At 41.0% G+C, this 144,179-nt stretch overlaps 2 protein-coding genes across 3 annotated transcripts in view; one reads left to right on the top strand and one right to left on the bottom strand.

The window, feature by feature from the left end:
- Positions 1-29,816: 29,816 nt before the first annotated feature.
- Positions 29,817-67,179, bottom strand: GRXCR1 (glutaredoxin and cysteine rich domain containing 1). The gene is made up of 5 exons (XM_044418271.1): positions 66,791-67,179; positions 59,141-59,150; positions 38,901-39,140; positions 32,128-32,193; positions 29,817-29,999 (listed from the first exon to the last, which is right to left on the bottom strand). Exons 1-5 carry the CDS (start codon positions 67,177-67,179, stop codon positions 29,817-29,819), a joined length of 888 nt encoding a protein of 295 aa, XP_044274206.1.
- Positions 67,180-128,044: 60,865 nt separating this feature from the next.
- Positions 128,045-144,179, top strand: part of ATP8A1 (ATPase phospholipid transporting 8A1) — a 99,878-nt gene continuing 83,743 nt past the window's right edge. For both annotated transcript variants that reach the window (XM_044417876.1, XM_044417875.1), the window contains exons 1-2: positions 128,045-128,382; positions 141,692-141,806. In XM_044417876.1, coding sequence (XP_044273811.1) covers positions 128,334-128,382; positions 141,692-141,806 — 164 coding nt within the window. In that variant the 5' untranslated portion in view covers positions 128,045-128,333. The remainder of the gene's footprint in view (positions 128,383-141,691; positions 141,807-144,179) is intronic.

Below are 144,179 nucleotides of genomic sequence, written 5' to 3'. Positions count from 1 at the left end.
TGACTACATGGAGACGGGGCAGGTCTGAAGCTGAGGAGGGCACCCAGGGCTGCACTGCAGGTATGTGCGAGAGGCCTAGGTGCAATGCCAGTTTGAACTAACTGTCCAGCAAAACTGTTCTGTCTCCCTGGCTTTATACTTGGATACAAAAATCACAAGCAGCTCTGCAAAGTCACAGATTTAGTATAACTTTAATGAGGCTAGGAAAAATACTAGCATTTGGTGGGCTTCCCAAAATGTGCCTTATGGTTTCTAATCATTCACATTCTCACCCATCCACCCTAGCTACATTTTCTAAAAATATTACCTTTAAAAAAGCTATATTTTGTGAGCTTCAGATTTTGTCAAGAATACTCATCCAAAAGGGAAGATCTCTTGCCAAGTGGCCACCCTTATATGCTTTATGTGATATTCCTTTTAAAACAGCATTCTTACAAAGAGCTTTTCTACACAAAGCAATTTTGTGTGCTCATGATTCCTCAGTCATGGCAACCATCTTGGCAGCATTGTTTAGACTGACTATTATCTGTAAATGGCAGCATGAAACATGCTCTTGTTTGTGTAATTCTGCCATATCACAGCACCCTCTCACGGTTCTGTGATGGAACATATAGAAAGGTAGAGAAAGGTAAGCCTCAGGGCCAGGGGACAGGCGGGAGAATAAAAGAACACGATCTTGAACCTGCAAAGAATCCAGAAGCAGAAGCCTCGGTAAAATGATGGGTTAAACACCTCATGTAGAAAAGCTGCAAAATATTGGAAGGATATTTCTTAAGGAAATATTTACTAAATATTTACTAAACTGTAAGACACAATTTTCAAGGCAATGCTGTATAGGAATGCTCTGATAGAAGATGTCAGGTAATTAAGAATACATAAGATATGTCATATGTCTTACATAATAATATGGCAAAGCTATATCACTTTCATATATATATATATATATCAGACAATTAATAATACATAATATATTACTGGTCATAAACTGTTGTTGGGCCTTTTATGTTGATCTATCAGTCTGTAAAGCTTTACAATGGCATGGTTTTACTTGTTAGATTGTTAATTTTTAGTGTTATATTACTTGTTATTTTTAATTGTATTTGTATTGCATATTTCTTAATTTGTAAACCCCACCCCCCAGGGAACTTTACAGCTAGTAGGACAGGATAAAAGTGCAGTAAATAAATAAATAAATCAGAATTTGGATGATCTTATCATAGATATGGCTATATATACACATACGAATATACATTTATACCTGATTTGATCATTGCTTCATTAGAATTATTCCTATTGCAGCTTGTTAGATCCTTCAGGGATCTAGGATCTGCCTGTCAGCTTCATGTTTAAATAACTTTAGGATCGTGCTGTACGGTTTATCTTTTCTCCCTCAATATCCATATGCATTTTAAAAGAAGAGTTCATGTAAAGAACTAGACTCCCCTGATAATGTTGTTTCACTGGCAATCTCAAAGGCTTCCTCTCCTAGTTCGCGTTGCAAATGTGATAATTGATATTGATTGTCTCTAAGGTGAGTGCAGGAAGGTGTGTAATAGTATTGCTATGGTCTATCTCCCTTACATGCTTTACCTTTGAGAAAATAAACAAAAGCATCAATGTTGTCCCATGTGTGCATGTTTGAATCATGAGGTCATGTTTCTTGGACAGGAGCTCTTTAAATGGGTTTTAAGCTTAGCATCTAATCTCAGAATTGCTTTATTGTATTCACTCCCCGCATTTTTAGGAAGTATAACAGGATCCAGTGAAGGAGGTGTAGTGGTTAAAAGCATGGGACTGGGACTCAGACGATCTGGGTTCTAGTCCCCACTCAGCCATGGAGCCAACTGGGTGACTTTGGGCCAGTCACAGACTCTCAGCCCAACCTACCTCACAGGGTTGTTGTTGTGGGGACAAGATGGAGGAGGAGAATGATGTAAGCTGCCTTGAGCCCTTTGTAGGAAAAAGGCAGGATATAAATTGAATGAATGAATGAATAATAGGCTCAGATCTGGCCTCAGGCACATGTTGTCTAGGAGGCCCTGACCTTGAGTCTTGGCTGTGAACCTACCTCATGTATTTTAGTTGTTCTGGGGTGATCAGATGACCCACATGTTCTCTCTTGCTGTCTACTCATAATACTCAGGCCTTCAAAAAATCATTCTTATCAACACGTGAGGAGCAATGCTCTGGTCCCACCCCATATCGCCCTCTACCTCATCATTTTTGTTATCTCAGCTTATGCAGGCAACTGTCTGAAGAGGACTATATCCATGGACGCTCTCCATGTAAGCTGATTTGCCAGCCTTCTCAATCATGTAGAAATAGGTTCTCGCCTCCCCTTTTCATAAAGTCTCCCTCCATGAAGAGAGAGTCATGAATGCAGCGAAGGAGAAAAGCCGTGCTTCACTTCACTCATTGATGTGAACCCTTTCTGGAATGCCTGAATAGGGCATATGTGAACTAGGCAAGTGTTCAAGGTTTGAAGAAGATGTATTACCAACTGCTTAGGCGATCGATGATCCATTCCATGCAGTGAAAGAGTGCATGAGGGAGTTGTGTTGGCTAGTGCCACCCCTGACAAACATCAGCCACACATCCCACTATGTATTTGTGGCCACATGAAGTGGGTAGCAACATACATGTACAGAGTTCTTCCATGTGGAAGAGCATCTTCTAATTTCAGCAAGAAAGGTTTGCTGTGTAGAAGAAACATATATGCTGTGTAGATCAGCTCTAATAGAGACTCTTTCAACATTATCTTTGTAGGTTGCACCACCTTTTCACAGGGTCCACAGTGGAGTTGAGAAGGAGCAAGTATGGGCTGTGATCCAAGGAGTGCTGAGATGCTTTCTGCATCAAAGGGAATGTTGGACAGAGCAGTAAGAATCTCTGCAAGACCACATACAGTGCAGCTTCCTAAATTTCACAGCTAACTGGTGGCACAGTTGGTATAGACTTTCTGTTTTCTGGGCAGTACATGAATTCCTGCTCTCAGGTGAAAAGGATCACCTGAACAAAAAGTTTATTTTATAAATTAACTTTGTCCAAAGGAAAAAATATGGAATAAGATGAGGGTTTACAAAGCTTTCAGTTTATTGTTTTATATAGTCATTTTTCCGTAGTTGATGAATAAGTGTGTTTGAAGCAAAGCGGGACTTTTGAGAGAGGTGAGTGTCTACTGGGAAGCTGGGAACTCAGGATTAAAAACTGGTATTTCTGAGGATGAAGGTGCCATAGGGATTCTTTGGAAATCTGTGAGGTCCATCTAGAATCTGCTAAAGGAATTGCAAGCATGGATATCAGTGACCTCCAAAACGCTTGCAGTCTCCTTGGCTTTCTGTTCACACCTCTTCTGTAAGGAGGAGGAACATGTGTAGGGATTTAATTGAATGTCTGAACAAATTCCTGTGTGTATCGACTCCCGCTTGCCTAACATTGACTGTGTCCTGGAAGAATCCCCTACTTAGCAGAAGCGTGTGGCAGCTCTCGGCTGTAATAATCCCTCCAGAGGAATTTAATTTTTAATTAAGTGAAGCCGAGTGTTTACTCTTGTTCTATAGCTGACTAATCAGGGCATGACTATTCGTGCAAGCAAAAAGGGTTGAGTTAGATAGACTGTACCTTTAATTAGATAAAGGAGAATTGGCATTCACCGTTATCTAGAGGGTAATATAGAAATAGAGCCCATCAAAAGAAGAACTCCAGAATGTACACATGGCACTCTTGAGAATGTTCACATAGTAATATAAGGCTCGCAGGAACTTTAACCTAAATGTTACTCCTAAACAGTATGTCTGGGTTCACACAACGTGTAGTTTGAGCCCAGCCAGAGTGACTTATGCATGAGCAACAAACCATGGCACAGGGTTCCAACAACATGACAAACTGCTCATGTCTCACAGCTCATTCTGACTTATCATGTTGCATGAACCCAGCTATCTCAATGCCGGAGATCTGCAGTAACAACAAGATGCAAGTTGATCCAACAGTTTAAGGAAGGTCCTCACAGAGGAGCTGTTTGCTGCACCTCTGAGTCCTTTGGGCTTGTCTTCCATTTAGGAGGTTGGACCCAAGATCCGCCTTCTGTGAGAAGGAACCTCTGCATGGTTTTTTGAGATCCCTGCTCCCCACCATGTACCAGAATCTTCCCCATTCAGCAGGATCTCCTGACCCTTGCATTTTCAGGGTTCCAGCACAGTTGAACCAGCTTGAATAAAGGATTAGGTCAGACTTCTCTGGTAAAATATTCCACTATGATTGGAAGCAAGAGCTTCCAGTCACTTACTACACACACCTTCCGCTCCCACCCTCTTCTTCCCTCTCTCCACTCTGATGTATTCTTTATACTAAAAACTTGGGAGAAATGTGTCAGATTTTGAAGACCCACGATCAGCATCAATGTCACTTGAATCTCAAATCCTCCGAAGCATTTAGATTTGAGTCCCTTCAGAGATTTGAGCCCTTCCTCATCTCAGACATCTCCCCAGATCAGCCCAATTTAGTTTGTGATACAGATGACTCTGAAGTATGGAGACTTAGAATGTCACTCACAAAGTTTGTACATTTCCGTGCAGTATCACTCTAGTCAGTTACACTTTGGAAGGAGAAGCTAAATAAGCTAGCTGATCCGTAATGAATCTCTATCAGTTCACATATTCAGCCACGAGTATGCAATTGTCTGTAGACGTGTGCATGAACTGGTCCCTAGAATGAACCCGTTGGTGACATTGCCCATTTCTGGATTATTTTCTTTCCATCCCATATTGTTGAGTGTTGGGACTCTTTTACCCAAAGAATGGAAAAGGAGCACTTTCTGTGTCTCTTTGAGGTGACTGTGGTTTCACGGCTCCCTGGACTCTACTCTAGGATGCAGCCAGGAGATAATTATTGATTCTGTGGGGAAGGGAAGTTAATGAACTGGAAAGCAACATCGGAACATGGCCTTTGCTATCTTGTATATGAATTCCATTTTTTTCCAGTTGTGTCCTTGTAAAAGTGATATGAATGTATTTTTGCGACAATTTTAGCTGGTGTTGCATCAAGATACTACAGCATCTTCAAAGGCTTGGGGACTGATATATAGAATCTGGCATTTCATAATCTAGTTCCTTTATTCTCCTAAATATCACCAAGATAGAAGTCACCTGATTAGGAAGCAGTACATGCTGTTAATATAGCACATTGGATATCAGAAAAGTCAAAGGAATGTGCCAATATTTAAGTAGCTACAGGGGTGCATTTGAAGAAGAAAGATTCTCCCAAGGGATTAGCAGAGGGGCAAATGTAACCTCTTCCTGCATTACAGTTTATGGTAAACTATGAGTTTTGGTGCCAAATGCAAAATTGGACAAATTCTGCACTATTGCCACCAATAATACCTGTGCCATATTGTTTTGAAAAGACAAGAACAATTTCATGTGAACAAAACTCTGTTTGAGATTCTAAGGAATGTGTGACATTAATTTCTGGGAAGGAAACAAGGCAATGGGCAAACACAGCTGGAAAGACTTTACGCATGGCAGCAGCCAATTTTTGCAGCAACAATTTGTATCACACTTGGGCATCAGTGTATAGTACACAGCTTCTCTGTGTTTGTCCATGAAAAGTACAGAGACATTCATCACTTCACAAAGCACGGCCAACTTAAAAGTGTCACATTTGTACTTTTCCAACGTGTCATTTATAATTTCCCCATGTTTGGGGCTTTAAAGGCCTCATCCTTAATCCCTTATCTGTAATTTAGACAAGTAATTGCTTCAGACAAATTACACCCTTCACTTTCATATTTCCCTATATGCTAAACACTGATAAGTAACCTGCATTTATCAATGATATTCAGCTCCACATTAATTATATTTCCAAGGCACACAGCATTCGTTGTGTCATTGCACTTCTTCTGTGATGCACAAATGAGCCACATATTTAATTGCAACCTGATATAAAGAATTAAACTGAAACCAAGTTGAAATATTGAATCATTTGCTATAGCAAAATTAATCCATTCAAACTGGGGAGGGGGGCAGTTAGTATGAAGTGTGTTTTTATTTCAATTAAGTCTCAGTATTGCTTGATGTTCAGCAATTAGAATTAAAGATTAGGCCATATGGTGCCTAGCTGAATCCACTTTATCTGGCGCACAGGAGGGATGGGTAACCTGCCCCCAAAACTCAAAATGGCTCCTCACCCCTGTTTTAGGGGATGTGCTAGGTTAGAATAGTCCTGTGGAGATTTGGGGGAATCTACAGAACAAAGCCAATAAATTCTCTTTCAATGACTGGTGGGGGAGATATATATTTTTGGTTTATATTTTAATATGGACTAAGTTAATTCTCACCTCCCAAATGAATAGGCAAACCAGAAAGTAATTATTATTTTGTTTTCACACATTTCTGAATTATGGGATGCAGTTCTCAAAACAAAAATGCATACAAAATTGCATACATCTGGAAAAATAGGTATGAATGTGTGTTACAGGAAATTGCCTGGAAAAAAATGATGTGTTAGTGGAAAATATATACTAAAGTAAGCGCAAATGCTTGTGCATACAAACATGAATGTGAAATGTGTTAAAATGTGTGCCTATGAAAATGCACACAAAATGTATATAAATGTTGGTGTGGACTTCTTTTTTAAAAAATAATCACAAATTGTGTGGAATTGGAACAAATTTGAACGTTACAGAAAATGAAACAGATTCATCTATTCCTCTTTTGAATAAATGATAAAGTAATGTAGATTTTATCACTCTAGGTTTGAAATAAAACTTACCTGCCCACTTGTTGGGAACATCAAAAAAGGAAAACGTAATTACTGATTGCTGTGCCTCGATATTACTCAACTGTAAAATGAAAGACGTGTCCTTTAAAGGACGCAAACATTGTTCACAGATGTATGTGCAATGTATTTCTCTGCAGTGCAGAGCTTGCTTCTCTGTTTCTGTCAAGTGGAGCCATTTGTCTGCATGAGCATCTTGTTCCCGCTTTCTCGGCACCCAGCATAGCCAGGCAAATGCCTGAGCCCTTTAGGCCCACAAGGCCGACCAGTCTAATACCAAGAGTTTTTGGTGACATTTTACACAAGGGATTCTTTGTGAGGCCAGCTCTGAAAGGGGTAGCACCAACCCAGGCAGCTGCCGCTATCTTTTCCCTCCCAGATGCCTCTAGGCTCACCGCCAACCTCGCAACAGCATGCGGGAGGTCACAGATCTCACTGGGATGGAGGGCGGCCCATGTGCTCGGATTTCGAACTGTTCAGAAAAAGTCACTGGCCTACAATTCTGCTGCAAAGAGCAGCCTGATTCACAGTTATATCAGGAGGTGATAAAGTTTCTCAGTGTGCTGTGATATTCCTTAACTGCTAATTTTTGCATATGAAAACAATTACTAAAAGTTTGCCTATAGAAGTCAGGTCAAATCTTGGCAACCCTACATGACACCATCAAAGTAGGGACAACATGTTGTTGTTATGTGTTGTCAAGTCATCTCTGACTTATGGTGACCCTATGAATGAAAGCCCTCCAAAATGTCCTATCCATGACAGCTCTGCTTAGCTGTTAAAGCCAGGGTTGAGGCTTCCACTATTGAGTCAATGCCTCTCTTATTTGGCCTTCTTTTTCTTCTTTTGCCTTCAACTTTCCCTAGCACGATTGTCTTCTCCAAGGAGACTTGCATTCTCATGATGTGCCATGACAGCCTTGGTTTTGTTTTGGTTTTTTTGCTTCTAGAGAAAGTTCGAGTTTGATTTGCTCTAGGACCCACTTGTTCCTCTGTCTGTTGTTCCAGGATATTGGCAAGGCTCTCCTCCAGCACCACGTTTCAAACGCATCTAACAGACATCATACAGAAGGTGAAAAGCTAACAGAAAAGGAAGATACTAACAAGCACTTCATGAATCATTAACCTGTGTCAGCGTTATAAACAATTTTGTTATTTGCACTTACAGCATTAAGCGCAAACCTCAGATTTTGCTAATTCAAGGTAAAACTGTTGTGAAGTACAGTAGCTGTCTGGGCAAGTTACCTGAGGGAAAAAACCAAGGACAATGCTCTATCCCCACCTAGGGTTGGTTTCAACTGGGATTGCAAAAATGCTGTCGCTTCTAGTGCCTTTACTTTAGCTTTCTGAATGGAAGAAATGGAAGCCTTTATTTATTGTATTGGTTTATTATATTTCTATTTCACGCAACAGCTGAAACAGAATTCTCTTATATTGTATACAGTCTCCCTGTCTCCTATATAATGTGCAAAAACCACATTCAAATACTATGCCAGTTTTCTGGAATCTTTCTGGTATCCCAAATACTAACAGCAATGCCACTAGGCAATGCCACAGGGGGAGTGTTAATCAAACAGCTGAATGTTGTTGTTTTCTTCCTCAGGACGATATATCCAGGAACAGAGATGGTGCAGAATGCATCATAGGTGTCCCAGAGGAAAGCTGTAAACCAAGAAATTCTTGCATCCACTCTCTCTTCAAACAACAAACTGGGTAAACAAAACCTAAGTTTTTGTACAGAGGTGCTGTAAGCGCTATAGCAAGAATATGAAGTGTCATATAAAAGCTAACTATTTTAAAGAAAATTGAAGAAATCATTCAAATTGTTTGTCCTAGTTAGTCCAAACACTCAGCTATACTTCTGCTATGCATGTTTATTGCATCCCTATCCACACTTGCCTGGGAGTAAATCTCACTGAATGCAGCAGCTACATGCTTGGGGATATAGGGGAGGAGGCAGCTTGCACAGATACTTTCAAAAAGTGCATTTCCTATATAATAAATTAACATTCCTGCAGCTGACCACTCACATTTACCTTGGTGGCAAGAACTAAAGTACCCTTTCTTAAGATAATGAAATCCAACTCTACATTGATGCCTCATAGCAGGCGGTAACAGGTGAAAACTGGGATGGGAAATCACAACCTGTTTGGTCAGCCAGGGTCAGAAGAAAGGAGGCGATACCACAGTGAAATGCTCAGCCAGTGGGACTCTGAGGCCTGCCAACACCCTTTTGGGAAGGAAGATCCATCCTCTGCTGAGTCAAGAGAATGATTATCAAGCATCATTGAGCTTTGCTGGCTTTGCCTAATGCAAGAATATCGCTGCTCAGCTCCCAGGAAGGAAAAGAAAAGCAATAGAAAGCTCTTACTGGGCACCCTGCTCCTCTTCTACTTTGTTGGTGCCTAGGGGGAAAGCTTTTACTTTCCCTTACCCAACCACCACCACCCTGGTCTTGTTTTTATTTCTCTCTTTGTTCCATCCTTTTTCATTAAAAGATTAAGGTGCTCTACCTATCTTTCCCATCCCACATAAACAAGCAGTCTGCTACAAATCCATAAAGACCAACACTGCCCTTAGAAGGTGGATCCCCAAAGTGCAGGACGAAACTGCAACTGGTCAGCAAGGCCTCCAGAGCCTGCTTCTTCCACCAGGGCAGTCCACTCTGGGGGCCTGGAATGCACATGGGCCATAACAGCTGCGACAAACTTTGGAAAGTTAGTTGAAAGATGGCTTTGAAAACTGCAGTATCTGCTCATGACACATGATACAGATGGGCAGTTCAGTACAAGCATGGTTGGATTCCTATAAGAAAGAAGCAACTTTGAGCTATTGTGAGCAGACTGCATCATATAAACTGGAATTGAGATTGCTAGGAGTATTGGGGAGGGGCATCAGAAAATAGGTTGCTAGAGAGCATTCATGTTTGTCTGCTAGAGTCATATGGTATTTAAGCTTCCTTTGTACAGTCTATGACTGCACTTTAAATTGAACAACCTGAGACCCTCTCGTCACAAGTTTGCAAGACTTTCTTGGTTTGGGCAATGGCATTTACCCAGCTCCTTCTCTTGTGTCCTGCCAAATATTCTGCTAAGGCTTCCATCTGGTTGAGCACACTACATTCCATTCCCTGAAGAAGGTTCGTGCTTGGATCTTCTCAGCTCTAGATCCTGTTGATGGAACAGGAGACGTCACAGATGTGCAGAAGATACATGCACACAAGCATCAATGAAAAAGATAATTATTTTGGTGTGAGCTGAGAGTCATGTTCTGGGTGAAAGGTGACCCCCCCCCCCACACACACACAGAGTTACTTTCAACTTATTCATTGATAGGACACCATGAAAACTAATGGACAATTTTGTAGTGAGTTTTTTTTTCCTCCAAGCATCTGGAATGTATCTTCAGACATACCAACAGATCAAATGTATGTCACTTCAGGCACAGAACCAGGTCACTCTTTTATTGTATTTAAAATATTTCTGGGTAGCTGATAAAGGCAAAGGTTTTCCCAGGATGTATTATGGAACAAAACCCCATAATAAAACAGCAAGAATTAATAAATTCAGTAAACACCAGCAATAATAAGAGATATTCAGGCCAGGATGTAATCTAACACACAGCTGCAACTAAAAACTAAGAACAACCAAAGAAAACACAGCCAAGAAAAGGCCAAAGACAAAAGTTCAGTCTTCAGAGTTTTCCCAAAAGTTTGCAATAATGGGTCTTGATGGACTCCAGGTGGCAACTCTTTCCAGAAGTGTGGGGTCACTGCAGAAAACTCTCTCCCCCTTGAACCTGCTGATCTAGCAAGCTGGTCACATGATCAGGAGTTTAGTTCCTTTAGTGGGCATCCTGAAACAGGTGAAGCATGAGTGTGCAAGATCATATGTGCAAAGCAAGAGGGAGCAACAGTGAATTCTTGCAGACTAAAAGGCCTGTTGTACTCTCACTAAAGTGCATTTACTAAAATGTAGTATTTTACAATCTACTTTGTATTCTAGAGATCATACAGCTATCCCAGCTCCTTTCTTGAGGTTAGCAAAGAAAGCAGATTCAGAGAACATCCAAGAAAATGCACAGAGCCAGGTATTAATTAATGTGACACAGAGAAACTTGTTTTTCATGTTTGTGAATGTGCCACTAATCTGCCTTAATCACTCAGAAGGGCTGAGGACTGAATTATTGAATCTCTCCAAGAACAGATAATTCCTTGCTCAGTTTAAAGAAAGAATCCAGGAGTTAAAAGCCAAGCAGTTATCAAGCCTGGGATTTGTCTCTTGGCTGAATAATAGAAAACGCAGAAGATTTTGAAGGGCTAAGCATATCAAGCACACCCCATGCTGATGTCTGAGGCGTCGTATGATGAAAGGGCAGGAGCAGGGCTATTCTGCCTTGTCCCCAGAGTCTACATGTTGCATGCGTCTAAGCATATTCACCAGCATTTTGCAGGGATAAATAGGAATAGTTCTGGGGTTTTTGGTAGAGTTAGCAAAACCCAAAACTGCCAGTCAGAGTTGAGCAGGACAAGAGCTGGAGCAGTACAAGCCAGATTCATTTATGCATCCTGCAGGAGACTACTGTCCATTCAGCTAGCTCAGCTGGTCTTTTCCATTCCAAGAAAATCCCAACCAGTGGGAAGGGGAGAGAGGGACAGAAACATTTGTGCAAAGCCCTTGCAGGGATCAAGTCATTACTGTGGTGGAGCAACAACTTTCTTGCAGCTGAGGTGCAAAGTTGCCTTCTGCATTATTAAGCATTAACTGTAGTCAAATGAACTGTGCTGAGAGCCCCTTGATCATCCTCTCACTAATAAGACTAGTAGCAACTGAACCTGGTGGGTAATCCTGCAATATTTGCAGGCAGAAACCACACAGCAGCACACTGTCAGTGCTAAAGCCCATAAAACTAAGGAGCACACAAATCACCGGGACAAGATGGAAGTCACTTTAAGCCACTCTCTTCCTTTCTCTCTAAGTCAGTTTCTTTCAAGGCAGCCACCATGGGAGTGACTCGAAAGTAGACAGAGTTCATCTGGATCATATTTTACCATTTTGTGCCCCCTTGAGGCTCACTGGGGGAGCTAGTAGCAAAATCAGCAGGAACAAGTAGGACGCTGGAAAACTCAAAGTGGTTCCTGCCAGCTAGAACTTTCTTTTCGTAGAACAATAAGAAGACATTGTCTCAGCACACAGCTGAAGCACAAGGCTGGGGAAGTTGAAGTTCTGATAGGGGTTCATCCTCTGTAGAGATTTCCGAGAAATCTGGGGGAGGAGGTGTGGTAGAAATCAGATTTTCACAATGTCACTTCCGATTCTGGATTATTAGCCCCATACTGGCACTGCTGTGCTACCTGAGTCATCTCCCCTCCTTCCATCTCTAAGGCAGGCTGTGTTTGCACATTTGTTTTCTGTTTTTAAATACTAAGGAAATCAGCACAAATCATGATATTTACACTGCTTGCACAAACTGGAAGCTGAAAACAATGCAGTTCTAGCATGACCTTAAAAAAACAAAACTTGGCCCACTTCCAATCTCCAGATCAGAAGTAGGCAGGAAGTCTGTCAGGCTCAAATGAACCAGAGTTTCCAAGTGCCAGCCCATCTCTATTGCCTCTGAGCCAGACAGGAGGATGGCAGGCCTGTGTCATCTGGCTGGGACATTCTCAGATAAGGCATTGCTATCCCTCCCCAGGTAAACTAGCTGTGTCCTCAGCAGAATCCGCTGCTGCATGTTGGAAGGCTAGCAGGGAACTCATGGCACAGACAGGGTGGCACCATTTCCATACTTGCTGCCCTAATTCTAAGGCTGCATGGCCATTTTTTCAAGCTCCTGACACTGAAGGAATCATACATCACTTGCGGAGAAGTCCGAGTTCATACAAAATAGCATCTCCATGCAAATCTGGCCAGTGCAGAGCCTCTTTATGGGAGAACAAGCCATAATCGTAAACCTTTCGTATACATATCTTGCTAGACAGAGCGGGTAATTCCTCAACCCCCTCTTTCTCCCTCACCATAACTTTGAGTATGACTTACTTGTTGTGGTGGTGTGTCCTCTCTCTATATATATGTGTGTGTGTGTGTGTATGCTTACAATTTTGCAATTGCCTACTAAAGTAGATGTAATAATTGGGCCTCTGCAGTACAGGTGCAGCAAAGGCCAAAATATAAGAGTAATAGCAGTAATAAATGATAGATATGGAAGCAGCACCATTTTTAACTGCCAGGTTCCCTTGACTTTTCAATAAAATACTGCTGCACTATTTGTTAGGGCTCTAAGCTTTGCAATATGCTATATATTCAAAACAGAGTTCAGTCTAAGTGTTTCAAAAAACATTTTTTCTGATGAAATTCCTAAGATGCTCCTGTATTTTTCTCACACATAGACACACACTGAAGAAAAAGAAGGTGTTCTGTGAAAAGTCTCCACTGTGTCTTCGGTGGAGGCAGTCATTTTCCCCTCACAAGGCCCTGAGCAAAATTCTAGATCCAGGGAATTGTGAGAGACACAAAATGGCGGCCAGGAATCCAACATAGTTGCTGTTGCCACTTGCAGCAGCAAAAATGAAACAATAAAAATAATAATTTCTAAATCTTTCATTAAAAAGGGAAAAAGTCATACTGTCTACTGCCATTACTAATGGTAAGCCTGACCACTAAGAAAAGAAATTTCACCTTTCCATGGAGAAATAAGACAAATTGCCCCCCTCAATTTCTCTGCTCATAAATAAGGTGGAGAATTTTTAGAGGTCATTTGCTCACCATTCTAATTCAAGCCTTCCTTCTATTTTCTGCAGGCACAATGTGTGCTGAAAAATGTGAAATTTGCAAGGCATGCACGAGGAAGAAATATGCATACAGCCAGCAACGTCTTCCATATTTCCTCTGCAGTTGAGGCTGCAGCTGCACAGGCAAGCTGGGTTTTAAGCTGAACACCATTATTGTATTTAAAACCTCCCTTCGCTGGAGCAGGACCATCCTAATTCCCCTAGATTACACATTAGTCATAATGTGGTAGCACATTAGAGATGTGTGAAAAACTTCTCTAGAAGATTACACTTTTTGCTGATCTAAACTGAAATCCATTTCCCTCACAATGCCCGATTTGGAACCACCAGTGGCAACTGTACTTTTCATAGCATTTCTCGGACGGATGTACTGCAACCCACCACCAGTGACGTTAGAAGACTCAGAGTTAGAGTTCTGTATATTCAGATGCCAGGGAATCCATTTATGCCCTTGCAAATGCCTGTTGACTTCAGTGGATTCTCAATATCAGACATTCATCCATAAATATTAATGTAAATGTATCCAGTAAGTGGGGGACTTGCATTGTCTGTGTGGCTGTTTAATATATGGTTATTAAAACTAAAAGCCCTTTCATAATTGTCTCATAAATTCATTCGCACTAGCAGAAAGAAGAGGCGCTTCTCAAGATTTCCTGAAATTGCCTGCTTGCTTTCAGTAAAGCTGCAGAAGACCTTCAGGTGTTCCCTCCATGTGTTAAATTGCTTTTTGCGAAGGGGCTACTTCTTAGATGTATTATATCAGCTAATTTAGGACCAATTCAGGTGTGCTCACAGAGAAAGATAACTCAGCAAGCAAGGACTGCGCCACCTCCGTTTTCATGCTGAAGGTCATGCTTTGTGCCTGAAAAAGACTGCTCTTCAGGTGCAGGGTGCTTTTCACGCGGGGATCCGTTTCACACACTCGGTCTCCTGAATGAAAACAGACGTGGCACATGTACAGCCACCTACCGAGAAGGTAGCATTGTTGAATTGGGGCGTGTACAGTGGAATATTGTGTCCATTTTGTTTACTAGAAAGTAGCTCTCTTCTGGTTTTAGATATACTGCCTGATTGCTATCTGGGAAATGCCCATTAGAACCCACAGCTCTGGGCTTGAGGGGGCTTGGCAAAAGTACTTTTGGGTGGGGCCCCCTTTATGTTGAAGGACTCCCTCAGGCAGTAGCACTTCCATTTCGCACGGTGTCTAAGCTGTCCAAAGCTGTGTGGTCCCGCAGCAACGGTGCCCTCCCATATTTGAAAGATCATATACCTCCAGGACTGGACAATCATAGAGTGTTTGTTTCCTGTATATACTGCCCAATAGCTGGAGCTCTCTGGGCTGTTTGTGAAAATGCCCTTGGGGGAAAAAAGCAAGTGCAAAACAGATGCAATAGAAGCAGAATAAAGTTCAGTACAAAATTGAAAAACAGAATTGAAAAACCATTTGAGGAGTTAAATATATTCAATAAACTAAATTATGGCATACATAAACCCTCCAAATCCATTAAAGCCATTAAATGCTTCAGCACAGTGGGCAGTTTTAACTCACACCAGAAAAATTGCAAAGTTGGTGCCAGAGAGCCCTTCAGAAAGGGTCTTCATTGTTGCCAACAATTGAGCCTCCCTTAGAGGTGGCCTTTGGAGAATGGCCTCAGATATTAATCTGATGCTGGGAACAAGTGACGGCAAAAGAAGAAGGGGACGGCAGAGGATGAGGTGGCTAGATGGAGTCACTGAAGCAGTTGGCGTGAGCTTAGGAGGACTCCGGGGGATGGTGGAGGACAGGAAGGCCTGGAGGAGTGTTGTCCATGGGGGTCACAAAAGGTCGGACGCGACTTCACAACTAGCAACAACAACCAGGAGATTACAGTCAAGAGAAGCAACTTCTGATCTGATGACTGGAAGTGGGCCATGCTTGTTTATTTCTTTGTTTAAGATCATGCTGGAACTGCATTTTTTTTCAGCTTCCAGTTTGTGCAAGCAGTGTAAATATCATGATTTGTGCTGATTTCCTTAGTATTTAAAAACAGAAAACAAACATGCAAGCACATCCTGCCTTAGAGATGAAAGGAGGGGAGATGGATCTGCACCTAGGAACTGTCTTCAAGGGCAACCCCACTTCGAGAGCTTTTCAGCATTCTAACCTGAGTCAGACTTCCAGAGCAAAGATTACTAAAACCAGGCTATCTCTATCCAGAGAGGGGTATAGTTGGGCCATCGGCAGAGGCTGGTAGAAGGTTTGCCAGGCCACGAAGGCTACCTGAGCATCAAGTGACATAGTTAGGAGTTGAAAGGCTGTATTTATGTGTGTGTGTGGTCTAGACTTGCATAGGATTGCATCCTTTTTTTCTTTCTTAATTTAGTTGATAATAACATTTTGTAGGGCAATCTTAGATAAACAAGACAGGTAACCAGGTGAGGTTGTGAAGGTAGTCAGCTGAGTGACTAGTGCAAATTTACCATGTAGACTTATAATACAAACATGAATGGGATCCTTTTTTTAAAATGTCTTTTGACTTGAAAAATGACTTTTGAAAAGTGCACAATTTAAAAGATGCATTCTTTTAAAAAGAAACACACTTTTCCAATTTTGACAGTTGAATGCAGGTCCAGTTTGAATTTCCTCAATTGAGCAGGGCGATGGGGAGTTCACAAACAGAAAATGAACAAAACAGATTAAATTACAAAGCACAGTTTGGAAAATCTCAATGAACTTGAGCTTCTCTGGTTTTCCCTTTCCCTGTTTAGCAGTGAATCTGCCACAATGTATGTTCTTTTAGCACTCCATCCCAGAAGTCAAATAGTTTGCAACAGTTTCACCCATCCAGAATTAGAAGCACACTGGCTCCATCTGCTGACAATATTTGAGTAAAGCCTTTTCCATCCACTCCAAAACATGTACACAGGAGTTAAACTGCAATAACTGCAGAATGAATTAAATTAATTCATGATATTTGAATTCTAACTTCATATCAAAGTGGCCATTTTTCTTTGTGATATGCCCACACTGGGAGATGCTATGGAACCTCTATGAATACATTTGGTGTATAATTTATAATGTGACTGGCTAACAATATTTCATATGCTTCAGCATCTGTTTCAATGGAAGGGAATTTCTTCTTCTTTCATCATGCCAGCATAATATTCACTTTTGGAAGGGGATGTTAGGCTGTTTGAAAAACATGAGTATGTCCTGAATCATGATCAATTAAACTAATCAGATGACATGGAAATTTCATAAAGCCTTGTGTTTAATTCCTACACTGATATTCCACAATTCCCTATTCTTTGTAAACTAATATTCATTTGGAGGGCAAATTAAGCAAACTATTGCTCCACACACACACACACACACACACACACACACACACCTCACAGTGCCTGATTCAAAAGCACAGTATGGTAACTAAAGCAATACTAATAGATGTTCTCAGGAATAATGCACTGTTGAATAGTACTATTTTAGTTATAGCTATTTAAAAATCACACTTTCATCTTTGAGTGCATCTGGATCTGCCCATAAAGCTAGACAGAATGGAGGAAACTGGTTAAAAAGCTCCTGCTGAAGCACTTGCTGTCAGAATTAAGCCCCATCTTGTCAGGATAATACTGTGCTTATCAGCACCATACTGCTGAGTAACATTGCATCTGAAAGACCTAAAGGGCCTCAGGACAGGATATCAAAGAGGCTCCCCCACCACCACCACCAACCCCAGTGCTCCTTCCTGTCAGTCAAGATCTTCCATAGAGGTTTGGCTCAAGATACCTTTCTTTAGCATGAATTAGCCTGCCAGACCCTGCTTGGCATTCCTTCCTTCCCTCCAGATTTTTACAGGGCTGCTTCCCCAAGGATTTTTAAAAAACACGGATTACTATTCTGCTACATATCTAAGGAGAGATATGGAATATTTTACAAGACCTTCTTTTCTTCCACACTGAGCTACTTTTTTTCCTGCATTTTTAGAGTCTTCTACTATTTATGCCGAGTTCCTGCTTGCATATTGGATGTTAGGTTTTTTATTGTTTTAATGACTGGGCAACTATAATCCAAAAGGCAAGAGAGAAATGTTTATTAATATTATTACTTCTATTTCATACATATAGTGATAGGAAGTCTTTGTGATCAAGTGGAGAGACTAATGGTTTCAAACATGACAATAAGTTTGGGAAACAGAAAACATGATTGTGTACAATGACCTTATCTCTCTCGCACTGTAATTTCATTTGAAATTAATCTGCAGAGTTGTAATTAAGTGCATCTGCTGCACTTATGCATTTTTCCTACTATGAAGTGGGAACTATGCATGTTCTCATCCCATAATAAACCTGTTAGCCTTAAAGACTCTTTATTGTTTTTGCAGCAAAAGACTATGGGCCAAATCACACATTATACTACTTGCATAGGGTAGCCTTAATTTTTACTCTTGTATATGTGTGTACAAGGTCCAATTCATTTACAAATCATAGTATTCTGGAAGAGGAAGGATAATCTTCTTACCCCTAACCATTTTTTCCCAAATTCTCTCTGTAGGGGATATTTTTGAAAAGGATACGCTACTACTGAATCTTATTTCTGAGATTTTTGGATAGTGTTAAATGAAATGTGTCAGTGTATTCCGTCTATTAATGTAAACAATAGAATCCAAAAAGATTATTTATATAGTTGTGTGTGTGTGTGCGAGGCACATCCTACAGGAACTATATCAGCACTAAGAGCTTTTATAGGGAAGGAATGAAGACAGAGTTAAAGCTAGTCATGTTACATAGTTTTCTCTCTTATTTCTAAAGCCCTAGATCGAATTAAAAAGACTGCACTGGCAGAAAAGTATCTTAGGGTAATGAATGTTGCTGGAATATGACCAGCTATCCCGGAGTCCTGTTTCCTTCAAAATCTTGCCGACTCAGATCCATTTCTGTACAACCAGATGGTCTCACTGTGGCTACATATTGGCAAGGCAGCATTGCAGTGAATATCTCCCTTCTTGGACAGGGTAGAGATTAAAACTAATCTGACTTTGCTTCTTGCTTGAGGTTATTGAGGGGTTTTTATTTGCTGTATTGTTTTTTAAATATTATTTGCTATGTCTTGCCAAGATTGCATGCCCGTATTGAGATTTTTTTCCTTTCTTTTTTGCTACAGTGCCATTTAATTAATGCAAGCACCTGTGCTGGTGCATGGTGCTAACCAGGAAGGAAGGAAGGAAGGAAGGAAGGAAGGAAGGAAGGAAGGAAGGAAAAAGGAATCAATTTCAGAGAAAGGAAACTTCCCATCCTTTAGTTTACTTCATTGGGAAAGGATGTTCTTGGCCACTTACATGTCACCAAAAATGGCAAATGCATCACCAAAAGAGAACACACATATGCTCCTTAAAAAGTGTAGGTGCAAATTTGGAAGGAATGACCATTGTCTAAAGAAGCACATGGTGTCACACCAGAGTGGAAATGATTGTGACTGGTGACCAGACTGTTGTCTAAACATTAAAGACTGATGAACAGTTTCAAAACCCTTCCTCTCCATATTTAGGGTTTAAAAAAACATTTAAACCTGACTTGGACAAAACAGTCTTTTAAGCAGAGGGCATCTTCAAACAGGAATGCCTGGAGACATGGCCACCCTAATTCTGGAGCAATGGAGCTTCATTGTCAGTAAAGGATGAGAACTGTATGCCCTACCTGTGTTTATACCTGTAGTGTAGTGAGCTCCATCCCCATGATGGGGTCTACACTTCCCCTTTTTGGGGCTAAGTTTTGCATGGAACTAGCCAGCAGCAAAGGGAAGCACCACCAGAAGCTGGACTGAAGTTAAGGTGGACATGTGACCCATCTTACAAGTAAGAGTTTTCTGTTTGAAGGTATCCTTTACTTGAAGAGTTTCTAATCAGAATCAGATTTAAAGATAAAGAACCATAATGTGGGCAAGCAGCATCCTTCCACAGTTAGCACCCATCCCATCAATGATTAGCAACTGTGCCATTCCACATATAAATTAGCCTGTTTCATGCAAATCTATCTGCTTTTCCTTGGTGATGCATTTGCTATTTATCAGCAATATGTGTGTTGGTGGGATATCAGCCTGGCTTATAATACAGTGAGACTTTTCCAGTGGGTGAGACAGGAGTGCAGAGTTCACAATCTAAACTATCCACTTTCTGAGCCCCAGCGTCCTCTTCCTCATTCTGTTTATAGTCTACTGAGAGGTGGAGCCAGTGAAATCCAGGAAGCTCATGGCTTCAGCTGGGCTTGCCTTTCAAAACAGGGCAGGACTGCAGAACTCTTGGTTTTAAAAACTGTGGTAGACAGAAGAATGCCTCTTTGTTGCAGTCCACAATAACAGACTGAGTGATCTCTTTCTGTATGATGTCTGAATATATTGAGATTATACTTGGGGGTTAAGTGGAAGTTAAGCTTCATATTAAGGTTAGGGTTTAGAAAAACTGGACCCATGTGCATGTCCATGGACCTAGACCTAGGATTGGGATAAAACTCTACAGAACTGTGGAGTTCTTGTGCTTGGCCAGTCTTAGAAAGCAAGCTGAGCAAAGAGGAAGTCTGTGAAGTTTGTGCAATGAAGGAAGAGTGAACACTCAGAAAGAACACCCTGAACATGGTGAGGAGGAGTTATACCTGAGTGTTTGGGCTAGGTTTAAATTTATGAATAGGGCTGGGAAACCTGGATCCTGTGCATATCTAGGGGGCTAGAACCCCAGTGATTCCTTTCTGTGTGCTGTCCAACTGTCCACGGATTATACTTCAGTGTTAGGCTTGGAGTTCACCATCAGATAAAGGTTAAGGAACAGGGAAATCTGGTTCATCTGAGCTCATTAGCTTTCTTCAGAAGTGGGCCAAGTCATGGTTTGTTGGTTGGTTAATTAGTTTTACAGATTTCTTGCACTAAGACAAAGCACAAATTTCATACATGTTTTCACAGCTATTGAAATTTGTGCAAAAAGCAGCTGAAAACCACACAACTTTAGCATGAATTCTACAGAACTGGTTGATTTGCTGAATTGTGATTTTTGCTATTTGTGACCAATGGATTCTGCACCATTCACAGTACAGCCATATGGCTTTGAAGGTGCTTGTTTCTGCAAATTTTATTAGTGGTTCAAAGAAATGTGCAAATGGAAGTTGTCTTAGAGATGGGAGCCTGCCAAATGACTCAACTTACAGCAGTGAGAATTTGTGCCAGCAGAGGACAAACAAACCAGAATGCGGGAGGCTGATTTCTGTAAATCCATCAGATTTTTGCACTCCTGTCAGATTCTTCACACATCCCTAGTCTGTGCCAAAGCAGATTCAGCCCACGATTGCTCTAGAAATGGCCTGTTTTGTGGCAAACACCAGCAGTGCAATTCTAAGTATACGCACTCAGAAATGTGTGTATGCAGAATTAAATCCCATTTTTCCAAATGGAGCTTACTCTCAGATGAATGAGCAACTTGTGGCCCTCTAGATATTTTAGTGTTCAAATCCCATGATCCCGCATTATTGCCCATGCTGGTTTGGCCTGATGGGATTTGTTGGCCAAAACATCTGGAGAGTTACACATTGCCTACCCCAGTAGATAAGATTGGCGCCTAAGGCATAGAATTCACTCCCCATGGAAGTTCACAAAGCTAGTTCACAATATTGCTTAGCATAATGTCTGAACTAATGAATTTCAAATATATCTTGCCCTTTAATGTATTAACTTTATGTTATTTTGTGGCTATAGGCCTTCTTACAGCTGTTTAGATTAAAGGAACAACCACTTTTAAATAAACAATCCAGCACTTATAAAAGAAACATTTCCACATTTAGGAATCTAATATCATTGTCTGAATGGAACAATTGCATATGTAAATATAACATTTTTGTTGTGCATGTGGTTAATTTTGGAGAAAAAATACCCACAGATAATGTAATTAATTAATGATATTATGCATTAGCCTTGTACTGCTCCAATAACAGATACTTTCATCTCTTGGGTTACTCAAGATCAATCTCTGCTACCACTGAGAAAATTATCTCTAATTGCTTAGGCTTTGTGAATAATCTTTCTAACATCATAGCATAATCTTCATATGAAGAGGAATATGAAACTTTCAAATTCATTTTGAACTAAATTTTGGCTGAAATACAGTGACACCAACATAATGAAACAATTTCAGAACTTTTGGCTTCCCTTGAAATTTCTCTTGCATTTTTATCTGAGAAGAACCAGTCACATGTATTTTGAATTTTATTTGCAAGTAAAAGTTGACTGGCAGCTGTAGCTGTAAATAACCTGACATTCTCAAAATATATTCAGCCCTGTTTAGTGACACAATTCTCACCTGGGATAAAGAACACACTCATGCTATGGGAAGTAGCTTCTTTGTTTAATGTGAATTTGCTTGGAAGTATGTATTTTTCTGAAAGTATACCTTGCCTGTTCCTGTTCTTTCCTAGAAGTTTAGATTATATGCTGATACTTCAGCATCAATGATCCTGATTATATTCAACATTTCACTTTTGTGATGCCATCATCACCTCAGTGATCATGCTTTACAGTGTCAGAATGCAGCCTTGATTAGAATTACAGCCTTGACTATATGTTTTTTGTTTTTTATTTTCATTTTTATAGACTGTCACAATAGCTACATGGCTCTCTGAATGGTTTACACAATTTACGCTATATGCATAGAAACTCACCCCAGTTTGAGGTACCACTATAAAAATATATCAGTCACTTAGCCATGCTAAAGTGTCTGTAGACAACAAAAGAGAAATAAGGACAGAGCATTTTAAACCTAATTCCATCCTTCACTGAGAGAGAGAGAGAGAGAGAGAGAGAGAGAGAGAGAGAGAGAGAGAGGAATGTCTCCCTCCTTCCTAGAAGATGTTTCTTTGTTAGTTTGTTTTTAAACACTAAAACAGCAGCCTAATTACATTGCCTAGACTAACTGGTGCCATATTATCTCAAGAGACAAGAGGTTAGCCAAGAATCTGATAGAGCCTGAAATGCCCTTGCATATTCACTTATTTATTCCATATGTTTCGAGCAGGACCAAAGTATTCCTGTCAGAACAGGGCTCTAACATTTACCTTCTTCCCTATTTCTTTCAGCTGACCTCATGAGCACTTCTGGGTATAGTATTACTCAGAGGTTACATGCCTCCCTTCCTTCCTGTGTGATGCTTCAGATTCATAGCCAGGCTGAGAGATTGCCAGCTAGAGCTGCATATCATAATCCTTAACCAAGCATATCACTAAGTATAAAAAATGTAAACGGAATATCTTCTGCCAGCTCAGGTCCCATCAATGTAGGCTCTGACCACTGGGAATCACAAAGCATCCAGTATCAAGAGTCTTGTGATTATGCCGCATTTGATTGCATCCACGTGAATGTTAATGTGTCCCAGGAGAATATGAGAATTGCTGTTCTGGATCTAACCAACAGATCTAGGCTTCTGGACACATGGTGACCAACCAAGTACACATAGGAAAGCACAAGCAGGACGTGTGGGCAACAGCGCCTTCCTGCCCAAATCCCCCAGAAGCATACCACCTCTGACGCTGGAGGTAGTGTTAGACAGTCAGGACCAGTAGGCTTTGATCACGTGCTTCAAAAATCTCATGGACAATCCCCTTCTCAAGCTGTCATACTAGATGCAGACTGGTAGCATTCTGGTGGCATCAAAACGGAAATTGTTATGCCCAGTTCGGTAAACAAAATTCCAAGGAAGTTCTAGTAGCATTGATGGCGTTTTCTCTCACAAAGGATAACTTTACAGAGCACTTAAAGTTTTTAAGTACCTTTGCCAGGTACCATCACCTTCAATCCAAGTCAAGTAACTTGTTTTAAAGCCCTAAGTAGGATTTTCAGAGTTTGCTTAGGTTCGTTTCCATTTGCTGTTTTTGCTTCGGAGTGTTTGCTCCTCTTGTTCTCTCAAATGTTGTTATGCTTTAGCTGACTGTATATTAAAGGTAATTATATAGCCATTGTTATTGTTATGCACTTTGAGGCCTAAATATGATATAGAAGTAAATAAGTAACACTTAGCATCAATATCATGCTTTAGAGTGCTCAGTGCCCTTCATATGTCTTATGCTATTCCCCAGAGATATCCTCCATAGATCAGAGACGCTGAGGCTGAAGAGAAGGAGTAAATGGGTATAGGAGGGCAGCCTTAAACACTGAATCCAGTTCAGAATCTGTTTGAAACAAGTCTAATAAATGGAGCTTCCTCTAAACCATCTAGGGAATGTGTTTTAAGGAGTTGTTGGTGGTGTTCTTAGTTGCGAAGTAGCATCCGACCCATCGCGACCCCATGGACAACATTCCTCCAGGCGTATTAAGGAGTACTATTTGTTAAAGACTTCCTGACCCACCTCAGAGGGATTTGACAGAAATCATGAGGATGGAAAAGTTTAGAACCTTGTTTGTATGGGTAAATATACCTTATTTGTCACAGCAACCATCCTATTTGCACTGCTTGAGTACATATATTCGTTTTGTAACTTTAAAGGGAAATTCTCAATGGCTCCATTTCTCGAAAGACTATTTATCTTCTGCCAGGGAGATAGTTTCTCTTTGGTAGCTCCATCAGCCTTACTTGCCACCTCCTTTGCTCTTTTAATTTATATTGAACCCTGCTGTGAGTATATAGCTCTTTTTTATATCACCTTTCCCCACATCCATGGATATGGCAGTTTGCCATTTGTCATGGTATCTCTTAGGGTTCTATGACCTTTTCCCAGTGCAATAAAAATAGCACTCTGGCTTGACTATTTCCAGATCAAATATCTCCAGACTCATCAAACAAAGTTCCTTCCCTGCAGTGAGTTTTGAGTTTTGGCTATTGCTGTGTGCGCTACACTCCTCAGCAAAGTAGGTAATTAGACTTTCTTTAAAGAAAAGAAAAGAGTATAAATCAAACTGCTCAAACCTCATTTTGGGGAAAGGATTTTTTTGAAGAATTGGATTATCCAAAAACTAAGTGGTTTGAGAAACACTAAGCAGGTGACAACCTGAGGACTGTAAGTTGTATGAATTAATTAATTCATAGTCATTGTTTCCCCCAATCTGCTGCTGATTGTGTCTATTTTCAACTGAAAGGAGGTTGCCTACACACTCTTCTTTTAGCCTTGTTGCTGTGAGCTGATTCAACCATGAATGCTGCCTTGTGAATCGACCCACACATTTTCTGTTTCCCAGCTTGCTGGGGGCTGGCAGGAAAGGTACAGAGTGCCCACAGGACATGGTGGAACAGCTATGAGCAGCACAATGTGATGGTCCCTAGAAAGCATCTAGAGAGCCATATGATTTTTCTAGACACCAAAAATCTGACACCAGAAAATAGCTCCAGTATTGGAGATCCACTGTTGTAGTGACCTCTGCTCCCCTGCAGCCAGCACAGAAAGAAGCATGCTGGATGCTTCTCTTAGGTGTATTATGGCTTGCCTCTACCTTCATTCTGAACAACCAGGCAGTGCAACCTGGTTTATCAACCCTCTGGGGAGCCAGTTATGACTGGAAGTAGAGTTCAACTTGATGTGGCATAAGTTGCACAGGTCTGCTCTAAAGTTACAAATGTCTCAGTTGTGGACTTCTTTCATAGAGCTGAATTATAATGACAAAAAGGTAGAATTGTAAGGAGTCTGTGGGAAGGCAGAGTTCACAGAGTCCCACTCAATCGCTACATGAGAATGTCCAGCGACAAGAAAACAACAAGCTATTTCAATCTTGCATGGGAAGTCCAGGTGAATGGGAAAAAAGAAAAAGAAAAGGGCTACATGACAATGTGAAAAGAGGTCAAGAAGGGATCATCTCAAAACAGGAAGGCAAGAATTGTGCTATGACTCCAAGTCTGGAATGTGGACATCACTGCAAAGAGGACTCTGAGCTCAGGGAGAAACCAGGTGTGCCATTCCATGGAGCCAAGAATGCAGCCTTCCTATCAACCTCAGCTTCCAAGAAAGCCTCCCAGGGTCCTCAGCTGTGTAGGCGCTTAAGGACATGGAAATTACCATGAGTCATTTACAGCTCTACTCTGTGCCCAGTGGGAGGTGGAGCTTTGCTTCTCCTGGCTTCCAATCCTGCTCAGGGTAAGGTATTTTTGTGCAATGTCTCTTCCAAGACACTGTTATAAGAGCAAAGGTAGTACTACAATATTGTAATCTCTTAAGCAATAGACTACAATAGGCAATCCTATTTTTCATGCATATTTTGTAGATGCTAATAGGCTATGAAAAGGAGTTCCTTCATCTGAAAATACACCACCTCTTTCAAAAGTGTGGATCCTGGACACAGGAACAAAGAGCCTGTGTAGGTTTCTCTCATAAATCATTGCAAAGTGGCATTACTTTAGCAAGAACTTATTGGGCTTCATAAATCTTTTAACTTGTTTGAAAGCCATTTTTCACAACTGCACACTGAAATGCCAGAAGCATTTTCTACCAGATCGCTCTTTTCATAACCCTTTACTATGAAACACCACCATTTCCCAATTCAACAAGAAAAAGGACATTGGAAGACAGAGGAAGTAAACATAAAAAAATATTTCCCTTAATTTTCATTCTGCAAATTGTCACTGGATTACAATACTTATTCGTATCACCCCTAAATTATTTAAGGAAGGCATGCAGTCTAAATTCTCCAATCACCTAAATTATTTAAGGCATAAATGTTTCCTGTTGAATGCTTTTGTGGTCATATTATCTGTTCTACTCCTAAGCAAATAAAATTGGCTTTAATGCTACAATACAAAGCAAGGGCTAGAAATAATGCATGAAGTTTCTGCCATTATATTTGAACCATGGTGATTGAGCGAAGGAGAAGGAGAAGAAGGAGAAGGAGAAGCTTCAACAAAATCCAGTGCATATGAGAAACAGTTCTGTCTTTATTCATGTAAAAGACAAAAATGACGTACAATGTGCTTTTTTTAAAAATCCAGTGCAATGGTAAAAAATGGATTAGATGGAACTGGTACAAGGGAGAAAACTGAAACATGTTTTTTCTTTAAATATGGTTGCCTTTTATTCATTGTGGTGAAATAAATCCATGCAACTCATTGAGACTAGTTAAGTATCATACTATTTTTGATATTGATTTGTCCAATGCCAGGACTTTTAAGAAATCTGCACAAGAGAAACCCATTCCACCCCACTTAGAACTGGGATTTCAGCAGAGTCCAAGAAGCTGCACAAAAACAGAGAGGAACTCTTCAGTGTACTTATAAGAAATGAAATATGGTTCAAAATAGCACGTGCCAGATTCCTCAAACTGGATGCTCCACTGGATGAGAAAGGTCTAAGATCTGTACAGTTGGATGTCAGTTTACCTTTGGTCTATGTTTGGTTTTCAACCAAACCAGGATTCAGATGATGGGCTATGTGGTAAAAGGCACAAACTGATTACATAATAATTGAGGGCAGTATCATCAAAGAGAATTGTGAAAGGCTGAACAGAGTACTGGAAAGTACAAGAGTGAGAAGCCTTAATGCCAATTCCAAGTGGCATCTCCAAAATACTTAGGTGAAAAGCTAACTTCTAAAGAAATCTTGCAAAATGAACAGAAGAGCTATAATAAATATGGGAAGATACAAAAACAAAAAAGGGAGCTGAATGACTTGCAATTATCCTTGAAATGAGCTCTTACTTAATTTTGCAGTCCATGCAGTTTATTTGACACATCTTTACAAGTCACTCTGTCAGGCTGAATGGCAGGACATGATCAGAATCCTAAAGCCAGCACAGTGAGGAAGTATTCTAATCCACTGAAAGAAAGCAAAGTTTCCACAGGTGTCTCAAAAGAAAACCTAGTTGAACTACTATTGCCAAAACATGGAGACAATTCTTTTCCAGATCCCTGTGTGTAGAGGACTTTTATGACTGAAAGCTTTTAATTGCCATCCAACAAATGGGTCTCTGAGATGCACCTCTGCAAATATCGTGATTACTATTAAAACCTGAAATTCAAGAATACCAATTTCAATGTCTGCTAATAATCCCAGATACTTTCAAGAGCAGTGTTCCATCTGTGTATGTCAATCAGAACAAATAACAGGCATGTATACAAGCCCAATAGATTTCATACCCTGTGTCTCCAGGATTTTGAAAAGAACACAGAAGCTGACCCACAAACAATGAGGTACTGCAAATATAAATGCGATAAACAGTAAGATCCAAGATCTAATCATTCTTGTAAGGTAAGATCCATATTATAAGAATGGCCAGTTGAGCACTGGAGTGAAGAACTCATGGGCTGTGAGCCCTGCAGTTCTGAAGAATAAATACTAGACTGTCACTTAGGAGTCAGTTTTGGGTGCAACAGAATGTACGTTGAGACAGAAAAAAGGCTTACATTTCCAAGCATCTTGCAGCCTGTACTGCCTGCACTGCTGTCTGGGGCATTCTAGGAGTTGTAAACCATTTTTTCAGGCCCAACTTGCACAGGATTGCACCTTAATTTGTATTTTGGCAATAGAAATACTGTGGAGAAGGAAAAGAATGCATAAATTAAGACATGTGGAATGGGACTAGGATCCTTCAAGGATTGTTTCCTCCTACACATGTATCTACAGCTGGTATTGCAGGACCAGCTACACCCCAATCTGTGCATGGAAGGAAGACTAGACCAGAGTTCCTGTCCTGGTATTTTTCCAATGCCAACTGGTGGAATTCTTTCTATTTTTCTGGTTGCCTCCACCAAACAGTTTTTTTTTAAAGTTCTGAGTCTCTTGGAAATAGGCTTAGGTAGTTTGGCTTTGGCTTTTAGGCATTAGGTTTTAGGCATTAGGTGTTGAAGCCAACAAGAAGTCCTCAACAAACAAGTAAACAACAAGACAAGAAGCTACAAAACTGTTGCAATTGACTGGAAAAGTACGATGGTTATGATAAAGGGTTTAACAACTGACTAGTTAGAGCACACACATATAAAACAAAACTGTAAGAGAAAAGGGGTGAGAAAATAAACAGCGTTTAAACACATCCAGCTAATGCCTATCTAGATTGTGTCCTTAATTTCCCAGATCTTCCCAGAAATATCTTAGGGTGCAATCCTATGGCCTCCCAATGGTGTGTGTGGGGAGGGGGGATATTATTTTATTACATATGATTATTTGGAGGCCCACTTCTGAGATCCCATGAACTCAGAGCTGGGTCTCCAAAGGCTGAGTCCTCACCCAGCTCCACCCCCTCAGCTGGCATGGAAAGAACCTCACCAGTTGCCTCCTGAAGATGAAACTAGGTCTCAGAGAGGACACAAAGAGCAAGCTGGCCGGTCAGAAAAGACAAGAGGCTGGGACCCTTGCCGTGCACCAATTCCTAGCAGAATGTATCACCACCACCAACCAGCTGTGTCCTTCCCTCCACTTTCCTGACAAGAAATCTGAACAGTAGAAAATGCCCATCTGGAGTAAAATACACAGTGCGAGAAGTGATGATTGGCCAACAGGTTTGAGTGTTTTGCGAGAACTCCCAGAGGCACACTCCACCACACATCAAAAACCCTGAAAAATGTACCCCAGGTCCTTGCCATCTACCCTCAATTTGCCTTAAGAGATCTTTGGCAGCAACTCGGCAATTTACTGTCTGCTTAGAATATTTTCTCTGGATCATAACATCATGGTGATGTATCCAACTATGTTCTAACCTACAGGAGAATCTTTTGGACCTCCTTAAGGTCAGGCACCCCTTGGGGGACCTCTTTGAAGATTCTACAGCAACCTCCACTGGCACAAAGGACATGTGGCAGCTTGGAGAGTAAACCCCCAGCACACCCCTTCAACCCCATCCTATGCTCTGCCTGGTTTCCTTTCTCCCATCTTCTGTTCCCTGGCTACCAGGAGCACAGGCAGCAGTGGACCAGCTGGGAGACTCAGTCATAAGCACCGGTCTAACCACTAGAAGCCCATTTCACCCAGGATGTACACAGGAGGAATCTCCTCCGAAGACTATGAGAAGGCAGACCCAGCCGCAATGGCTGAGTCAGGAAGAGAAGTGGCAGCATGCGTGCGCGGCTTCAGCCTCTTCCCAAAAGTTGGCGAGGTTCATGGCCCCCAGTGAGGGACTGTTCCAGCAATGCACTCTGGAGAATTGCATGCTGACTCATGGGACACGGTGCATAAAAAACTCTAACAATAATGTGCATTTTGCTTTTGTTTTTACAAATGAACTTTATTGATCAAATTAGATAAATGTGGTGGTTTTTCTCAATTCATATAAAAGAGTATAACAAACTGCTGTGCTGTCATAATAAAATGAGGTGGACGTGTGTATTAAGGCGCCATCATGAGCTCAAGCAGCTTTTGCAGCGTTGCAACCCATTCTCATTGCAAGCGGTGCACCTGAGGGCTTTGAATGAGTCTGTAAAACAGTTCCGAAACACTGACATCTTGCTCCCATGGCACGCTGAGCACGGAAGAAAACCAAAGCCCCCACATGAGAGGCATTCATGCGGGTGTTGAACTCTCTGTGCAAAAGACAAAGGGGTGGGGAAGAAAACTAGCATCCATTATTTGCATTATAGTCTGAATTTGGAGGGCCACACTAAATTTGAGGTTAAAGTGGAGTGTGCTTAACATGCACCTATATGTAGACTGGAGCCACCATGAAGCAGTTTAACTTTAATTTTAACTTTAAATTTATTGTCAAGAATATGGCACAGAAAAGAAAAGTTAAGCTCCATCTCTCTACCATCTATAGTCCCAAAGGTGCTCAGACTTCCTTGCGGCTCAGAAAACCATGCATGGTAATTGCATATTAAATGCAAAACCCCAAGCATGCTGGTTGCATTCACACAACCAGCATCACATCTACAGTGGTTCTGAATCAGGCCTCAAGTGTCAAAACTATATCTATGAATCATGGAAACGGTTTGCTCTTTTGCAATCCTTGAACTTTATTTATCTGCTTCTTTTGCTATTAAGAGCATCATCCAGTGGCCAGCTGGGTTCATTACAGTTACAGTAGCCTACCTAAGAAAACTTTACTGCTTTCCTTTCTCATTTATCTAGAACAGCCAATGAAAATGAAATGTGAAGTGAATGTAACATTTCCTGCTTGGACAAGAAACTCATGGTTGATGGACAAAACAAAGTATCTGATCCAGCAAATAACATCTAATGCCATCACAGCGCTAACAATAACCCTTTTTATTCACTGACTATGTGAAGTAAAATATAATGCTGGTTTTCCTATGTTTTTCTTGTAATGTACAATTGGCATAGGAACAAAACAGATGTGAGAATTCATTTAAGAATTAATTGCATGAATATTTTTATTAATAATTAGCAGCCACAAAGGGAGGGGGTGATCTGGATCAGGGCTGTAGCTTCTGGGCTTACAGGGCCACACATGTGTGCATAAACACTATTCACACATGCACCAATCACATTTTTCCCAGCAATAGGTCACAGCTTCAAGCTATTGAAAACTTCCCAACCCAATTTTCATAAAAAGGAAAGAGAAAGAGAAATCTAAGAATCAGCTCTCTAGATACTGTCATAGAAGTCTCATTCCATATCATTCCTAGAGTGTCCTTGGAAGCCGGCAACAACTTTCAAGCCCCACTTCCTAGAATGCTCCCAGGGACACTCTAGGCCTCTATGGCAGGAACCATAGGGACTGTACCTAGAGAGTGTCTTCCATTTTCTTTTTGTTTTTTTCCCAGCTGTGGCAGGTACAAGCATACTCGAGAACATGAAGCTAGGAATACACATTGGGTGATTTTGCACAATGCACTATCACCCTAAGAATAAGCCACCCTGAGTTGGATGTTGGCTTGCTAATCTGATAGACAACCTGGTGCTCTGAAGTTCTTGATGGCTTGTTTGCTCCCTCAGTTCCACCCCCGTCCCCACTCACCAGCAGCAGGTATCCTAGTAACTCACCAGCACCCTTTCTGATGTGGTTTCCTTCAGGGGAAACCTCCCCATACACACATTCAATCATCAGATGGAATTACATTTTCTGATGTCTTATGAGCACAGTAATGCATTCACAATTAAAAGAAAAAACTGTGTGTCTTGCACAAGTGCACAAGAGTGCAAGATCTCCCGTCATTTAGCCAAGCGTGCCAATAAGTCAATATTCCCAACATCCTTGTCAACTTCATCCTCTGCTTTGGCACAACCCTTGCTGGCAAAAACCTTTTGAAAAAAACAAGTCTGCTTCACCTAATCCCGAAGTAATCAAAAATCTTGCTTGTAAAAAAAAAAAAAAAAAACCATCCTGTAGAAACCACACTGGATGTGGAGATCGCAAGAACCTACCATGGGTAATCATGCAATCCAGGTCATTATCATCAATGGATAGGAGAAGTTAAACAATGTTTAAAAGCAAACATATCATTACGCCAATGGGAAGGACAGTCACTTAAGGGACATGCTGAGGGCTCTGTTCCTTTTTCCATCTATACTTGCATAGGATTGCGCCCTTAGAATTATTACAGAATCAGTAGTGTGGAGGCATCACCTATACATTTTGCATATACCTGTGCCAACGTAATAGTTCATTAGTAGTTCCAACAAAAAAGGTGGGTATCTAATTTTTGAAAAATGGGGTTTCAATGTACAGCCTTTTATGGCCTCATCAATTACCTCAATTTTGGTCAAGAGGTCTTGCAGTTCCCCCGATTCATTCATTGACAAAATTTTCTCAGCACCCTGTAAGGAAGCAGGCAAAATCTGTTAATGTCATAAGGGAGACATGTTCAGGGTTGTTTTGAGTTTTAATCTTGACAGTTTCACCAAAAGAAAAGGGAGAGATGTTTTCCCCAAAAAAGGACATTGTTAATAATAAAATCATAAATTTTAATTGGCTCAAGTCTGACTGATGAACTGAGGATCACTTGTCCCATATATTTGATTGATTGATTGATCAATCTTATATAGCACTTCAATAATTCTACAGAACTCTCTGAGCAGTTCACAATCACATATATACTGGCCTACATGATCACTGCAATTTTTACTCCTTATTTTACAATACATACTTCCGTTAAAAAAACAGAGGAAGAAGCCTCCTGTTAATATGTCAGAGAGGCAATTCCTTGAAATATATAGTGCATCAGAGAATGCTGCTAAATGAGCATAACAAAACCAGTATTTCTACTCTTCAGGCATTTCCAGCACTAAATTGCATACAGAACATGTTGAGTATATAATACCATGGGATGAAAGGTGATGAAAAATATCACAATGACTTCAAAATCAAAATTCAGCAGTGAATAATAAAAATAATTTAGGTTCAGTACATTGAACCGTGGGGAATTTCTGAGCACTGAAGCAAAGCAGTAATAAGTGAGTTTTCATTTTTCTTCCTGAAAGTACAAAAGGTTAGTGCACAGAAAATTAAACTGCCAAAGAAGATATAAAACTTTATTTTGGCTTTTCTCCTTATCAGAGAGGACCTGTTGAAGAATTTGGCAACATTGCCAGTCATTTGTATTTAATGTGCGCATTATTCCAAGTGTGTGCTGAAAGAGTCTATTAGGATGGAGTCGAAATTACTGCATTTGGGGGAAGTTTTTCAGCATCCTTTACAAAAATGTTCAAGTCATTTACACTGATCTTATTTGCCCTCAGTGATGATGTAACATTATCAGATCTCATAGGCTAAAGCAGCAACTTTGTGCATGTTTGGCTGAAAAAGGGACAACTCCCAATTCTCCCCAGCTGTCAACCTTGTTGTCTGGGGAATGCTGAAACATGGAGGACTCTTTGTATCTTAGGCAATTGCATTCTAAGGCGAACAGCCATGGAACTGCCCAGTCTTTCTTAACTGGCTAATAAACTGCTAATTTCAACCTGTAAACAAACTGGAAAGTTACAGTTTACAGGTTTAGTCTTTATTGCCATATCTAGCATTTGTGTGATTTGAGGATCAGTGTTTCTTTAACTTAACTTTCCTCCTCCTTTCTAAACTTAAACTCCCTTCTGAGAGGTCCCAGTCCAGCATATGTATAGATTGAGTGGTAATCCCACACCAGCTTTAAAAAGGGGAATAGAATTGCTGTGATTTCCTTCTAAGCCACACACAGGAAAACATGAGAAAGATAAGAATAAAGCAGTATCACTTTTTGAAATCAAAATCTTTCCCAAATCAAAATGAGATGGAGAGGTGAGAAGGGAGCAGTTCACCTGCACAAAAGGAATGGGAACGTGGAAGTCATCTTCTAGGGGGCATTCAAAGCACAACCATTCATTGTGCTGAATGTGCGGCATGTTTTTAATTAAAGGGGGTTGTTCTCAGGATTGCTCCATGTGGGAAGAGGGGGCTTGAATCATCTTTCTCCAGTTGTGATCCAAAATCACAGCAAGGAACCATGGGGAATAATCCCCATTGGCACAAAAAGGAGTTTTTCCCCTAAGCCTCCTAGTTGCCGTTTGTGTGCATGTGTGACAAATTTCAGTCAGATTACAGCTGGAGAGGGAAAGAAGAAGCCATTTTCAAGGGCAAGCGTGGAAAGACACCATGCCCTGAGGACGAGGCACAAGAGCAGCTGGTCACAATGGCAATGAAAAAGTGGACTCGCTGAGGAAGGGGGCCTTCAACGTGCCTTTCCCAAGGGCCCTCCAAAACCTGGAGCTTCCACACTTAGAAGACCCCCCACACACACACACACCACACACACGGAATTAATGAAGAAGCAGAGGTACAACTGGATGCCATGCATGCAATTAACACCAAGAAGTCTGCTGACTCATAGTCTACAAGGATGGTGGCACAGAAAAGCACCACCTGGCTTTTCTCAGGATCCTAGTGTCCCTTTTCTTAGCATCGTCCCCCCCTTGCCAAGTCAGAGCTGTACACAGCCAGAACTATTTCTTCATCAGCTTTGTCACAATCCATGTTGCTGTCTTTGAAACCAGGAGGTGTGGGCTGTTTTAGATTAAGTTCCATGGCTTTCGACCTCTAAGTGCTGCATTTTGAAGAAGGCACCATTTCTCCTTGCCACCATGTTCCAGTCATATGGGGAAAAGTGCAACAAAGGCAAGGGCTCCTTTAAGAGCTCCTTTAAGGGCTCCTTTAGCATTACTCCATAAATAATATTCTCTCAATCGAAGTGTCTTATTCTCTATACCTTTTGCCTTCTCTGTACAGTTAAAGAAAGGGAATGGTACACCAAGGAAGCTGATGTGAGTGCTCCATCTTGGGTGGGTTTTAACAGATGGTTCTTTTTTTCCTAAGGGATGGCTAGCCACTCTGCTTCTATCAGTAGTTTTTGTAAAGCTGGGAGTTGTCTCCTGGCCCAGGAAATGCCACCGCTGCTTTTGCTTCTCTATGTAAATGTGGGATAAGCTCATCAGACCTGTCTAATTTTTCATTTCATGTGATTGCCTCATCCTAAAAATGACTGCAGGAGTAATTTAGTATTTTTGAATAGCTTCAGAAAAATATATTTATCTGTGGTGAGCTTGCTGGGTATATTTATATGTTTGCTTGACCTTTATAATTGCCATTTTTTCTTGTCGATATCTTAAAATGATAAATACACATGTTCATTCTTATCTAAACTCCTAAGTGAGATAATTTCATTAAATTTGTTTCACTGTTATCCCAGCAGAGGGCATAATTCATTTTCAGATCCAAGCATCTTCTGCTAAATGAATGCTGCAAAGACATACTAAATTACACATAATAATATAGACAGAGCCAGGTTATCCATATTATTATGGACATGCCATGATATTATTTATCCAATCAATAAGTCTGTCAACAACTTTTTTGAAACGTTAGCTGATACACCTTTAGCCTTTAGTCCATTGTCTGCTGCCAGACATTTGTTGTCTTAGGATATAGTAAGAAGTTTCAAATAATTTACCATTTGGTCTGAATTTTATATGATTGTCTGTTCTCATAATTTATCAGAATATTTCAACATGGTACCCTTACAGCAAACCAATGTGTAACTGATTTTATAAGTTTATTTGGAAAAACACAATATTATTTTTAAAAAGAAGACACTATCTTTCATTGATTGAAGGACTGGCCAATTAAACAAACTTCCAATTTCAATCTAAAGGCATTTAACATAGGGGTAATATATAGTTCACAATTACTAAAGACTACACAAAGACTAAAAACTACCAAAAATCCTCCACACAATATCAGCTGGGCTCCATCTCTTTCATATTCACATCAAGAAGCAAACAGGTGAGTCTGTATGTAACTGCTTACATATGATCGCACATTTTCTGCCTTTTGTGGGGCCCCTGAGACTGAGGAAATTGCAGCAGTCACATGTAACCATACTTGTGGTTTAGATACGGCTTCCTCTGTGAGATTGTTGTCTAATAAATATTTTCTGCTAAGTTCCTCCTGAGTGCCATCATGGCTTCTTGAAAGTCTCTTCCCTGCATCAGCTCACAATCTATGGGGCTGCAAGGCTGAGTATTTTCCAAATCAGTTTCCTTCAAGCAATGCTAGAAGGTATGAACTACGTTAACAAGACATATTGGTCATCTGTCAGGGAAAACACAGAAGGACTTTTTATATTCTCTGTGATAACAGAAATGATTTATCTATAAATGTAAGAGTCAGCTTTCTGCAGCACATTTGCGGGATTTGTACTATAAAAAGAAAGATACAAAATAAAACAAAGCTAAATAAAAACAATATAAATCATATATTACTCTGGGATGCATCCTCTCTTAGCTTTGAGGATTGCTAGGTTAATTCCAGCAATATTCTGACATCTGGATTAAAAAGATGAGATCATAGTTCCTGATAACTGCCTGTGGTTAAAAAAAAGAAGAAGGCTTTTGTTTCATGACTTTCTGATAAAAGCAGCCATAGTACATTACACTGTTTACTCAGCAAGCCAACTAGAATTATACCATGCTCAGCATACAGGCTTTCAACGAGAGAGACTAAAAAATTTAAAAGCTATTCAAATGCCCAGAAAATATGTCCACAGGCTTCCTTGAAAAATAAAATCGCACAAATAGTGCATGCTTTCAGTTCATGTCACTGCTGTGTGTGTTGGGGAAATTGAGCATTTCTATAAGCATATTTGCATATAACAACAAGATTAACTGAAACATGGTCTAAAACCTCTCCTGATATTGGCATAATCACTCTGGCTATGAGTCTTTCCAAAGCACTGTAAAGGTACCTCCAATCTGCTTCATACACAAATCTCAAGCTGAAGGCAGTATCCAAAGATATCATTCTGCAACCCCAAATAAGCCAAAGATCTCCAGAACTTTCCATTATGCAACCAGCCATGCATTTTACTTGTGCAACCATTTGCACAAGTGTGACACATATCTGATTGCACAAGCACTATGAGCAAACAGTTGCGCAACCATGCTTGTACCAATCGAAATGGGATTTCCCTGTTGCACACAGTTCAGAGCCCAGTTTCTACAAGCACATGATTTGTGTTAGGGAAATGATGCAGATGGATGCTGCCCCTGGAGTTTTTCTTGATAAGCAACCCTTGAAATATGTCAAGAGACTCACCTATGGGCTTCTCTACACAAGGTGTTTATTGCACATTTGTGATTCCTCACTAGTAGTAGTTTGTGGCTGTCTTACATATCATCTACATCCAGGCCTTCTCCCATGCCTTCTGAACATTTCTGAGTCTTTATTCATTTATTTATAAAATGTGTATGCCATCCAATTACTAACGTCTCTGGATAGCTAACAGCATAAATAAATTGATGACCCACTCTGGCTGCAATTAATAAAAACCAATAATAAAATTTGATATTAAAACTTATTAAAATATTGATTAAATAAAAAGGTCTTAACCTGGCGCCGAAAAACATATAATGACGGCGCCAGGCGGACCTCTCTGGGGAGCGCATTCCATAGTTGGGGTGCCACTGCAGAGAAGGCCCTCCTCCGGGGTTCCTGGAAGAGGGCTTCTGTTGCCAATCTCAGGGGACAGGAGGGCAAATAGGGAAAAAACTTCGTCAGTACCAGAAAATGGTGAAAATGACCAAAATGAAAAGTGCCTCTATTTTCACAACTCCAGTATACTGTAGCACCACCTTGTGGTTATATTGTAGAACATATAAAAAGGCAGAGAAACGAGGAGGGAACAAACAAAAAATTCAAGTAAAGAAGCTGGTCCTAACTCTGCAAAGAATCCGTAAGCCAAAGTCTTGGTCAACAACCTCATGTAAAGAAGCACTTTGTGTCTCAACCCTGCGTTGCATGGATTATTCTCATTTTACCCTTTTTATTTCCAGGAGCAACCTGTTTATTCTTCATATACGAAATAAAAATGTAGAAAATGTGTTCCTCTTCAATCATAGGGTATATATACACTAGAAAATGCAGCTTGCCCTTTGAAAGAACCATTGTATTGCTTGCTTGGTCCATTTAAAAGCTCACTTCCCTGGTTCCCATCAGCCTCTTCCCCCAACCTGAAGCTGGTTTAATTGTATGAATGAGGAACTCCCTTAGTACCTGCTAAGCTGTATTATACATGTCAAGCTTTCTCATGAGCTAGAACGGCGCTTGATATTATGAGGCATAGTTCAGATTCAGAATTCTGAGGGAAAGACACAGCTTCAGATGTTTCTAGTAATCCAATCTGAATCACTTTTATCATCACATATACATGATTATCCACAGTTTGGTACCATACGCCACTTTTGAAAATCACAGGCCAGAACCACCGTTGCACATTTCATGCACGATTGGGCTTCATTGCCCATTCTTCACGAGCAGAGACAGGAGCGTGAATTCAAGCAGAACTGGAAAATTGTTGTACATTACAGAAGGCTCAACTGCACAATTGAACACCAACACTGTTTTTCCACAGATCCAGTGATAACATGCACCAGCTTTTTGCCTATTTAGGATATTTATCAGTAGCTGCAAATATGCAGCTTTGGGCCCCCTATAGGGAGCTTCCTTTTGTAAATAAAAAAATATGTTTTGTGACCATTTGAGTGGAATCATGATGACTGCAATCAGAATGAGGTACAGCAACACTTCACTGTAACACTTAAACATAACTACTTGACCTAAAAATCAAAGGAACCAGCTAGTTCTTTTGAGGTATGGTTGGTTATTCTTATGTCACTCTGAAGGAGATAGACTGGGTTACAGCCAGTAGTTCTTGAATAAAGTACCTGTGTAATAGAATTTGTACACACACATTTTTATATTTGCATATGAATAAGTCATTCTGTTTGCATTGGTTATGACTGCATCATACCAGACTCTGTTCTTTCTAGTTCCTAACTTTTTGTATGGCATTAAAGAAATGCAAGAAATGAAGCTGTTTATCTTATTTGGAAAGTGAATGCACCTTGTTTTTTAATTTGAGTATTCCTAATGATCTCTCATAATTATAAATTAAACAGTTACATTATAGGACCTTGACAGATATGTAGATTCTACTTACCCCCAGATATTGGCCTTCAATAAACACAACTGGTACAGATGGAATTTCACCTACTCTTCTGCATCTCTCATCTAATTCCTTGCCATAATCACTGTTCAGTGCAATGTTTTTCTCTTCAAATTTCACTCTGTGGTTTTGGAAAATCTTTCGAACCAACTCACATCTTTCAAAAGTTGTTCTTACCACGCGGAGGCTGGTTGTGTAAATTACTATGCGGCCATATTCCAGAACTGACGATATCTGTAAAAGAAAAGAAAAATCCTTCTAGGTAAAAACAAAGCAAAGCAAAACAACCCACACTCTTGGTAAATAGTTATAAAATACTTCATTTTTATACCAACAGTTTTCACTTAGCATTGATTCATCTGGGAAGAGACTTGGAGAGTAGGCCTCGCAGGCTAGCCATCACGTTGGGGGCCATATTCTTAGGGGTGCTGGTCAAGTTGTGCACTTGAGGGGTCTCTGCAATGCTGCAGGGGGTATGAGCACAGTTCCAGCATTTATGCGCAGCTGCCTCCGGTCTGTTCCACTGGAGTGTCAATTTAGCAAAACACAGAACTCATCTGTAAGGAAACAACTGTTCTCTCTCTTGTGCCTGGACTGCTGCTCACAGAGTGAAATATTGACTGCAACTAGAAGCATGAGCCCCAAGATCCTGCTCTGTTGCAAGAAAGAATGCAGAGATATAAGTCTTGCTTCACATGAAGCAAGGGTTTGTCGGTTGGTTGGTTGGTTGGTTGGTTGTACTATGGGATGCTGCAGTTTTTTCTGACTTTTTTATTATCATGGTTTTGTTGCTACTTTTTATTTTATATTTTAAACTGGTGCACTACCCAGGGAACTTCAGCTACTGGACAATTAAAGTGTACGAAATGAATGCCCGAATAGCCTTGCCTAAAGGTGTTTCCATAGAGCTCTAGAGTTCATGGTTAATGCATGACCTCCTTTGGCACTGCTGCACTGGAATACTTCCCATTCCTGTGCATGTCTCAGGCCTGTGGCTGTTGGTTCCATGGAACTTGTTACAAGAGCTTGGTTATTATGCATGCTTATTACAGGTTGTGCCATTTGCTTTTATAGTGGGTATTACACTTTGATTTAAAAAATAACCTTTAATAATGTACAGATCAGTTTTTTCCAAAAAAAAAATCCTGAATGGTTAATCAAGGGTGGTCTTCTGTTGTGAATGGACTGGGCAAAATAATCAAAATATCCAGCAGCGTTAACAGAAGGAAAAAGCACTCCTTTCTCACCATCACTTGCAATATTCATTTTTCAGCTCCTCCCTTTTTTGGTTTTGTTTCTTGTACGGATATCATATATGATTACATTTGCTGTAGAGTCAAAATAGGGTGGCTGTTCCTAATGTCAGTGCCAACACCAGCTTGGAGGGAGCCCTGGGCAAACTGCCTTCTATTAGGCCTACCAGGTGGTGACAGCAGATGGCCTGACATCCGTACAGGTGTGGCTGCCATGCAGCTCACCTGTTCATTTGTCTACCCATCCAGTGATGGAGACAGAAGCAGATGACTGTACAGCAGCACTGATTCTTCCCTGCCCATTCAATTCACCTGCTTGATGGTGGCAGCAGCAGGAATGAATTGCCTGGCTGGTAACTCTATGCCTGAAATGTATGATCACTGCTACATTTGCCAGCCTGAAGTAGTGATTCAGAAGCCTCCTGCTGTGGGATTGCCTCCCTCTTGCTCTGAACATCTGAGTCTCCAAAGGCTACGACCTCAAAAGCACTGTGATTTAGCTGCTCAGTGCTTGGGGCCAGGGCTTTGCAGAATGGTGCAAGATCTCATGTCCATTTTAATAACATTTGTGTGATCTTCAAGTTCAAACAGCGTAATGATAGCTTTGCAGTGAGACTTCCACTCTTGCTAGAAGGCCTTGTTCTGCCACAACCAGTTTGATCTGGCATTTCAGTTGCACAGCGAAATAAATGTTATCAGTCACAAAAAAAAAAAAGTAGAAAGTGCCACAAGCAAGGATGCCAGGCTGCTTCCTAAATTGATTGCTTTCAGAGCAAAGGAAGCTGAGTGGTCCCTTAGCCTCAGTTCCTGTTGGATAAAACATGATGCACTGTGTATATAGGTGTGCATGTGTGTTTATGCACAGAGAGAAAGAGAGCGGGAGAACAATGTGCTACCAGTGATTTCTGCTATCCTAGCTAAACAGTATCAAATACTTTCACAGAATATGTGCAAAGTTGCTATGATCATTTGCACCCTCAAACATCCTGCAAATTTTAGTGGATATTACATGGTTCAAAGGCAAAATGGCAGCCAATACAAAGCTATCTTAGAGCCTTAGAATAGAAGACTTGTGGGTTTGTTTTGGTCTTCTCCACTCCAGATGCTGGCTGCATATGATGGAAATTTCGCTGCAATGCATCTGGAAGCCACCATGTTGAGAAAGCCAGGTTTATTCTGCCTGCTTACAAACATAATTAGCCCTCTTGAGGTGGCCAACACGAACATTAAACTTGCAACCAAGCACTGGTAATCCATTAACACCTTAGAACAGCAAGTACAACCACTGGTAGTCTTATTTAGTAACCTTTTAACAATATTATTTGGGAGATTACTTTCAGGCCAAAGTGTGCAAAGTGACTTACATTCCATAGTCAGGACACTGGCAGGGAAAAGATCCTGCCCTGCATTCCCAGCCTGCATTGTATGGGCTCTACCAAAAGAATGGTGAGGAGCTTATTCAGGTTCTACAAGTAGTATAGTAAACGTTCTCAGTGTCCAGAAGCCAGGATAGCTTCTTGCAGCCATCCCACGACCTTCTGGCTTTCAGCTCATTTGGATGATTGCCCTGAAGTGAATTTCCCAAGTGTTTTCTTTAGGGAAAAACTAACTGTGTGCTTTACTAAAACAACTTTGTATTTCCTGTCTCCCAGGAAGGAGAGTTACAGTCTATGTGTACTGACAAACTCTGAAACAGTGGAAGAAAGGAACTTTATAAAATCCATGACAAGAGAAGCTGTCTTTTGTACTTGACCTGGAAAGAGGAGTTGGTGGATTGCTCCCCCATGCAGACATGAAGGCCCACGGCACCCACCCAGGTCCATTCAAGGAACCAAAACAGCCACAAATAAGGAGAGTATAAGCTTCCTTTTGCTTGTTTAGTATCGCTTTATTTATTTATTATTTAAACGCTATATTATCTGTGACAAAGCTGTTTTGTTTCTTCCGAACTACCCTTGAAGCCAAAGCAAGGTATCTTGAACCATATCCTTAGTGACTGATACACAACCTTGTGAAGGACTAATGAGACCCCTAAAACAGATCTCCACCTACATGCAGATTCATAAAGGAGAAGGTGGATTTTTAGCTATCCTAGCTCCGTTTAGTGTTGTACAGGTACGGTGCAGCCCCTACATGAGAGACCATATTTCCACGCTTAAAATTGCCTTCCCACTCATCTGTTCCCTGTAGCTCTTAACTATGCCAGAAGCCACTAGATTTAATTCAAACAAACAAGCATCATGCTTCAGTGAAGAAAACTGAGTACCTGAAGCAGCCATGATATTGCAGGTGAGGAAGGGACTGGCCAGGTACCATTCCTTTGGAAGGGAGCTCTAAAGGTGTAGTGCTAGTATAGAGAAGACCATCTATGATTAAATCTTTGGACAAGTAGGGAAGACAGTAACTATAAGAAAAAATTGTAAACAGTAAAATCAATCCCAGTTGTGAACCTAAAATTCTTTAGGTTACAGCAAATGACTTCTTTGTTCCTGTTTCCCATTCATGCTTTTTTTCAAAACATTTATTTATTTTATTTATTTATAAAATTTCTATGCCGCATCCATCGCAGAAGCCTCAGGGTGGCTCACAAGGAAAATAAATAAACGTAGAATAGAACAACATTAAAAATTCAGAGAATCTCGGCCATAATTTAAAACCAACAAATAACAACAACCAAATTAACAATTAAAATATCGTTTAAATAAAAAGGTCTTGGCCTGGCACCGAAAAACAAATAAGGACGGCACCAGGCAGACCTCTCTGGGGAGAACATTCCACAGGTGGGGCGCCACCACAGAGAAGGCCCTCCTCCAGGTACTCACCCTCCTAATATCCTTCACAGAGGGCTCCCGGAGAAGGGCCTCGTCCGCCAGTCTCGGGGCGGGAGGGCATACATGGATGCAAGCACTCCTTTAGATAACCAGGTCCCAAGCCGTTGAGGGCTTTATAGGTAATAACCAACACCTTGAATTGGGCCCAGACTTCAATGGGGAGCCAGTGAAGCTGACGGAGAACTAGGGTTATGAGAACAACACCAAGTCCCCGTCAACAACCTGGCAGCTCTATTTTGCACCAATTGAAGTATCCGGACCATCTTCAAGGGCAGCCCCATGGAGAGCGCGTTACAGAAATCTAACCAATGCATGTGTCACAGTCTCCAGACAGTTGTTCTCCAGGTAGGGATGCAGCTGAAGGAAGGTGCTCCTCACCACTGGGGTCACCTGAGCTTCTAACAACAGCTCTGGGTCGAGGAGCACTCCCAAGCTGTGAACCCTGTCCCTAAGAGGGAGTGCAACCCTGTTCAGGTCAAGGTCCAGGCCTCCCCATCCCGAAGCCCAACCCACCTACCAACAGGACCTCCGTCTTGTCTGGATTGAGGCTCAGTTTATTGGCCCTCATCCAGCCCATTACCTCGGCCAGCACCTGTTCAGTACAGCCACCGCCTCACCTGGATTGGTTGAAAAAGAGAGGTAGAGCTGGGTATCATCAGTGTACTGATGATTCCGCAGCCCACACCTCCTAATGACCTCTCCCAGCGGTTTCATGTAGATGTTGAATAGCAAGGGGGACAAAATGGATCCCTGCAGAACTCCATGGCATAGCTGCCATGGCGCAGAGCCATAGTCCCCCAGCACCACCTTCTGGAATCGGCCATTGAGATAGGAGCAGAACCACTGCAAAGCAGTGCCTCCAACTCCAAATCCCGCAACTCCCCAGTAGAATCTGATTCGCTGGTAGAGTCCAGCTCGTGATGAAACTGAGCGATTTTCTCCCTGAAATGCTTGGCGAAGTCATCACAGCGGGCCTTCGAGGGTGGCACGAGATCTTTCTTTGGGCCCGGATGTACCAGCCCCTGTACCACCTGAAAGAACTCCGTCGGATGGCATTGTGAGGAGGCAATGGAAGTGGAGAAGAATTTCTTCTTCACCGCCCTCACCGCCACAGCATAGGCCCGATAATGGGCTCTCACGTGTGTTCGGTCGGATTCATCCCGTGATTTCCTCCACCTACGCTCTAGACGTCTCCCAACCTGCTTCATCGCCCATAATTCAGGTGTATACCAAGGGGATGAACAGGCTCTGCCAGGTGGGAGAGGATGCTTGGGAGCGATCGTGTCAATAGCCCTGGTAATTTCCCCATTCCATAGTTCGACCAAGGCATCGACAGGAGCACCAGTCTTATCAACCAGGAAATCCCCCAGGGCCTTCAGGAATCCATCCGGATCCGAGGGTGGACCAGCACAATCAGGTCCGCACCCTTACAGAGGGAAAGGCCGTTCTCGAGCTCAAACCTCACAAAGAAGTGATCTGACCATGACAGGGGTGTCAGACACAAGTTCCTCACCCTCTGATCACCCTCTTCCTGCCCTGTTGAGAAAACCAGGTCCAGAGTGTGTCCACGTTCATGGTTCGGGCCAATGATGTGTTAAGACAGCGCCATGGCCACCATGGAGGCCATGAATTCCTGAGCCACCCTGGTCAGAACCGTCTCGGTGTGGAGATTGAAGTTCCCCAGGACCAACATCCTGGGAGTCTTCAACACCAAATCCGAGATGATCTCCGTCAGCTCAGGCAGGGAGTCTGTTGGGCAGAAGGGTACACGGTACACCAACAGAATCCCCAATCTGTCTCGGTCGCCCAACACCAAGTAGAGGCACTCTAGACCTGGCCTCGAGAGGAAAGGAAGCCTTGTGAGGGAAAAAGAGGCTCGATAAACCAAAGCGACCCCCCTCCCCTCTCCTCCAGCTGTGGTCGGTGCTGGACCAGATACCTGGGCGGGCACAGTTGAGAGAGGGAGACATCTCCCCCCTCGCCCACCCAGGTCTCTGTAATGCAAGCCAGGTCGGCCCCCTCATCCACAATCAAGTCATGTATGAGGGAAGATTTATTGTGGACCGACCTGGCATTAAGCAGCAGCACCGACAGGCCTGGGGGGTGGTTGATAGGATTACCGGGAACCCTCAGGCTGGGGGAACAACCAGAAGGAGGAACAGGTGCTAGCGATCTGTCCCTCCTTCTTCTACGCAGACACGTTAGACCCCCCAACACCATAACATCCATTGTCCATAACCACCCCGATGGTGGCGCCCACGCACTCCCCAGGCAACCCCATATTTGTGGCTGAGAATAACTCCATTAAAATATAAGCTAAAACACATTAAAAACACGTAAAAACACTTAAACCCCCCCCCCAACACATCCCAATCCAATTAATGTTCTCACCCGTCAGCCAACAACATAGCCCCTGGCCAGCCCAGCCCCTGCTCAACCCCCGAACGGCTCCCAAATGGCAGCGACCGCCCTTTCGCCATTGCCCTTTGGCTGCCAGCCCCGGCCACATCTGGCGAGATAAGCCGGCGGTCCGTCCCCGCGCCCCGCCCCAATCCAGCGTGGCTGTCACCCAGCGCAAGCAGGGCGGAGAAGCAGGGTGGCACACAGCACTCGCGGCCCTCGCTGGCCGGCAAGATGGCGGCGTCCTCCCCGGTGGCAGCATCGTCGACTGGCCTGGCGTCCTCCGGCCCCAGTGGGTCCAGCGGTGGTCGTGGGGAGGGGCGTCAGCTGACCCCCAGGGTGCCGTGGAAACACCCGCGATGTTCCCCAGCTTGGCAGTGGCGGCGGCACAGCAGCAGATGGTGGAGGGAGAGGGGGAGAAAGGCCCAGTTCCACATGGAAACATGGAAGTTTCTTGCTAATTGTGATCCGCAAGTCTGCCATGGATTCATGCAATCCCTAGATTTTGTCTTGTTTGACAAATGAGAAATGAATCCAAGGTTGATGCCTAACCTTGCATTTTTCCTCCTTCCGCCCCATTTTTTTTTTCCTTTTGTGTTATGTCTTATAGATTGTCAGCTCGAAAAGCTTTTAGGTTGAAGATTGGGATAAAAATAATCTGAACAAATGAATAATATACTAGAGAATCATATTAAAGATAATATAAAAGAATTCAAACACACAATCTGATTATTTCACGTAACAGCTAGCATAGCCATCCACTCTTTACCAAATGCCCTGTTTACTGGCATTCCTCTCTTTCATGGCACAACGTTTTCTCTGCTCTTGTTTGTGACACTTACTGGTACATCACTGTGGCGTTCCCTGTACGTAGCTTAAAACACAACTTGAACAAAAGCTGTTGCTCCCAAGAGGAAGCCAATTAATTCTAATATCTTTGAATTACCTACTTGATAACAAATGACTTCTCAGCTGAGCAATTCAAATCCAATTACAGAGACAAAGTTGTTTTCTTTCTCGTAGTTAATCACTGGGTGCAATGGAAGTGAAAATCACTATATACACAAGGCTAAAATCAATTCCTGATCATAGTTTACAGCCATGCTATTAGCAAAACACTCCTTTAGGGTGAATAGGAGTTGAGGGTTCCGGGTGTCAGGCAGAGCAATTTAATTTGCGCCCACGGTTCATGCACACCCCGTCCTAATGACAAAGGTAGAGCATGTGCAGTGGGGACACCCCTTCCAGAAGATGCTTTTCGTAAGGTTGAGAGAACCACGAGAGCGCACTTGACACACAGACCAGAAGAGGCACCCAGCAAATTTGGAGGTGGACAATGAGAGCCGGAGTAGTGACCAGCAGACGTGCTGGTCGTCCAGGGAATGTGGATGGAGCTGTGTCCTGAGGAAATAGGAGCTCATTCATGGAAGCCTGCGAGGAGCTTTAGGACGGGTGGTAAATATGGACGCAGCTGCTGCATATGCAGCTCTGTCCAAGGGTGTCAAGGAATACTTTCTTTCTGAGGTTCAGCTGCCTGTGAAAACCACATTCTGTGATGATGGCCCCGCACACATTTATTAAAGCCCCTGCACGCATTGCTTCACGCTTCAAGACCCCAGCAGAGCGCTCACTGATGAGGCTGAATGACTTCAGCAGGGCTGCCGCGAGAACTTTCCGGCCCTTCTCTCTGAAAATTGTTCTACCAGCTACAGATTGGCTAAGGAAACTCACCTTGTGTTTTTCAAAGGCTTGTGAGTTTAAAGCAAGAGAGACTAGCACAGTCTCTGTCTTGCTTTGGCTTTGTTTTGACTCCAGCACACTTCCTTCTAAAGTACTAATCCAGAGCCTCACAGTGTCAGACCTAGGACTTTTATTCCTTATGTCCTGGGAATGGTCTGCCAGGTTTGAGAAGCCTGGGCTCATGCTGAAGGAAATATAAGGGGTGGTGGCCATGTACTTTGGTAATAGTTTGTCCTGTCCTGCTGGAAGTGACAGGGACACCTTTTCCTCCTTCACCGAGACTCTGGAAGATGGAAAGTTCCAAGAGGACATTTGTGTGCCAGTTCACACAGCTACACCTTCTTGCCTCTTATGCTGCAACCCAGCTGTTCCCAACCTGTTGTTCCCCAGATATTTTGGACTTCAGCTCCCATCAGTCCCAGCCAGAATGGCAAGTGTTTAGGAATGGTGGGAGCTACCAACCAAACTATCTGAAGGGTTCCTGTAGCCAGGTGGCCCTACGTTAAAAGTAATACACGAAGGACCATTCCTCAATTGCTGTATGGTGTAACAACTGCAAAATGGATAATTTTACTCATATTTTTGTATGCTTTGCTGCTTATATCAAGCTATTACTAGTTTTTCTGATGAATGTAACATTGGACGCTTGGTCTAGTTGCTGAGACTGCTTCAGACTACTTATTCACTCCAGTCACAATAATTGTCACTCTCTTATGCAAGGCTTCCATCTGTGAATCTCAATATCCTTTATAAAGTGCAATGAATAAAATCTCAACAGTCTCTGCTTGATGGCTGTGCTACAAACAAAGCCAGTGCACATGCCCCCTTGCTCTCTGCTTCCTTGTTTTTTCCATCTCCAGTACAAAATTCCTCTCAAATGCCAGGCAGAAGAGGGAACCATTGTGCCAACTGTGTCTTTTCTCTGCAGATACTGTGTTATGTACAGGAACATTTCACCCTCCGAAGTGTGACCCATGTGAGAATTCCTTGTGCTGGTGAAGGCTTGAAGCAACTTGCAAAAAGCTGGGTCACAATCACAAGCAGAGCAGAGCAATGATCCAGATACTTTGCCAGCCAGCTGCTCTGTATATAATGTGGTCTAATGGATGCACTGTGAAGCCCAGTCTTTACTGGAGCTTTACACCAATCGCCATTTAAAATTCTCCACACTTATGATGGGCAAAGAAATTGGGAGACCATTTCATCAAGCTTCTCTATAGGAAGATGAAATTCTTCCATCGTTTCTTGTGAAAGGGCTCAACACAAGAAAAAATGAAGCACAGCTTCTTTCATTTTTTCATAAGGATGGTGGGGGCCACTGCCACAGCCTGTGGCACGAAAAGCAACTCTGCTGGCAATCCGGTCTCCCTTTCATGTCCTTGGCATGCAAGAAGACAAAGAGGCCAGAATCGGCATGAATGTGGGCTGTATGATGAAAGGCAATATACTTGTGTACACATACAGCATGCCATATGTAAATTTAACACAAGTATCCAAATGCTGTCTGTGTGAATTTCTCTTTTTCTTCACCCTTGAAAGACTGTTCAAAAGGAATTTCTCTTCTATCAAAATAAAAATGAATAAAATAATGTGGAAAATTTTTCACCACAGACTCGCATACGCTCACCGATTTCCTGTGCAAATTTTTCTCTGTAAAAAGAGATGCTACAGTTCTCTGAGTTGTGCTCATACTGAGTTACATTCCTTGGAAAAACGTATCTCCTTGTTCATGAAAACTAAGCAAGAATGTTAAACTGAATCCCCTTAAAGTCTCTGCAATGAATATTCTTCATATTTGAATATTTTTAAACATGCTACTCTGACCTGCAGCATGAAATGATCTAATGTTGGAAAATGTTTAGCTGGTAAGTCTACTAACTGTCAAACACTTAAACTTCTACCTGACAGATGTTGACAGATGTGGGTTCAAATTCCAGCTCAGCCTGGGACTTAGTGCACATTTTTGGGTATCTGAATTTCCCTATCTACAAAACTGCACAAATAAGCCCTACATAATCCAGAATCATTGCAATGTGATTACAGTATTTTCATTTCCTGGAGCCTTAAGTACATAAACATAATTAAGTACACACGTGTTGACTTTGCACTGCCTTGCAAAACCTGTTTGTCATTCTCCCTGCTCCAACTCAGATTAGTGTGTTTCTGTTTCCCCCTCCCCTCCTGGCAGCTTTAAGGGCTGTTTCAATACCTACTCAAATGAAGCTTCTGCATAGGAGAAAGCACCACTATATATGGATTGTCAGTCAAATGTGAGAGTCGTCTACTTTTTTGTAAGCCCAGGAAGTGCATCAGCCTGAACTTTTTAGCCTCTGTCACTGAGTTGCAGGCAACGGGAGGACAGGGCTGAATCGGTCCAGCTCAAGACATTTTGCTGCTTGAAGCCACCCATCTAACCAAGGCAAAATGCAAAGTGCCCAAAGCCAAACAAGTTATTTTGGTCCATGAGACAGAAAATCCCACAAGCAGTAAAAATCTTCGACCATAAAAATACAGCAATAATAAATTAAGGGTGCAATCCCATGCATGTGTAGACCAAAAAAATGACCTAGAAATTCTTGGCATTCCCCAGCCAGCGTAATATTTTTTTATTTAAACGTGCACAGGATTGCACTATAAATAATTAACCATTTGCTGTCCTTTCAGCTAACACTAACCCAAATCTGCGGCTTGTCTAATGGTAGGGCCAGCCCTTGGACTGAACCAGTATAAACTTTCTTCCTTCATCCTGCTTGCCAGACCTCCAGCTTTACAGCTGCCATTGCTCCTCTCACATACAGGCAGCAGAGCCTTCTCCACATGATGCTTCACCCTGCTTCTGACAAGCACAGCACAACATACTTGAGATCTGGGCAACTGCACACCCCAGGGGGAAAGCAAGCAGATTGCGTCGCCATGCATTCACACAGCTCACTAACAGGCAACTGAAATAGAAGGAATCTCTGTGCTTTTTACATTGGAAAAGCAGGATTGCATCAGGCACATGTGCCCCAGTTTCCATGCTTTTCCTTTCTTGGATATGCCATCTGAGAAGGAAATAGATCACATTTCGTGCTTTCCCATAGTCATGTCATACTGCTTACAAAAGGTCCTGAAGAACAATGAAAGCAAGAATTTGTCAGCTTTCACATTTTAAAGAAAGAGGTGCAAAAAACCAAGAATCTCTTTCCTGATCTCAGAACATTAAGCCCAGCCTGTAAAATTAAAAGTTATTTGAATTTTTATGATTGCAATTACTTGCTTTGCAGCCATTAAAGTAAAAACACTGATCCAATTCCTCTCCTCTCTGATTCTTTCTTTCTTTCTGTTTTCTTCCATGTCTCACATTTTGCATGTTTATCTTTAGCTAGATTCAATCCATTTCATTCCCTAAAAGTGCAAGAAGCTTATCTATGTGTCTTGTTCTTTGTCTCCGTACTTGGTTTACCAACCATCTGAGCTAGCATATATTAATTAAAACAAGTATCACTGCCTCTGGCCCCCTTAGTGTCATACATTGCAAGAGTGAGCATTGTGCAGTTGCCAGTGAAACTGTTATCGGATTGATTGAGATCTGCTGAAAAATTGCAGTATTTTTCCTTTGGCAGTTGCTCTCCCCTTTCAACCCAGATTAATGGGACTCCAAGTATCCTGCCTGTCTGACACAATAGACCCATTTTTCTTTTGTCCAGTATACAGCACACACAAACTCCACTATTAATGCAATTTTTAGATTGCTGGATGCATTAACTGCATATGGAAATGGAAACTTATTTTATGTAGTTAAATTCATTAAAAACCTCTTTCTTAACAATATGTTGGGATGTGATAAATTAATGAGCTTTCATTTGCTATGCGTTAAATGATACGCCAAACATACAGTTTGAAGAAGCCCATTTTCTCTTTTACATTGTCTGTTGTTACTGGTAGGACTTGATCTGCCTGCTTGCCTGCCCTTGCTTAGTAGACACAAAGGAGACAGGAGTACCTGCATCAGCAGGCTTTGAGAGGGAGCATCTGGCATGTGAACCTCACAAGGGTAAATATGTGCCATGATTCACAAAGTGTGCAGACCTCAAGGCAGGCTTTAGGTTTGATGTGGCAACCACCCCAGCAACACACCTGCAGCAGGTTCACACAAAAGTTCCGGCTTGAATTTTCCAAATGTCAGCTGCTGCCTCAACAAGAAGCCCCATGGGGAAATTTGACCCCGGTGGCTTTTTGGTAGCTGTGGAACTGCTAAATCTATCATTTCCTGTTGTAATGCAAAGTATTTTGTGGTCTTGAATGGACATCAAGACCCATTAGCTTTACAAAAGACCTGCTCCTGATGGAAATTGAACTATTAGAACCAGACTGTTGATACAGCCTGTATTTTTGGGCTGTCCTTGGGGGTACAGCCATGGGGACTGCTTTGATGATTACCCACACCACAAATGTCAACATCACACCAATGTGTGCAATAGGACAGAGCTGACATTGGTTCTGCATTTTACCTCATCCATCTGAGAGGCATTTTAGACAAACAGCCTTCCACACAGTAAAGGCGTTTGTGGACGGAACTAATTCAGATTCCAGTGTGACCTCCATATAAAAATTGTCACCGCACATGGAAAATGGGGAGCTGGAAAGAAGAATTCTAGGCTACCTGATGAATTTTGTTTCATATGGAAGCATTCAGTCATACATTCTTCCAATGGCAACCCCAAAGCCCTTTTGCCATGCAATACACTGGCAGTCTAATACAGGGTTGGGCAACCTGTGGCCACACACAGCATTTGTAAAAGCCCTCTTCTGCCCATTATTCAGCACAATTCTATTTTTATTTGACTCTACAGGTGCTGTTCCCTTAGCATCAAAAGAAGCCTTCATGACTAGCTTTCCCAAAACGGAGAACAGCCGAGGTTTTCCATTAGTTTGTAATATCATCTTATAGATTTTCCCATTTCCAACCCTAAGCAGATGTCACAATATTGACTTTAATGTTGTGGTGTTAATGAGAAGAAAGAATGCTCTATCTTTAGGTTGGCAAAGTGCTGATGAAGTGTTGACTACATTCTGGAAATTGCAGTGCTACTGTTATAACTTTGAGCAAATTCAAAATACAGGCAAAACTAAAAGGACCGCATGGGCTGCCCTCAGCTTAACTATCAGAAGGCTTAGGACTGTGCAGTCTCCTTGCAGATGAATTAGCATAATTGGAACCATACCTCCTGACTGCTCCTCATTATTTAATCATGCCTAGAACATGGATAAGGCTTTTCATCTTCAAATAGATTTACAAACATTCATAAATTAAATAAGTTGGATCATCTTCACTTCTCCTCAACCCTGCCAAGGAACTGTTCTATGTTATGTATTCGAAGATTGTTCTCTCTTTTCATTAAAGTGTACTGCTGAAAAGGAAATACTTGGCCACTAAGAATAATTTTCCTGGTGGGCACCATTCATCATAATGCATAAAAGAGAGCCCTAAGGAAGCCTTCCCCAACCGGAAGTTTTCCAGATATGTTGGACTACAATTCCCATAACTGGTCATGCTAGCTGGGTACAACGGGAGCTGTAGAGCCACACATGTGGAGGAGACCACGTTGGGAAAAGTTGTTCTAGGGATGAGTGTCATTAAGTACAAATGGAAAAGGAAGGAGCAGTTTGGAAAGTTAAACTACAAGTATGCTTTTGCTACAGGTGTCCTGGAAGGCTTAGCCTGATACAGTCATTACAGGAATACAACTTGCAACAATGGTGAGAACCATAGAGGCATTAACTCAATAGAGATACATCCTCACACTGCCTCTAGAAGTGAGAATTGGCCATATTGCTCTCCCATCTACAGGCAGTTTCTGTCTTGTAGTAAAGCAGAGAGGAAGCAAGCCTAGATTTAATCCTAGGTGGGGTTGCCCAGGACATGGTATGGAATGTAAATGTTGTTGAACCATTGGGAAACAGTGACCACAGCACTGTCATATTTCATATATAGTTAGGTGGAAGATTGCTAAAGAAGTTCAACGCAGTTGCATTTGACTTCAAAAGAGGATGCTTCCCTAAAATAAGGGAACTGCTAAAAAAAAAAAAGTTGAAGAGGGGCATCTAAAGTAGGGTTGGGAAGACCTTTTGGAATCCATTTCTCTAGCATCTGTGGAATTCCCCTCTTGCTTGGCCCAGTCCTGCAAAGCAAGCCATGCCAAGAGGAACTCCACGAATACTCATCTTTGTGCCCTTCACTTGCACAACCAGCAACCTTCCTCCTCAGCTGCAAAGAGGACCTGCAGGACACAGAAGAGAAGCACTGCAAGTGGGAGTCCCTGGCAACATTCCTGCTGACCAATTGACGGTGGTGGTGGTGGGTGCCAAAGAGGGGCACTGCTTGCTCAGCACATGGCAAGCATGTCACGAACAGTGGGAGTGCTTACCAGGAACTCGGACTCAGGACCACTGCAAAGTGGACCAGAGTGCTGGAGCCAATCCCAGGGAATCTGACGGCTTCCTTGCACACCCCTAGTCAAGAGGGTTAAATCCACAAAGGTTTGAAATAACTCAAAACCACAATAATAGAGGTGCAACTGATATGCATACCACAAGTTAGGAAAAGTAGGGTGAAGTCCAAGGGGTCACCAGCATGGTTAACAAGCAGAGTCAAGGAAGCTATTAGTAAGCAGAAAGCTTTGTCCAAGACATGGAAATCTTGCCCAAATCAGGAAAACAAAAGGGAGTACAAGCTTGCACAAGAGAGATGCAAGCAGACAATAAGAGAAGCAAAGAAACATTTGGGCATATCACTAAAATCATGGCCAACAATAAACAGTTGTTTAAATTTATCAGGAGAAAGAAACCAGCTAGGCAGGACAGTCAGAAGACTGGATGATAATGGAATTAAAGGAATACTAAAGGAGTATAAGGAGACTGCAGAGAAGCTGAATGGATTTTTTAATCTGCCTTCACAGCAAAAGATATACAGCAAATACATGTTCCTGAATTTATGTATTAAGGATAGGAATCTGTGGAATTAAGGCAGATAGTAGTGACAAAAGATGGTGTTCTTTACCTTACTGACAAAGTTAATAAATCACTAGGCCCAGATGGTATCGAGCCTAGAATTCTTAAAGAGCTCAAATATGAAATGGCTGATTTCTTACAAAAATATGCAGTATGTCAATATGTCCCTAAGATCAGCCTCTCGACCAGAGGACTAGAGAACAGCCAAAGGTCAAGGGAGGAGTTATGGGTCACTCAGAGAAATGTCTGTTCTGGGTAAACCAATTGAAAGCATTATTAAAGATAGAATCAGCTTCTGCTGTAAAAGCGTCTACATGGCTTCCCCAAAGTTAAATCTTGTCTTACTATCCAACTGAAATTCTTTGTGAAAGTGTCAATAAGCAAGTTGACAGGGGTGATCTGGTAGCATTTCATTTCATTTCATTTCATTATTTTATTTTATTTTTAAACTGCACCAATGGGCCTATATAGGACTCTGGGCGGTGAACAATTAAAACCAATAAAACAAATAAAATACATAAATGGTACAGTTTGGACAACTACATAGTCCATTAACTAAAATTATTTTGAACCAAGAATAGTATACTAAGGCCATCAATAAATTTCATACAAAATGTAAGATCAATTCAACACTATTCAGTTACTAAAATGACTGGAAAAAAGAAAATAGAACATTGTTTCCTTGGCCTTCCAAAAGCCTTCTTAAAAACAAAACAAAAAACAGAGCACACATGAAGATGTGGGTAAACAACCTTTTGGCCTCTTTTGGTCCCAAGGGCCACATGTACTACAGCCTGGAATGGGGAACTGCACATATATAATTACACACACACACACACACACACACACACACACCCCTCCCCAGCAATCCTGATACAAAAGGCACCATGAAAGTGTGATCTGTATGAGGGTTGCTGGAGAAGCAGCTGTCTTGTGGTAGCAGCAGAGAGAAGAGAGTTCTCTATTTCAGGATTGTGGGTGCCAAGTTGTGCACTTTTCTCGAAAAGGAGCACAAAAGCAGAGACCGCATCATGAGTTGCTGATGATACACACTATTTATTACATGCCCCAAAGCACTGTCTTTAAAAGCTATCTATAAAAATAGACATCAAACATGTTTATGAGATTTGTAAAAGAGTCATCATAATCATCACTTTTCACAAGTGACTTTTATAGCTCCATGAAGATAATGAAAATCACATTGTGCAGAGAGTTCTGTGAGTATTTTGAATCATACCTTCAGGTACATGTCAGCATATATCAGTATTTGAAATATGTCATAGTATACATTTGCAGACTGAGCCATTATCTCCTCTCTAGCTGGCAATTTAAAGCACTCTCTTTTGACTGCTTTATTGAGGTCCCTTGGTTCTAAATATATGCTCAACTGGCTATTGTGTTTTTCCACCAGTACTAATGTGTTTACCCAGTCAGTTGGTTGCCTATTTTTGAATTACTTGCATTTCCACCATTCCATCTAGCTCAGTTTGTAGTTTATTCCAAAGAGCAAACCCTGTGTGGGTTAATGACTGGATCTATCACCTTATTAATCAGGATGGAGTGTTTTCCTGGCAAATGGCCCAGTCCCATAGTAACTCTGTGTACCCTTTGTCACTATGATCCTGTAATGCAAATACCTATTCTGCTGGATTAAATTTTGTACAGGCTGCTAGACCCAGAATGGGTACATTAAGGAGCAGAAGTTGGTCTGTGGCATTTTTGCACATAACAGTAGCAGAAGAACCACCAGAGAAATACTTCCTGTAAAGAAACTCTCACATCCTATTGAGTCACATTCTACTAAATTTAGATCTTTGGCCCATACCCTATAAGGCTCTGCAAATCTAAGGTTTTTTCTACGGAGAAATCTCTCTTAAGTAGCAGCCACTCTCTAAGGACTTTAACTCTGATGACACAGGTAATTCTGTTCCTTGATAATTCTTCCAAGTCACCAAAACCACCCATCATTTCAATTATAGCATGTCAAGATGAGTGAATAAGAACATCTGTAACTATTACATTTCTGCACACAGAGCCCATTGAATACACAAGCTCTTTCCCTTGGGGAAACAGTTCCCATTACTGAATTCCCAGGGAAATATCCAGTTCACATGTCCAAAACAAGCCACAGAATCATAAAATAGTAGAGTTAGAAAGGGCCAAGAAGACCATTGAGTCCAACCGCCTGCTTTGCAGGAAACCAATTTACACCTTCTCACTCAGTCATCAGTTCCTTTCTGAATGTCTCTAGTGTGGGAGAGCCCACCACCTCTCTAGGCAGCTGGTTCCACTGTCATAGTGCTCTGACAGTGAAAAAGCTTTTCCTGATATCTAGCCTGAATGTAGCGGCTTGAGTTTATTATTCTGTGTCCTACACTCTGATATCAGTGATAAGAAATCTTGACCTTCCTCTTTGTGACAGCCTTTGAGGATATCATGTCCCACCTCAGTCTTCTCTTCTTAAGGCTGAACATACCCAGTTCTCTCAGTCTCTCCTCACAGGAGAGTGTTTTCAACTCCTAGATCATTTTTGTTGCCCTTTCTTAAAGCCAGGGTGGTTTGTTATGCGCCCTGAGTTATACCAGTGTAATTTGTGCAAACTTTGCCTAGACAAGGGTTAACATGTAGTCTGAGTAGTATGGCTTGTTGATTAGCATGGACTGAGTAGTGTGGCTTGTTGAAGGATTAAACAACCCTCACAGAATGCCACAATGGCTGTATGAATGGTGATGCTTAAGTATTTGCTGTTTTCCTATCAGCTGGTATGCCTTTTTGTATTTCTCAGTGTTCCATAGAGTTCAGTCTAGAGTTGCCTGCTCTGTACACCCCTGGCAGGGCTTCTAATCATTAACTTCTATGGTATTCTTTGTAGATAGAAGTCAAAAAGATCTTTGCAGCATAGTGATGAGGAGATGGGGAGAGTTTCTTATTTAGAATTTTTGTCTTCCATATATTAAAGGGGAGGCAGGGAAAGGAAGATAACAGCCCTATTTTATTTATGTGCTAGCTGTGTGAATGAGCCTTAGGTCAAGCAGCAAATGAGAGCATATTTGTACTATTTTTGCTCATTGTATGGTTGACATAGTTCTCTGAAAATACTAAAGGCTGGTTTCTCTTTAGTTTCCGGAGCAGTGGTGCTAAAACACTTTCCACAGCATAGGCTAGCTATCCAGATGGCTCTTTGTCATCTTTCCTGTCAGGTGTGAAATGAGTATCACTCTCACTAGGTTTGCAGTAACTTACATAGCTGATTTTGGAAAGGAGAAAATGTGATATTTTTAATATACCGTTTATAACCCATACATGACTGTTGTGCTTATCTTGAGGGGGAGACTTGTCCTTGCATTTCGTCCTGTTTACTCTGAAAGTGTTGAGAATGCCATGGTATGAAAAAGCAAAACATAAAATGCATGCTTCACTTAAACTACGTATGTCAGAACTCTCACATATGGGCAACCAACCTCAAGGCAAGAGTTCACCACAGGGTAGCTTGATCAGTTCTACTTCTCTGTAAGTACTATTTACATTGACTGATTGATTTACTGATTGATTGGTTTGATTTGATTTGTGCCCCACCTTTCTACCAAGCAAAGTGGCTCTCAAAGCAGCTTACAATCACAAATAAAACTTCATTAAAACACTACAACAAATGCATCAAACTGTAAATAAAACACAATAGCAGATAAAAACAGAATTTAAAAAGTAATAGATATATGGCAGAATCTATACTATAGTAGTTGTCTGTAGGGTCTCTAACCATGGAGTCTTTGGGTAACACTTCTTTCATACCTGTAAAATGGGAATTTATAATGGCTTGCCCACAGTTCCTTGTCCCCAAAAGATAAGCCCAATAAAGTACATTAGAAATGTCATATCTGTAGTTTGTACTGTCAAGATGGCCCTTGGACAGCATGAGAGGGCCATAGGATTTTGCTGAGTTCCATTTCTAATATCAAAGGTGGGTCCCTGCACATAGAGCATCCTCCACCGTTTGGGGGTGGTACAGAAAGAACCACACTGGCAGTTTCTCCATGGTCAGAAGATCAACATTGGAGACAGGGTTTGGAGGGGTTCCAGTGGACTGGGATAGGAGGAGACTGCCCTGCTAAGATACCACATATCCTGAAAGTGCTTCGGCCTCCTTTCCTTCCAAAATCAGATGACCAAAATCAAATACAAAGCTTGCAGAGTTCGTTAAGTCAGAAGTAAGTTCCACTGAGTCAGTGGAAGCAACATCTTCCCAAATAAGTACCATTCAGAATGCAGTCTGAATCTCTCAGAAACAAGCAGTATAAGATCACAAGACAGATCATAAGGGAATCATAAGCTAGAGATATGTATTTGTATGTTTTTGTTGGAGTGTGTCTTTACAGCTATACTACAAACTTGAGTTGGTTCTTGTAGCCTTAACTGTCAGGGCTTCCACAGGGAACACTAAGCATTGCAGTGTGTGGTTAGGTTGTTAAGAATTGCCCATTAAGAGGTATCCACAGAACCACGATTCCTAACTTTTCCTGAGGAGTAGGAATGGTTTGGTTCTGTAGTAGTGATACACTTATTTTGTACAAATGTAAATTCTGTTAAATTACTTTTGGTAGTTGAACGGGGGCAAAAATGCTTACAGAAGGTGACCCAATTTTTTCATATTTCTAGGCACTAATATGCACCTGTTAAATAGGATTTCCTGTATGAGTTAATGCACAAGATCAGTCAGAAGTTGTGGTAAGCCATTTCTGGAATATCTCTTGACACATTAAAAATGGAAAGGAAATGTTGTCTAAATTAGGACCTGTCATGAGGTATGGAAATGCCAAACTTTTCACATAGAGACACATAGAGTCCAGGGCTTTGTGTATCCTGCCTCACTCACCCTGCATCTCATGATCCTAACACGAGCTTATTATATATGAATGTAAAACACTGTGTTCTTTGCCACCTTTCAAGAGTTAAATGCAGCTGACAACAACCATTAAAAAAGAACAGACTGAAAACACCAGTAGGCTTGTAATACAGCCACCTGATGTAGTCTGCGGGCAATCGGAGCTCTTTGTGTAGAGCCCAAATCTCAGATCTACCACAAAACTGAAAGTAGATACAACAATCAATAACTGTGTATCTATTTGCTGAAGTTAAGGGTCAGGTCAGTGCCTGCATGAGAGATCACCTGGGAACCCTATACATACTGCCTTGAACTGCATGATAGAAGGAAGGCAGGATATAAATTTTAATAAATACATACATCAAATAATACTGAGCCATGGAATCAATCACAAAAGATAGAGCAATAACCCAGTTACAAAGTAATAGATTAGAAGCAAGAATAACTAGTATGCAGTCCTAATATGTAAAAAAAAACCCCATAACTACAGGCCAAAAAACAAAAACCAGCCAGTAAGTTCAAAGAACAAATGAAAGAGGTTTTCCTTGAAACCTCGTCTACAAATTGGCAAGAAAAGAGAGCAACATCACAACTATCCTTTGGAAGCACTATTGTTAATATATGCAGAGGATTGGTTATCCAGCAATGGAATAATGATACTGTGATTCAGAGTCTATTATGATGAAGTAGTTTACAGCTGATAACAGGAAAAGGAATCAGAGTGTAGTGATTCTTATTTTTTCTTATTTTTTTCTTATATGTTCCAGGAATATAGAGAACAAAAAATGTATCCTAAGCATAACCCTGTTCTTCTGAATGAAAAAATAAAATTTACCTATGACGTATTTAACATGCATTTTGGGCCTAGAAATGAGCTCAGTGGCATACTTATCAGAGAAGCAGTAAGATCCTGCACTTACAATTCACATAAACATTTTAAAGAAACAGTGCAAACCAATACCTTGAGGTCTATTTATTCTTAGATATGCAAGTGCCAAATGTATTAATATGAAAAGGGGGTGTATGGACTTTAAAAACTTTTAGGAAATATAACAGTGCACATTTTTAATGTCTCTACAGAAATCTTGGGGGCTGAGACAATATACTCACATACTCAAGAGTAAGTCATACTGAACTCAGTGGGAGCTACTTCTGAGTAAGTTCACACTGATCAGCAATACTACATGGCCTATACAATGATGTATATACTTTAGAAAAGTCATGAACTGTGTATAAACAAATCTTATTTGTATCACTAAGATTTTGATACAATTAGCAGGCACTTCCATAAGTTTAGAGCTCAAGGAACAATTATATGCAGCAGTAAAAGTTCCTGTGAGCTTTCTGAAAGCTGAAAGAACTTGCATGTGCCAGCTGATCCAATTTCAGTTATAAAAGCTTTGCTGAGCTCATAGAAGATCTGATATCAGGATGCCTGAAGCATGAGCTCTGAGAGGATGCCAATACCTGCAAGGGTCACAGGAAGATCCACAAAGATTCCTTGGCACCCATGAGAATGGCGACACTTATTGTCCAATTGCATGCATACGTAGGGGATCAACAGGGCTTATATGCATGTAGCTAAGTCATGTTCTTGCTGCTTTAACAGACCCTAAAAGCTCAGGACCAGCAAAAATGCTTTCTTCTTTCCTGGCGTTTATGTTCTGAGGGAGAGGTGTTCTTACTTCCCCACAGCCTGCTGGCATTCAGTTGGTCATGGTTCAGAGGTGGGTGTCCTTCATTGTGGTACACACACTGTGGAACAATCTCCCAAATGAGATCATTGGCCAGCAACTAAATACTTACTTTTTTGTCTCGGTATTTTCCTCATGGCTAGCATTGCCAATTTTCCTTGGTTATTTTAATGAAATATTTACTAGTTTATCCATTTCTATTGGTTTTGTTGTATTTTTATTATTTAACTTTATGTACTGCTCTGGCCTTTCCTAAAAAATGAAAAGGAGTATAAATGTTATCCAAAATAAAATAATTAACTCATGTACACCTGCAAGGGATTGCAGTACGTCCTTCTAAAAGTGAATGATGGCAGGATTCAGGTCCGATCCTCAGTATTATTTAAGATCAACAGCATGATGAAGGGTGCCATTCATGAATGGCTGTAGAAGGGAATTTCCTGGCCCACCTTCTCTTGTTTCAGATCACCGATGATTATGTATCAATATTAATATCAGCCCTGGCCACCTGGTTGGTGATACACTCCAACTACAGTTATGGTAAACTACAAAATGGGCCAGCATGCTAGGTGTGTCTGAAGAAGTGCCTGCTATGGGACCTGATATGAAGATTGCTATAGTTATTCTGAACTATATACTATAACTATATAGTTATTCTGAACTACACCACTCACTGGAGAGCCAGCGTGGTGTAGTGGTTAAGAGTATGGGACTGGGACTCAGACGATCTGGGTTCTAGTCCCCGCTCAGCCATGGAGCCAACTGGGTGACTTTGGGCCAGTCACAGACTCTCAGCCCAACCTACCTCACAGGGTTGTTGTTGTGGGGATAAGATGGAGGAGGAGAATAATGTAAACTGCCTTGAGCTCTTTGTAGGAAAAAGGCAGGATATAAATTGAAAAAATAAATATATGAATGAATGAATGAATGATGGTTAGAACAGCAGATACTGCTTTTTTATACTCCAACTGCAAAAATACATGAGGAAGTCTTTAAATCCTTTCCGAATCTTAAATATCCCCTTTCTGAAATGCAAGCTGTTTTCCTACAGTATGGTCATGTTCAGCAACTGGGTTCAGACAACATAATAACTCACCCTCAAAAGCTGAGTACGGGTTGAATGTAGGTTATTGTTGTAATGTGTATTGTAGTTGAAATGTGGGTTATCATGTTGCTTGATCTCAGGTACACTAACAAGCCATGTTTGTTACCCATAAACAATTCAAAAAGAGAAATCATGTTTTGCTGTTCTGACATTGTGAACTGAGTTGTTCACCACAGTTTTTTAAAATCTTGGTTGGGTTCAGACCTGTGGTTCAATGGCAACCCATATTCAGTCTTTACTCAAACCTTGAGTGTGGGTTATTGTGTTGTCTAGACTTGGTTGACTTCCTATTGGGTTGTCAACAAGACTCAGAGTTTTGAATACCACACAAGGTTTGCTAGTTGAACTACTACCATGAATTGTTCCATACAAACTAATTTTAATAGTTTACATTTAGCATAATAACATGAACATTCCATTATCACAAGAAGCAAGCAATGCTTTGGTATAAACACATTCTTTTCTTCCCCATCCTACATTTAACATCCAACCTGATGACAAATTGAGAACTCATAGAAATGTTTTAATAAAATAAATAAATAATAAACTCAAATTTCACTATTTTGTGACATTGTCATTGGTCCTAATAAAGCTCTTGCCCAGTTATGGTTGTATTATTCCCAAATATATAATAAAAGTATAGTTGTATAATGTAAGTATGGTTCTATTATTCCCAAGAAAAAGAACTGGGATGTAAAAATTGTGGTTTGTCCAATTTAGATTGCCATATTCCAAGTATGGCAGACGCATCTGTAAGAGGAGAATAGCGCTCGTGGTCTCAAAAGTTTCTGAGCTGGGTTACGTGTCATGGAGCACAAGCCTCCACTTGGTTTGGTGTGGCAGGCTGAACAACTACAGTTCCTCATTCTAAGTCTCAAAACCTAAAAGCATGAAGGAAGGACCACCTAGGAATTGCTACATCACCTTTTCTTCTGACTACTTCAGTTCACATCAAGAAGATCTGGAGAGATGTTGCCATGGCAACTGCATCTCCCTCCTTGTTGAAGCAAGCAAAAGAAAATGAGAGGGGCAGGGGTTGCTATAGCAACCTTTCCAGTCCAGACACCAGCAGTAATCAAAAGGAAAGTCTGAAGGGATAAATTACACTCCTATCGAGGCATTAGTACCAATACCTTCTTGGAAGATAGAATAGCTCTGTGTTTTGCATATCAAATTTGTAAAAAGACAGACGTACATTAGTGGCATGGCAAACTCTTACAATGCTTGCTTTCTGAGGTAAAATTTGCCATTTCCAAGAGCATGGAAAGAGATGCAAAACCACACACTTACACTTTTGAAATTACAGTCCACTTCTTTGCACTTTGTATTGGTCGTGTTAGCAATCATCATTTCTCAGCGTACTGCTGCAGTGGTTGCCATTGGTTTACTTGCTGTCTGATCTTTATCAGGCATTACAATAATATATACGAACAGCATCACAGGCAGTTTGTTAGATTTGGAAACTTCCCTGAAGGCAAACTACCTCCCTGCCCCCACTCTCTCTCTCTCTCTCTCTCTCTCTCCTTCCTACCTGTCCTTAATATTGTTATCCATTTTGAGCATCTTATGAAAAATGGGAAAAGATAGGAAAAGTTAATTTCTTTTTTAAATCCCCTCCCCATCCCTCCCCCCCAAAAAAAAACCTCAGATCAAAACATTGATGGGCCTTTTCTTACATTCTTCCCTGTTGCTTTTCTGGATGAGACAAGCTGCCCAGGTTCCTTTTGCAACCTTTTCCCATGTACAATACCATTCTATTGACTTTGCAGCATAAACAAGGGATATATAACCCAGTGAACTATGACCCTCTGTCATTTAGAGAGAATTAAAACGCAGCATTAGGCACAAAGGTCTTTACAGGAACCAGTTACACTAAAATCTAGCATGGCACTGTTAACAGCCCTTGTGTCGAAATGGCAGAAATCAGTCTCTGTTGCTGGACTGCTGAATAAGATGCATTATTTCTACATTTTTTTCCAAGGGTTTCCTAACAATGGACACATTTAATAAAACATACGGGGTTACAGCTAGATTTAAGCATGTGCAATGGAAACATGTTGCCTCTATTATGACATGAAAGGCCAGATTTCTGAAGGGTCATTTTACATACTTTGAAGCTCTAATGCAATTGCCACAGACTGGACATTTTTGCATCTCATGGCCATTTACTTCGACCTTTCCACCCTGTTATTTACCAGGGTCTTCTTTGTTTTGCTATTTCCTCTGGAAATAGCTGCTTTGACATTCTGCATTGCTACAGACCTCTCTTGAAGGAATGTGACACCGGGGCAACCCTGTATCTGCAGATAGCTTAAAACCAGGTGCGCTGAAGTGCATGGAGGCACGTGTCTTTTGACGCAAACTCAGGCCCAAATCTCCAGTATTGCATGTGACTCATTACAGAGCCAATAAACAGGGATAATAGACAATACATGAAGGCTTAATCCTTGACTATTACTCCTGTTTAGAATGCAATATGTAAGTATTTAATTAAATCAGAAATAAAATTAAACAATAGATATCTTTTAATTTAATTAAACCAGAAATAAAATTAAACAATAGATATCTTTGATCTCATGCATTTTAAAGAAAACACATGTTTGGGGGTTAGGATTAAATAAACCATAATTTCCATGACTCATTTCTCTCGAATTCCTATTTTTATTTTAAATAGCAGATTGTAGTCTAAATATAGGAAATGACACAGGGGGTGGGGTGTTCAAATCAAGCCACTTTTTTCCCTACAATTAGTCACAATCAAGCCTTATGAAGAGAAAGAATGCTAATTCAGCTTACAAAAGCTTTCCCTATATTAAAATTTAGCTGAAATCCCATCCACAGTTACCTGGAAGTAAACCCTACTGAATACTGTGAATACTCTGAAATGATTTTCAGAGTAGACATGTATAAGGATTAGGCTGTTGACATCTTATGTAGACAAGTTGACAGAAGTTCTGAAGTATATATATTTTGCACAGAGGGGCTACACTATATGTTGGTTAAACCTGTTAAAAGTTATGTAATATGACTGGAGAGAGGATATAACCACATTTTTCCATTCTTAATCCATTTTCATAAGCTGAAAATTAATGCTTCACATATGTAATCATTCCCAGACTTCACATGAAGTGCAAATAGCATTCATTATTTTCAAACTAAAAATCACCAGAAGGATAATGATAAGAGAGATGCATAATTTGTATCAATTTAAAACCTGAGAGATCACACAAGGAATTACTGTCTTTCTTCATTAAGTAGGATGGACACAATCCAGCCAAAGTTAAACATATTTAAATCCCATGGATTTCAGCGGCAAAGAGTGACAGGGCAATCTTTTGCCTGTCAATTCAGAAGAAAGTCTCACTCATTTCAGTAAGAATTATTCCGAGGACTGGGCTTAGGATTGCTGCCTTACTTAACTCTGCCACTAAAATCAGTGAGCCTTAGAAATGCCTAACCGAGGTGAGGTCATGTCCCTGTGCTTGTATAAGCAAACAGCACTCTTCAAGGCTTCATTTGAGCTGGATCTCACCAGGTTTAGCACTGTCCTTTACACTTGAAAGCAAGGCTTGCATAACAGAAAGGAGACTCATCTGTAAGTTCCCAATTCACATTTTTGCTTCTTTGAAGGAACTTGATGAGAGCCTTACACAAGTTTATTTATTTTTTTATTTAGGGGACTTCAGAAACATATCTGCAGTATGGGGCTAAAAATGTTGATCACCCTTAAAAGTTTACAAGCGTTACTGAAGCCAGGAACAATTAAGAATCGGTTGTTGTCATTGTTGCTGTTATATCTTATTGAAAGGCTAATAGGAAATAGGTTTTTACTCTACAAGAATTGGTCTGTGTTTGTAAAGGTGCTGAGTAACCACATCACATCTTGGATTAAAAGAAAATACTTTCAGTAGAGACATGCTTAAAGCAGAGTTGCCTGAAGCAGTCTACATTGGACAGGCAGAGTCTAAAGGGAGTGTTGCATTTAACCATCCATTGTTATGTCTCTTTGGTCTCAATTCAGTTGAGAAAGTATGAACAGCAAGATGCTAGATCGTTTGGTCCTTCCCTCATTGTACATATGATAGCCAGGATCCAAAGATCTATCATGCCAGTCCCATGGGCTCAAAGAAACACTGAACATGGCTTTCTTGAAAATCACTTACCATGGCAAAGCACTTGTGAAACAAAGGAGGGTTTCAAAGGAAAAAAATGTTAAAAATCCCAATAGACATGGCCTATTGGGCCAACTTTTGGTAAAGTTCTTAGGATCCTTGCCAAAGGATATACAGATGTATGTCATTTCCTTTTATTTTACTGTACAATATTCCATACAAAGTAGGGCTCTCACTACTAATTAACAATGTAAACATGCATAATCCAAGGCACATGAAAAGATGTTCATGCTCATTCATACTCATCACATGAATGACCACTGAGAGTCCTGTTTGTCCTAGCATCTTTCAGACCTCCTTGAGCTATGATGTTTGCCAATGAGATAAAATGACCAGTGAGTTATAAGAAGCATAAGACCCAATTTGCAGCCCCAAGCAGTGTGTTCAGATAGGATCCAACAAAAACAGAGATGCCTGTATATCCACAAAGCACTTGAAAATAATTTTAATGCAACATTTCGTGTTGACAGTCTTTTCCGGCCCCTGTGGGATGTTCACCTTTGGTTTCTTTGGGTGGGATTAAATCTGCAGGGCCCTGTTGGCCACCTTTAATATAAATAACAGCTGAGAATGTCAACACTATTTTTAGCTACAAGGAGAAAAATATCAAAGTTGCCAGGGATCTCTGGATTAAAAGGTGTGCACACAGAACCTCTTGTATTATAAAATAATCTCTGGGTTTTTGTTTAGGAATGAGTTCTAAATTTTATGCTTGTACATGCAAACAAATCTCAAGAACTGAAATCCTGGAGAGACACAAAAGAAGACCAACAGTAACTGTAAGGGAAGGAGCAAAGCTGTTTCACTCACCTCAAACACTTTGGTCAAATTGTCAAAGAGGACTTGACCAGCACTGACTTTATGCTTGACTCCTCTAACAGTACCATTTTTGCTGAGGATGTTGACTCTTTTAGTGCCAAATCCCCTTTCTTTGGCGGCTCTCATTAAAATGAACATGTCACCAGTCTCATTCTCATTTTCATCACATTCAGATCCTAAATTTCCATTATGTTGTCCATCAGATTCACTCAGTCGGCTGTTTGGGTCAGTTTCTGTGCTGCTTGTGCATTCAGAATCCAGGGAATCAGACGTTTCTCCATCAGCATACACCTCCTTTAGGACTCTCCCACTATGAGAAGATGCAATTCGAAATCGGACTTTCCTCGGCTGCCTCTCACCCTCACCCTTGGCGTCACTCTTAAACATTGTCCCATCTGTTGATATAAGCCGCTTACATTGTCCTGCTCTAGGTTGTCATCACATTTGCCAGTTTCTCACACTTAAAACAATATCAAAGTTGTTTTCCAGTGACAGCAGCACTGTTCATATGAAGCGAACATCTAAAGGAAAGAGGATTCCCAAGAAGCTACAGAGCTGTACGGCAATTAATAATGAATGGATATGTGTGCTATGGTTACCTTTAAACTAAAACCTGTAAAATGAGATCCTCAATTAAAAATGAATGATCCATTGTGTACTTTTTCAGTAGCAGAAGGGGAAAAAAGTGAAAGAAATACTGTATGATTAAAGAACAAATGAACCCTGAAGCTATATTTAAGACATAAAACATGGATTGATAGAGAAATAGGAGTAGCAAAGATACAATTAAGAAATCTTCCAGAGCTCTAGTTTCCAGAGATTTGGAGCACTGGTGGATCCCCCATGTGCTGATTGGATTGATCTGAACGCTGATGTCCTTAAGTGACATATTCAGGAGCAATCGCAGACCAGTTGCCTGCTGCACCTTCCAAGCTGAGCCTTCTTGAAGTAGTTGGCAGTCATCACAGAGTGGAGTAGTAGTGCAGCGTAGCCCAAATGGAAATCGGCTAAAATGTGTTCACACAATATGCTCTACAAAATCTTTGGCAAATCAACATCCTCCCTCTAGCACAGCTCATGTGCCAAAAGCATCTATTTTTGAGTAGGCTGGCTCACTCTGAAATTGGGGGAGTTTGAGACTTTCACTTTGCACATATATGTGATACCACCTCTCTCTCTTCCTTGAAATGCTTCCGCAAAACTCACTTTCTTTGGCTAATCTTCATGCACACTTACCCAGAAGTTAATCCCACTCTATTTAATGGAACTTTATTTGCAGTAACAGTGTATGAACTGCAGCTGAGCAAAGGGATCCTAAAGTGAAGGGGATGGGACTTTTTTGTATTTGCCTCCTTCCCGTTGCTTCCAGGGGGAGAGTGTTTACTACACTCAGGACTTTTCTACACAAGGCGGTTCATCTGAGGAATCTGCTTTCACTTTTGTCACAGGACTCAGATCTGAGCGCAGCAGCATTTCCTTTCCTGCTTTGTCAGTACGTAACTCCTAGATGGCACTGTGGTATAGTGGAATACAGCAAATACACAGATGGAAAAAGTGTTTTGTTTCAGATATAATAGCACATTTCCCTGCTCTAAAAAATCTCACCAACATTTTTCTGGAAGGAAAACGAGAAGCGGCATCAGAATGGGAGGGTGACAACATCCTTCAATTAACCCACAAACAACCAAGGAGACTGAATGACCAGTGCGCAACACATGTCTCATATAGAAAAGCTAAGTCTAGAAGTAAGAAATGTTCAGGCTATGAATACTTTTTTGTTCAACCAGGCCTGGTGGGAAAGTAAACCACATGTATATGTTGTGAAGGCAATGAGTACACATTCTTGAGAAGACTCAGGATATACTAAATCACACCTATCTGTAATAACCCATGAGGTAGTCTATGCCTATTATATCTCACGTTTTGTTTTGATGCAGGAAGGCATCTGTGACGGTTGCAAATCAAGAGCAAAACAATCAGATAAGTGTGTGTTAATTGGTGCTTCTGTGGTTGTTGTAAATTGCATACATTGGACGGGTTTCTATTTCTCACTATATAATGAAATAGTTATTTAGGCATAGGGCATTTCTCTGGGGGAAAGACACTTGTTGCTTTCAGGTGATACCCTGTAAGTTTCAACTTTCTCTCCTGCAGTGGCTGATGTGCATGCTTTATAAAACTTATTTACCTGGATGAGCAAAGTTTCTTTACATAGGTTTGAGCTGGTATAGTTTCCAGTTCTGGGGACTTACTGGGGGAAGGAGATGGGCTAGGATCATGTGGTTTCTTGGCTGCCAATAATAATATCCCCCATAGTGTCCTGTTTGTGGCCCACATGGGGCAGCCACAATGGTGGAAAGCTCCAGCTCTGTACAAGGAGGACCTTGTTAGACATACCTGTGCCCCTTCCACTCACAAAGCAGGGAGAACAGCATGCCCTCCCAGGGACCACAGGACTGTATCTTCAATCCTTAGTCCCAGACATCGACAAGCTTCATGCATGAGTAACAGCACCTGCCCATTTTTTCCCTCCTTTGTCTCTCTCTGTGTTGCCCTCACTCCAAAGTTGGGATAGATGGATGCATATATATCTGTCCGTGTGTCTAATGAGATTCACAGCTCCCAGTGACAAATCTTTAGAATAACCAATCATTACAACAGGCCTGTGAGGTAGTTCATGATATCACCCCATATTGATGAAAGAAGACATTGACTGGCAGGGTTTTCTTGGCCCACAGTTCACACTGGTAACCATCATGACAGTACACCTTATAATGTCCAACTGTTGAGACAACTTTGCACATTGGTCTTTGGGGGTTTTTCCAGTTCAGGTGTAAGGATTAAGGGTGTGCATCTGTATTGGAGGAACCCTAGATGCAGACTAGAACCTGGCTGCTTCTAAGAATATGAGCTTCATCTCCAGCAAAACAGGGCTTTCTACACAAAGCAGATCAGGCTGCTTCAGACACTTTTGGTTCATTCTGGATAGTCAGAGGCAGTGTTGGGGACTTGAGCTGAGCAACTCACTGCCAAGTCAGACTGAAGTAGCCTCAGCAACTCACCTTGAACTTGGCTCCAGAGTAACAAGCGAGTGACTCAACTCGAGACTTCTACATTTTTACGACCGAGTCGTAAAAGCTCCAGGGCTGTGCAGCAGGATAGCCTGGAAGGCAGGCATAAACATAGCAGAGGTGGTAGGAGGGAGGGTGTTTCAAGGGGGCAGGGGTAGGATAGAGAGGAGGGGTTGTGATAGGGGGAAGGGAAGTCTTCAGCTCTGCCTTTGGCATGAGGGAGTCAGTGGGAGGGAGGGGCAGGGGCAGAGGTGGGGCGTACTTGAGAAGTGACTTGAGATTTGACTCAAACATTTCTTGCAATGAATTGAAACTTGACTTGGACTTGAAGGTAAAGACTTGAGACTTGACTTGAGACTTGGAGTAAAGGACTTGAATCTGCGGTGGTGTCCAGATTATGGAATATGCTCGCCAGAGAGGTCTGCCTGGCACTGACTCTCTACTCTTTTTATTTACCCATCATTTTAATAAGATAACAATATTTTACAGTTGCATTTTCTTTCTTCTTTTCTTTTTTCTCTTCTTTTAATTTGAATTAATTGTTATAGTTGAATGTTTTATGTTTATTATTGAACATTTTAATTGTATTTTATGATTATTTATTGCTGTATGCCATGCTGAGGCTATGCAAAGGACGGGTTATAAATGTTATAAACAAACAAACATATCCTTGGTCAGAGGATGCAGATAGAGTCAGTCTCAGGCTGTCTGTTAAAAATAGTTTCCAAAGACTACATTAAAAGAAAAATTGTGGCATAAAAGAAGAGGGGGGTTGGTAGGAGGGAGATGAGGGCCTTGTAGTTTCTGGACTGACAGCTCTAGCTTCCAGCCAGGGAATAACTCTACTAGAGCTCTCCTTTTTATTTGAAGCTCACTTGTGGGAAAATCAGTATGGAAGAGGTTGCACTTGAAGAGGGTGGAAGGAAATAGGGGTGCTTGTCCACTGGCTTCACCCCAGGGCAGCAGCTGGCAGCAATACCCTTTCTCCTTCTCCATGGTTTTTGTGATGGACCAGGAGAAGCTGTCAAATATTTCCCCCATTTTTAAAGTATTTCTGCTCTTACACTAATTCAGCAAAACACACAAACAAAGGAACCTTAAAGGGCCACAGGCTGCACACATCCCCTTGCCAACCCCTCCAGCTTGTCCTACAGTTCATTTCCAAAAACTGAGCATAGCTGCCAAGGAGAGGACATTTTCCAGGTGATTCATTCATAGGGTTGCCATAAGTCAGGTAATGGCACCTAAAATCAAAACATAAGCTCACATTTGCAGAAACACAGTATTCTTTGGCATTGCCCCAGCTGTGATAAATCTGTTTTGCATAAATACCATAACCGTGGTCCTTCATAAACAGATATGACTCTGGTGCACAGCTCCCCCTAGATAAGCTGCTTAGCTGAATCAGCACAGCCCCCCCCCCCCCTTTAAACTGCCTCTGTCCAAAGATGCCCTCTGCACATGGGTAGGGTCATTTGAATCTCAGCATTGACACCAAATATTTGTCTGCACACTCACAAAGCTGCCCCTTCAGTGAAACCATCTTGTGGAAAAGTTTCCTCATTGAAAAAAATATGCATGTTAGCAAGCTAACCATTTTTATTCTTGGTGAAAGGATGTTTTGCATAAAAATTTCATTGGCGAAACAGGATTACAAGACAACTTTCTCTTGCAAAACTGAAAGAGAACCTTTACTGATAATGATTTCAGAGTTCATTAGCTATTTCTGGAAGCCAGACTACTTCCTCTTTCCAGTGCTGTGCCCCAAGCTCACCAGCTTGCTTCAGATCCGTGTGTCCCTGGAAGACCCTGCTGAGCTAGTGGCTCCGACACTTACTTCCTGGCATGCCCCGTCAACAGTTGTGCAAAACTCCCTGTTCTGTCTCAGTCAACACACGTATTCACCTGAGGTCTGTGGCAAATGCTGCAAAGCTACCACAGAGAAGGGTGGAAGCAACTCTGGCTTCGCAGACCTGCTGAGAAGAAAAAGCAATTTACACTTTGTTCCACACGCCTTTTAAAACGGCAAGGAAGCCGCTCTGTAAAAATAGAAGTTGCTATCTGTGCAAACATGTCCATGTCCCTGAAGAGAAGTAGCCTTCCCCTCAAATATCAGGGAGGAGTTCAGGTCCCAACGCAGTCATGAGCACAGCTGATTTTAAAAGCTGGACCAAAGCCTTCAGCTCAGACAGTTTGTTCCTTGCCTGGCATTGGTCTCAGTTGTGTCTGTGCATTATGCTGCATCTTTGGAGTTCATTCCCTGAAAGAGCAGAATGTAGGAAGAAAGAGAGATCATTTCAAAGGGTGTGATTTCAGACAGCAGGCCTATTCTTGAGTAAGTGTGAGCAGAATGAATGTTGTCGTTCAGGTGATGACCTGCTTCTGCTCTCAGATGTAGGTGCCTGAGAATAGATATCTCAATTCACAGCTTCACATAGCATATTACTGCACCTCTCCTCCAGTGCATTGAGAAACATACTCAAAAGAATAGATGAATGGAGAGTCTTCTGACTGAATTCATAAAGGACAGTCATTATATGAATACAAAGCTCCTTTAGAAAAGAAAGGAGTGATTTCTGCTAATAATTTTCATGTATGTTGCTGTGTTTATTCTTTATGATGTGTTAATTGTTTTTAAAATATGTGTAAACTATCTTAGTGCCATTTCAATGGAAAACTGATGTATAAATACAAAGCTGGATCCAGACTCAGACATGCTTAGAGTAGACCTATTGAAAACTGCATATGATAGTTGTAAACTGCATATGTTCCATTTATTTTGCTGGAACTACTCTGACCAAGTAGATCCAGACTCATGGCTAAGTCTGGATTCAACACAATGTCCCAGTGTAAGTAAATCTGCTTCCATATTCAGTGCTAAGTGCCTCGAGTATCAGATTAGCGTGTTGCAACCTTAAATTGTCCTGCTGAAATGAGGAAAGATTGGTGTAGCCCATCATAGATTTTTGCATGGAAACACTGTGAGCTGCATTGATTTTGAGTGCCCGAACTGAAAACAGCTCACATTCCTTCAACACAGAATCATGAGTCCTCTTCAGCTCCAAATTCTTTCATCCTGTGTGCCAGTGCACACAATATTTTAAAACTCGTGGTCATGAAAAGGCATCTGCCTCCCACCTTTCAGAAATTCAACCTTTACAGACTTCAGGCCAAATTCTGCATTACATTTGAGCTCTAGTGAATACATTGCTAGCTTTTTAAAAAATGGCATTCCCCCACAAACATTCCCCCCAGTGTTAAATATGGACAATTGCTTATTAGGACAGATAACGACAATAAGAACAATGGAACATAGGCATTATTTCTGGAAAAGACAAAAATCATGAAAGAATTGAGAACACTCTGCCTTATCACATATATACAAAAACTAGTTCAGGTGCAAGCTACCTGTGGGAGTGAAGGTGAAAATAGCATTTGGTGTTTACTGTATCTACTGAACAGATCTATACTGCTTTTTAAAGATATTGTTAAAATGTACTTTACAAGAGTTTAGCTCCTAAGAAAAATGTAACACAAAAATGAAAGATGTCATAAAGCTGATAAAACAACTTCTTTTAGAATAGAGATGGAAAGGGGTTTAGACAATGCTAAAATGAAAAACAGGCCAAGAGGAAAGAGAAGTTTTAACAATTTAGTATTTTTAGTATCTTATTTTCTTGCATTTGGAAGTCCTTGTACACTGCTCCAAACCCTCAACATTTACGAATAAATAATTACCTTTTTTGTAATAAAAAATATTGCAATTATTTCCCTAGTTTACATATAGCATTTAGAAGTCAGTTTTAAGCTTTGGGATGGTTTATATAAGTGTTTCCAAAATGGTAAAATGGCATTTTGCAGGAATTGTATCACCTCAGATCTAGCTAATGTGCGCCTGCTCCTTCTATATGATTGGGTCCCCGTATCACAGTGGTAATTTCTAGAAGCAGAAACCATACTGAATGGGAAGAGGAAGAGGGTCTTTTCTCCCTGCACATGTGTTGCCTAAACCCCATGCTTAGTGCATGCAAGAAAACTACCTGGTGAAGAAGCCTTTTTGCCTCGGACTTGAACACATTTTGAAGAGAATCCACAGGTAGCCCCTGGTGCCCTGCATCCACAGAGGTGGCTGACAGCACATCAGTGCAAAGAGAAATCATGCATGTCTCTGCCCTGTCTTTGCAGGTCTCAGAAGGAGAACTTCTGTTTGTGCCACATGCTACTGAGGTTCACCTTAGTAATGTGACTAAAAGAGCACTTACAGCTGCAGCACCCATGGTCTGGAATATGCTCTCGCTTGAGGTTGGGCAGATGCCTATAATCCTCTTGATGCAGACTTTCCTTGTGTTGTGATCCAGCCAGTTATAGTTGAGATTTTATTGCTATGTTTTAATTTGTGATATTAATTTGAGTTTTACTGCTTTTTATCTGTATTGAAAGCCATTGTTGGAAGTTCTTGTGGTCAAAAGGTAGGATATAAATATTGCAAATTAAATCAATACTGTATATGAATAACACTAAAGAGGGGATGTCCTAAGGAGCAGGCATTGCGATAACAGAAGGTAGTATGTTATTCATATATATACCAAAACTCATCCTTATCTCCCCACATCTCTGGAATATGAATCTTTGCATGGGGAGCAAATATCCTGAGACACAGGTGCAGGAATGTAAAAGCACTCCCTTAAAATGAATTGGTTATAGGTGAATTCTAACTGGAAGAACGTAGGAATAGCTCAGTCAATTTTAGGTAACATAAAACTTTCTCCACTGCCCTTTTTAGTAAAGTGTTTGTTCCGCATTGGTGTCTTAATACTGAGTTATAAAATTATAAGATGTTCCACATATTTCATATTATTGATGGCAGCTCTTTAATCCTTGATCAACTATACATTATAACTGTGTGTGTGTGTGTGTGTGTGTGTGCGCGCGCGCGCGCACGTACGCACACGTTTCTCCATCTCACTGCTTCCAGTAAACCAAAAGATAGCACAATCATATTTCAGCTGTAACATTATCTGGGGGAAATTCAGCCATGTAGTAGGGATTTCATTAATTGTTTAAGTTTTCTGTAGCAGCTGGCATGCCTAAGGAAGGAACAGAAGCAGCTAATCTGCAATCTGTTGCTCTTACCCTGTATGCATGTCATCATTGGACTGCATTAATGTCTGTTCATTCCTTGATATTAACAAAGGTTCTTTGCAGGGGGCCCTTTAAAATCATATGAAACATTTTTTATTAATGAAGATACAGGAAAAGTTTAACAGATTTGCAGACTATGCAAAATTGGGTTGGATAGCTAGTATGCTGGAAGACAGAAAGAAGATTCAAGCTGATCTCCATAGGTTGGAGAGCTGGGATGAAAGCAACAGAATGACATCCGATAGGGACAAAAGCCAAGGTCTGCACCTATGAAAAATAATGAAAATGCTTAATTAAAACATAGGGAATATGTACCTCAACAATCCTACAGTGAGAAGACTCTTGGAATTGTTGTAGATCACAAGCTGAACACAAGTCAATTTGATGTGGTTGTAAAACAAGGAAATGATAGTTTGGACTGCATTAATAGAGCTTTCACTTCAAGATCACATAAAGTTCTAGTTCCCCCTGTTCCAGCTCTAGCTCTAGCTCAGCACTAGTTAGGCGTCCTCTGGAGTGCTGCATCTAGTTCTGGGTGCCACAATTTAAGAATGATGCAGACAAACTGGAAAGGGTTCAGAGGGCAACAAGGATTATCTGGGGACTGGGAAAAAAGCCCTATGAAGACTGAAAGAATTGGGCATGTTTAGCCTTGAGAAAAGAAGACTGAGCAGAGATATGATAATACTCTTCAAGTATTTGAAAGGTTGCCATACAGAGAAAGGCAAGGTTCTCTTCTCAATCATCCCAGAGTGCAGGACATGGAATATGCAGCTCAAGTTACTGGAAGCCAGATTCTGGCTAAACTTCAGGAATCTTTCTCTTGGAACAATAGACAATGGAACCAATTACTTAGGGAGGTTGTGGACTCTACTGCGTTGCTGCACAACCATCTGAAAGAGATGATTTAACTTGGAGCTCTGCATTGAGCAGAGGGCTGAACCCAATGTCCTTCATGTTCCCTTCCAACACTACTATTGTATGATTCAAAATGATGAAGATGTTGAAGCAGGGAGCATAGATCCCCCACGAGTATTCATAAAACATCTGAATAAGGTTTTTGTTCCATTTTAACAAATGAGATTCTGCAGTGAAATTTATGGCTTAATTGTGCCCAGAAAAATATGCATACACAAATATGTTTGTTAAGTATAGATAAGCAAAACCTTTAAACATTCCTGCAAATTAAGCTACATAATTGCCACCATGGTATAGCAGAATAACTCAAATATTCCAGTGAAAAGGTATTTTCTCATTTTTACAAATAAGTACTGCATTTTCTTTGCTCTTGAAAACTTCTCCAAGAGTGCTCTTCAGACACAGAAGCGAAGGTCATGTCATCTGAAAAGCCAGTCAGCAACCATCAGTAGAGAAAAACAAGTATGCAATAAATGCAGCAAAGAGCTCATTTTTCCCATTGTTTTACTGTGGAATCCATTTTCCTGATTGTCTAGGAAAATTGCCAGCGTTTTTAAATGAAATTATGTCTTTTAAAATGTTTTGAGCCAGTATATTTGGGTTTGTCTTCCAGTGACTTGCAAAACTTAGCAGAACATCTGCTTAATAACTGAGCTTGACTAAAGGGAAAAGTTTTGTTTCCTTGTTATGTGAGACGTAACAGTGTTTATGAGCACCATCAGGTACAAATGAAATGGTATAAACCACAGTCATCTTCACTGTGGTACCATCCAGAGGTGTTGAGATATGACCGTGCTGGCTGTGGATGATGCGAGTTGTACTCGAACGCAACTGTAAGGCAAAAGGTTGAGGAAGGCTTTTCTCTACTAATCTGATTACATCTGTTATTTGTGCCCAAAGCCATGCAGCAGAGGGAAATGTTCTCAATGGGGGCCGAGCATATATGATACAGCAACATTGCTGAAACTAAATTGGGCTCCATTAAAGGAGCTTGAGGAATCCAATCTGTGTGAATTCTGAAATAAGCTGATGCAATTATCATGTTCCGATGTTCATGTTCCAAACTAATGTATGTTTTATATTATATATTTGTATTTTATTGTATATATTTTAAAATGTTATTTTAATTTTTTGTTGTAAGCCGCCCCGAGGCTTCGGCAAATGGGGTGGCATAAAAATGTTTTAATAAATAAATAAAATAAATAATGTGAGGACCTTACTTTTTGGCTTTTGCATATCCTGACAAAATTTTCTGAGAAGTCAGCTCAAAAATGTTGTTGAAGTGCATTCCTAAAGGTCTGTTTTGAGAGAAAGTATTTATAAATCTGTTTTACTAGGAAACATGCTTAGAAAATATCTCAAGGGGAAATGTACATATTTAAACTGCAGTATAGATACATATACTAGAATGTTCAATACACAGGGAAACCGAAATGCTCCTTCCAGTTGTTTGATGACTGGTCGCTCTAGCGCAGTGAGTACTGGCGGGGATGCGAAAAGACTGTATAAATCGTTAGGACACAATGGAAGACGGTGGCTCCAACATCAAGGAGGCAGTATATCTACTCCAGGGTTCAGACTGTTTTTAAAGGAGCTTCTTAGGATGCTGAACTCAATTCCCAAAATACGTTCATGGAAAGCTCCTTTAAAGTTCCACCTGAAATCCAGAGTGGATAGCTCCCACTGCTATTGGAGCTACCAGCCTCTGCTAGTGGGACGAAGCCTTCGTCCGCTTAACCACAGCTTCTCTAAACTAGGTGCTAGCAGAGTAAATCTGTGGCTGCACTGCACCAAATGACTTCCAGATTGAAGTTAGTGAGAAACTGGAAACATGCTTGCTAAATTTTGACAAGCTTTAGCTTTCCTGTGCCTGCATATTCAAATGAGATTCCTGATTCATATCTTATCATTCTTCCATAATGATGTCTCCCATCGCCTTAGCCTTCCAGTGCTTTGGAGCAGTAGACTCATTCCAAAGAAATTTAATATTTGATAACTGACACTGCAACATTGCAAAAGGAAAAAAGATTCATGAAGGCCTGGACTATAATGGGTACATTTAGTAGCAGGGTAACTGCTCTCACCACAGGGATCTGAAAGCTTGACCAGGTAATAAACTGCTGCAGACTAAGTTTGAGATGCAATTTGCATTTTAATGTGTTGCCTGGGGAGATGAAGTTGCATAATTTTACATCTTCTTTGCTTCTTTTATGTGAGTAAGCATTCTATCTCCCTCTCTTCCAATCGGGGCATCTAGCAGCAAGTAAACAATACAACTCCGGTTTTGCATGCACACAATCCTACTTCAGCCTACCTTGGGCTAACTTTATACAAAGATATGTTATGTGAATATCAAGCAGCAAGAAGAGACCTTTTGCTCAGACATACATTTTTCACTTAATTTACTCTTATTTAAAGAGCAGATTTTCAGTTCACACTAGTACATAAAGAAGCACCTGTGGGTATACTAATGGATTTCTCCACTTGAAAGCTATTAGGATTCTACAAAACAGAGAGAGAGAAAAGCAACATTCCTTTGTTAAAAAGTCACCACCTTGCTCCTAAATTGTAAATTGGCATAGCTTAATGTTAGCAACGAGATTCTCAATTGCCCTTCCTTTCTTTTGTTTCTGGTATTTCCTGGTGATGCAATATTTATCTTTGCTCAATATATGCAAATAGCTGAAAGAATTCCAAATAGATGGATGAATATATCAGGCTCTACTTGTTTCACTCCTTGTGTGTGTGACCACTGGGACTGTCATGATGAAGTCCTGCACTTCACTGCCATTACACCATAAATGTGCACAAACTCAAGTCACCCCTGAGCAATTGTAGGGCAAATTGCCAGAAGGATGGCTGACATTTCGGCCTGTATCTCAGCTACATTGGGCATAGCTCTGAAAAAGAACACTTTGAAGATTTACAAGTCCAACATTGGTCCAACAATGTAAATACACCAGATAGAAACACAAGTTGATAACAACCAAAAAAAGAATATTCTTCTAGGCACAATGCTATCAATGACTGGTATGCTACATAAACACAGGTGTGGTAGGGTGATTTATAGTATTTGTTCAGGAAACCCTGCATAGCCTGTTAAGGTATTGACCAAGTCACTGCCTATTTTGGAACCCCTGAGGACCCAAGTAACAGTGATTATGCACTTGAAATGGTACTAATGATTCAATCATGATCTGCTGTTTTGACACCATCTGCTGACATTTGAGGAATACTTAGCTTTTACACCCAGATGAAGTCATAAAGCAATATCTGCTCTGCGATTTAAATTTTAAAAAACTAACTTAAAAATGAACAGTCAACAGACCTAATATTTGTGCAAAAAGGTGGCACTATCACTTACCTAGCTCTTCTCCTCTTCATTTTTGCCCATGCCTTTCAACAAATGAGAGATAAATGTAGGGATTTGCCTCTTGTAGCCCCACTGCTGACATACTGCAGATTATTTGGCCAGCCCTACCTAACAGGTAGACATTTTCCAAGGCTCTTCACCATATGAATGAATCCTGCCTTCATTTATTTTTGTCATAGCCAGTCATCCACCCATATATTTTCTTTCAAGAACACTAAGACTGTGCTGGTACATTTGGTTAACAATATACTAAGAAAACATAAGCTTCTTCAGGCATTCTCTTCAGCATAATTAAAAATGTGGGGAAAAGTAAACTTGGTCTCACTGCTGCATAACCTGTGGACCCCCCCCCCCACCACCCCTCCTTCTCTTTTCATGTGCTGGAGAAAGTTGTGAAGTGGGGAAGCTGCTATGTGCACACAGGAGTTCCCTTTGATTGAAGAGCTTGACTCTGCAGGGTCTATTTCAATTATGGCCTATATGCAGAGCAGGCTCTTCTCTCTCTAGGGACACTATTGCATCCCCATACATGAATATCAGGGGATGCTGTTGCTCGTGTGTGGCCAGAGAAAGTGGTCCTGATCTCTTCCATCTATGATATATTACTCATGCAGAGGAAACCATACCCAGCTGTCTTATACTATGTAATCAAGCATTCCCCAGCTGCAAGTTTTCTAGTGTCTTTGTGTAGTGACAAGAAACAAATGCATCCACTGCCTTCTACATGTTACTGGTAGAGACTATAAAGGAGCTGAACCCTGATGAATGACAACTCCAGCAAGTAACAAGCATAGCATTTTAATCAAGCAAAGGCAAAAAAGCAAAACAGGCACAGTGATGCTTCCGAGACAGCTTTTAATTCATCAGTACAATTTTATTTTATTTTTTTATTTTTTTATTTGCTGTACTATAGTGTTTCACATGGAAACAAGAGAAAACCTTCCTGGAATAAGATTGTTCTTTGTTATGTTATGTTATTTGCGAAGTTGGGCCGACCCACCATGACTCCGTGGACAACATTCCTCCAGGCCTTCCTGCCCTCCGCCATCCCCTGGAGTCCACTTAAGCTCACACCAACTGCTTCAGTAATTCCATCTAGCCACCTCATTCTCTGCCATCCTCTTCTTCTTTTGCCATCAATCGTTTCCAGCACTAGGCTCTTCTCCAGGGAGTCCTTCCTTCTCATTAGGTGGCCAAAGTATTTGAGGGTCATCATCAGTATATGGCCTTCTAAAGAGCAGCCAGGGTTGATCTGCTCTGACTGGTTTGATCTCCTTGCAATCCAAGGGACTCGCAGGAGTCTCCTCCAGCACCACAATTCAAAGGCCTCAATTCCTCGGCACTCAGCCTTCCTTATGGTCCAACTTTCACAGTCATACATTACAAGTGGGAAAACCATAGCCTTGACCATACAAACTTTTGTCAGCAGGGTGATGTCTCTGCTTTTTAGTATGCTGTCTAGATTTGCCTTAGCTTTCCTCCCCAGGAGCAAGTGTCTTTTAATCTCTTGGTTGCAGTCCCTGTCTGTGGTGATCTTGGAGCACAGGAAAATAAAATCTGTCCCAACTTCCATTTCTACCCCATCTATTTGCCAGGAGGTGATAGGACCGGATGTCATGATCTTAGTTTTCTTAATGTTGAGTTTCAAGCCAACTTTTGCACTCTCCTCTTTCACCTGCATCAAGAGGCTCTTTAGTTCCTCTTCACTTTTTGCCATTAGAGTGCCATCTGCATATCTGAGGTTGTTGATATTTCTCTCGGCAATCTTAATGCCAACTTGTGATTCATCCAGCCCTGCCTTTCTCATGGTGTGCTCTGTATATATGTTAAATAGGCAAAGCAATAATATACAGCCTTGCCATACTCCTTTCCCAATTTTGAACCAATCAGTAGTTCCATGTCCAGTTCTCACTGTTGCTTCTTGTCCGGCATGCAGGTTTCTCAAGAGACAAATAAGATGGTCTGGTACTCCCATCTCTTTAAGAACTTGCCACAATTTGTTGTGATCCACATGATCAAAGGCTTTAGCATAGTCAATGAAGCAGAAGTAGATGTTTTTCTGGAACTCCCTAGCTTTTTCCATGATCCGGCGTATGTGGCAATTTGATCTCTAGTTCCTCTGCCTCTTCAAAACCCTGCCTGTACTTCTAGTAGTTCTCAGTCCACATACTGCTGGAGCCGAGCTTGTAGGATTTTGAGCATAACTTTGCTAGCATGTGAAATGAGTGCAATGGTGCAGTAGTCTGAACATTCTTTGGCATTGCCATTCTTTGGGATCGGAATGTAAACTGACCTTTTCCAATCCTGTGGCCACTGTTGAGTTTTCCAAATTTGCTGGCATATTGAGTGCAACACTTTAACTGCATCGTCTTTTAGGATTTTGAATAGCTCAGCTGGAATACTGTCACCTCCACTAGCTTTGTTGTTGCTCAGACTTCCTAAGGCCCTTTGACTTCACATTCCAGGATGTCTGGCTCAAGGTCAGCGACCATCCCATTGTGGTTATCAGGAATGTTAAGGTCTTTCTTGTATAGTTCTTCTGTGTAATCTTGCCACCTCTTCTTAATCTCTTCTGCCTCTGTTAGGTCCCTGCCATTTTGGTCCTTTATCATGCCCATCTTTGCATGAAATGTTCCCTTCATATATCCAATTTTCTTGAAGAGATCTCTAGTCTTTCCTATTCTATTGTTTTCTTATATTTCTTTACACTGTTCATTTAAGAATGTCTTCTTATCTCTTCTAGCTATTCTCTGGAATTCTGCATTCAATTGGGTATATCTTTCTCTTTCTCCCTTGCCTTTCACTTCCCTTCTTTCCTCAGCTATTTGTAAAGCTTCCTCAGACAGCCATTTTGCTTTCTTGCATTTCTTTTTCTTTGGGATGGTTTTAGATACTGCCTCTTGTACAATGTTGCAAACCTCCATCCATAGTTCTTCAGACACTCTGTCTATCAGGTCTAATTCCTTAAATCTATTTGTCACCTCTACTGTATATTCATCAGGAATATGATTTAGGTCATACCTGAGTGGCCTAGTGCTTTTCCCTACTTTTTTCAATTTAAGCCTAAATTTTGCAACAAGAAGCTCATGATCTGAGCCACAGTCAGCTCCTGGTCTAGTTTTTACTGCCTGTATAGAGTTTCTCCATTTTTGGCTGCAGAGCACATAGTCAGTCTGATTCTTGTGTTGAACATCTGGTGATATCCATGTGTAGAGTCGTCTCTTGGGTTGTTGGAAAAGAGTGTTTGCTATGACCAGTGTGTTCTCTTGACAAAATTCTGCCAGCCTTTGCCCTGCTTCATTTTGTACTCCAAGGCCAAACTTGCCTGTTAGACTGGTTATCTCTTGGCTTCCTACTTTAGCATTCCAATCCCCCATGATGATAAGGACATCATTTTTTGGTGTTATTTCTAAGGTGTTTTAGGCCTGCATAGAACCGGTCAACTTCAGCCTCTTCAGCATCAATGATTGGGACATAGACTTGGACTACTGTGATGTTGAATGGTTTGCCTTGGATTCGAACTGAGATCATTCTGTCATTTTGGAGATTGTATTCCAGTACTGCTTTTCCTACTCCTTTTATTGACTATGAAGGCCACTCCATTTCTTCTGAGGGATTCTTGCCCGCAGTAGTATACATGATGATCATCTGAATTAAATTCACCCATTCCTGTCCATTTTAGTTCACTTATTCCTAAGATGTCGATGTTCAGTCTTGTCATCTCTTGTTTGATCACATCCAGCTTGCCTTGATTCATCAATCGTACATTCCAGGTTCCTATGGAGTACAGATCTTTGCAGCATTGGACTTTCCTTTTACCACCAGATACATCCACAACTGAGTGTCCTTTCCGCTTTGACCAGTCGCTTCATTCTTTCTGGCGCTACTTGTACTAGCCCTCCGCTCTTCCCCAGTAGCATATTGGACATCTTCCGACCTGAGGGGCTCATCTTCTGGCGTTGTATCTTTTTGCCTTTTGGTACTGTCCATGGGGTTTTCATGGCAAAGATACTGGAGTGGGTTGCCATTTCCTTCTCCAGTGGATCACCTTTTGTCAGAGCTCTCTGCTATGACCTGACCATCTTGGGTGCCCCTGCATGGCATAGCTCATAGCTTCATTGCGCTACACAAGCCCTTTCACCACAGTAAGGCACCATGAAGGGGAAGATTGTTCTAGCAAGTGCTAAAAACAGCCTAGTTTCAGTGTTTGCCTGATCTCCCAAGGCAGGAAGCACTATAAAAATGAGGCCATCACACTGAAAGCTGGTTTGGTGAATTCCACTCAGACCATGAGTCCATCTGGAATCATTGGGAAAATGTCCTCCAAAGACCTAAGAGACAGGGCAGGTTAGTAAGGAAGTAGGGTCTCTCTCAGAAATCCTGGTTGCAAGTTGTTCAGGTCTTTGTGTTCTAGTACCAAAATCTTAAGCCTGGCCTGGTAGTGAATTGGTAGCCAGTGTAGTTCTTAAGCAAAGGAGCTGCAAGATGAAAAGGAGCAGCTCCTGTCAAAAGACCAACTGCTGCATTCTGCAGTATCTCAAACTTCCAGAGCGGATATGAGGACAGCCCCAGATAGAGCACATTTCAGTAATCCAGTCTTAAGGTTACCAGCATCTATATCCCTGTTCAAGCTAGGAGAGGCCATACCTGGTGAACAAATCAGAGACAGCAAGAGGCCCTCCAAGCCATTTCAGTGACTTGAAACTCCAGTGACAGAAATGGTTCTTCAAAGCCGGTATTTCAAGCGGAGTGCATTCCCATCCAGAGAAGGTAATGAACCTATCTCCTGGACTCAGGAACCATTTTTCCACAAGATTTCCATCTTTCCATGGCACTCGTCCACTCCATTGCTGAGTCCAAATACTGATCTAGGATGTGCACAGACTCTCTTGATTCACTTGTCATCGGGAGTCAAGAGCTATGTGTCAGCAGTGTACTGATATCACTTGTCTTCACATCTAGTAGCCATTCCTAACAGCTTCATATGGATGTAAATTAACAATGGAGACAGGATGGTACCCTACAGAACCCCATAACTCAATTGCCAGGGTTAGAGGAATGGTAACCCAATCCTACTCTCTGGAATTGACCTTGAGGGTAAAAGTGGGACCAATGTAACACAGTGCCTTCAGCTATCCCATAGAGTCAGTCCAGGAAGATACCATGGTCAATGGCAAAGCCAATGTGAGATGAGTAGAATTAGCAGGGTTGCTCTCCCCATGCCTCTCTTCCAATAAAGACAGCCATCTGAGAGGGATGGTGTAAACTGGTGTCCTGCAACAGCAGGGGGTTGGACCTGACAGCCTTCACGGCCCCTTCCACGTCTCCTATTCTAAGATTCTATGAAGGATCATCCATCAGGGCAAACCAAGACTGATTCAGTCCCATTACAAAATTGAAACCCAGACTGAAATGGGTGTTATTTGAAGCACATGGTGATGTACTACAATAGTTTTGTGAGCCGCCCCGAGGCTTTGTTGTGATGGGGGTGGCATAGAAATGTTTTAAATAAATAAATAAATAAAATTCCCAAATGGTGTGAAAAAATAAGAGTGCTGTGCAAGAACTACTAGCATATTAGATTGTTTGGTTCCCATGCTCCCGAACTGCTCATCCATGATGAGGCTTTCTACATGTCTCACTGTCTGTTGTACCTCTTTCTAATCAGTGACCTATGGGGAATCATACCCCATTCCTGTGCCAAGTTTATTTATTTTATGACTCTTCATACCTTTGACACTCCACCCTTTACCCAAAAGGTTTCCAGAATAGCTTACAAAAACAAATGACATGACACTCCCTTCTTTCAGGCTTGCAAATTAAACATTCAATGGGATAATGATTATTATTATTACATTGCATTTATATTCCACCTTTCCCCCCTCTTATGAGAAATCCAGCTTACTTAGCTCCATTTCATCCTCACAACAACCCTGACTGGTCCAAAATCAGGCAGACCAAATGTCACCTAGTCAGCTTCATGGCTGAGTGGAGACCAACACCTGCATCTCCCAGGTCCCCAGTCCAATACTCTAATCAACACACCACACAGTTTCTCATATCTTATTCATGAAATACAAATAATATATTATTGTTGTATGTTTACAACCAAGGAAAGGGAAAGAGGTTAATTGGATTGCTTGCCTCGGTACCAAAATAATGCAGCTTGCCATGGGTTCTAGGAGCAACAATTCCTGTTCCACTTCAAGTAAAAAAATATATATTTTGGACCAACCTTGTCTTTGGTGCAAAGCAATATGTAACGACTGAGGCCCAATTCAGTGCAGATGACTCACAGGTAAAGGCGCATAGGACTGTGGGTGTGTACTGTCTACAAGTCAACTTTTTCTAAGGCAAAAATGAAATATCCTTGGAATTTTAATTCAGACCCAAAATGTCTACAGAAGTATACAAAAATGTTTACTGGTGCTTAGGGGATATTTTTTTACCAGAGACATTTGGGATTCAAACTACTGGTTAGATTCCATGCCAGTATAAATACTCAGTGTTCTGTTGGAGTCATTATTCCAAGTCAGTTTCAAAATGTGTGGGACCCACTGTCAATACTAGATTTGGTTCTGTCCAGATGAAACTTCTGTGTGAGTCCAGTGGAGGTCTATCTTTCTTTACCAATAAGATTTCTGTCAGACCTTTTTTCTCCAGGACAAAATAGTCAACACTTCAAAAAGACCACCTTTTGGAGCAGATGTAGTACTTAAATGCTACCACATGAGGGAATGCATGCCAGTATATTAATAGATGCATTCAAAAGAACACTGTATAAAGTTTAAGTACACCTTCTCCAAAATTCAACGTAGCTAAATCCTTGCAGCCTTAAAAGCATTTGCTTTTAAGTCACAATGCAAATTCCAACTTTATGCAAAATGACTTTTAGAATTTAATAACTTAAAGAAATAAAAAAATACTCTTTCCTGTACTTGTCAATATTTCCTAGCAAATCATCCTTGTTGCTTTTTTTCTTAACCCTCACAGATTAGCTGGGAATAAAAATTCAGTTATGTATTTTTTAAAGTTAGAATTTGCAGGGAAGAATCAGCAGTAAGAAGACCTAAAAATTCACTTCTACTGTTCTGAAAAGCTTTTTCTATGTACTGGGGTCATGGGGTAAACATGGTGTTAGAAATCCAGTGACTACGTTCATACAACATGCCAAACCACAGTGAGGATTAGCCATGTCAGGTTCCAGAGCCATCTAAACCATACTGCTTCCTGCAGTTTGGAGGCAGCAAGTCACTGACAACCCATGGCTCATTTTTTGGGTTCCTTGACCCATGACAGGTTAGTGTGTTGTCCAAACCTGAGGCACCAATCCCATTATAGGTTGTGGGAAGTGTTAAGCAAGACATTTGACAAGAGTGACAAAAGCGTCTTGCCAGTTCTAGTGATGTTGCTCTGTACCAAAAATACAGAGCTGTTAATAAATATGTAAACTCAGTATAAAATGGGTAGGAAGACTATACAGAGTATATCTATTAATAATAGCCTTATTTTATTTACCCTAGAAAGGGAGGGAGGAAAGCCAGAATAAGAATTTAGAGAAAAGGGGTAGTGTAGAAGCATAGATAAAATGAGAACATAATCACCAAATATGGAGGTGGGGGGCTCTAGGAAACCAAAGGAACCCAAGCACAATATGACAAACTCAAACTTCATGAGGCATGAAACAGGAGAGAGATGAGGAGTTGGGACACAGATGTTTACCTCTTCTAAAGTGAGGGAAGAAAAAGGTTGCTTCTTTAAGGAATGCATGTGGATCAGGAGACCTTCCTTTTTCCCAGGCCACCAGGTGTGGTTTTGATGGGGCACTAGAAAGAAACCAAACTCTGAAAGATCCCGGTGTCTTCTATGCTACCAGGCTCCTGCAGGTGCAGGCTTTGAGAGGGAGCATGAAACAGTATATTCTCATAGGTCCCTAACAGAATTGGAGGAGGGTAATAAAACTTCCCCCAACTGAGTTGTTAAGGAGGAAACTGAACTAACCTTACCACTGAGAAATCTGACCATGATAGCTTTGGCATGTCTGTTTGTTGACATCACTCTGGCATCACATCTAATGTATATTTTGTGCTGAAAGGACTGTATGGACAAGTGATTCGTGGATGCTAGGTGATGGCAGTATGCCTATAATATTATGAAAGCATATGATCTGTATGTCTTCTGACCTAATTGAATTACCATAAGTTGTCCTTATGTGAGCAATGAACACTGGGGCCTCCTGAACAACAGGAGCCTAGGTCAGGCCTATTCTATACCGTACGGTCAGTGTGCACAACTGAAAAGAAGATCTTTCATTCTTTTGCCATAGTTACCTTGTGAAAAACTGAAGCTAGAATTTGGACCGCACAGATGCTTCCTGTAGAAACACAGGATGGAAATCCCTTTACCAAAGCTAACAACTCCTGTTGGTTATGCAGATAGGAACAGTGGTCTGAGGCGTGACATCCAGGGCTCTGATTAGCCAGTTCAGACAGGTGCACCTAGGATGCCAGGGTACAGAAGCATAAAATTTAGAGCACTGTTCCCCCACCTAATGACTTCCATAAGTCTATATGGGGGAGTTTTTCTCCAACAGTACAACCACCCATAGGGAAACTGCTACTTCGCTGGATAATGACTTCTCACACTAAGAATTTTAAGTTTACTCTGTTCTGTTTTCAACATGCCAGAAAATCTCCTGGGTGCAGAGCATCTCCAACTTTTTCTGCCAGCATGTTTATACAGAGTAGCATGCAACATCTCTTCTATGAGCTCATATTACATCTTGCTACAGTTTTGTTAATGGAAGCCTTTAGCCTTAGCTAATCACATGGGTATAAAAGTGGTTTTATTAGTTATCCAGGTTCAGATACAGACATTTCCTTATTCTCACATATGTGCACTTTGTATTTCAGCCAATGTTCTTTATCTCCCAGGGCTTTATCATCAACTCACATTCTTTACTTAACTACTTTATGTCTGTCCCATAACATGGTTTCCACCGTAACCCCATCGATGGGGCTTATTTTATACTTCTTTATATTTCAGGGCCTAAGGAACTCTCTGTCCCTATAACTAAAGTGTTCCACAAGCTGACCCTTTTCCAATTATCTTAGAATACCTTAAGACTTCCTAGTGGCCTGGGTTGGTTTGTTGGTTGGTTATTTATTTATTTATTTATTTATTTAAAGTTTTTCTAAGCCCTGCACTACAAACGTCTTGGGACAGCTTACAAGAAAAAGAAATGAAACCCCCAAAATATAAAACAAAACAAGGCACTGCATCCAACATTAGAGGCTTACATGTGAAATACGCATCAGCATTAGAGAAAAGATGCACAAATGCATAAGTAAATTTATTCAATTGATATTTTGCATATATAGTGATTCTAAGACTTTGAGATTTGCAATAGAATGCTTGTTGACACTACTTAAGGATTCAAAAACCACTGCTACTAATAAAGTGATTTAAAGTGCATGTCTAATGCATGTTCAGAAAGATCAAAAGTCCTACATGGCTTGCTGGGGAAAATTGGGAGTTGTAGGACATTTTTTTCTGCCTAAAAATTCACTGTATGCTTTGCTGACTACTTTTAACTCAGGCCCAATTTTCTGAGCTTTCCCCTGCTGCATTGAATCATTTATCTGCATTTTAACACCAGGCTGTCTAACCTCTCCCTGGCAAAATCTTTATGCAGCCGCCTGGCATAACACAGCAACGTGCTCCCTAGTCCTAAATTTCACCAGCCACATATGGTTATCCCACAGAGAAAGAACAACTTAATCTTCGGGCCTTATTAACTTTTTTCTTAGCTTTCTCCTAATCCTAATATAACACCACCCACCAACCAGAAAACTTTCTCTTTCTGACTACCCACAGACTGACTCAGCCCCTCACTGTCAACTCCTTATCTGGCAACTGTCATTTCTCAACAGCTCTTTTGTGCCTACTGAGCATCCCCAGCCAAACTGAATTTACCTGTTCTATGCCCCACCTGTGAGGCCTCAAGGTGATCATCCCTCCCTCCCTCTTCAGAATGTCACCAAAAATCGTCAGAAGCCAAAAGCATATTTACTTAACAGCAACCATAATGGGCATGGCATTCCTTCACATACTGCAGTTCAGGTAATCCCTAACCCTAACCCTAACCCTATCCTGGGTCCCAATTATAGGATTGGTTGGGTTTAGAGTAAGGCCTTTGTATTTATACAGAGTTCCCGCCTCTGTCTGCAAGACAAGGGTGTACAGCTCTTGAGGAATACTGTGAGAAACAGAAACATAGTGAGTCAGAAGGGGATACCTGGGCCATCTAGTCTGACCCCCAGCTCCAGCTGGCTCCACTCATGTAATACCCAACCTGTGGTTGTCCAATCTTTCCTTGAGCACCCTCACTGATGGGGTCCCCACCACCTCCCATGGAAGCTTGTTCCATATCCTAATGGTCCTAACTGTTAGGAAGTACTTCCTAGCATCCAACCTAAAATCCAGTTCCTTGAGCTTTGCCCCATTGGAGCATGTTCTTTCCTCCACCACAAGGGAGAACAGGTCATAACCCATCTCCACGTGACCTTCACATACCTATATGTTGCTATAAGACCCCTCTGAGTCCCCTCCTCTCCAGGCTCCCTCAATCTCATCTCATATGCCATTCCCCTGCCCCCCCCCCCCATCCAGCTACCATCCTTGTGACCCTGTGATGAACTGATTCTAACCTGGCTATGTCTGCCTTATAATGTGGAGCCCAGAATTGGACACAGTACTCCAGTTGTGGGTGGAGAAGGGCTGCAAAACCATGCTGAGCAATCTTGCCCTGGTTCCTCAAGCTTCTGCTCAAGTTCACCTTTGAACAAAATGTATTTCTTTTGCTTCTTAGAGTCAAAGTGTTAGGAGCAGACTTAAACTGGCAATGAGGTCGAGTTCTTCAGCAACATCCAATTTCCTCCCACTCTTTTGTCCCTTTGTAATTAAGAACAAAAAGTCCCTGAGTTTCCCTGCCTCCATAAGCAGGAGCCTCTGAGATGGAGCACGGTCAGGAAAAAATGCCAGTATGGCAAAGTCACATTTTGTATGCCTTAATATTTCTGGAAGAGATACAAAGAGAAGATTTGTACAGTGGAATCAGTTGCCTAGAGGAGTCATGGACTCTCCCACACTAGCGACATTCAAAAAGAAACTGGACAGCCATCTGAGTGGGATGGTGAGCTGCAAAAGCAGGAGGTTGGACCTAATGGCCTTCTCGGTCCCTTCCAACTCTACTATTCTATGAGTATAGCAGTTTGTTTTCAGTGGCAGCCATACACATCTTATCACATCTATTTCTAGTCTGTAACATTGTGCATGTACAAATGAGCCATCAGTACCATAGCAGAGAAATATTGGCATTGCCTCAGAAACAGCACTCATCAATGGAGTCCATTCTCAATGGAGAACCATAAAGTATTGAGAGATCAGGGTAGTTTTCAGGCATCCTGCCCTGAGGAGACACAATATTTCATTGTAAGGTTTAGTTTTACCCATTGCTGGAAGGAAGGTGATGTCTCAAAATGTGATTTACTATACACTTTGAATGTGTAAAGGTGCATTTAGTGGACCCATGTAAGAATGATAGGGAAAAGTCATTGGGGAAGAGTTCACCTGCAATAAAATGACTACATGCCTCTAACCAGACTCTAGCATTCTAATATTTGAGTAAATGGTTTTGCAGTCTGCCTTTTTTGTCTGCCTATACTTTTTGGAGCTCTGATGTGTATTATGATACACGGAGGCCTCATGTTTTCACCTCAGTAAATTTCACTGCAGCATACAAAATAATAGATCCTGTAACTCTACACCACAATATTCTTGACATATTACATTGTTGTTTTCATCGGTGGCTGAAATAAAGCAAAGTTTATTGTTGCTGTTTACTCCCTCTCCTTACCCATCAATCTTTTGGAAAGCATCTGCAGAGGTTTCAACAACAGACAAGAAAAAGAATCAAAGAGTACAGTAGCTCATGAGACTAAGGATAGCGCTGATTGTAAGAGGACACCCAAGAAAGACTCAAAGAATGCTATTTATCTCCACAAAACAAGCACATAATTCTTTTTCAGAGCATGATATCAGCATTTTCAGAGCCTCCCTCTCTGAGCCAGGGCACTAACACAGCATCAACATCTTTTTCAAGAGAAACACCATCCAAAGTTAATGGGCTGGAATATTTTTCCATCCTGCAGTGAACTGCAGAAGGTTCAGTTTCTTTCTGCACCAGCATAGAGCAGCATTAATTTTAAATCAGACTAGGCACAAGCTGGAAACATCCATTTGAACAACAGAGGAAATGTGTGCCCTCTGAGGCCACTTTTTCCCTTTGCAGCCTCAAGTTCTTGATAGAAGTATGAGATTTTCCAGCTGTGGAAAATAAATTATGCATAATTACAGGATGCACAGAAAAATGATGTTCCAGAGCCTCTAAAACCTAAAGGCACACTTGAAGAAATCCCTTATAAGTATTTGAAGAAATGTGACATGAGTTGAATTTTTTTTAAAAAAAATCTCACTTTCGTTAAGCTTTGAATCTCATGATTTAGGTCTCATGATTTGTGATAAGTCTGGTATGGGAGGAGTCAATATAATCATATTCTGCATGCTAAAGGTATTATGATTTATTCACTATATTGTGAAAAGTTCAAAAGACACGTTGATCATAACTCAACACATTTTGGTTCACATAACTCTTTCACACAAGTGAGTTCTGAACATAAAAAGTGTTGAACCATTGGAGGAATTCAAAGTAAGCGAAACAGAGAAAGGAAAGAAAATTATTATAAGATGCTATGCATGTTTAGATGGAAGAAGTCCTACAACACCCAGTCTGAGTGCTGTAGGACCTCCATCTAACAAGGCAAGATTGCCAAGAATGTTTAAAGAACTTTGAATCTTTATATTGAATACCACAGCTTAAAGATCCAAATGACATGTGACATAGGTTGACCCATGATCCGATCCCCCAGTGCCCTTTCCAAAGCTTAAAAGCAGTGTGGATTGTGTGCTCAAGAATGGATCGGGGTGCAGCACTGAGTAAATCCCTTCTACCGTGCATCACACCCCTAATCACGCTCACCTCCTATAGCTGCTGTTCAGCTGAGGGACAAGACAGATACCAGAATTTTGAGAGATGTGATCATGGATCTTTCTCATTTAGTGTGACACAGTGTCACTTTATCTGAACTGAACACTCAGTTGGAAGCATAACCAGATTGACCCTAGGGCTAAAGGAACCAAAACTGCCCAGACCAGTACTTGAGGAAGCACGCTAGATGATATTGGTTACTCGGTACATAAGAAGCACAAGACCTGTATAAGCATCCTTGTCAGGGTCTGTGCAAAAAGCCAAACCCTCCCTATTAATAAAAAGTAACATACGTAATTACTTCTTTGCTGGAACCCCAAGCTATCTGGGACTCACATTTCCCCTTTTCACTTTCTCTAACTTTTTCTTCATAAGACTACACATGCTGATCAAAGGCGCAGGATTATTTTGTATTATTATTTAAGTTTGAGTCAGACAGACACAAAAACTAAGTGGCAACTACCTATTTTTTGTCTTAATTAAATGAATTGCACATACATTAAAATAGAAATCAACTGTGACTATTTCTTGTTCAAAAACTATTTCTTGTTTTGTATTTCACACACACCCCTACATTCATCATCATAATTCACATAGGTTCCCTTTATTTTCTTTATTATCTCAGGAGAAATCATTGTGCAGCATGAAAATTATATACTTCAAACAACTGAAAATACTAATCTGGGTATTTCTCTGTATGACATATATAGCATGGATCCATAAGCTGCTGTGTTACGTGTGCATTTCCTGCCAATTGCTGAAGATAGAATTCTTAATTATATTAAGAATATTAATCAGTGTATCAAAATTGCATCACTTCTCCTAAATGTAGATTCTCATGAATAGCCCCCTTTGAAAAGACTCCCACAATAGTCTTTTTCCAAGGAACCAATTAGTCAAATAAGGCCCATTGAAAAGTACCATCTGGCCTCTCTCAATTACCAAACTAGAGGCAAGAGATATTTAGCACAGTGGCACTATGGCAAGAATTTCTGGCTGGCCACTTTGGGTAGGAGGCAGGGCAGGCACAGGGCTTGGTCCTTTGTCACCCTTGTTCCCTTGTCAAAGCAGTGCTGCATATTTATCAGTTGCTGATCAGAAGCTGAGATACAAAGTGTTGCTAACAGAGAGAATGTGGTCTTGAGGCATAACCATAGGGTTGAAATGAGGTGAACATGGCGAAAATTGGTGCCCATAACATTCCATCAGCAATATGTAAGTGTATGTTTATATATACAAGTTTGATTCCATCCTCATGGGAAATAATGCAAGATCTGCTTCATTTCTCCCTCTCTACTCTCCCTCCACCCTGCTTTTTAGTCAATTCTCCCATACTCTCACATACTTTTTTCAAAAAAAGTATATGATATAATTAGGACTACAAAGCTAATCAATTTACAATAAATATCATTGCTACAAGAAGACCAAATATGAGATGGAAAGAATCCATAAAGGAAGCCACTGCCTTGAACTTGGAAGAGCTGAATGGAGCAGTCAGGGACAGGAAATTTTGGAGGGCTTTCATTCAAAGGGTCAATATAAGTCAGAGACAACTTGATGGCACATAAAAACAAAATGGAAAAACAAAACAATGCCATTTTTATATAAACTCGCTGCCTTTCCAGAATTATGATGTACTGCCCTTTCTTTACCTTTCCATTCTAAGGGAGGGACAGAAGAAATATTTCTATGCATTTCACACAAATGACACAACTAGCAAATGGATCACTTTTCATTTCTTCAAGAAGATATTTGTCAGTTTGCAGTATATGTTTAGAAACACTGAGACAGTGAACAAAATATGCAAAGGCACAAAAGGAATAATCTTAGCCAAACAAATTAAGTGTTCTAAACAACTATTAAATATGGAAACTGTCATTTTTCAAGAGGGAATGAAAAATCTGCTAGCTGCAAGAGCAATACTTGGTATGTCATGAAGACAGGTGTTATTTCTTGCTTTCCTCTTTATATTGCATATGAAGGATGTAATAGGTACCTTAAAGGCTTCTTATAAAGCAGCAGCCTTATTCATTGATATGGTAGCTGATAATCTATGAGAATTGCTACCTTGATCTTTGCCGCACTACAGAATTGCAACTGTAGATGACCAGAGGATGAGTTGCAGATTTCAGCCTAGAAGGGAAAAAATTACAGGGAAACCCAATAAGGTCCTATCTATAAAGCCACTGATTCTGGTATGTCTTTTCTGTTTGATCCTTTAATTGCTCAGATGCTGGCTGCATTGCTTGTAGAAAAGCCTTCCCAGCCTCTTGCCTTCCAGCTGTGCAACTTACCAAACTAAGCCAAGCAGCAAACTCAGAGATAGCCTCTATCCACTGACATTTCATTCCTTAGTCCTGAACACTTGGTATCACAAATGCAGGTACAATAAAACAGAAGTTTTCCTTTGATTACTTTTTCAGCATTTGTCCTATTGTTTCCAAACGAGGGACTGAAAGATTAGGTGTCCTTGTACTGACAAGATTGGAAGCTTCAAGGACTAATTATTACATGGCAGATGTATACCTTGACTTTATTCTGAAAAAACAGTTCCTCTGTTCCCATGGCATCCTGAAAATACCCCATTAATTAGTCATAGGCCAAAAAAGACCTTTGAAATGGCATGGGTAGAGCATGTATTAAAAAGAACACTTCCTATTATTTCCTTCTCATTATTCTTCTCCCGCCCATACCCCTTCCCATCGTCTCCCACAAGCAGCATCTCATTCCCTTTCCCCCACCCACTCTCTCTAGTGTATTATCTCCATTCTTCTGTGGGAGAGAGGTTATAGCTACACTGGAGATTGCTTGAGGATACCAGGAAAAGTATGACTCCAGAAAGCATGGTGAGGTGTGTTGGTCACTGAATGTCCACAGAAAAACAGGGGTCTGTTCTAGGGTTTCCTCACTTCACCACGGCATGCGACACCAGTTGCCACGTTTGTCTGCAGTTTCTGCCAGCAAGTTCAGCGGCAAGAATGGCCACAAGCAGCACTAGTTGCTCCAACCACTAGCCTCCACTGCCCTGCTCCATGTCGTAATGGCCGAATTGCCAGCAGCAGGGTGCTGACTGGCTGTCTCCATGCCGCCATGCCTACCTCCATGCCTGCCTCACCTCGCCCCTCACCACCATGAGCCTGCCACCAAGGCAGGCATCTTGGGGAGCTGGCAAAACAGGCTTCTCCGTGAGGCACTGTGAAGTGGCGAGGCAGGCATCTCAGTGTGCAACGAGGCAGCAAAGTGACAAGCTGAGGGGCATATCGGTGAGGCGGCAAGATGAGGCAGTCATGGCGGTGGTGAGGAGGCCAGGCCTCGGGGACCATGACCCTGGAAGGAAGGTTGCAAGTGCCTCCAGCAGTAGCAACCAGGGGCGGATGGGTACACATAATGGAGCTCCTGACTGGTCACTGCTCTGTGCTGGGGTGGCACCAGGTGTAACAAGAACAGCTTGAGGGCTCCTCGGCTAGCGAAGGGTTAACACTTGGTCCACAGGTCCAGCGATTCAAGGAAAGCAGGGCTCCAAGGCAGGACCTGGAATGCAAAAAGTTCTAAGAAACTGTAAACTACTTCCAAGGACAGAACCATTCCCGCTCCCCTCCAAAGCAGATTTCAGGCCTAAAGGGTATACAATTCCCACCTGAGTAAATTCAGGAGATGTCACCCCAGGAGTCATTTCTTTGATCTAATTGGGATAAAAGCTCGGAGTTGGGACAGATTGAGGGTCCTCTCCCAGGAGCTGCCAGCTGGTGCTAGGTAGGAGCTGTGCTATTCTACAAAGAAGCCTGCCTTGGGTTCTGTATATCAGGTTAGTGTTATTTTGGATCCAAGGTGGCCAATTGGCCTAGGGGTCTCGGGGGAGCTAAAATTGTGTGGGTTCAGTGAAAATGCTGCTCTCCTGTTCCCTTCCCTGCCCTCTTTGTTGTGTGTGTGCTGTGTGTTATAGTGTTTATAATGTATATAATGTTAATAAGAAAGTTTTCCCCAGCGCCTGTGTTGGGTGCTGAATCCAGTGTCTGGCCCAGGGATTTGGGGACCAGGGGAAAAGGGCAGGAAACTGAGCCCATCCAGCCATGGGGATCTGGGGACTCCAGGGTGGCTGATTGTTACACCAGATAAGTGCACTTCTCTCACTCTACAGAGGGAAGCCTTAGTCTCCTAGGGAAGCTGCTTTGCTTGAGGAGCACAAGCAGTGCAGAGGGCAGTACTGTCAGGGCAAGCATCCCAGGGAGTCTGCATTTGCTGCTTCCTGGGGTGGATGCAGCAGCCCAGAATTTCATCTCGGCCTTCCCAACCTGGTACCTTCCAGAATGGTTAGACTGCAACTCCAAAAATTTTCATCCAGCCTGGCCGGGCAGCTTCATCTCTTTGGCATCCTCTCAGCATGTGGCCAAGGATGTGGCCAAGACAGAGAATGTTAAAAGATCCTAACTATGCAAGATAATTTCTGTGTAATGCAGAAGTGGCATCAGTCCTCTGCTTAAAAGATTACTGTATTTGATTAGAACTAGATAATGTCATTCTTATATTAATAACTCTTTTTTATGTCACTGAAACATAAATGTACAATATATTAAATGACAAAATTACAATATTGTGACAAAGTGAATTGCTAACAGAGAAAGTCAAATCTTCCACTAACATAATAGGCCCTTAATAAATTACTTTCATTAAAATCTAATATTAAAAATATCATGCATACAAGTCTACTGAAGTCCTACAATGAACAAAGATTTCCATCAAGTAAAATACGAACAGCAAGGAATTTATCCAGAATACCTTGTGTCAAGAAACAGATACTAGCTTTGTAAAAGTAACTTGGGTTTGCGTAGAGTGCTTAGCTGCACTAGACTTGGGTATGCATGTAATTCCAGCATTCTATGCACTAGACTACATGGGCCAGAGCCTAAATATGCCTAAGGAATACATACTGGGCAGCATGTAATAATGTTGCTCTAGCAGTCCAAAGCAAGAGAGCAAGAGGCATATCCAACTATACTGCATCCCATTTTCAGGGATCATTACTGAGTATAATTGGCACGATCAGAGAACTGCAGGTGCTGCATGAATATGGTTCACACTAAAATACAAATCAGCTTGCTTCTTAAAAAAGGAACCATGTGGAATGAAACCATGGGGGTCGCCCCCAATTTAAGGATGTGATCAGAGATCCCCAATGTGGAGCCCCCAAGCACCTCACAATAGTGCCCACAAATGTCTACCCAAGAGTGAGCCCCGGGGGTCCCATTTTTAAAAAATTCCCTCCACCTTGTTAATATACATAAATGGATTCCATGTGATGCATACAACACTTTAGCAATTGGTCACTTCAACAAAAGCAGAACAACCATCCAAATAAACTTTCATTTGAAAGTGCCGTCTACAGTATATGCCACCCATTCATATATCAAAAGTATTGTAAGATTCTCAGCCCATTGCATTATAGAAAATTAGTGTTTATCCTTCCAGTTGTGTACTATCAGTCTTCTAGTTGTCAGAAGAGCACAAAGAAACCATTTCTCCTTCCATTTGTTAATTTCTGTGAAGCAGGAATATAATTTAAAACAGAGTGCTTTAGAGAATATTAAAGATTATTGCAGTATAAAACCTACCTGTGTTATCCCCATCTCCCCAAAAGAAGCACCTACTAGACATTGCCAAAAATGTGTTTAAAAGAAGCATTAGCTGTATTGTACCACCAGCAATTATTCTCATTTTTTAAAATGTTGCAATGTCCAATAGATACAAAACAGAAGTTTTTGCTGAATGAGATGCAACACAAGATTGAAAGACATAACTAGTAGACACCAAGGCAGCAAACCATTGGTTGGGCATTTTGTGCTGGTACCTGCAGCAGTTTCCCAAATTCCAAAGTGTTCTTATGGGTCCAAAAGAGCTGGGGACCTAGAATATGTACATATGGGATCTTTTCCATGTTTGGTCAGTGTCCCTCAAGTTCCAGTACCAGCTCTAGTTTTTTGAGGGCCCTTGGGAAGCCACCTTCAATGTCCCCTCCCTCAGAGAGTTTGCCTTCTCACCTGTATTGTCACCAGTGTTATGATACCCCATCCTCTCTTTCCTTATTGGTACCATTTACTTGTATGACAGGAAGGAAGCCAATGAGTCAGCAGGCAGCAGCATCTACTGGTCCTCCTTCTCACCACCACCACTGGCTGGTCCAGAGAAGATGCCGGTGAAAAAGCAGTGATGCAGAGGAGGATCAAATGTAGGGGGCTCTTGCCAGTGCCACTCTTTTGGGCTGGGGGCCCTTGGGAGGTGCCAATCATGCCCACTCATGACTACACCCCAAATATCCCAAGTTAAAATCATGTATTAGAAAGTATAATCACCATTAGATATAAAAAACCCTCTGGCTGTGCTGCAGTGCAAGAGTATAGGATGTTTCATTATGACAAGAAGGTGCATTTTACTAGAGCTTCATAATGAAGTCCAAATACATTGGGATGCACTGAAGTGTGAAGAGGGACCATTTTGTTGCCATAGCAGCGTGAGAAATTTGGATAGTTATCAAGGCCTTTCCTTTCTTTCCTCTGTTGTTTTGTTTCCAAATTACCTGGAAGGGGGAGGAGAGTTTTATATCTCTAGGGAGCAAGATAATGCTCTGACAGCTTCCAAGACTTCTACGCTAGTGTTAAATTGAAGGGCTCCCATTTAGACAATTCAATCTGTAGGTTCAGGTCAGTCTATGCACCTGCAAGATGTACCTGCATAAGCAGGTTTCATGCAGATGCCTTGGAGGCATCTAACTGGAGATTTCCCATCAAAATAATTCTGCTCTTATTAAGAGCCTCTCGCGCCTAGAATGAGGTGGCTTTGTAATAAGGAAATATCTCCTGCCGCCATCTGAATTTTGTTCCGTGCACTGAATAGGAGAGATTGTACCTTAAGACCACTTTAAATGTGGCCAAATGGGAGCAGGATGTGCAACTGATTTGGGCTTCATGTTCTCCACACATTTCAGGCTAATCCTGGATCTTGATCACTCATCAACCCCCACCTTGCTGGGGTGGGGAGAGATTGATGATAATCCAACAGAGATTCACGAGGAGCAGGAAGTGCAAATAAATTGAGATTCCTATTTCACCTCATAGCCTTCTGAACCGTTCAAGCTGCACAGAGTCATTATAAAGCCTACTCTGTAACTGTAAGAACCCATGCCCAAAATGATCTGGTTTGTTTGTTTTTTCCTTATTTCTCCATCCTTATTTCCTTTTACATTGTGTTGATGATGAATGAATCAGGAAACAATTTCTTAGAAATGGTAGGAAAGGTTTAATCAGAACAAACTACCTGCATTATTCAGCAAAGCCAAACAATTCTCTGCATGAAATAAAGTTAACATAGTTTATATACATTTTTACTACACATGCACAATACAAAATGCTGATACAGGGAAAGCTACAGTTGTGCTCCTTCAGGGAAGATAAAACAGGCATAAGCCAGAAAACTCATTATCACATTCCTGATTTAAGCAGTTTTTCTCTGTTGTCTTGGTCCTCCCAACAAATTCTGGGTAGAAAGCTTATTGCTAACAACATTTTGCATGTGGGGAAAGATACTTGATCTTTTCTTCCTGTAAATCAGGTTTGGGCTTCAGGGTGTCCTTTTTGGGCTTTGGGCACACTAAGCAATTACAGAAACTGTCCTGGGCACAACCACAAAATGGCTGCTGAAGGATTCACAGCAAAAGACAAGCAGCCCACCTAAAAAGCTCTGGCATTAGAAGGGAGAGGTGGGGCCTGAGCACCAGCACCAACATGAACCTGTTTCACAGCAATCGCTGCTGCAAAAAGGGAAATGTTTGTTCATTCGTTCTTTCTTTCTAAGTGGGAGAGGTAGGGCACCTTAAGAAGCGCCAGGGAAGGTGCCCAAGGGTTCATTGCGACATTTCATACCCCTGCACTGCACCCAAAGTCCTGTCAGAATTGCTGGCCCAGCAAACACACACACACACACACACACACACACACACACACACACAGAAGATCCCACCCTTGCCAATGTGAACTAACAGGGCTTTGAAAGTGGAAGAGGATTCTCCATTTCCTTCCCCACCCCAATCCCATGTGCACACATAATTCAGAACACTCTCTTAAGATACATCAGCCTACCAGGAGCCTTTTATGAACTCTTAAATCTTTAACCTTTTATAAATTCTTAAGACTTAACCTTATGTTTTACTCCTCGTTGGCCTTTATTCCTCAACATCTTTGCTGTGTCTCAATAAATCACAGCTGTCTGAACCACTTTTATGTTTAATTTGTGTAAGTGATGCTTTTAGACAGAAATACATTCAGCGACTCTTATATTTCCCCAGCAGTTTACACACTGAAGCCAAAGAAATATATTTACAAATGAAGTCTCAGAGGCAGCTTCTGCATTTCTAACTCACATCTGGCATTGAAACCTATGTAAAGATAAATTGGAGGCAGGTCACTGTGCTGAATAAACTGGTCCTGCACCACAGCTTGGAGGAGTGGTTGAGAATTCATTAATAAAATAAAAATGGAATAGATTGCAAGATCAAAACTGTGATTTAAAAGAATTGCTTGAATGGTGAGGTGAGGAATCTTGTGTTGTTGAATTTAACATTATCTTGAGATTACAGTTCTTTTCACTGGTTATGAATTCTTTCTACAAATCAATCATGATGGGAGCTACGTGTCACTATTCTTGCTTCTCCTGCCCCACTGAATAAGCCCCACTGAATTCAGTTCTTGTTAAGCAGGTATAGAAAGGCAGCCTTAAGTCCACTGATTCCATGGGATTTACTTCTATGTGCATCTCCTACAACAGAGGACTGCTCCATGTATATCCATGCCTGGGTCTCATTTCTCATGCAGCTAATCATAATATGCCACTTTATTATGACATAGCAAATGTTTATTGAAGCTTGCCTGTGAAATCAGGGGATTCCACAGAGAGGCTTCCAGGGGGATGCCTTAAGGTGACTGCACAGGTTGGGGTGCCCCAGGAGGTGGAGGTTCTGTACTCCTCTCTCACAGAGATGGCCTTCTTTACATGATAATATGTATTATTTCTCTTCTTGTAGAATGGGGAAATTCAGCCTTGCTGCTCATTCTGCTGAACAGGAGCCTGGATATCTGGCCTGGACAACTGGGCCCTGGACATTTGATCTTATCTGATGTCACCACTCTGTACTCAGCAAAAGAATAAGACTTCTGTGCCAACTGAATCAAAATTAGGCTGCCTGAAAAGCTGAATTATGAGCTTTGAATAAGGAACTAAGGAAAGTACATGATATTGTCTTCATGATTCATTCTGCTGCTGCTAGTTGTGGAAAGGGATGAAGGCCTGTACAGTACAACTGAAACCCATTGGAAATCTTATTCAGTAACTCAGCTGGCTTTTGATAGTTCATTAGGCATCCATCAGTCTCCTTTCAAACATATTTTCACAACAATATGGCCTCAGAACTTGCTCTGTTTAAAGGAAGAGTTTCCCCAGAGCCAGAAGTCTCTATCCAGTACTTTTCCATGTTCAAGTAGAATTGCTGCATATCTCCCTTATTGTAACTAAGTAACCTCCTACTTCGGAGATCCCATGCGAAGTTGCCAGACATGTAGCCACTGATGTCAATGGTGTCTGCACACTTAGCATTTGGTATGAAAACTGAAATGATAATTCATAGCAAAATAATCTAAAAGTAGATACTGCAATAAAATAGTAAAAAGAGCTGGTTTAGGATATTAACACTCTTACATTGTGAAATATAATTCTTATTTTAGAGAAAGTTTTATGGTTCATTACACAAAATAATAGTCGTGGCATACTGAATGGCTTTATTAGGGACATGGTGCTCTTTACCTAACTAGCAATCTTTCAGACTTCCTGAGAGCAAAAGAATTGATTTTTGCAGAACCTATTTATGGTGGGATGCATTGTGAGAATACTGCCTTTAAAACACTCTCCCTTTATTTTTCACTCAAGGGGAGCAACAGTCTTGGCATTGCCTGAGAATAGGCGGGTCTCCAAAGTGTTCCATTTGTAGCAAGGCAAATGCCATCTGGCCAGAACTGCAGTGCAGTGCTAGGGAAGAACAGCTTTACAGGAACAGAGCCAATGCAAGCCAAGCTGCAATGAAAGGAAAAGATGGGTAGAGAGAAACAAAATCAAGGCAGTGCCAAAAATCAGATCATTTTGCTCACTCATGTGATATTGCTTACTCATAAATTTCTCCAGCTCCTCTACCCCACCCTCCAAATTTAACATATAAAATAGTACAACTTAATCAAATGTTCTATGTGAAATTACTATTTTCTCCAGTACGTATTCTACACAAGAGCAGATTCTTATAAGCCATTAAAATGTGTCAGGGTTTAATATCCTATGCATGTGCAAACTAAAAAAAGTCCTACATCTCCCAGCATGCCTCATCCAGTCTTGCTAGGAGTTACATGACTTCTTTCTCTGTTTGCATGTGCATAGGATTATGCCCTAAATAATGTAGAAGAGACTAAATACTATTAGCACATGTATTACCCAGTACTTTCAGATTGCTGCCTTTTTATATTCACAAGCCCATTCTGAAAATGGGAATAACCCCAGCATTCTGTGGGCTGCATCTGGCTTAAGGGACAATTCCATGCTGTTCTTAGAAGGCTACCTGGGATCAGGCTGCTAAACCCCTGCTATGTACAGTGGGGCAGCCTTCTAAGGAAGCCATTACACTTGCCCCTCCATAACAACCTTCCATTACCAAATGCATATTTTGATTGATTGATTGATACAATCTGATCTCTAAATAGCTGGAGGTCAACAGCATCTTGCCTAATGGTTTAAGATACTGACCGTTGTAATGTATATATTCTGGAAATACACTCCCTTTGTCTGGCTATAATCAGTGGACCAGTGCTATCCCACTGTCATCCTTGTCTAGCTAGTTTGCAGTTTGACACAAGTGCCATCACTTTCAGGACTAAACTCGGCAAAGTAGAATGGGACAAGGCCAGTTGCAAACCATCATGAATGAAGTAGATGAAATATGGGAGATGCTGAACTGGCTCCCTGAAGCAGGATTTTGAGAGATCCAAAGAGGTTTTAGTGTGTAGCTCCAGGTCAGAGGTAGGCCAACCAGTACAACTTCCTTTAAAGCACCTGATTAAATAGACTTCTGAGTTGGGGATAAGTCTGCCAGCAATTTAACAAAGATCATGAACAAGTTATTTTGATCAATGTAACAGTGAGTCATCCAGATTCCAGGTCAACAATTATCATAAATAGCACCTATGCATCAGAGAGTGTGGGGGAAGGAGAGGGTAAAATTATTTAACTTTCAGACTGGAAATAAGAAGATACAAAACAGTTAAATAGAGCTCTGCCTTGGGCTCATTTCTCCTTAATAAAGAGCAGAGAAGACAATTTTCTGAAGCCATAGGAGGAAACAATTGGAAGATATTGTCAGGCTCTTTGCAATATATATAAACAGCTTTCAGTAAAAAGATAAGACTACTTTATCCCATAACAATTATTTAAGAGTGTTGTTATCATAAAATCACACTGGAAATATATAAGACATTGCCTGTGAATTTGAAAGCCCCGATGATGATGATGATGATGATGATGATGATGATGATGATGATGTCAGTGTCTGGACTACCCCATAGCCAAAGCTCTGTCAATACATTATGATTAAATCATAAAATGCACCATGAAATCCATGACTTTTTCTAGGCTGCTACATTTGCCTGGCCCCAGCCACCACTGCTAGAGTGGCCATTTATGAATTGCCAAAAAGGAGAAAACATCTCTCCAAAATAGAAAGTAAAAAAAGAAAGTAATTTATAGATTTAGCAACAAATTTAGAAAAAAGTGTAATTTAAATAGAAAACCATCATATTTAGCTCTAATGTGTGGGGGGTTGACATTTCCATGAGCAGAAAGGTAGTATGGAGGCCACGTTGAATGGATATGCAGTCAGAATGACTAATGGATACAGTACAGTACATTAGTACAGGACAAAGAGTTGCTTTCCGTATTGCAATATTTTAGCAATTGGGAAACCAGAGAGGAAGAACACCCTGCAGCAAGTTGCAGATGAAAATAGGGACATTCCTGCTTATGAATGGCCAGGACTGGAATCTGGTAGAACAAGGGAATGACCTGGGGGGAGAGAGAGAGAGAGAGAGAGAGTTTGGGAGGTGATAAACACTGGAGAACACTGGCTAATGAGATGTAGCAGTGGAGGTAGGACCAGCTGGTACAGGCCCTTTCACCATTGGAAGGTAAAACACCTGAATGCATTTTTTATTAACATTAATGTTTGACACACTACAGAAACCAGCACTGAAGAAACAAAGAGAGTTTTTGATGGATTGTTATGTATTTCCTTTGCTCAGATCATTCCCACAGTAGAAATGGAATCCCATCAAAGGAATTATTTTGAGATTCATAATGTTGCAGGCAACACTGAAGTTTCCCAGCCCAAGTTTATATATGTCTACTCATAGGTTTATGAGTATGGTGTATGAGTATGGTGGGACTGCAGGTGGCGCAGTGGTTTAAACCGCTGTGCTGCTGGGCTGGTAGATCGAAAGGTCGCCGGTTCGAATCTGCACAACTGGGTGAGTTCCCATTGCTCCGTCCCAGCTCCTGCCAACCTTGCAGTTCGAAAGCATGCAAATGCAAGTAGATAAAAAGGCACCACTTCGGTGGGCAGGTAACAGCGTTCCGTGCACTTCGGTGTTTAGTCATGCCGGCCACATGACCGTGGAGACTGTCTGCAAACAAACGCTGGGTCCCTCGGCTAGGAAACGGAGATGAGCACCGCCCCCTAGAGTCAGGCATGACTGGACTTTAATCTCATGGGGAAACCTTTACCTTTACTCATAGGTAATTGTATAGAAGATTGCAGGCATAGTTATTGGCCAAGTAAATATTAAAAGTCTAAAATTCTACTAAATCTTAACAAAAATTTTTGTTTTTAATACATAGTAACATGGTGCACAGCATAAGGGCAGCCTGCACAATTTGCGATCCACCGAGCTGAATGGAACTGTGTATGACAGACAAGCCAAGTAACCCAACAAAGACCTTATTTATTTGCCTTGGTAAGCAAAACGGCTTCCACTGCCCTGAGCTCCTTTCAATGGTAGAGTTTTTTGTGTGCAACTGATCACCATTTTGTCAAAAGGCAACAGTAAAGTTGGATAAACTTTGGACTCCACTGTTGGGCCAGTTGGTAGCCATATGTCTGGCAAATGTAACTGCAGTTAAAAAGTTTGGCTGAGCAACTGCATTGGGTGCATACCAGCCCTTCATCTCAGTCAGCAGAAGGTCTGAAGGTGGATAGATTGCAAGACTGAACCACGCAGAGAACACAGAAAGGGTTGGGAGGATTATGAAATCTTTCTAGAGGAAAGAAAGCAGGTCTTCACACAAGGGCTAATGCACATACCTACCTGGCCACCAAACGATGTGATCACTATTGCCTTTAACAGCAATTAATACTCACCTAACCATGTTATGAAATCCTAATTTTGTTTGTGGTCTACATATTTAATCCGGCATACTAGTACTGACACTTGTTTAGTGCCATTGAAGCTAAGGACACAATGCTGAGTGGGGAATGCTGGGAGTTGCAGGATCCCCCCCCCCCCCCAGCTGAGGAATGCTAGGAAGACTTTTTTCTGACCAGGGATGCTAGTGTTGTCCACAAAAGTGGAATTCAGTCCTAGTGTGCACAATAGCCAATCAAGCACTCCAGGGGTATGAGGTGGAAAAAGCTTTATTCTGCAGAAAAAAACTACTTCCCTTTTTATCACATTTTACAGGAATGTAAACAAGTACTAGCATAGTCTTGTTGTTCAGGGTTACACAACTTCCCCCTTTCTAAACCCATGTATGGACACATTCGGGGGAAACTCAGGCCTGTCCTAGGAGTTGCAAAACTTTTTTCTATCTAAACATGCACAGAATTGCACCCTATGCCTTCTTTCCCCTATCTGGTGCCTTCTGAATGTTTTGGATGTCTATTTCCATCAGTCCCAGGTAGCAAAGCCCAGAGGCAAGAATGGTGAGAGTTGTAATCCAAAACCTCTGGAGAGTACCATGTGGAGCTTGAAGAGTGAAGAATGCATAAAGATACAAATTGGGGGCAGGGGGGTCATTGTTTGTACTGCTGTATATGAAGTGAAATCACCACCTTGGAGCTTGAAGCAATCAAGATTTTATTTATGCAAATATGCACCCTTTGTGGAGCCATCTGCTTGTATTCATAGCAGTAACAATGAAAAACCAAAAGTGGGCTGCCAGTCGAACAGCAGTCTCCATACTTTATCACTGTCTATCGCTCCGACAGACAGAAAGAAAGAAAACAATAGTATTCACCAAAGAAGCCCTCTGCCTCTTGCTCCCCCAGCCAGTCTCAAGCAATTACCTCGCTGAACAGCTGGCCTTGGCATTAGTGCAGCCTTCCCCAAGCTGGTGCCCCCCAAGTATGTAGGGCTGCAACTGCTATCATCCCTGGCCAGCTGTGCTGGCTGAGAAAAATGGGAATTGTGCTCATACACATCTGGAGCATGGAGGAAAGTATTGACATGCTGAAATTCAACAGCTGCCCATAACTTGACAAATGTTAAGATGAAACCACATCCTAGTTCTATTCACTGAACCAAAGCAAGCATGACGCATAGAGTTTTGTGTACAGAAAACAAAAATGTCTGGAAAAACAACCAATCTTTTCTTCCCTTTTTAAAGACATATCAGGCTTGGGTTGTCTTTGCTTTCAAGCAGCTAATCAAAAGACTCATTGATTTCAGCTTTTCGTTTAAAGGGCTGTGAGTTCAGATGCCAAATCCCCATCCAAATCAAGTGCATAAAGAAAAACAAAACATTAGTTTGCTGTTGTGATATAAAACTCACAACAAAGAGCGCATCCTACTTGCTGGCCATAGTCTTATTCCATCCATCTTCTGAGAATATTAGGGCCATATCCATAGTAGTGGGAGCTAATGTGCTGTAATGTTTACTGTAGTTGGACCTAGACTGGTTGCTACTGAGCCTTGCCATGTCCCTGGGAAGGGGTTTCTGATTCCCTTTTGGTTTCTGATGACTCACACATTGTGTGAGTGTACACATCACTCTAAGTAACCTTGAGAATAAGCCACATTGGGTGACTAATTAAGTCAGCATGCTGTTTCACAGAAAACCTTCCATTTGGGTTGTTTGGATTCTGTTGAACACATACACCCCTTCTTCTTTCTAAGGGGTGAATTCACTCTGGACCTTCTCCAGCTTTTAGGGAACCCCAGGGAATGACCAAGAGGTGACTCATTGCTCCTCGACTGTTAACAATTAAAATAGTGGGTGAATAAAAAGGTTTGCACCTGATGCCGAAAGGATAGAAGCATTGGCACCAGGTTAACCTCTCTGGGGAGCATGTTCCACAATCGGGGCACCACCTCAGAGAAGGCCCTCTTCCATTCAGAAGAAGGTTCAGTAATATTGATAGCTCCTTTAGAGTTAAATCTGGAGCAGATACACAGTTTCAGTGAAATCGGAGCCACCAGCTGTCACTGGACAATCTTTCTGGCAGTTCTCCAGCTCAAGCCCCATTAGAGACAGGCTACCAATCCTCATTCTTCCCAGCATCTTTTGCAGGAGCCTTCTAGATGGACATTAGTCCCTGGCCAGTCTTCAAGTCTCCCACCCTGAATGACAGATAATGCAATCTTCTGCCTGAGCATGTGACCTTATCTTCCATCCTGTAAGGCTGCCTTGGCCTTGATTAATGGACTTGTTTAGTTATCTCAAGGTGCATGTACTTTATGCTGAGCATCTCTCATTGTCAAGATAAACATTGCATGTGAAGGAAAAAGGCATGACAGGAGAGCATATTTATTTAAAGTGGATAATGCTCACATGAGTTGCATTCCTACCAGGTGAGTAGTGTTGTCAGGATCTAGGCTGCTCTGGTGGCTAGAACCAGAAAAACTGTCACTATATTTGCAGGATCAGTCCAAAGCCCTGTGGAACTCTCATTATACTGATGAGAGCCAGCCAGGAGTCCAGGGGGACAAGCTATATAAAAGCAGGCTTTCCCTCCAGAACTGGCCTCAGCAACACAGGTCTTCCTGTGGCTACAGTGCCCGCACCTTTCCTGACTGCCTCCTGCCCCATTACCTCAGCAGCACAGGTCCTCCTGTTTGCTGCTGTGCCTACATCCTGCTCCTGGTTCCTGCCTTGCCATGTTGCCCTGCTGGTGTGCCTGCATCCTGCCTGACCCATATCTTGCCGGGTCTGTGTATCCTGCCTTGCCGTGTTGCCTCAGTAATACAAGGCTTCCTGCGAGAGGTGCAGCTCTCGCACCTTGCTGCATCTTGTTCCTACTGTCTCCTTCCTGCCATATATCCTGCCATGCTGTGTCTCCTGCCCTCTTACCTGTCCAAGGTAGCCACACCTTTCTTTGTTCCCCTGTTTTCTCAGCCCTTGGCTTGTTCCTGATCACCTCCTTGTTCTGCCCTCATGCATTCTTCTGGTTCCTGACATCTGCCTGTACTACAATTATCATTTGGACTTGTCATCAAATCCTGCTTTTGGACTCTGTCTTTCCTGAAGTTCTGTTGGTCTGGTCCCAATGTTCCTGTTGCTCTTTTCCTGTCTCTGCCTGCCTGCATCCCAGCTACAGGCCCTAGCAAGCATAAAATCTCACTTTTAATTCTCACTGAGATTTCTCACTTTCAGCTCCTAGTTAAAACCATGGCAATATCCATGTTTGGTTGTCCCTTTAGGTGTTAATTCCACAGAGTGTTCCTTCCATATTTCTGTAGTATTTGCACAGCTCTCCCTAAACAGGTCATGGGCCATTCCATAAGTCTCTCTCCCTCATAGCAGTGTGTTTCTAGGGCAACCAGAGGCAACACTGTCAGAAATGCTACAGCTGACCCACAAACAAACAATCCAGCTACCACAGAGAGAAGCTGAAGTATGCTGTGCTCAGGGACAGAGTTCATTAACCTATTATCGCAATACATTCTCTGTGGGCAGTCATTTGTGGTGCTTCCACACAGAGGACTCTGCAGAACCAGCCTGTCTTTTGCTTCTGAACAGTTTCTTCTTAATAGCAGAAGAAGTACTAGAAGTCTTGCAAATGGAAGATAATATAATCTGGACAACCCCTTGCCCTGCAAAAACAAAACAAAAGCTTCTATTGTGGTAGCACAATAAAAGCTTCATCATGAGGCACCCAAGCTTCAGCAATTTATTGCATTTTAAGAGAACCACAGAAAGTTTTGCTCAGAAATTATCCACGCAGAACAGATTTTTTGCTCTGTGCCACCCTGCCTAAAGGCATTAGGAAATCAACTGTTTCAAGTCAAAAGGTACACTTTTGACAGTGAAACGATCTTCTCTTAATCACAATCTAGGGGGGCTGGAAAATGTCTGCACTTGTCCAGTATTCATTCAATTCATTCTTCAGACTCTTCCAGTTTGAACCAGCTTTTCTTCCTTTGCATTTGAAATAGAAGATGTTCCAAAGAAATGACTGAGCAGGCAAATAAGCCAGAAAGATTTCCAGATTATCTCTTTCTATTGACATGGAATCAAACATTTGGTTTGTTAGTACAATTCAATATGTGAAATTTAGAAAGGCCTTTTCCAAGGATCCCTTTGGCTTTCCCCCTACAACTTCTCATCTTCTGAAACTCCCTTGCCTACTCATTCCTGTCCTTGTAACCACATGCAACTTCTTCAGGTGGATGGGAGTCTTCCTTTTTACCTTTTTTCCCTTTAGAACAGGGCAGGAAACCTGTGGTTCTCCAGAGGCTGTTGGACTACACCTCCCATTATCCTTATCATTGGCCAAGCTGTTTAGGGCTAATGGAAGTCCAGCAGTCCAACAATGGTTGGAGGGCCTTGAATTCAAGCTTTTTTGGGGGGGGGGGAGCAGAGGTAAATGCCTATAACCAATGTTTCCATCTGAATCCTCCTATAAGACACGATGTCATCATGTATTATCACTTGGAAGGAGATTCTGATTTTTTTTTTTTTTAAAAATGGCAGCCATCAAAAGAAGCTACTGGGTGAGTAGCTTAAGAACATAAGACATAAGGATCTATGTAGTCCATCATTCCTCTCAGAGTAGCTACCCAGATGCATGTGGGACATGACCACAATAGCATCCGCCCACCCATATTCCCCGACTCTATTTCCAGTACTAGGGTCATCTTGATCATTGTCTATGGATAGCCTTATTCTTTCTCCATGCATTTGCCTAATCACCTTTTAAACCTGTCCAAGGTGGTTGTCACCACTACAACCTGAGCCGTCCTGAGGCTATACAAAGGACGGCATAGAAATGTTTTAAATAAATAAATAAATAGTCCTGCAGCAGGAAATTTATTATTTTAACTTTCCACTCTGTGAAGAAATGTTCCCTCTTCAACTGCAAACCCTCCCCCCAAGTTTGTCTTTTTGAACTTTTGGCTCACCGTTCGCTTAACAAACGTAGATATAAAACGCATTGTTCATTATAAGATCACTCAATTTTCTTTCCCTCCTTCACCATGGGCATAAGGATCCTATAAAAACGTAGTGTCATGCTGAAATTGTACACTGAAACATCGATTGATTACATTTGCATCCTGCTCTTCTACCAAAAATGTCAGTCAAGACAGGTAATAGCTCAGTGCCCGAGGCAGGTATCCCATTACACTGCATTTTACAGTCCTCCTTTACCCCCTTGAAAATTGGCATGAGGATCCAATGCAGACTTGAACAAGAAATGCAGCCAACCTATCTTCTACGAGCCAACAGTGTTAGATTTAATTCATGCAAACAAGGCTAAAGATGGAGACCGGCCAGGCCAACTAGAGGCTTCTCTTCACTTAGACAATTGCAGTGTCCGCAGCGTCTATGGGAGAGAAGTATCCATGTCTTTCCTACTGTGTGGGAAAGGAAAATAAGAGGGCTGTGTGCTGACTGCTGAGTCACAGCTTTGTTTGAAAAACTGTTTTAGAGCTAATAATGTTTGATCAGTGGGTGTTCAGTAAGGGTTCAACTTCTCAACTGCTTCAAAGAAAGCAATACGTCAAACAATTGTAATTTATCAAGGGGAAAAAGAAAGTATAGCAATTCCAAAATTGTCTTAAAGGCTAATCATGCACCTTTGCAATAAACTCAGCATTGGTCCCCAATTACTTGTTCATTTATTGGTTCTAAACATTCTAAATGGAAAATGGCAATCACAGAAGTGCCGCCAAACACATTTCAACAAAATGCAATACAATGAAATGAAAGGCACTATAATACAGGATCTTGATTGTATCATTGTTTAAGCATTCCTGGAAGGTTTATGGGTGTTTAAACTAACTTGCCATTTTGACCAACAGCCATATACAACAGAACGGTTTATATGAGGATAACTTGCCCAAAGCCTTTGTTCTTGTTAACATTTCCTTGGTATCACAGGGCTCGCCACCCTTTGGAGATCAGTGAGCCCATCTGAAATGCTGAGAAAGTGGGGAGGGAGCAATGCCCATTCATACATTGGCTGCCTTGGTGTGCACAGCCAGTGACAAAGCACTCATTTTCCTAAAAGCAAACGGCCAGACTAGGTGACAAGAAACTTGCACAAGGCAGAGCTGAGTGCTGAGCTTCTAAAGCAATGATTTTATTCCTTTGAACCTAAAATGGTACTGGCGGTCAGCACGTTGCTTTTCTAATTTTATAAATCTTAGGAAATAAAATTAAGATCAGGAAGCCCAGCATGCATGAAGAAAAGTGAGCATGGGTATATTGATACCTATGGTAGCCATGCTGGAGACCCCAGTATCTGGGGGCTACATGTTGAATAGATTTGGCAGAGATAAATGTCTCCAATGATATTGATTATCTAAGGTTTTCAAGAACCTTCCTAATCAGGTCACATGTCTGAACCACAGAGGCTTTTAGCTTTTGATTAACCAGTTAAATAGGCATGTCTGTTCCTTTGACGTTATTCTAGAATGGTGTTAAATATCACATCAGTAGCACATGGAATTATAGGAACAATATTCAAATAGGCAAAGAAGTGTACATATTTTATTTTGGTTACACAGTTTTGGTATTATTTGTTTGCATTTCAATGCTACGATATCTCCTGCCACCAGAGAAGCTTGTAACAAATCCAAAGCAGAAAATTGCCGCAAACACCAGTAAAACTTAAACATGGCAAACCACACAGCAGCCACAAAGCATCAATCATCATTGTGTGCACCCCTGAATAAAATAGGCTTTTCAGCCCCTCCTAAATGCCAACAGAGATCTATTCTCATGGACTTCTTCCTGGGAGGTTATTCTACCACTGCAGGGTTATTACTGAAAATGACCTGCTTTTTACAGAGGCCAGCTTTACCTCCAGCAAAAGTAGTGCACAAGCCAGAGCACCTGATATAAACATAACTGGCAGGAAAGTGAATGTGGGTAGAAGAAAACTTGAATATACATAGACCCAAGGACATGAAAAATATTTCAACCTCTTTCTGGTTTCCTTCTTATCATTTCATTGCTTGGCTATTATTAATCTTCAACAGATATGGACTCCAATGACTGTGAAGCTACCAATTGCTAAGATGATGTTATATTTTAATATGGGATGGTTTCAGTTGCAGGTGGTCCATGTTGGAAAAGCAGGGGGGACATTTGGAGCTTGATTGCAACATAACCAGGTTTGCCAGGTCATATCTCTGCAGATAACATGATCTATGGCAGCTTTATCCAATCTGGTGTTCTCCAGATATTTTGGAGTACAACCCTCAGTTTCCCCAGCCAGAATATTGGCATTCCAAAATAGTTGTAGTCCAACATATTTATTGGCATGTTTCTTTATGCTTTATTAATAGGATTTCTTTTACTTAAAGTGTTGTTTTGCCACTTGATTGTTCCCAGCACTCTGCCCACATCATCAAAATAACATGACACTTCCCAGTAGTTTTGGCAGAATGCAGAATTACCATATTTAATTAATGATCGGTGAAGTCCAGAACTGGATAATACACAAATTCTGTGTGGATGAAGAAACCAGTAATTTAAACAAAAATTAAATTGAACTACAAGAGGATGTCCTCTTCTACTCTGTGGAGTACCTTTTATTTCCTTTCATAGAGAACTTGTATCCATCAAAATGTATTTATTCAAGCTTCTTTTTCTCTGATCAGTAATCCATAGAAATAATTTACCCTTTGATGATTCCCTGTATGCTAAATGCAAATCAAGACCTTCCATTAAAATCCACTTTGCACAGTATGTTTTTACTGTTTCATTTAGTTCCAGATCACTGTGCCTTTGAGGATGAAAATATTCCACAGAATGTACTTATACAAGTCCACATAGCTCACTGCCTCCATGTCACAGATTGTGGCAGTATAATAAATATCAGAGATAGTACATAATCCTTGTTACAACTGTCAGTTTTAAGTAGGCCCTTTGTGTTTACACTAAGTGAGATTTCTCTTTTCTTATTAGGGGAAGGGAAGTAATCATGCACCAAAATGGCATTCCTGGATGCACCAAACAAAATGTTCATAGACAATGAAAAAGATATTAAAAGTTCTCCAGATTTGTGAAGGCAGCACTATATTGTCCTAAACTGAATAGATTTACAACCCATGTTTAGATACTTTGTAGCACAAAGATGCCTTAGACAAAAGAATCCTGTGGCAGCTATACTTTGACTGTCATACATTGCAGCATTTAGAATGCATTTACTGGCAGTTGTACAAGCAGCCGTGAACGGGAGCTGGCAGAAGTTGGTCTTGAATGGGTAATTAAGACGCATTAGCTTTACCAAAGAATTGTTCCTGGAAGCCTACTAGAAGCGGCTTGTTGATATTGCCAGAATATTTCAATTCACATTAGCAGTGTGACTGTGAGGACTATCATGCTCTCCAAACTTTACTACTTCAAGATGGCGCTGGTGCTGGCGGGTGGGGGGGGGATCTACACTAGGGACTTTTACTGACAATCTAATGCCTGACTCACTGGTGTGTCACATGGTATACATCCCACACCAATCTCCTCATGCTATTTCTGCCATTCATAGAATCATAGGATAGTAAAGTTGGGAGGGGCCATAAGGTCATTGGGTCCAACTCCCTGCCCAGTTTAACCATCCTGAGATTTCTTCAGACAAGTGATGTCATGACTATTTTACATGCTGCAGTATACTCAGTGTGTGCTAAATTTGCTTACTGTTCTGGGTTGAGGAGGAGTCACTCCAGTGGGGTGGAAGACAGCGGGGCCTGCACTGTAATGAAGAAATTCAGGATTTTTATCGGGATCTTTTTAAATAGTATTTGCTAATGCACATGTGTGGAGGTGTGAATCTGTGAATAATAGAAACCTTAATGGTGCTTCAAGTGCTAGGTAAAGAATAACAAGCTAAAAGCATGGCAATATGCATGTCTACTTATAGGATCAAAGACGACTTCAGTGGTGCTTGCTCCTGCAAAGTCAGCAAGGAGGGAGGATTGCTTTGGCTTTCAGAAAAGGGTTGTGAATTACCGTAAAATAAAAATTGCTCATAAGCAAAGGACCTTTAAAACAAATAAATCTGGAAGGACCATTTCTCTGAACACAGCACCTTTCCAACTCTCAACTACATCTGCATGTGACAGAAGATCACATTTCCAACACAGTGGAAACTGCAGTGGGGCAGATGCTAATGAACCTTAATGCTGTGTTCATTAGCATTTGCCTCAACTATGGTAATTGAGTTTTGCCTTAATATCCTGACAATGCTCCTTGATACATAGAAAGGGCTCTAGCATAGATTCCCTAAGAAAAGCAAATGTTTATCTCTATTGCAGGACCATCTGAAATGAAATAGTGTATTCCAAGGCACATTCAGTGTCCATCTTGGCCCCTTTATGGACATTAGTGGCAATTGTGTGTGTTTCTTGGTTTTGTGATGCTGCAGCCATGGGGCTGAAAGTTTTAAACTACTTCCAAGTTGATTTAAACTCTACTGATTTTAGGAATGAAGAAATTGCTCATCTTCATATATCTGCTTTTATTCCTTTGTTATCAGTCAGGAAGCACATTATGCTCATCTTGCTGCCCTTGCTGCTCACTCCCACAACTCCTCCAGTTGTCTAAAGCTCTCCTCTGCTCTCCAGCAACTTTGCCCTTTCTCCTTTCATGCCCTTTGTGTTCAGAGGTGCCCACAGAGTAGCTAGGCATGTTCTTGCTGCCTTCAGTTCCCTTCAAATCCCTCTTTTCCATGAAGTCTTCAGCACAGCCCCCACTTGCTTACAACAGAATTAATTGCACAGGGCAAAATCCAGATTTGTTCGTGCAAAGGGCTGGATCCCTTCCTCTCCTTCCCACTGCACCCCCCTTAACCCTCCAAAGCACACTCTGAAAGCATGTGGCAGAAGTGGTGCAGTTGTCAGTTTTGATGTGCAGATGCTCATCACAACTGCCCCCCCAACCACACCCCCAAAGAGAATCCAAACACTCAAGCAGCGCTGTTGACCCATACTGACTAACCTGTTCTAGCATTTTCATCTGCACCAGGAAGAGAGCTTTTCTCAAGGTGATGGGTCTTGATTGACTATTCCAGATCCCGCCCCACCCCCCAACTCCAAAAATTAGTTTACAACAGAGAGCAGGAGTGGAAGATGATGTCAGCATTCCCGCAAACAAAAACGTGTTGGCATGCGTCCCTATGAGGCATGGCTTTACTGCATCACAGTGTGAGGACTGCAGGGAGAGTGGAACAGGAGGCACTCTCGACATCACCTATATTCTTCCCGTTTATCCTGCTTTCACACCACTTTTCCTTCCTTCCTCTGTGCCAGCTGCAAGCCCCTACCTAGGATGGGGATCTTTTTCCTTGTACTCTGTAAGGTACCCTGCAAATCAACAGTTTAATTGTATTTTATTGATGTATTACTTGCAGCTTGCAAGAACCTGTAGGATGATTAGTGGAGCAGAAGAGAAGAAAAATGCTTCTTTTAACCAAACCAAAAGAACAAATATTTCCAATCATCATGCAGGGTGTTTTTTCTGTCTCAATCCTAAGTATGTTTACTAAGAAGTATGTCTCCTTGAAATCATTTAAATTTTCCCCCAAGCAAACGGCAGTGACTGTTTTACAGATACCCCTATGCATGTTTACTCAAAAGAGGTTCCAGCAAGTTCACTGGGGCTTGCTCCCAGGTAAGTGGGTATGGAATTCCATTCTTGGCTGCTTTGCTGTTAAAATGTATGATCTATTTAGGTGTCTGTTTCCACTTCCCCCACGCATAGTTTGTTTGCAAGACTTCCTCTGCCTCCCTGTACAGGTGTCATTTTAGATTCCTCTTGTTGTGGTTGTTGCAATACATCATATTAGGATGCAACAGATGTGAACAGAGCAGAAGTGCCTATCATAAGGGTTTGAAATATCCCATGGATCTATCTCTGCAGCAGCTGTTGCAGTGTTTGTAATGTTATTAGCCTATGACTCAGAGGGATTTTTGCATTAGTGGATTCCGGCACGTAGTGTGACCTTGGTGATTTCCACAATGGGAAAAATATCCCCACGAAAGAAATAAAGAGGCGCAGTTGGATCTGCCAGACAGAACATCGTTTGTAATGCCTGCTGCACAAGCCATTTTACAAGATTAGTGTCATTTTCACTCCTGCAGATGCACACCCTGCAGGAGAATGAGTGAATTTAATGTGCCTAGGCACATTGCTCTTGGCTTCAGTTAAAAAACAGCATAGGCAACTGGTCTGACATTTGTAGGACTTTTTTATATTTTTGCATGCCTCTGACAGCCAGTGTAATACAGTGCCTAAGAGTGTGGGACATGGACTCAGGAGATCTAGGTTCTAATCCCTGGTCGATCGTGGAGCCAACTGGGTGACTTTGGGCCAGTCACAGACTCTCAGCCCAACCTACCTCACAGGGCTGTTGTTATGGTGGTAAAATCAAGAAGAGGAGGAAAATCATGTAAGCTTCCTTGAAAAGAAAAAAGCCAGGTTATAAATGTAACAAACAAATAAATAAATATAACTCTTTATGTCATAGTATCAAAACATGAATGCCGGTCTGCAAAATTATGACTGTAGTCCTGTATCTCCATACATGGGAGTAAGCACCTTTGAACACAGTAACTTGCTTTTGTCCTGCCATGCATGGGATTCTATAGTAAGAGTGAAGCAAACTGTTTTTCGCCTTCAGATATTCAATTTACATTCTTGTGCACATTTTATTGCAACTGCTCAGTTAGATAAGACCAGCAACATATGGATACCATAAACCATTTTTGCAGATCCTGAACTCATTTAATGGTAGATTTCTTTTAAAGATGTTTATCTAATTTGCAAAATATGTCACATCAGGAGAGAAGCAGTTCTGTTTTGTATTATGCAGGCTATCAATTTAGTCTGGCTTGTATGGAGCCTAGTTTGTGTCAAACATGCCAAGTTCAATTTATACAATAATTTGGTGATTTCCAGATCAATCTAAACAATAATCATGTTGACTCAGAATAATTTTCACTGGGATTTATTTATGGGATGGGATTCAACCCCCATTTTAGTATCATCTGCAAATTTGATCAGCAGACTGGTCACCTGCTTTTCCAGGCCATTGATGAAAAGATTGAACAGGATTGGTCCCAGGACAGAGTCCTGGGGGACCTCACTCATCACTGGCTGCCATCCTGATGTTTCCCCATTAATAGTTACCCTCTGCTTTCAGTCTGTCAGCCATGCCGTAATCTATCAGACAGTGCATCGGTCTTACACAAAACTCCTCAATTTCTCAACCAGGATATCATGCAGCACCTTCTCAAAGGCCCTGTTGAAACCCAGGTAAACCACTTCCACCACATCCCCTCCATCTAGCCACCTCGAAACCTTGTCACAGAATTCCACAAGATTCATCTGGCAGGACCTGTTTTTGCAGAAGCCATGTTGCATGGCCGCCAACCTCCCTTCCCTATCTAGGGTTACTAGATCTTCCACTATTATGAGCCTTTCCATTGTCTTTCCCAGAATGGATGCAAGGCTAACTGGTCTGTAATTCCCCATGTCCCCTCTACTAACTTTTTTGAAAACTGGGACCACTGACGCCACCCTCCAGTCCTCTGGAACCTCACTTATTCTCCACGAGGCCTCAAAAATGGAGACCAACAGCCACGAGACTACCCCAACCAACTCCCAAAGTACCCTCAGGTGTAACCCATCAGCACCCAGTGCCTTTGTAACATCCAGTGCCCTGAGAAATATCTCGAGTTCTAGGAGGGTGACTCTAATCTGTTCCCCTAAATCCCTGGCTTCATCTGGTCCCCCATGTAGATCTGCCCTATCCTGCTTTAGAGAGAATACAGAAGCAAAATAATCATTTCACATCTGTGCCTGTTCCCTCACATCAGTCACCGAATCCCCCATCCCCCGTCTCCCCTTCTATTTGCTATTCACATGTTGATAGAAGCCCTTTTTGTTGCTCCTGATATTCTTTGCAAGTCTCAGCTCATAATCAGCCTCATGATCAGAGTCTCTGTATTCTCTCTTTCAAAAAGGAAAAGCCTTCCTGGGTTAACATAAGTGCTGGCCATCAAGAGGGAAGCCATTGCTCTGATTAATTTTAGCACAATAATATCCTTAGACTTGCAGTTACTAGCAAAGCATGAGTGAGGGACTGTGGTTCAATGGCCTGCCATTGAAGATGCTTCCCTGTTTGGATGTTGACTAGCTGAATATTCATGCTGAGTTGCCATGAAGAAGGGAAACTGAAAGAAAAATGGGAAAATGGATGTGAGGAGAAAGTTGCAGAGGGGAAAAGAGAAACATGAGTCCAGTTGGGGGTTAGAACTTAGGCACTGGCCTTTGCTCTGTGATCCAGAGTTGTTTCTGTTTTTCACACAGATGTTGACAAAGCACTTAAGCAGATCTCATGGCATTTGTGAACTTGTAACTGACAGTGAACATTAGCAACAAACTAATACAAAGTCAACATGATATCACCTATCAATTTCAGAAAGAACGAAGACTGCTGGAAGAAAGTGGTATAAAAGCACAGAGAGAGAAAAGGAGAAGAATGAAACATCAAGTACAATCCGCTCTGTTGTGTTGCTGTAGCACATGGTGGCACTCAGGTTCACCAAGGACTGCTTAGTAAGTAACATCCAAGATTACTTGCCTATTGCTTGCCTCAGTTAAGCCTTGCCTTAGTTTGAATATATAGGCCTTCTTTCCACCTGAAGATCAGAAGATTAGACAGCCTTATTGTTGAAGGTGTACATTGGGTTTGAAGACTCATCATCAGAGTATGCATTTATGCAGTCTGACACCTTTGCTTCATATATTTCCTCTCTATGGCTACTTGGAATCTCGGTTAGCAGCCATGAGAATGTTCACTCAGATCCACAGGTAGACACCTTCACCTCAAACCTCAGCAGTTTCATTGGTGAGAACAACCCAAATAAACCCCTCTGCAGAGTATAAATCTACAACAACACTGCCAGGTAGAGGTACACTTACCAGCTAAACATATAGAGTGTTTTATAGGTTTTGAGTCGCGTACACAGGAGCAGGGTTGATGATGAACATAATATATTCATAGTCAAATCAATGTGAGAAATCTGTTCAGGGGACATAACACAATATACAGCAGATATCAGTGATTACAGGATGTTGGCATAACAACCAGAAAGGCATACAAATAACTATAGGACTTGGGTGTGAGCTTGAACATCTAAGCAAGTCTGATTACAACATGACAAGAAAAACCGGTCAGAGCAGCTTTGCTGCTGCTAGCAGAAAAATGGACATCCTGTAGCTTTCCTTGGAAGCCTTCTGCAGAGGATTAACTTTGCGACTAAATGTAGCAGCCGCCTCAGGCAGGTGGAGAGTCTCAGTCTCTTAAAGGAACACATGACTAATAACACTTCAGGGAACAAAAAAGGAGCCCGGTTTGGAATTCTGGTTCTTTCTAGGCAAGAGGAGCAGGGACACTGCAGATTTGTTTTTATAACACAAAGACACATATAAGCAACCTTTCTCTATTTCCCCAGCACTACTAAATTCACTAACATTTTTCTTCCAGTAATGTAAAACTAAATAGATAAAGCAAAAGCATTTCCTTTACGTGTATGTGCAACAAAAGAGGGAGGGGAAGACTGTATACAATCTGGTCAATCATAATATAATATTAATGACTATAATATCAATAGGCAATAAACAGGGAGACATTATTTAAATCACATAGGGTAAACAGGCAGATAAGGAACAGGAACAGATGTCTGAATGGTGCAGTGAGATTTCTTTAAAAGGATCTGGGGGTCAATGGATTAAATCCCAAGCTCCATTTTCCAGAGCATCAGAATGTGATAATATGCCATTCTTACAAGGAGACAGACATTTTGCTTCTGTCATGAACAAACAAGCTACTGAAAGCTGATAACTTGTGCTTGGTTCATTGCATTTCATATCATTGTTTATGCTTCAAAATGTGATCTAAATGAATGCAATCAACTCTATTTAGGTTTCATAGGACTTTAGAACATGTTAATTTTTAATAGACTCCATAACTGGGTTACCTGTTTTGCTAATAAGTATGGAAATAAAAATTTAATTTGTCTTTTACAGTAGTCCACTCATTAAATTAAAGGAAGATGCCAAGATGCTGACAAAATGCTATGCTTACAGAATAAGACATGCAGCCAAATTAACTATTTGCATTCTCGGAGTAAAAATATTTTTCCACTGAATTGTAAAAATCACTTTCTCAACAGGAGTAGGGTTTACCTTGGCTCAAGTGAGAAATTTGCCAGTTCAGTTGTTCCACTAAACAGCTGCCACTGATTTAAATTTAGTAAGGAAAAATGTTCTCTTTTAGGTATGATTCAGTTGTCACTCAGAGACACCCTGTCCAGGATGATCTTAGAATGATGGAGCCAGTAACCATTGAAGGGAACTAGAAGGCCATCTAGTCTGCTACTGCAAGGCAGAATTGTTCCAGGTTCCACAGTCCTCCACAGATGATTCACACAATCAATACTCCAAATATTCCACAGTCAAAGCAGAAGATGACTGGTAACTGCAGGCAAAGCAGCAGTGTGTGTGTGTGTGTGTGTGCACGTGCACATGTGCGTACATGTGGGAGGGTGATTGACACATGCTTCTGTTATCCTCATTAATATCTGATGTACAAAATGGGACTCATGGTTCTCATTCATGGTAAGTTCCACAAAGTCTCCTTGGATACTGCAGTAGAAGTGAGAAGCGAAGCAACAATTACTTGCACTTCTTTGTGATGCTGAACCAATTTGAGATATACCTCATTACTTTGTCAGTTTGTGTAGCTTAGTGGCTAAGAGTGTGAACCAGGAAGATCTTGGTTCAAACCTAACTTCAGCTATAAACTCAGTGTGTGACTAAAGTTAAGCCACTATTACTCGACCTTATATAAATGCAGGCAGGCATACCATATGCAAAACAAGAATAATAATTCCAACCTATGAAATAATATTCATGTAAAACTCACTAAGACATTGCACACAAGGAACTCTGAATATTCTAGAGTACCATATAAATAAATTTCAGTGGTCCTCATTCCCGGGAATTGGGTGCATGTTGTAGTGTCAGAGATGCACCAGGACTGTCAACCTTCGCTTAGCTGTAATGTTTAAGTTCATGCGTCTATATGTTAAAGATGGGTATATTTTTTCAGACATTCACCAAATATATCTGGCATTAGTGAGATTTTATTAGGTATTTAACATAAATCACTCAAGTATAGTTGTCAGGGCTTACAACAGTTCCAAACTGTAATGTAATTTTTAAAATCATGCAATTTTTTAATAATGCAAAATTTAAAAACTGTATTTTAGCAGCTAAAATAGTACCTAATACAAAACTGACTTGTTTAAAAAGCGCCAAACATGTAAATGTCCACACTTGTCACATTTCAGAATTTATAATATTATTTATTTACAATAATTCCCTGAAACCTTAAGATTGCTAGAAGTTACCCCTCCCTCCAAAAAAATACCTTCCCAATATAAGGGACAAAAATCTCCAATCCTCTAAAAGTCACACCAATGAAGAATGAATATTCTCCATAGCCAGAATCTTGTGTGCAAGTTAGGAGATGGGGGAAGGAAAGAGGTGGTGGTGTTAGAGGAAAAGGAAAGCCGTGCTTAAGCTCCTTATGACATGAAGGAGGGCATGACTGACTGGCAGGAAACCTGAAGAAAGATGCTTCTGCTATGAGGTGAGGATATACTGCAACATTCTGTTGCTGATCCAAATAATTCTTTTATAGGAAGGAATATATATATACTTCCTTTTACTCCCAGGTACCTTTTCCCATTCATTCATTCATTCATTCCCTTCCTTTATTCCATTTCTGTATTTATTTCCAGTTTGGGACCTGTACAAATGATCACATGCAATGCTCAAGTCTGGCTCCACACTGAGTACAGAATGCTGCAGACTAATGATGCAGAGAAGCACATATTATTTTCTGGCAGCAGGCTGCTGTCAGGCTTTCTGGAGAAAGGCCTATGTGGAACTCACTTTTATTTCAAAATCTTAAGCCTACATTTCTCATTGTACATAAAAACATAAATGTAAAAACTCAAAAACTCTTTCAGAATAACTAGGGCTTATTTTTGAAACCAATCCCACACTTCCAAAACCATCCTCAAAGTAATCTTTCACCTCTGACAACAAGATCAATTTACTTAACTGATTATGAGGAAAGAAAGCTTACATGTATTAAGATTCACCAATCAAAAAGAATATACTAAATAAACAAGACATTTATTTAAAAGATTCATTTCTGAAGGTTTAAGGTTTATTTTAAGGTTTAATGTATTAGGTTTTGTAGGGCATGTCTGATATGGCAATCATACTCTCTGGAATAATAGATGTTTTATATGTTTAATTTACCTATTTTCAGAGAGGCTGTCAATACACTCTGTGTCTTACTGGTTTAACTGCTAAACACCACAGTCCTGCAGTATTAAAAAATGCATCAAGCATTAAAGAAATTATTTCAGCCACCCTTGCTTAAATTAGAAAAGTTTAATTTTACCACTATGACATTGTGAATATGTTTTTTTGCCCGCTACCCATTGTGCAAATTGTCAGCACTAGTGTCAAAATAAGACAGAAACTGAAATGCTGATGCTTCTTCCTAGAATAACTCATGGTTTGATCCTTATTTTTTATCCATCCACAGGAGGTGGGGAGTGTTCTTGATTTCATAACTGATGTGGATTTGTCAAGCTGTGACAGTCTGTTGTTTTTTTTAAGCTAACAGTTTGAAAAGTTAGGGTGGAAAAGGTGCTGAAGAAAGCCATTTCCACAAATGCGCTGAAAATAATAGTTTAAAGGCCTTCTCTGGGCTGAGCAGGGTTCAGGAATCATTTGAAAATTTGCTGAAATGAAAATAAACTGATTGTCAAAATAAATGTAATGTGTGCTTCTCTTATTTGCTTGGGGGTGGGGGTTCTAAAGTATGGTTCACTGGAGTTTCTTGTTTGCAATAGTGTGCCTCTAATTCAGTAAAGTTCGTTATGACTTAGAATACAATCGTATGCATTCCTATCTGGGAGCAAGCAGCAATGAACACAGTGATATTTACTTCTGAGTAAACATGGATAGGACAGCTCTCTTTGTTTGTCCTATTAAACCATGACTACCTGATTCACTAGTTACAGTAGAAGCTAGTTGTGACTTAATGACAACTATACATTCTTCTATATTGTTACATTTAGGCAAGATTAACTTAGAATGTAATTATGACTCTTGCTATATTCATGCTAGAAATATGATCGTGTTTTTGGTCAGTGCGGGTGTGTATTCAGTCCTAATGTTCCTATCTCCATCTAAGCATGCACTCTCTCAAACACATATGTATAAATAAAATATTAGCAGGCTTAAGATGAATGTGTCATAATCCCGCTTCTTTTATTGTTGTCTTTTAGAACATGCTGCTGTTACAAGCCCATGGAGCTGAGTGCTAGAAAAAGTATTTGTCATAGAATTGTCAGTGCCATGGCCTTCTCTAGGAACCCGCCTATTGATAAGCACTGTTTAACATTTAGGGGTGGGGAAGCTGTGCCCTTCCATATGTTGCTGAACTCCAGTTCTGCTAGCACCAGCCAGCATTGTCAGTGATCAAGAATAATGGCAGCTGTAGTCAAACAACAACTAGAGGATAACAGGCCCCTCACCTTGCAAATGAGCTGGAATAGAACACGAATAAAGTTCAATTCTGCAACTGAATCTAAGAATAGTGATGCAGAATAAACAATAAATCCCTTTTCTCATATGTGTTAATACCAATGGAAACAAAGAACAAGGCAAAATACCACCTAGAATTTATCAGTATAACAAAAATTCTCCTTGATTAATTGATTTTCAAACCTTTGAATATTTTTATTGTCTTAATATTAAAGCACATAGAAACATAACTTTCCAAATTCCATAAAACAAAACAATCAGTGAATGGCCAATGCATTTCTTCCAATTAGTTGCCATCAAGGAATTAAAAATAATCTCTATTTCAAACATTTTCTCCCTTCTTTAACACAATTGAATAATATGAAATGTTAAATGTGGATAAAAGTTTGTGTATATTGGAAAATTCTAGACTTAACTTATTGAATATTCCTCAGAAGAAAATATGGAATAATTTTGGTGGCTACACACTAAATATTAATAAACAGGCAAAGAATAGTTCAGAAGATAAATTGATAGAATACAGATGGCATGTGTGTTAATTCCTGGAGTACATGTTCAGTTCTGATAATACCATTAAAAAAAAGAAAGAAATTTCAGTGTGTGGATTGCTGCTTTTCTGCCTGGAACAGATCACTGGATTGGAATGACTGGCTGTAACTAGCATCCCTTATGCTACCAAACTCAGGTGTTCTAGTGCCCACCATAATAGAGCCAAAATGGGGCTGCTGAGAAATGAAGTGGAGTTATTTAATTAATTTCTGGGTGGTTCACAACAGCACATTAAAAATACAATATGCTCTGCCAAGATATGCAAAAATGCAACAACAGCAATGAAATTAAAGCCCCAGAGCAGGCAACCTGTTTCCAAAAACAACCTAAGGAGGATTGAGCATGCTCAGTGCTCTGGAGGGTCACAGGATGTTGAATGTCAGTTGGCCTGCTGAAGTCCCTTACAGCTTATCACTGGGGTAAGCAATCTGGTAACATCCAGATGTTTTGAACTACAATTCCCATAAAGCCCTGCCAGCATGACCAGTGCTCAGGGATTACGGAACATGTTGTTTGATATAACTGGATGTTGCCAAGCCTTGCTTTACAGGCACTGCAGGACAGGGCAAGATTACCTGGTGCCCTAAATAGTAAGGGTGCTGTTAAGGAACAATGTGTAGGCTCAGTACAGTTTCTTGAGAGGAAGAAAGTTCAGAAGCTTGAAATTTGGGGTGGTGGAGTTTACCAGGAAAGCAAGCAGTGGCATTGTCTTAACAACTACAACAACAACTCTTAAATTTGTTCCATTGCTGTAGGCAATGACAAAACTACAATTTGGTGGGGTACCATTTCCCACACAAAGCCTTACTGAGAGCTTTGGTTATGGGAAGGCTGGCCCTAGTTTGCCTTTTGCTCTGCACAGCACTGGAATGCAGTCCCTGAAAGCTTCTCCAAGAAGGAATTTGGCCCTTAAAAGAGGTTCAGCTCTTCAGTTCCAAAGACATTGTGCAAGAGTGGGGGGTGGGGGGTGGGGAAGATGATAGCTATCAGTGACAACCATCTGAATCTGGTGCACCCCAACAGTAAGAGCACTAACTTGTTTGTGCATAATTCATAATGATTACATTGAATTATGTTGGCTTGTTTTAATGAAACTTGCCTTTAATACACCTGGAGATTGCTCTAGGAATGAAAACACAAGAAGTTCTCACCCACTCCCTCTGCTGGATTCACTAGCACAGCAAGGAAGCCCACTGTGGTTCCATTAATCAGAGCTTGTGTATCCAGAAGCAGGGTGAGAGAAAAAGAACCTGGGGATCAAGGATACAAAACTGCTTTCAGAGAATAACCATCACTGTATGAATTAGTTTCATATAAACAGAAGGAAACCCTTTCACACAATGTATACAACTGATCCTTTTGATAGGAGGCTGTAGCAAGAGCTAATAACTACTAATGACTAAGCTGTGAAAATAGCTTCATGAAATACCCAGATATGGAGAAAAAAAATGAGATTTGGCTAGATAAGCTGAAAGGAAAAATTGTACAGGAGATGTAACAGTTCCTGAAGAGCAGATTTCTAAAAGTAGTATAATAAGCAGTTCTAATGAGAAAAAACATGGGAGATATATTAAATACAGCCGTATCTAAAATCAATAGTGACAAAAACAGTGCACAAAACGTTTAATGAAGAGCTGAAAATAAAAAGAACATTTTTTAAAAGGAGAAGGAAGAAGATAACGGAAGGAAAATGGGTCGTAAGAACTGTATATGTAAGAATATACACACGAGTTGCTCTGATGGTGAAATATCCTAAAACAAACAAAAAGGGGCTGTTGGAGCATGTCTGATGACAGAAGGAAACAGCTCCACTGCTCAGTAAGGATGGTGCAGTATTACCAGTTAATGAAGGCTCTCGTTTTGACCAAAAGCCGTATTGTACTGCCTCCAATCAACATGGAGATTGTAAGCTTCTTGGGGCAGGGGTACCGTTTGGTTCTCGTTTTACTTATGACACGCTGTAAAGCGCAGTAACGGTGCTGCTGAATGATCTGTATCTTGCACTTTCCGTCTGTAACTATCCGAGGAAGAAATTTGGACCTGACTGGAAGGACGCCAGCAGCAGGAATTGCAAATGACAGGCTATTGACTGAACGATTTGTTTGCTTCTTCATTTTCTTGTCATCAAATGCGTGAAAGTGGATTAAACGCCGGCTTGCGTTTCAGCAGCAAGCAGACAACTACCCTAGGGGAAGCCCTTTCTGTAGAGCTACAGGTACAAAGCCGCAGTGTCAGGAAATGGGCTAGACTTGTGCTCAAGTGCGAAGATCTGTGAGGCAACATAGCTGCATGAAAGCGGCCGTCGCCCACAAACTCTCTGCCACACCAAATGCGCCTGGGGCCGCCCCATGGAGAGCTTGGCCAGCAGCACTAGCTGCAACCCGCATGCATGGCACGCAGCCCCCGCCTGTCTCTCCCTCCTTCCCCCGCCCCGCCTGATTCAAGACAATTCCTTTTTCTTTCTCCTACTGTGAGGCAATGCCCGCCCAGAACGTGGGCTGTTCCATTATTTTCCAGATAGAAAAGACAACGTTTGCGGCTGGGAAGAGGATACAAAAGTTATGTGAAAAGACAGCCCGTCCATTTCATTGACTGTATTCCCCAGTTAAAAAAGGGGGGGAAAGGAGCTCCAGAAAGGACTCAGGGCTGGTGGGGCGGGGCGGTCTGAGAAGAACAGGTGCCTGGCGAGGACTGCGGTGTTTCGAGGAGGATTCAGTTGGTACGCTCCAGGGTGGCTGAGGTGGGGGCTGTGAGGGAGGGAGGGAGGGCGAGGGAGGAGCGGCGGAGCGCGCGAGTCACAAGGCTAAGCGCTCGCGCGCCGCCCGTCAGTTGGCCCAAGCGGCGGGAGCAGGAAAGGCAGCCGCGCGCCCGGCTCGCGAGCTGGAGGTCTCGCGTCTGCAGCAGTGTCTCTCGGGAGCGACTTCCCCCGGCTGTTGCTTCTTTCCCGCCCCGAAGTGTTTTGCCGCCTGCCTTTCTCTTTCCGAGGGGGCGCAGGACAGGGCGGGGAAGAGCTGCGCGCGGCGGGGAGTCGTGCGGCGCAGCCGGCTCGGGGTTGAGCAGCGACGCTTCGTCTGGGCGGCATCGGAGGCGAAGCAGGAGAAGGCGGCGGCGGCGGCGACAAGGCGCAGGTGGATTCGCCCGCTGCCGGCCGTCCCCCGGCGGCTGAGGCGATATGCCCGCGGTGCAGAAAACCGTGTCGGAGCTGCGGTTCAGGGCGGAGGGTGAGTGGGGCGTCGAGGGCGGAGAGGGGCCGGAGAGCCGCACGGGTATTCTGTGCGAGGAGAAAAGGGCGAGACTTGGTGGCCGCCGCCTCTGGCTTATGGGAAATGGATTCCCAGGCGCAGAATCCCGAGTCACTAGTCGCACGCCCACTTTCCCTTCTTCCGCCCCCCTTTGGAGATTGGGTTTTCTGACGGAGACGCTCCGGCTTCCTCTCGCCGCCTTCGTCATCTTGTCAATGAGCAGCGCCTGGCTGGACGGGCATTCAGCCAGCAAAAGACCCTCACCTGCGCCCTCCGGTGTTTCTTTCTCTGGCCTCCCCCAGCTCTTGGCCGTCGGAACAGTGCTTTGAGCGTACTGGGGGTGGGGTGCAGATGGGGGCGTGGAGGGCCCTCCTCTCAGACCCTCATTCAGACGTTCATTTCCAGGTCACGCTTCATCCACCTGTGCTAACAGCACCCACTTGATTTCGAGGGACCCATTCCCAGGCATTCTTTTCACCATGACTTTTCTCTCAGACGGTACCTCTGCATTTCACTTGGTTATATCCCCCCTCCCCGTCACACACACTGTAACAAAATAGTCAGCATACCTGGCACAGTGGAAGCAGGTACTCCACAGTGGCTCATGCCTTCTGGACTCTTTAAATTGCTTATTTAGCTCTACAGTGTTCACTGTTTGTAACATACTTTCTGGTATTCAAGGAAACATAGTTAATGTGTGTATTCATAGGAATAACAAAATCATACACAGAGAATGAAATTGGTGGTCCTAAACCTGGTAGCCTGGCATTGAAATGGGAATAGCATAGATAACTTAGGAAGAAAAAATTATTCATCAATATTTGCTTTTATAAAGGAAAATGGAAAAAGAAACCAAAGTGGCTCAGGGTGCTCATTGTTTTCAGTGATCATGAAATGTTAGCAGTGGCTAACATAAGGGGAGAGGTTGGCCTACTCATGCCCAGTTTATAGTGTATTGGAAAGGTAGATTAGATTAACAGGATGTGTAAATCACAAAACACATCATGCAACTCTAATGTGACTTTCCCCCCTCCTGGCTTCCTCTGGGCTCTGAGATTTTAGAAATTAAGGGAGGGCAGGGAGGAGGATTTATGTGATTTGAGGGAAAGCCACCCAAGGTTTCTTTCAGCAGGGGGAGGGGCAAAATCCAATAACACTCTGGAAGTGGAAATAAACCTGGAAATATGCATTGTGAGGCCAAATTTCTGAATGCCAAATTGTTTTGTTCCATGCTTCCAAACAGCATAGAGAGTAGGCTAGAAAACAATCCCTTCCCTTGCTGTATCACTAAGATTTGTGTAGCGGCCTGCTTATCTAACCCCGGATGTCGGCAGTCAGTGTTTAAAGACAATTAGGATACAGGACTAGACAGCTGAGGCTCAGGACTACTAGATGAGTAGGAAGCTTTGCATGTACCTGCAAAGCTCAGCAGTGTCATGATACTGCACTGTGGGAGAACTTCCCAATCATTTATCCTCCCATAAATATAATTAAAACTCATTGTCTGTTCCAAGACATACAAATACTGCCACCACTCCAATTCAGATGTAATTTAGACTGAAAATTGTTGTTTTGGAAGGGTTTTAAAAAGTATATTTTTCTAAACTTTGTAGTGGGAAAGACCAAGCATCAATAACTCAAGTAGTGTTTATTAACAAATTATTATTATTATTATTATTATTATTATTATTATTATTATAACATTTCTATGCCGCCCCTTGCCGAAGCCTCGGGGCGGCTTACAAATAAGATATTGATACTTGTAAGTTAAAGTAATTTTTGTTTTTATTTTGGTCTGTGTCCTTACTGAAATAGACACAGTGCTTACAACTTTGTTATATTATGTGATTACAAACAAAGATATTGCAATAAAGTGTTGAACATTAATAGTTTAAGATCTGTTTAGGATTCACAAAGAGCTTGTAATAATAAATAGATAATGAAGCAGTTCATGAAAGTAGTAGTATAATGTAGGTTTGCTAGGCTTTCTGTTAAACTAATATATTTTTTGGTATTTATGTGAATATCCATTTCTGCAGCAGACCTATTAATGGCTTTATATTACAAAGGTACTGTCCCTAAATTCATAACTGGTTGGAGAAGTGGGTAGAATTACTTGCAAAGGAACAACTGTAAAAGAGTAAGGCTCTTTCATTTTTGTGACTGCAATTGGATACTAGATCTATGAAATCAATTTAAATAATTTTATATTAGTTTTTATTTAGCTAGTCAATAATAACAGGAAAATCAGCTCTTTGTTAAACACAACCATGCACATTAGTTTGAGTTCGCTGTTTTAAAAAAGCTATTCAGGATGTGTTAGTAATAATTTATCACTCTTCTTGAGAAATGAAGCTGATGGACTTTGTTTTATCTTGCTCTGATCAGTCAGCAACATCAGAAGGAATGCATAAGAAACTGTGTCCTGAAAAGGAGCATATAAGTTTATCCCATTCAGATCCAAGGATGATTACAGACATAGCAACTCAGCAGATTTTTCCTCCCAAATGGTCAAAACTGAGTATTTTCCTATGGTAAAAGCGTACTGTAGTGATGTTGCAGCCATGTGAACAAAATGCTTACTCTGTAAGAAACAGAATTTATCGGAATGTTAGTCTTCCTAAAAATTATATACTGTCTCCAGTCCTTGAATAAACCATCATAAGTATCTGTGATGCATCTGATCCCCAGATAAAGACAATGTACTGTGAGAATGGAGTAGAAGGCATTGGAATGTAGTAACAGTGTTAGGAAAACTTCATAAATATCAATTATATGTGTTTTGCTTGTAATACTGAAAATTATTTCTAAAACAAAATTCTAACCAGTAAGTATGGCGTGTGCGTGTGAATGTGTGTGGGCTAATAAGGTGCTCAGGAAAACATTTTCAAGGCCTTAATGTCTTCTAATTTCTGCTGCATACAGTATTCAGGGTAGAACGTTTTTCTCCTGAACTGACAGTTTTAAGGAAAGAAATTAGTTTTCAATTACTTACTTTAGCTGAAATGAACTCTAAAAATATTGAGTGTCAAGTTATTTAAATCTGATGGCAATTGATTGATTGATTGATTGATTCCTTATGAATTTATTTTTAATTTCTTACAAATATACCGCTTTCATTTTGGAATAATAACATGGTACTTGTGAACAGTACACTGAAAATACTTTCTACAGCATTTGTACACAAACTTCAAGAACAGAATAATAGAGTATTATCAACACATTATTGATCAGTTCTTTATTATTCTGAACCTGCGTGGAGGCATCACTGAAATCAGGATTGCAGAATTCCTTCACCATATTATTAATATAAATGATAAAAAGAAAAGGACTAACAGAAAACCTTATTTAAACTCTAGTGGTTTCTGTTTTATGGGACAGAAGTTTATATATGCCCAAGTCCTGAATTTTCATTGGTTCATAAAGTTCTTACTGACATTATGTAACATTATTATCAATAATGATCTCCTTCAACCTAATTGGAAACAATAGTTCTCTATTTAAAACATCAAAAGTTGTTTTAAGAACTTCACAAATCCCTGGTTTATATTTTTAGAATAATATTTATTCTTTTTCATTAATAAACAAAACATTTTCCAAGTTGAAAAAGTTATTTTTAAAAATGTTATAAAGAGCAATGCAATATTCTTTAATTTAGTTATGTTTTGCTTTGTCTATAATGCTTGTTGGCCTCCGTGAGCACCATTTCTTAATGGAAAGAGCATAAATCAAAGTAAAAAATGCAAAAGATCCAGGAGTGTCCTTTGACCTGTACAATATTATGAAGCAAAGTACACAAACAGAAAAAGTATGAGGTGCAGTTCTTGCAGGCTTTATTCATTTTTAGTACTTTACTACATGTAAAAAATACATACAAGATTAGCAAATGCAGGGGGTGGCTGAAGCCTAGCCTTCTCACTGACATATTATTATATATGTAAAAGAAATTGGTTTTCTTTTTAATATAAACCTGCTGTTTGAAATTTTATAGTTCAGGAACAGTTACTAAGCATAACTGTTGCCTGTTGCTACAATCTCACTGGACACATATGTAACACCTTTTGTGTTTGGAACCTTCAGAATGCTGTGATCATGTTGATGTGCTGTTTAGTGGCACAGTGAAGCAGGGCAGAATTAAAATTGTGCTTCTTGCCCACTATAATTAATAGATATAACTGCAACTTTTTGAAGAGAGCTTTGTGTGTAGAAAAAGGAAAACCCATGTCCAGTACCTACTTGCATACACAGTTCTCATGCAGCTAGGAATACAAATGCAGAACCTTGTTTGCTTGCATTTCTTTAGCTGGATTGGGGCTTATGAGTCTTCCTTTTGAAATTTTACTCTGTAATTAATTGTAACTCAATAGTATGACAAGTGTTTATAGCATGTGTGTGTGAGCGTGCATGTGCGTAAACATTCTGGTCTCTGTACACACAACTTCTAACTAATCTTTGCTAAATACATGCTTCATTATTTCAAAGTATCATTGAAATAATTCTTACAGATCTAAAGACAGGAAAAGAATGAGCTGATGCTGAATGTGAGGACATTACTTTGATAAATAACTTATGGAAAGAGTGATACAGATATAATTAACAACTTTTATCCACTTCTGATACTGTTCAGAATAAGATAACAGAATAAGGTTAGGTAGCTTAAAGAGCCAGGTAAATCAATACCTTGAGAAAATATCCTGTGTTCTTGAGCTAGGATTCTCAGCATTCATGTGTGAATGTTGGCAGTCATCACATTTCCAACATTCGTTGTACTACCAGCAAGTCAGAAGGGTCAAATAATACAATATCATGTAACCACCACTGTTCACTCACCTAAAGGATTACAAGTCCTTTTTATTCATAAATAGAGGCACTGCAATCATTATTTGAAGAATGATTAAGAAATCTGGTTTCAAAAATACTTTTTGAAGCAGCTAAATCCTATACTCAACAAACTAAGTTTATCAAATAATCTCCACATTGTCAAGAAATCAGATTTTCATTATAGAAGAAGCTAGCAGGTTGCTTAGAATATCATAAAATATCAATTCTTTAATCGCTTTATTTTTCTTCATTTATTGTTAGAAAAAACAATTGTTTTCCAAAATTCAGTTCATTAATAAAATAAAGATGTAGGATAATAAAAGAAGGATGACCAATATTTCTGTATAAATTCCATTCAAATCTAACTAATAGGAGAACATTGCTTTGGATGCAATTGTTGTTATGTGCCATCATAGCTTATGGTGTCCCTATGAGTGAATGAATGTCCTTCAAAATGTCCTGCCCTTGACAACCCTGCTAAGCAATGATAGACTCAAGGCTATGGCTTCCTTTATGGAATAGAATCATTTAGTCTTCCACTTCTTCTACCTTCAACTTTCCCTAGCATTACTGTCTTATGAGGTTTATGCAGTATGGCAGCCTCAGTTTCATCATTTTTGTTTTCAGAGAGAGTTCTGGTTTGATTTGATCAAGGACCCACTTGTTTGACTTTCTGTTAATCCAGATCCACAGACCTGTCTTGCAGTTGGAACTAGAATCACTTTTCTTCTTGTCAGCTTTGTTTGCTGTCCTGCTTTCACATCCATACATTGTGATTGGGAATACACTAGTGCAGATGACCTTGGCCTTGGTATCCAGTGAAATGTTGTTAGAGTTGATGTCTTTTCTAGTTCCTTTACTGCTGTCCTTCCAACTTTCAGTTTCTCAGCTGCAGTCTCCATTTGACTCATTGACTGAACCAAGGTTTTGTGTTCAGCTAAGCCATGCAGGAATAGTCTCTCTGTATCATAGTAGGGAATATGCAGTTCATGAGCTAGGTACTGTCCCTGTTACTCCCATAGCTGCTTCCCTTATTCCAAGGGAGGAAAATAGGGAAAAAATGAGACCACAGAGTATGGCAAAGGTCAAATTTAGCTAAGTTTGATACTCTTGGGATTCCATTGTTGCTTTAAACAATTTTTAAGCATTTTTGGGTCACCCAGTAGACCATGATCCACAGCAAAGGGATGTTACCAAAGTAAAATGGACCCAAGATCCCCCAAAGTTACCCACTTCTGCTGTACATGTAAATAATACAATTATTCCCTAATAATTTTTACTGTTTTTTCTGCCTTTGTATTTACATAATCTGAATTTTCAGTTGCTAAATATTACAGCAGAATGAATCTTTCTAGTATATTAGAAACATTCTTAATTTATTGATTAACAGTGGTGGTAATGTCTTGGAAAGAAGAAATTTTCAAATATTCAATCAGTTTGCTTAGATGCCTTAGTTGTTTCTTGATGTCGCGTAGTTCTTTTCTTAAAATAGCTCAGTTAAGAAGAACTTCAGTGAACCAAACTGGTGCTTAGAGTGAAAGTTGCTGGTGAGTCTCATAACTTTCCATAAAGCAGAATTGAGATGTACTCAATCTGTACTTTCTACATATTCAGAGGTTCTGTACTTATAACTAACTTTTCTAGAACTGGATCATGGTTTAGAAAACCAGTTATGAACTTATGCTCTGCTGGCATTTCTTGTGATCTAAATCCCACACAGAGGGTGCCATTGCAATGTAGTTGAGTGTTGAGCATATGTCTTTATTTGCATTCATTTATTTATTTAGTAGAGTCATACCCCACTTTCAAGATATCAGAATATCTTACAACCTTTATAAAATGCACGGATACTTTTAAAAACCCATAAATTTTAAAATCAAAATGATCTCAGCTGGAGCAGGCATCTAATGCTATATTTGCTGCGCTTTCATGTTCCCCTGGAATCCTCCTCAAGGACAGTTAGAGTTAAATGAACATGCAGTGGAAATAGCTACAGTTTTGCTGGAGTACATTTTGAGACCTACTGCATAAGCCTCTCTTTCTTTTCTAGACTCCTTGTCACAGGGAAGTTAGTACAATATCGCCCCATGGTGGTGAGGGAGATAGTTCTGCTGCAACAACTGCATAATGAGATATTCCACAACATCTGTCTCAAAGCATTTGTTTAGAATGCAGTTTCATAATTACAATTATGAAATGGCTTCAGCATATTTTTAGAGTGGGTATTTGAACTTGGATCCTTCCTGTCCTAGTCTGACAGTATGCCATGCTAGGTTGGTCATATGTCCTTTGTTTGAAAGAATGTCCCATCCAAAGAAGAATAAAAAGGGTGAAAGAGTAGGGATCCTGAAGATGCCCATCAACAGCAGACCTTGCCAAAGTGTTCTCTGTTTCCATTTGAATTATAATAATAGAATGTCTACATTACCATGTATGGATGTTAATTATAAACACAAATTTTATGTAATCTTTGCCTGCTTTTCTCTTCATTTTGGTTCTGCTTTTCCTCACTTTTGTCAATGCTTAAATGGCCACCCTAACAACACTCTTGGTTTTTTTTCTAATACACAAGCAGTATCAGTGTTAGTGAAATGGGCAATTTGAAAAAAGGAAGAACCAACAGACTGAATTTATTTTGAGCAAAGTAATTGGATAGATTTCTCACTTCTTAAGAGTTTGTTTGTGAATTCTGGTGTAGGTGACTCTGACTTTATAAACTGTAACTGTTCAATAATAATAGACAGTTATATAGTTGCAGAGAACTTGGAAGAACATTAGCTAAAAGTGTATCCTGATGGAGTAAGTATTGCTGGGAACACCACAAATTATTTAAAATTTAACATGCATTTTCCTTTTGCATTTTTATAAAAAAAGCCTGAAAATTGCTAGACTTATATATAATCCAGCAAACCATTTGGAGGTCTTGTTGCTAGCACTGTATTCTTGCCAATTTTAAGTCATTTTTGAAAATCCAAATATTTAGATTTCATCTGGTTTTATTAAATATATGAAAAGTGTCATTTATTCATAACATCATGATCTGGACATTTCCTAAGTCAGAACCATAGAATCATAGAATAGTAGAGTTAGAAGGGGCCAGAGGGCCGTCAGGTTCAACCCCCTGCTCAGTACATAACTCCAAGTTAAACCATCCCTCTCAGATGGCTGTCCAGTTGTATCTTGAATGCCTCTAGTGTGGGAAAGCCCACAATCTCCCTAGGTAATTGGTTCCATTCCCACCTGCTGTAACAGTGAGGATTTTTTTCCCCTGACATCTAGCTAGAATCTAGCTTCCTGCAACTTGAGTCCATTATTCTGTGTCCTGCACTCTGGGATGATTGAGAAGAGATCCTGCCCTTTCTCTTTGTGAGAACTTTTCAAATACTTGAGGAGTACTATCTTATCTCCTCTCAGACTTCTCAAGGCTAAACATGGTCAGTTCTTTAAATCTCTCCTTATAGGACTTTGCTTCCAGTCCCTGGATCATCTTTGTCGCCTTCAGGTGAACCCTTTCCAGCTTTTCTGCATCTTTCTTAAATGTACTCCAGATGAAGTCTAGCCAGTGCTGAGTAAAGAACTAGTACTTCACCTGAATTGGAAGCGATACTTCTATTCATGCAGCCTAAAATAGCATATACCCTTTTTGCAGCCTCATCACATTGTTGGCTTATATTCAGCTTGTGATATGCAACAATTCCAAGATCTTTCTCACTTGCAGTATTATTGAGTGTATCCCCCATCTTGTAACAATGCATTTAGTTTCTTTTTCCTAGGTGCACACCTTGACTTTTGTCCCTATTAAATGTCATTCTGTTGCTACCAGCCCAGCTCTCCAATCTGTCAAGATCACCTTGAATCTTCTGTCTTCCAGCATATTAGTTATCCCACTCAGTTTTGTATCATCTGTAAATCTGATAATTGTCCTCTGCACTTCCTCATCCAAATCCTTAATATGAATATTGAAGAGCACTGGGCCCAGGACTGAATCATGTGGTACCTCACTTGCTAGCTCTCCCCAGTTTGAGAAGGTGCCATTGATGAGCACTTTTTGAATCCAATTCTGTAGCCAGCTGTGGTTCAATCTGATAGTTGTTTCATCTAGTCAACTTCTTTATTAGTTTGCTAATCAGGATATCATGGGGCACTTTGTCAAAAAGCTTTGCTAAAGTCAAGATAGATTATGTGTACAGCATTTCCACAGTCCATCAGGGAGGTTACCTAATCAAAAAATGAAAGCAGCTTAGTCTGGCAGGATTTATTTTTGAGGAATCCATGTTGGCTTCTAGTAATCATTGCATTTTTTTTCAAGGTGTTTGCAGATTGACTGCTTTATAATCTGCTCCAGAATTTTCCCAGGGATTGATGTCAGACTGACTGGTTTATAGTTTCCAAGTTCTTTTTTGCCTTTCTTGAGGATAGGGACAACATTAGCCCCTCTGCAGTCATCTAGCACTTCCCCTGCCCTCCATGCTTTCTCAAAAATAATAAATAGTGGTTTTGAGCATTCTTCCACCAGCTTCTTTATTACTCTAAGATTAAGTTCATTGGGACCTGGGTGTTTGAACTTGTTCAGCCCAGTTAGATTGTTCTTGACCATTTATCTGCCTATCTTGAGCTGCCATTCTGCTCCTTCAGCTTGTACTTCTCATCAGGAAGGTCATAGATCTTTCAGGAAAAGACTGAGTCAAAGTAGGAATTGAGTACTTCTGCCTTTTTGTTGTTGTCTGGTACTGTTTTGGTTTTGTTTTGTTTTGTTGGGGGGTTTTTTTGCCATCCACATTGAGTAGTTGAACCTCCCCCACCCCCATTTCTTTCCTCTCTCTTTTACTTTGGACATAGCTGAAGAAGACTTTCTTTTTTGCGCCTAGCATTCTTCATTAGCCTCAGTTCATTCCTAGCTTTAGCCTTCGTGATGTCATCCCTGAAATTCCATGCTACCTACATGTATTCTTCTGTTGTAGCGTGGCCTTCTTCCACTTCCTATACATGTCTTTTTTTTTCTTTTTCTTTTTTTCTTTTTTCTTTCTTTTTTGAGATCATCTCTTAAGCTCTTTGTGACACCGCATGGGTATCTTCTGCTTTTCTTCTAACCCTTTTCATTGTTCAAATTGTTTGTAATTGTGCCTTTAGAATTTCCTTTTTAATTTTTTTCCATCCATCTTGGACTCATTTTCTTATTAGAGTCATTTGCCATGAGACTTTACTTATCATTATTCTGAACTTATTAAATTGGCTTTCCTAAAATCTAGGACACATGTTTGTCTATATTTGACTTTTGCTTAATTTAAAATTAAGTATATAAGGGTAAGTATGGGATGGTCACTTTCACCCAGAGTTCCAGTAACTGCCACATTTTCCACTAGGTCTTCCCTGTTGGATAGTATCAGGTCAAGGGTAGCTTCCTTCCTTCCTTCCTTCCTTCCTCCACTCTTTGTTGAAGAAAGGTATCAGCAACACATGTTAGGAATCTCTTGGAGAAGCTGTGTTTGGCAGAATTTGTCTCCCAACAGATATCAGAGAAATTGAAGATCCCCATAATGACATCATGCCTCTTTGAAACACTGGGAGTTTGCTTTTCAAAAGTTTCATCCTCATATTCCCCTTGACTGGTTGGTAATAGTCTCCAACCACTGTGTTCTTTTTATCCCTTACTCCATTTATATTAATCTATATGCTCTCAACTGGGGTACTAATCTTGTTCTACTGTATTTCTGTGCAGAGGTATGTACTATAGTGTGACTCCAGCTTTCTGTTCTTTCTGTTCTTTTAGAATAGGTTGTATCCAGTGCTTTTTTTGTCATAGAACGCACAGGAATTCCCGGCACCTTTTTTCAACAGATTTTCCAAGTTTTAAAAGTAACTTTTGAAAATTTTATGTTTGGTCCACATGGATTTGAATCACCTTGTCGAGCATAGCAGGTCGGCGGCAAAATCATTAAAACGGTGCATGCAGGCTGCTTGTGTGTCGAGTCTGATGCATGCGTACTTTGTCTGTGCTGGTTGTGATGCTGCTCGGCTTGTGGTGCTGCTCGGCTTGTGATTGGTCGTGTGGTCGCGCGCTGAGTGCTTACTGCGTGTGGCAACCATTATGTTTCGTTACGCAACTGACGTGTGTGAGTGTGTATACAGTGATTGACTACCTGCGAAAGGTAAATAATTTCATGAGTTCCGGCACCATTTTTCTTACAAAAAAAGCACTGGTTGTATCCTTCAGTTGTTGAATTCCTGTCCAAGTTTCAGTTAAACGTATCAGGTCATATTCACTGTCCTGTATTAATAGTTCAAGTTCATGCTGTTCATTTCTCATATTCCAGGCATTAGCATATAGACATGGAAGTCCATGTGCTTTATACTTGAGCTTTCTTCCTACATTTTTGGAAGACTATTATGGGACACGGTTAGAGCTGCTTTCTGTGCTGTGGTGCATAAGCCTTTGTCTGTTATGCCCAGGTGTATTGTCCCATGCTACTATAATTTGTATACCTTTAGTTTTCCTTTATTCCAATGTTCCTCCTAACAACCATGTTATAATGTATCTCATTAATATGCACAGAAGCCTTTGTGTATGCACAACGTCTTTAGCCAGATATGCTTTGTCAGTTATAATGCACTGGTGGGTGGGCTTGTTTTTAGATCAAATTGAGTGCAAGGCAAATTGCAGTGAAACCTGCCTCTCCACCTTATATCACTGTACTTGGTTCTTTAAGTAGATTTCCTCCATACTGACTTGCTTTTGGCACTAAAGTTGAGAAGTAAATTAGTGTAGTGAGTGTAGAGTGATAAGACAGAAGCACTAAGCCAGATTTTTCTCCCTATGTGTGCTTATTTTGAAATAAAAGCAAATCCTGTCTCTATTTTATAGCGCAGCAGGCAATTCCAAATGCATACACATGTAGATTCATGCACACATGCATATCTGAATTGATCATTAGAAGAAGAGGTCTCCATATATAAAGGAATAGACAAGTGCAGCTGTTCATTTCTTTGAAATAAATGACACAGCCTTTGTGGAAGCAAGAACTTGAAGTATATATATGCATAGTAAATGTCTGGATTAGAACAGATATTTATTGAATGCAGGCTGAATGCTTTTCATTCCACATAAGTTATGGATCGTTAAAAAGTAAATATGGTTTGGGACTGCTTCAATTAGTGTTAAGCCTGGCATTCTGAAGACAAGCAGACAGGCATGCTTGCATATGCTGTACAAGGGCAGTTCAGTCTGTGTCTAAGAAACATCTTGGGAAGCCAGCAGCTTATATTCCTTCTGAATAAAATAGCCTTGTAAATAAGCCCACAAAAGTTTGTTGTTGTTATGTGCCTTCAAGTCATCTCTGACTTATGGTGACCTTATGAATGAAAGTTCTCCAGATTATCCTATTCAGGACAGCCCAGTTCAGCTCTTGTAAATTCCAGTCTGTGGCTTTATTTATGGAGTTAATCCATAGCATATTTGGTCTTCTTTTTCTTCTTCAGCATTTGACTTTCCCTGACATAATTGTCTTCTCTAGGATGTTCTGCCTTTTCACAATGTGCCCAAACTACAACAGCCTTAACTTTGTCAGTTTTGCTTCTAGGGAAAGCTCTGGCTTGATCAAGGACCCATTTGTTCATCTTTCTGTTAGGCCAAAGTATTATAGCACCATGTTTTAAATATATCAATTTTCTTCCTATCAGGAAGAAAAATCACCACTTGATGATCTTTTCCAGTTCCCTCATTGCTGCCCCTCCAATTTTCAGTCTTTAAATTTCTTGGCTACAGTCTCTGAATTAATGACTGAGCCAAGGTATATAATTTTTTTCACAATTTCAGTTTCTTCATCTTTAACAGAAAAGTTAATTCCATACTCTCATGGTTTCTGTTTTCTTAATACAGTGGTATATTGGTTGACGAACGCCTCAGTTCACAACCAAATCGGGTCACGAACAGAAATTTCAGAAAAATATTGCCTCAGGTTGTGAACTCTGCATCGGGTGACAATTGCAATTGCGCCTGTCTTCCCTGCATGGCTGCAATCATGGTCGTGTTCGGGGGGGGGGGGGGGTGGGGGGGGGGGGGGGGGGGGGGGGGGTTGGCTGCGATCGTGCTGGGGGGTGGGGAGATGGCCACAGTCGCACTCATGTAGGGAAGACGGGCGTGATCGCGGTCGTGCTCAGGGAGGAGATGACCACAATCGTGCTCGGGGGCTTGGGGAGATGGTCGCGAATGCAGTCGCACTCATGCAGGGAAGACGGGTGTGGTCGTGGTCTGGGGGGAGATGGCACAGTCTTTGCTGCTCTTTGTCACTTTGTTGCTCTTTTCACTTTGTTTCACATTTTTGTGATTTTAAAAAATGGTTACAGAACCTTATTTACATTGAACCTTATGGGGAAATTTGACTTGGCTCACGACCAATTTGGGTCATGACCAGAGTCGTGGAACAGATTAAGTTCATGAGCCAAGGTATTTTATTCTCATATTTTACAGGATATGAGAAGACAGATGATGTTTCAGAGAAGACATCGCTTGCTGATCAGGAGGAAGTGAGAACTATTTTTATCAATCAACCGCAATTCTCTAAATTTTGTAACAATCATGTCAGGTATTTATAACTAACTTTTTATAACTAATTTATATATTCCTTCAATATATTCTTATACTTAATTTTTACAATGTGAAAATTAGGAAAGTAATGTCCTATAGCAAGCAAAGTATGGCAGGAATTAAGTATTCAAGGAAGCAACTAATTCTCTCTTCTTGTGGATTTGTGAAAAGAGTTTTGCATTGTTCAGTAGTGGGCATTAAACCTTAAGGTCTGAAAGAACATTTGTGTTACATTTTGAAATTTCTGAATGTTGAACATTTTTAGGCACGATTGTAAAAACGTTGAGTTTGACATTTGTTGGTTGACATGTCTTGATCTTTTTTTAATTAAAGGAACCACTACTCAACATTTCCTAATTTCCTGAAGGAATGTCTCCTTCCTTATATGCCCTCACACCCCTTAAGATCTATGGGAGAAGCCCTACTCCGTGAACCCTCTCTAGGAGAGGTAAAAAGGTCATCAACTCGGAGTAGGGCCTTCTCTGCTGTGGCGCCCAGACTCTGGAATGTACTCCCCAGAGATGTACACCTGGCGCCAAGTTTATACTCTTTTCGGTGCCAGGCCAAAACCTTTTTATTTAAACAGTATTTTAAACTCTAATAGTTTTTAAGTTTAGTTGCTCTGTTTGGTTTATTGTTTTGTTCTGTTTTATTATTGAAATTGTTGTTTTAATTGTCCTTTTAAATATTGTAAGCCATCTTGAGATCTTGTATAATAGGACATCATACAAAAGCTTTTAATAAATAAATAAATAAATAAATAAATAAATTGCATTTATCTGGTATGCCTAGCATCGCCATGTTAAAGTCCTAAAAATGTTTGTGGGCATCTTCCCTGATTGTTATCACAATTTTCCTTTAAGATAAATAAATTGCCTCACCAAACTTTATTTTTGTGTTTCTAGTAAATTTCAGTATTAAATAAATGGGTATTTTTTGTGAAGACAGTGAAATGGACTGAATAATTGGCTGGCATCAAAGTACAACTCAGCTAGGTCTGTGTTCCCAAAACAGTTTTGGTGTTGTGTTTGATGAAGAGCAAGGTGGTATCCCAGAGGATACTGTGGAAAGGAATGAGTCTTCTCTGTGGCAGTAATGATGACAAAATGATTTTGGCTCACCATGGTTGCTTCTTTAATTTTTTTCTTTCCAAGATGGCAAAGGCCATCTGCAGAGAAGGCTTTCACTATCCCCTTAAGGAACAGACTTGAGCCATCCCTTCAAATTCCCTGAGGCACCTTAGAGGGGATGCCCATGTTTGCCTACCATTTTCTTTTCTTTTTTTTTTTTACATGCACACATGGGTGCAGAAAGATTCTTTTTTTACTTGTATCCATTGTGCCTACCCATTGTGCACAGGGTTTCTACTGCCCCCTATGCAGATTGTTCCTTTTCTTTCATCTTGCTTTTAATGGCTGGCTTGTAGAAGTGAGCCATCCATTGAAAGCGAAGGCACAAGGGAGCATTTACTGAAAGAGGCTGTCTTTTGTGAACAGCACCCTCTTTCTGAGATTAAGGTTGTTGTTGTTTTTAAACAGCACTCCTTTCTTGAATAGATTTTTCTCCTTTCATGTTTTCCCATTTTTTTCTTCATGGTGGGGGGACTTTTCTTGTTTGTCTCAAGCCTCTGTGGGTTTGAAGAAAGGTCAGACTGTTCCCCCATACACTTTTTGAAAGATGAACTGTTAAGCTCCAATTCCCTTAAAAAGGTTAGGGCATGCATTCCACATTAGTAGATTTTGAAAGCTTGCAAGAAAATATAGGTCCAGGTACTCAGAATCTACAGATACGGAATTGGTAAGGGCAGTTTATTGAAACAGATTTTGACTGGCATTCTGTAGTTGTTATACATATGCATTAATTCTTCCTACAGCATTTGACAAAATAGTTACAAACAAACTGGTTTGTGTGCTTTAGATATTGTTTTGGTACCCCTACTAGTTGAGTATTCTAGCTTTGGAATACTGCTTTAAATTATATTAAAAGGTATCAATGTGCAAAGGATCATAATATTTATATTGGTTGATATCATAAAATATCTAAGCAGTTACAGCTAACTGAATTAACAAAGAAGTTTTTCAGACATAAATACTTCATTTACTCAAATTTGAATGCAGGGTATGATAAGATTTTTATGATAAGATAATATATGATAAGATAGTATATTCTTCTATGTGGTTTCTTCATCACACAAATGGGCTCTGCCCCTGAGTGAAGCCTGTTGCCTGGAGGATTCAATAGCTAAGTGTGTTTTGGCAAAAATCCCTTCCCAACCCTGGGAATCATATAAAAGGAAAGTGCCCCTGCCATTTCCCATAGTTCTTTGAACATCTTTAGGAAGTTCTTTTTCTCTTAATGTTTTTCTTCATGT

This window comes from Varanus komodoensis, unplaced genomic scaffold (assembly GCF_004798865.1).
Source record: "Varanus komodoensis strain SLA01 unplaced genomic scaffold, ASM479886v1 scaffold9, whole genome shotgun sequence".
Taxonomy (NCBI): Eukaryota; Metazoa; Chordata; class Lepidosauria; order Squamata; family Varanidae; genus Varanus; species Varanus komodoensis.
The sequence above is the reverse complement of the archived record's forward strand: the minus strand, read 5'-3'. Positions and strand labels throughout refer to the sequence as shown.

What these genes read in the sequence shown, in the direction of transcription:
- GRXCR1 (XM_044418271.1), bottom strand. Translation starts at nt 67,179, where the DNA reads ATGTTTAAGAGTGACGCCAAGGGTGAGGGTGAGAGGCAGCCGAGGAAA. An exon ending in TTGAAGGCCAATATCTGGGG is followed by an intron (nt 32,194 to 38,900) that starts GTAAGTAGAATC and finishes GCTTCCTTACAG; the next exon opens with GGTGCTGAGAAAATTTTGTC. An exon ending in ACCTCTTGACCAAAATTGAG is followed by an intron (nt 30,000 to 32,127) that starts GTAATTGATGAG and finishes TCTTTTGCACAG; the next exon opens with AGAGTTCAACACCCGCATGA.